This window comes from Dipteris shenzhenensis, chromosome 3, assembly GCF_047967505.1.
Source record: "Dipteris shenzhenensis isolate YYH24624 ecotype China chromosome 3, Dip_SZ_1.0, whole genome shotgun sequence".
NCBI classification, from domain to species: Eukaryota; Viridiplantae; Streptophyta; class Polypodiopsida; order Gleicheniales; family Dipteridaceae; genus Dipteris; species Dipteris shenzhenensis.
This window is the reverse complement of record NC_141598.1, coordinates 16,282,627-16,404,522: the sequence shown is the minus strand read 5'-3', so window position 1 is coordinate 16,404,522 and position 121,896 is coordinate 16,282,627. Positions and strand designations below refer to the sequence as shown.

The window sequence follows — 121,896 nt, the reverse complement described above, 5'->3', positions numbered from 1 at the left end:
GCTACTTATTATGAAAAGGATCAGCTCTAGCCTGGGACCTCACTTCTATGGCATAGGCATTAGCCTATACCTCAGCCACTCTTGTTTCCTTGTTTTGAAGGCTAAGTATGATGCAAAACAATTGTATCTAGAGAAGCTACATTAGCATCAGGCACACTTGCACAACATGACCAATCTTTGTGCAAAGTGCAGCATGTTACAGGTTATTATGGATACCTAAACACTAGGTTTAACCATGCTAGAGGCCACCAGTCATAGCAAATACTAGAAGAAGGCAACCACTTATAGGTGAGGATGTGAAGAATATAAAGGAGAGTGCAAAAAGCTTTAACACATCCTCAAGCTCTTGGGAAGTGAAGTCGAGATGAGATACAAAGAACCAATCACTCCCACCTATGGCCACTACCATAACTGGAGCTCCTCCCCTGTGGGTTTGTTAAAGGACGATCCATTCATTCATCTTATGGGATGATTTTCAAACTTTGATCTTTGTAATTGCATCTAAAAAGCCTTTTGATTTTGGATATATTGATTTTGATGCATTGTTTTACTTTGGCCTGATTAAGCACTTTTCTATCTATTTGTTTTTTTTTTTTGGGCAAAGAAATTTTGACTATATTCTAATCACATGTTTTGTACAATGGTGTCAAACTTTGACAAAATGTTCTCCTCTAGAGAGGAATAACTACATACAAGAAAACCACTGTCTAGAAGTGGGAAAATCAAAACATTTGTAACCAATAAAATATGCTCAAGTGTTGATGTGCTTGTTGAAGGCAGGCTATGCCACATACTATGATCCCAGGCTGCATACTTGTCTATCCAAAAAAGAGACACTGTGCTGCAATTGACTGCATGCTCCACAAAACTGTTGCTGTTCTGATAGCCATTAAAGTTGCAGCATTCATGGTGTCCAACAATAGTGTGTTGGGCCTGTTCACAAGAGATTAGTAACAGGGAAACAGTAGCCAGTGGAGGTTCTCTAATCTGCAGGTTCTGTTTTGACTGGGGAGAGTGATGGAAGGAGTTGAGCTTGCATATCCACTCCTGAGTTGGAGCATCTCCCTACCTCCTGAATATGTTTTTCCAGTTCTGCTTGGAGTTGAGATACCTCGTCATTATAATTGTGATATTCTTGGTCCAATAGAAACTTAGCCTGAACCACAGCACATAGTGATAAGTTAGTAAGAACATAGCGTTCATACCAATTAACAAAGATCTGTTCAGCATGCATGACCTCATCATTGAATTGAAAAGCATTTCTAGATATCCAAATAAACCATAGTTCATATGCTCTGATGTGTGCCCATGTAGCATAAGTTATTTTGAGAGCATCTCCCAAGAGAATAGACTTCTAGTTTATAGGTTCCCCTATTCTTACTTGCACATATTTCCAAACTTTTCTTGCTCTAGGGCAAGCTATGAAGAGATGGAAGATGTCTTCCTTAGTGCCCACACAGTGTTTGCATGTGCCATCTCCCTTACCTATGCTGAAACTTCTGTAGTTGGTCCAAACTGCCTTATGTAAAGTTAACCATAAAAGTGTAGACATTTTCTCAGGGATTCTTCTGACCCAAATCAGCTCAAATCTGATTGCCCATTTTCTTTCATTATCAGAGCTGTTCCACCTAGAGTTTAGTTTGGCAACAATCTACTCTATACCTTCAGATGGTGTGGGTATAGATAGGAGAGTTGAGCTGCCAACCCATCCAAACTCTCTAGAAAAATTAAGGATTTTGCTCCCTTTCCAAGTGATGTCCCCATCCCACAGCTGGATTCTGCCCATTATCAACTCTTGGTATGCATTGTGCAATCTGAATTCTCTTCTTATCTCCAACCAATTCTTCCATCTGAGATTAGTCTTGTCCCATAAGTCCCCCCAACAAGAAAGCCCCTTCTTCACCAAGTGCCATGCTCTCAGAAAGTCATTATCACTTAGTTGTTGTTTTGTGAAAAAGGTAGAAACCCATATTGAATCTAAGGTCATAAAGATTCCTTTTCCAGAGAGAGTGATGTGGCATTTTATCCGTTCAAAGGCTTTCCACAACTGGCTCCCTTTGGTAGTGCAAGGTTCTGGGTTCCCAATGGCTGCTAAAAGGGGATAGTCCTTCCATCTAGGAGCTCTAAAAGGCCTTACATGCTTGAAGTTACTGAGAAGGAGGTTAGCCCAATCACTTTCAGGAGTAGTGATGGCTTTAATTAATCACGTAGCTGCTAATTTGTATGCTGCCAGTTGAATATTTATGACACCCAATCCTTCTTCCTTCCTTGGTCTAGTGCAGAAAGCCCACTTAACCTTAGCTATCCTTCTTCTAGTGTCACTCTCACCCCATAAGATGGATCTATAGATCCTTATGAACTTTTCTAACCCTGTTCGTGAAGGACACCAGCATGAGAGATAAAAAATAGCAATTGGATATATGTAGTGATTTAGTACTACCCTTCTCCCTGCCAGGTTTGCCTGCAATCCCTTGATACTATCTATTTTCTTTTTGAACTTTTCTAGGAACCACTCCCATCTATCTTTCATCTTAACATTGAACCCCATAGGGATACCTTCTAGTAGTCTAAATATCTAACCATGGGGAATTTTCTTGCATCCAAGCTGGTCTAAAATGTTTTGGTTGTCACTAGATAATAATGCATAACCTATTTTTGAGTGATTTATTTTTGAACCAGAAGCATTACAGAATATATCCATACAGTCCATAGCTACATCTATGTTTCTAATTGTTAGGGTAGTATCATCTACAAATTGCTGGTTTACAAGCTGCTTTCCTGAGGGGAGTTCTATGCCATTGATTTCTCCTGTAGTCACCTGTTATTTCATCATCCATCCCAAAGCATCAGCAGCAGCTATAGCAAATAAGAGAGGTGCTAGAGGGCATCCTTGTCTGATGGACCTTCTCAACATGAAACTCTGAGACATCTCACCATTCACACACACCTTAGTAGAGGCATTTGATAGTAGCAGAGCTACATAAGAAGAAAACTTATTTCCCAATCCCAAGCTGTTAAGTGACTACAGTAGAAAGTCCCAATTCAACCTATCATATGCCTTATCAAAGTCTATTTTAATAAGACAGATCTCTTAATTGCTTTCTTCAACATGAGTGCACCCTTCCCATAAGTGATTGCCTCTAGTAGATGCATGTTCTTGATGAAACCTTTATGTTCCTATGGAATCTACTTTTCCATCTTGTGTCTTAGTCTCAGAGCAATTTCTTTGGCATATATCTTGTAGGAACAGTTTAGCATAGTGAGAGGCCTCCAATTTTTTAAAACTGTCATGTCCCCTTCCTTTGGTATAAGCTTAATGACCCCACCGTTTAAATGCTCTGGGAGCAGACCCTATTTAGCACTCTCCCTCCAAACATCCAGTAACGAGGGGCCAACACTGTCCCAAAAGAACTTGTAGAATTCTGCAGGTAGCCCATCTTCCCCAGGTGTTTTGCCATCAGCCATTGCAAAAGCAGCCTCTTTAAGTTCTTGAAGGGAGAGGTCTATTTCCAGCTGATTTTTGTCTAAGTTGGATACAGAGGTTTGTCTGGCTTCATGGCACCTATTTCTAGCCTCCAGGACCTTGTTGTCTGTTAAGTCCACTGTGCTTAAAAGGTTTTTGAAGTGACTGACTATGATCTCCATATTTTCTACTTCTGATTTAACCAATTCCCCATCATCCTTCTGGAACAAAGGGATTTCCTCATGATTTCTCTTTTGTTAAAATCCTTTTGAAGTTCTCCTTAGTTGGTTTGTCTATCTTACCTTCCCACCAATCCTTAAAGTAGACCTTGGCATTGTAGCTTGATCTGTTCCTATATTCTGACTTCTTTTCTTTTGACCAATAACTGATGTTGGGCATTGATATCATTACTTCTAGCTCTTTGTTCAAGATCTTCAATATCCTTCTTAAGCTTGTCCATTCTTCATGCTCTAGTGGCTGCTCTGTTTTTTCTGGCTTCCTTTAAGATTGTCTGGACCCTTTCAACAGCATCCTTCTAGCCCTGGAACAATGAGTCAACTATGCTGGCAAAAGACAAGTGCCGATTCTCTATAATCTATCTTTGAATTGTCTGAGCTTGAACAAGGAGGGGTCAACTTTAAACCATGAGTTTCCTTTCTTCCCACTCCCCAAATCAATACAAGCTAACATTGGCTTGTGGTCTGATAAGGTAAGAGATGAAAAGGTGGATTGCTTGACTTCTAGAGCTTGGTCAATCAGAGATTGAGCAATATATACTCTATCTAGCATGGCTTCTCTCCTCAAATTACCTACCTGTCTGTTGCTCCAAGTGTAGATGCTAGGAGTCCCAATGTCTACAACTTGCAGATTTTGTTTGAGGTCTTCCCATATTTGTTGTTCAGGACCCCTGAGTACTGATCCCTTTTGCATCCATCTGTCTTTGACATTCTCAACCATATTGAAGTCTCCCACAATATTATATCCACTTCCTAGATTCATCATTGAATCCCAAGTGATTCTTCTTTCCATGGAGCTTGTTGGGGCATAAACTGAGACAGCTGTGAAAGAAAAATTTTTCATTTTGCATTCTAAGGCAAGCCATCTGTGGTTTAGGTCCTGCTTGCATCTGGTGGCACAATCCTTGTAATGTGACAATATCCCAATTGCAGTGCCAGCCCTTCCTTCCTCATGTCTTGTGAAATACCAAATTCTTCTATTGTCAACCTTTTTTAGCCTATTATCCAAGGTGTCATTTGATACTTTCACCTCTTGTAACACAAGAAATGTAGGAGACAGAGAGTTGTGAGACAGAGAGCTGTCTCTCAGCCACTTGGCTAATTCCTGACTCCTCCAAGGGTCAGTTAGTCCACAAACATTAAGTGTAAGAAATGTGAATGGTTTATTTACCATTCTTACTCTTCCCCTTTTTAGCCTTGGGGTTTGGGCTTTTGGGTGGGGCACTCTAACCCTTTACTTGGGAGATCCTTCTCTTACTCAGAGTGGTGGTTTGAGTTTTGGCGGGTCTAGTAGGGTTACTCAGTTTTTGGGCCAAAGGGAGTTTGTCCTCTGAGTCTCCCAACTCTGATTCACTCATACTGGCATCTACTTGATTTACATCCTCCTCAAACTCTATGGACCAGCTAGGTTTGATTTCAGCTTCCTCCATTTGTGCATCCTAGATCCACTTCTCAGTTTCTTAATCAATAAGAGCCTCAAAAGTATTGTTGGTTGCTAGAGGAAATGTTACTCTCTCCTTTTCTTGCCGTACAACAGGTTTCTTCTTGGCCATCTTGTCTAAACTGTTATTTGCCACTATTTCTGCAATTTTGTCCATGTCCTAGTTTTTGGCCCTTGGACTTTGGTTTAGGAGGAAGATTGGTACTGTTGAGCTGGCTCCTGAATTGGTTTAGGACCATTTCTCTTTAAAGGGCAGTTTTTGATTGTGTGTGTTGATAGCCCACACAAAAAACATGAATTAGGGAGGTTCTTGTACACCAGAGGCTACTCCATATAGACACTTTCATTCCTATTGACTATCACCAGGGTCTCTGGGAGCTCCTCAGCCACATCCAATCTAACACACACCTGGGGATGGCCTCTAGGATTAATGAATTGCTCCTTTTCCACATCTATCACTTGCCCTAAGCTTCTGCAAAGGTTATGAGCTTGGTTCACTAAAGAAAAGGGAAGGTTAGGGAGCTCTACCCAAACAGGTACAAAAGTCGATCTGGGCTTATTAGGGTTGAAGTCTTGGGACCAAAACTCTAGATAAAGGGGTTGATGCCTTATGGTCCAAAGGGCATGGTGGAGAGACTTCCAAGCCATATCCTCAGTTTCAAAAAGGAAAGAGAAGAACCCTTTTCTTAGAACTAACACTAATGACCACAAGCCCTTTCCTTATCCAATTGTTTCTAAGCCATCCCTCTAGAAAGGTAGCTGGAGGTCTAGGGCTAGGAAGATATCCTATTAAGGCATGGGATTCAAGCCAGTCTATAGATTGTTCAAGCCTATCCTCATCCAGAAAAGCAGCCACTTTACCTTTAGAAGGTGATTTCTCCTTAACTTCAAGCTATTGAGTCTATGATTTATGTTGTCGTGAGTTCTTTGGTGCATTGCTTTCAGCTTCTCTTCTGAGGTTTGGAGTCTTGGTTCCTCCACTTGCACTTGCTGTCTTGGGGCCTCTGCTTGCTCCCATCCTTGGATTGAGAGTTGGGGGGTTTGTCCCTACGTCTCCGACTGCATTGGGTTCATCCGTGAGGCAGGGAGAGGGGCTCTTGCTGGGCGTCAGTACATTCATTTTTTCCTAGCTCGAAACGAGCCCATTAGCCTCGCCGTCAATATTAGCACTGCTTGTCCCTCGTTCTGTTCCTCCTCCTGATGCACTTGTTGATCTCCAGTCCTACCCATTGCTGGCGCTTCGAAGCTTGAGGGAGCTGTGAGTTCCTCTTGCTTTTTCATGCTCTCCTCTGCTGGCAGCGCTAGTAACATGATGCGTGAACCGGGGGGTGAGGAGCCCGCCACCTTTAAACTCCTGCACCACCCCCGTGTATGAGGGTCTTGCAATCTGTTTGGTGTCTCTACTGCTAGCAGTTGGAGAGAGAGGGCTTGCAACAAAAGTTCTTGATGGTCCATTCTCCGTATACCAACTTCACAAGGTGAATTCCCACACCGACATGAATTACACATGCATCCTTGAACCCTATTCATTGAGATGGTGAATTGGTAGCGGCATCGAAACTTCTAACCAAACTTGGCCAAAACTAATGACCAAATTTTGTGTGGTCTAGATCGATGACCACCATAGAAGCCATCCTAGAATTTAGGCAATGGATCTTGGTGATGGAAAAGATAGAGAACCACAAAAATAGATGGTCTTCAAGACACCATGATGAAATAGTCCATGAAGGAGCCATTGGGACCAACCCATGAACAAGCTCCAACCACCCAATATTTAAGAGGACCAAGAAAAAAGTATGTTGGATTCCCAAAGAATTTTCACATGGATGATATCCTTCACATGACACTACCAAGGCGTTAGTGTGCATCCAAAAAACAAAGCATCACCTAAAGATGGTGAATTCTCCTAACACAATGGATTAGCATCAAGCAATGAACCAATGGATAATGGCTTGGAGATAAGAGTTCAAAGGGTAGTGACATCAACCAACAGAGCAGGAGGTCCAAGCTAGTTCTTTCAAATATTATAAACAGTTCCACCTCTCCATTGATAGCTATCTCTACTTCACAAGGAAAGTCTCTCCAGGATTAGTTGTCGGGGTTGATTATTGAATCTAAGCTCCCTTCTTATTGTATACCATTCCTTCCACTTTCATGCATTTATGTCCCAAAGGTCTTCCCAGTAGCATATTCCTTTTTTAAAGAGGGTATGGGCAAGAGACAATTACTTAGCCTTCCTTTCTATTGAGTCTAAGCTCCTTTCTTATTTTATACCATTTTTAAAGAGAGTATGGGCAAGAGACAATTGATTAGCCTTCATTTCTATTGAGTCTAAGCTCCCTTCCTTTCTATTGAGTCTAAGTGCCCTTCCTTTCTATTGAGTCTAAGCTCCCTTCTTATTGTATACCTTTTCTTCCACTTTCATGGATTTTTGTCCCAGAGGTCTTCCCAGTAGCATATTCCTTTTTTAAAGAGAGTATGGAAAAGAGACAATTGATTAGCCTTCATTTCTATGACTAACGGAGTACTAGACTAAGTCAAGGCACATGAAGTCCCCTCTCCCCTTAAGGATTAGTTGGTCTTTCACAAACTTCCAAGCTTGCCACGTAGGCTCCCATAGTTCACTATCTTTAGAAGTACATGGCTCCAAGCTACACAAAACTACTATGACAGGGAGGGAGCTCCACTTAGGGGCTCTTTTTGGCTTGACCTTGGCTAAATCCCTTAGTAGCAAAATAGCAACTATAAAGGTAGGTTCAACCAAAGAGCGATTCATCCACATGGATGCAAGTGAACTGGCAACACATGTATGTCAACAACCCAAAGTCCTCCATTGTCTTTTTGAAGAGTGCAAAAGTCCCATCTTACAAAGGGGATCTTTTTTATCCTCATTGCTTCCCCACAAGAGACCTTTGCACAAGGAGATTAGGGAGTCCACATGAGATATAGAAATTAGTGATTGGGTAAAAGCAATGGTTGAGCAACATGTTTTTGCGTGCTAAGTTCTATTGAAGACCCCTCCACCTTCCAAGTTTGTCTTTGAATGTTGCTAGAACCAACTATCATCTGACGGAGTTAAATACACCAAAACTCAATGGGATAGGGTTTCGAAAGACATAAATTTTTCATAAACAATTCTCTACACTTAAACATCATACAAAGCATAATCAATAAAACATCATATTTCACTACGCGCGCATGAGAGAGAGAGAGAGAGAGAGAGAGAGAGAGAGAGAGACTTCAAAAGCAAACTTCAACAAAGTGGCAAAAAGTAGTGCAATATCTCTTATAATATAATATAAGGTAGCTCAAGCATAACATGAAAATGAAATACTTTATTAATTATCAAAAAGGGAAGAGGAGAAGGGTGAAATGGAAGAAGAGGAGAGTAGAGGAGCGGGGAGAAAGGGAGTAAAGTTGAAGAGGAGAGGGATGCGTATAGGGGAACTAAATTGGGGAGTAAAGTCCCTTGTCATACATTTAAATATAGTCAGCATCAATAACTAATTCCTACATTACCACAATTGTACTCAAATTGATGATAGAGCAATCAATAATTATTGTAAGGCAAAGCAAACAAGTTGGCAAAACCACAGCCCTCTGACAGGGGAGGACAAGAGCACTTCTCATGGGGGGAGAGCCCAACATGAATAATTGGGGAACATTTGCCTTGGGAGTAAGTATGTCGCTCGAGGATCCACAAACCACCTTCATTAGGAGTAAATGGGGGGGGCAAGGCAATTGTCATACATCATGTCATATGCATTTAGTAAAGGCCCAATTAATGAGCATGTAACCCTTCAGTAAAACGAATAAGAGACTGTTCATGTTCATCAAGAGTAAATAGGGGAACAAGAACCACCTGCCATACACCATGTCATACATTTAATAAAGGCCCACTTAATGAGCACGTAACTCTCCAGTAACACTAATAAGGGACAATTCATGGGGGACAAGAGCCGCTTGCCATACTCCATGTCATACATTTAATAAAGGCCACTTAATGAGCATGTAACCCTTCAGTAGTAAGACTAATATTCACATTATCTTGGTCTAAACCTATGTCTATAGATATAATGAGTTTTATACACCTTGGCCAGAAAAGAGGGGAAGAGAGAGAGAGAGAGAGAAAGAGAGAGAGAGATTGTAAGTGGTTTTTACTTCGTTGTAACTAACGCCTGTGGGCATATTAGAAGGGGATTTGACTCAAGCAGCAAGGGCAACCACTGATAGACTACCGATGTGGAGAAAAGAGAGATTTTTTAACTTCAGAGGGGATTCTAACTTCCCATCAAGGACTGTGATCAGGTGGAAGATTAGTTCCATTGTTCGATCGCGGGCTCTTATCTTAAGGAAGAGCGAATCCATCAACTCGCACTTCAACATCCTGGAAGATGGCTTGAAGGTGACCATCAGAGCTAGAAAACCAACGGAATGCAGAGTTCCTGACAAGACTGTCACGCCTCTCGTGGCACAATGTCGAGGAAAATGCTGGAGGGAGGCATTTCGACAACATAAAATGGCTTGTGAGGTTGGTGCCGCTCGTCATGTTATGTCTAGGAAATGCCTCACATAAAATGGCCGCTCGCCATTTGATGTGATGGAAATGACTCCCTCATGTATTTCCCATTCCATTCCTCATAGGACTTCTACCTGAAGCCACACGAGCAAAATGACCGACCAACTCAACTAAGGCCTAGTTCAGACTAGGTCAGTGCGAACAGCCTCCAAAAAGAAAGCTGAAGGGGCGACTTTGACCAATCAAAGTCGCGGGCCCGGACGGACGCGCAAAGGGGAAAAGTTGTCCGATGTAAGGTGGCCGCCCAAGCAATGGATTTCTGAACCGCGAAAGAGCTTTATTAGGTATTAAACTTGTGCCGAGGGGTCTACACCCATCTCCTCAGCCACCAAGCCAATAAGGTAATGTTGTAATAAAGAGTGCAGATGTTCTTGATGAGTTTTCCGCCGGGTGGAGTGAACCACCAAGCCGGCGACGGTGGCCTTCTTCTGCAAAACCTGGAGGCGGTCCGCCGCCAGCAGAGTGTGAAACCTGGCCTAATGTGGTTCCCAAAAGAAATGTTAGAAATGTTGGACCGTAGGAACGATATTTGACCGTTCAACTCACCGCGTGCTTCACATTTCACGTAACTTCTTTTTCTTTCACGTCTCTGTAGCGTATAACAGAAGACACACAGAAAGAGGTAGAGAGAAAGAGCATTTTGAAGACAATTTTGATAGATCCAATTGGGCAGGGACGGGCGGAAACGTGGCATAGAATTCATCACTCACTTTCGCATCATCCCTCCTACCTATCCAGCTGCTATCGACCCCCCACCGTCCTTCACATTTTTTACATCAATTCGGCCTGTTCACGATCATGAACACGCCATGAATCATCTGCACCAATCGCGCTGTTTGCACCCAAATGTCAAGGAGTACACAAATTGTAGGCCTCATTAGTTTGCCTATCAGGCGTCCAGAGTTTTTGTTTCATGGAAGCTGTTGAACGTTTCCTTGAAATCTTTTGCGGTATCTAAGAAGTGCAGAAACGTCGTCACCACCACAGAGCATATGAACATCGGAATAGGCCCGAAGAGCCACAGAAACATGGGGAAGGAGAAGTAAAATGCCCTCAATCCAATTGACCAGAACTGGGAACCTCGAAGTATAGCCCTGTTAACATATTCTGGGCTGAGGCCGGGTGCTGAATCTCCAAGGGGAATGCTTATTAGGAAGCTCACATGGCTGTAGTACCTGACGGATTGGACATTGCAGAAAAATGCAACCAGAAAGCACACCAAGACACAGAGCAACTTGATGGAAGAGGTAATAGCGTTTTTATCTCCAAACACCAGACTTGTTTGGGCGTTGCCGTTACTGTTGCTGGTCACCAGCACCCCTATCAGAGAGCAAAGGGTGATGGCTGCTGTTGCCAGAAGAGTGGAGGCCATGATGTTGTTGCGCAACGTCTGCACTGCGAGAACCCCATTTTTCATGCCGTCCTGTTCCAAAAATAGCGCCCCAAAAAACCTTATCAGAACAAGCCTCAAGCTCCAAATTCCGATTACCAAAACAACCATGAAAAGCCAAATTCCAATAACCAAACAACCATGAAAAGAGCAGCAGTTCAATCTGGAGGTGCAGCTGGCGCGCCCCATTCTCGGAATTTCATCGAAATGACAAGAATGCAGGATCCATAAACGGAAGCGATTAGGAGGGGAAGAGGAGACGAACCGCCATCATGGTGCGGACCCAAACTTGTCGGTTGATCTGATTGACACCGATGACAGTAGAGGTGGGGAATTTGAGGACGCGATAGACGAGTTGGGCATGGTAGACGAGGAGGAGGAGCAATCCAGAGGGAACCAGAACGATGTCAAGGTAAGCGTAGTGCCATGCATGAGCCATTTCATGAGCTAGCTCAGAAAAGCAAGAGTTCTTTCACATAACAAGGAATGAGAGCTTATAATCACACTCTCACACACACACACACTCATAGATGTGTACTCTTATATTCTTGGTTTAGACAGTTAGAAGATCTCAAGGTCAGTACAACATGTGTTCAACGAGGGTTTTCTCCAACCTTTCATAGACATGTTATAAACATAAGGGGTTTGTTTATTTGTTCAAATTTTTTAATGTATTTGAAAATTCACTTATATGTAAGGGGTTTTCCTACTAACCCTTATAAGTTATTATGCCTTGAGCCAATAGCCCTTCTATAATGTCATATGTGAGGGCATATTATATACGTAAGGGGTTACATCATTGTTAGAATCAAACCCTTCATAGAAACATAAGGAGGTTTGTTTATTTGTTCAAAATTTCTAGTGTCAAGGTATTTGAAAAGCATTTGTATGTATGGGGTTTTCCTAATACCCCTTATAAGTTATGATACCTCGGGCCAAGACCCCTTCAGCGTTGTCATATGTCAAGGGCAAATTTCGCGCACGTAATTCCTCCTTTTTTTTTTACATGACATTTCAAAGTAGCTAATGTGCTATGCCCAAGCTTGGAGAGCTAACGTGTGACAGATGGAGACCACTTTCTCTTATAATCAACTCCAAAATAGTTTTCAAAGACCCGGTATGTAAGTTCATAGCACAATGGGATGATGGCATTAAAAGTTGCATGTGATGATTAGCATTACCTTGTCAGAGCAATGCTGTAGTGGGCAGGTGGATGCCCATCTATATGATTTTTCAGTTTTTCTTTTTTCCAAAACTTCTCTTTTGGCTACCTATGAGCCACATTCTATCCCTTGTTTGAAGAAATCTAAATAAGGGAAGAAGCCAAAATAGGATGCCTCCCATCTCCATGGCTTTCCTCTCCTAGTTTTCATAGCTAGTCATCCTCCATCGAGCCCCTATGAAGAGATTAAACTCGTGCATATAAGATAACCATGTTCAAAGAGTGGAAAGAAGCTCTCATCAAAATAATTAAATTATTAATCACAACTACAATTTTCACACGTAAAGAAGGAAGTGAGTAGGCCACTTCTCTGCAACACTTGTGAGAGACTTCCATGTATGCGCCGATGCATGTTTTGAAGATTGGACCCTCTCACAATGTGTCATTGATTAATGTGCATCCTTCCCTAAAAGTTGCAAGGAAAAGATTATGTTATGCTCATCCTCTCAATAGCCGTTTATACATCGAATTCGGTTCCTACCAATGTGCTCAAACGCCAAGTTCAAGCTAGATAAAGAGAAAAAAAAAATTTTTGGAGAAATCTGCAAAACAATATCCTTATATGATCTTGGTCTCTTCGAAACCATTTTCTGACATAGGATATGGCAAATTCCGCTTTGAGCTTGCTCTTGCGGGTTTTGTTCATACTTAATAGAAATCTTTTTCTTGGAGGGAAAAAAAAATATGGCAAATTCATATGTAGGTAATTTGTCCCAATTCTTAATCATAGTGACTCATGAAAATCAAGTTCTTACTCATGCTCATGGGCATCTTAATGGACGCAAACATCCCGTATTAGCAAATGGTAATGCTACTTCTGACCTGTTATGATATTTTGAGCTTTTTGAACTAAAAATAGAAGTAATAGTGGCTCTAACTACCATGAACTCTAGTTTTTTAGTTCTCTCCCTAGTTACGTCAGATCCTTCTCTACCATGTGTGACATCTATAGTTTGAAATATTTTTGAAATTGCATTTCACATTTATAAACGACTTAACTTTCAAAACTGTTGATGAGGACATAAATATTGTTTTGCAAGTAAAATCAATCAATTGATCCCATTTATATACACCTATTAAGGTAGTATATCTTTGCTCATGGGTGCAGTATGATATAGTTCCATCTAAGATGCTATGGATGATACGTCTAAGGTGAGAACAATTTTGGCTTGAAATTTTATAAAAAGTAGCCATATTCTATTACTCTCTCTCTCTCTCTCTCTCTCTCTCTCTCTCTCTCTCTCTCTCTCTCTCTCAACTAATGTTACCAAATCCATAGTTACGCTTTTGTCTTGGGTTGACAGGGACGACTTGACACGTTTCAAAGGACATTTGGTTGTAGAGTGGGGTGACATGTGGACATCACACAAGATGACATGTGGGATTTTGATCACCAAAAGGCCACCATACCCCACTCCCCTTCCCAAAAAAAAACCTCAACATGTAGTAGCAAAGTTTTTTTTTTTTTGGGGGTGTGTGTGTGTGGGTGTGTAAAGTTTTAAAAAGGTTATCTTGATTGAATTGCTTTCAAAATGTATAGTCATGCCTACTTGCGTAATTGATCAATGTAGTCCTTGTAAACCTCAGTGATCCATTTCAATGCATTTCTACACATTCTCATTTTTAATCTTTCATGGGATATCTTGAGTTAAAACTTAATCTACTTCACATGACAAATATTTAGGAAATTTCTTACGCCCTTCTCTGGCAAGTTATGTGTTAAAACTTAAATATTGACACTTTAGTGAAGAGAAATCTTAATTTTGTGTAGAATAGTATGTATGGGAGTGGGTTATATGAATTTTGTTAGTTTGGTGGTATTCTATGTTTTTCCAAATGTCATTTGGGTGAAAGATTTTATCACTGTGTATATGGGAGTATTTATGAATGTTGTTGATTTTTAAGGTTAAATGGTGTTCTATGTCTTTCCAAAAGCAATGGCCATTTGGTTTTCTCTGTGTTCGTCCGTGCGTGCGTGCGTGCGTGTGTGTGTGTGTGCGTGTGTGTTTGTGTGTGTGTGTGTGTGTGTGTGTGTGTGTGTGTGTGTGTGTGTGTGTGTGTGTGTGTGTGTGTGTGTGTGTGAAATGAAAACAATTTAGACAATGGACTCAAAAGAGAAAACTATTGTATTTAATGGAAACGCATGTAGGTGAAACCCTACTAATGATTATAAAAAAGGTCATCAAGTTGTAGGCATTTTGCAAAAGTCTATAGAATGTATAATTGCACCAAAGGGTAGAGCTTTGATAAGCCGCAGCAAGCATCACTTTTATTAAAGAGGGGAGTCTACATACCTGCCACCAACCCAACAAGAAAACATGGTAAGAACCAGCTTCAACCTTAGTTGGGAGAATAGGTGTCATAAACACCCCTCCCTTGTTATCGATGTCATAATAAAAAAAAGAAGTTAACCACAAACTTATCAAGCTTGATGTAAACTTGTGAGGTTAAAGCTGATTTGAGTCAAGAGTTTAGGGGAAGGGTATAAGTAAAAGAAATAAATTTGTGATCATTATCGAGGGAATTAATAAAGAAGAGGTATGCCCAAAAGAAGGGGGGTAATGAATTTAGTAAGAAAGCATATGGAAATTTATGGAAGAAGAAATTCGAAAAGAGAAAGGGATGGAAAAATTAATCGTTACAAATAAACTTATTTAATAAAAAGCTTACTAAAGGACATGATTAAATTTAAGTTCAAAATGGACTTTTAAGACCATGGAGGGAGAGGAGGTAAAATAACAAATTAGGGATTAGAAAAGTTAGGGTCAACAATTTAGAGAGGTTAGAAAAGGTATTGATAGATGGGGAAGGAAGTGTTACTAAGGGGAGGAATAAGTAGATGAATAGAGTAATAGAGGTATCAGTAAATAGACGAATAAAAGAGTGATATGATCTCTGGGTACATTAGATCTACAAAAAGAAAGGAAATATGAACTCTAGTAAATTAGAGCTCTAGTAATAATGAGTGACATAAAAGAAAGGAAAATATGGCCTTATAGTGTTACTAAATAAAGAGATAAGGACGGTTAGAAGGGGGTAGAAATAAAGGTCAAAGAAGAGAGAAATAAAAAAGTGTATTAAATAAATAGCTTAAAAGAAATGCAAAATGAGATTAAAAGAAGGGATTTAAGTCTGAGACTACCTACGAGTCCATGGTGACTATCATGGCAGCAAAGGAGCGCGTGGTGGAGAGGGTAGCGATGGTGAGCAATCAGTGAGGGTGTGAAGTAAGGTGTTATAAGTGAGTACAGGTAGGAAGCGGCTAGTTGTAACACAGGGAATGGCAAACGAGCATGCGGAGGGAAGGGGGCAGGATAGTAGATAGGAAGCACAGTACAAGCATGTCAAGGGGCCGTATGGAGTGGTTGGGAACAAGCTAAGGAAGTGAAGGAGCATAGGGGGTTAAATAGCTAACGACTATAAGCGAGTCGATAGTTGCAACGAGTGGTAGCCATGGGGTGATGAGGAAAACAAAGCGTGGAGAGATGTGGAGTCGTGGGGTGGGGGGGCTAGTTAGGGAGTGTAGTTGAGAATATAGTTAGGTTAGGGGGAGTAGTTAGGTTAAGGAGTGTAGTTAGTAAGAGACGCTAAAAGGAGGGAGAGAGAGAGAGAGAGAGAGACAAAGAGAGACAAAGAGAGAGGAGAGAGAGAGAGAGAGAGAGGGAGAGAGGGAGAGAGAGAGAGAGAGAGAGAGAGAGAGGGGGGGGGGGGGGATAGATAGAGAGAGGAAGTTAGAGTAGAGGGAAATAGAGAGAGAAAACAAGAGAGAGGGAAAGAAAAGAGAGAGAGAAGGGGGTTTTGGTAAGGTTGGGGAGAGGTTAGTTTGGGAGAGGTGTAGTTAGGTGGGGTTGGTAGGGAATATGGTGAGTAGAGGATAAACACATAGAGAGAGGGGGGATTAAATGGGGAGAGCATATGGATAGAGAGAAAGAAAGGGGGGCAAAAATAGAGCAATAGATGGAATAGGGGACAGAGAGATACAATAGAGAGTGAGATGGATTGATAGATAGAGGAGACAAGGAGCAAGAGGAGGGATAGAGAGAGGGTGAGATGATAGGGGGGGAGAGAGAGAGGGGGGGGGGATGGTTTGATAGATAGAGAAGAGAAGGAGAGAAAGAGAGTGAGGATAGAGAGAAGGTAGAGGATAATAAGAGAGAGAGGGGGGAAGTGAGGGAGAGAAGTTTAGTGAGAAGGTAGCTAGAGAGAAAGGGGGAGACAGGAAACTAGGAGGGTGGGGGGGAGAGGGGGGGATTAGTGAAAGGAAGTAATGGGGACATTCCTCTAAAAACTCAAGCTACTCCATAATATCCTATTGAATACATATACAAAGTATAGTTGAGTTTGGAACTTGTTAGACATGTCAAAGAATTTGCTAAAGATCAAATTTTGCCTCTGTCAGCATTTACTAAAATTACATTTGAGGCCATAGATCATAATAAGTATGGTTATCTAGCTCCAAAGCAATCTAAACATGTTTGTTTTAGTTATCCTTAGACTCTAGCACTTACAAACTCTTAAAAAACTCGTTGTAATGAAGAAGTATGGCGATTTTATCTAAAACTTGAGAAAATAGCTTGAATATCGATGACCCATACACACAAACATAAAAAAATGTCAGGAGCCCCCATTTTTCATTATGGTGCCCCCAAACACCCATATCATACACCTACGCACAACTCACAATATACACACAATACACTTCCAAGCACAACACATTACCCCCCCCCCCCCCCCCCCCCTCCCCACACACACACACACACAAATTAAAAGGGGGTCTCTCGAGAGCCCCCATTATTCATTTTGTTCAAAGCAGCAAAGGGCAAGGGAGGGAAAGGGGGAGGGGGAGAGCCATGGAGGGCTCAAGAGGGAGAGGGAGGGGAAGGCAAGGCAAGAGAGATGGTGATGGTGGGAATAATTGACAATTTCTTGAAACTTTACCTCTTCCATGCATGAATTTTCTCCATCCTAATCCTTGCCTCTAATTTGATGGTTATCACCTTGTGATATATATGATGGTTATTATTGTTGTTGTTTTGACTACTATTCATGTTATTGATGCTATTACTGTCATTCTCATCAAGTATCTTCATTATTGGTGTTGGTGTTGTCATCGTTATTGTCATTATCATCATCATCGTTATTCTTAGCAACCATGTAACACTGCCACCTCCAACAAGGTAAGGACTTGGATACACTTGCACTTGATACTTTTAAGCATGCAAATTTTAAGGATGCACACATTATTCCAGTGGTTAAAACATGGAAAGGTGATCCATGCAAGACAACCTTGAAAGGCAAGCATAAAGTACATGTAACTTGACAACCAAAGAAAATCCCAAATGCAAGGGGAACACAAGGTCATAATTATTGATGATTCCAATGCTAGAGCTACAAATGGGCAATTAGAAGGTGATATACAAATAAAGACACCTGTATGAGAAAGATGCCAAAAAAAACCCATGGTACATGTTCCTTACAAAGGGGGGTTGTATAAATAAACATGGCAAAACTTTGCAAAAACATGTGGAAGTATTGGGACGATTATAGCCAATGGAGTACGTTAATGGGATGGAACATTGGCATACCACATGAAAACATTGGTAGTATTGTGGATGCAAACATTGTTTGTATGTTGTGGACATTTACTCATCCAAGAAACAAGATTGCATATGCTTAAGAATATGCTTAAGAAGTATACATTGACAAACAAGCCGGACCATAAACTCTAATGACACCATTTGAAGAGACTGAGGAGAGTCTCACATTACATCCAACAATCAAAAGATTGCCTCATATGATCAAAACACATCTGACTAAGTAGTAAATCTCTACCAAAACTTGAGAGTTTGTGATGAACAATGTTGTGCCTTGAAATAAAAAAGGAATCCACATTGAGGATGCTTTCTATGCAACGAATGATTTTAGAAGGAAGTGAGCAAAAGGAGAAAAAAGCCACATGGTAAGGTGAGGTGTCACGGAAAGCCTCACATGGAGGAAGAAAACCCAACAAGGTGGAAGTAGGTGTGAAGAAGACCAGCCAATGACCCATGTCATACAAAAAGACGAGCACAAGATGTGGGTAACATTAGCACAACATGATGACCTCATCCTTCTAATGGCAAAATGACAATGCAATAGAGGCCTTGGGAGGGCCAAATAAAATATCAAAAATAAAAGGAATTAAAAAAAGTAGATGGGGTTCATTTATGGAGTGTACAGTTTGAATGTTGCACGGGAATATAGCTGTTAATTGTAAAGATAGGACAAAGTATTAGAGGAGATGTTTTGGATACTGATATGTTTGGGCATATTATTAATTTATTATACAATCCCTTAGGGATATCCATATATTCATGTAAGGCAAAGAATGAGGCTTACCAGATTCACGCAAAGTCGCATTGGAATTCTGTTGAAGTTTTGTTGTGAGGACCACTTTCAATGGCTAGGCAATGGCCAAACCTCAGGCTGAGTGCACAGATTTATAGATAGACAAGTGACCTATCACTCCAAATCAATCTGAGCTGGCAATGAATTCTAAGGAAATGAATTTTAATAGATCTCCCAGGCTTGAAACACAAAGGAGCAATCACTGAAAACAGTGCTACAAAGCCTTTAGTATGAACCAACCTTTTCTAATAGAGCTTAAAAAGGCAGCAAGCATCAAAATATTAAGGGTGAAGGAAATTGTTAGCAAATAAACTCATGTATCAAAACCCACAAAAGCTGATACTCAAGCAAAAAAAGAAACAATAATAACAGTAGAAATACATAATTAAGGGTTCAAGCATCCATTTAAAGTCGCAACCCTTCATTTTGTCTCAAGTGCAATGCAGCAGAGATCTGCTTCATACTAACGTTTACACAGTACCAAGCACAATGAGAATTAAAAGGAGTGTAGTCAAACAAACAATTACAATCACGCTCACATAGATAGTTGAGTAGAGAAGGAACCATTAAAACAAAAGGTACCACAACCAATTTTATGGTCTCCTCAATAATCTGTGGGTCAAAATAAAAATACTCTTTGGATCAAAATAAAAGTGGGGTATACTATGGAAACATACCAACTTCGAGCAATATATACTGTGTATAGAGGAATCCAAACAACAGGGAAGAGTGCATCTTATTAAATGAAAGCAAAGGAATTCATAGTTTGCAGAAATGCACCATGAATACATCCAATAATAATAGCTATTAGGAATTTGTTTTGAGTAATAGAGAACACTCATCCTTCAACCTCCTCAAACAGCTAACACATAGTATTGTTGAATAACTGTTGCATTACCAAGTGCAGCAGCCAGGATATAGTATTATTCTGTTTGTCAAACTCAATATAAATATTCCAATGTAATATCTTGTTTCAGACCACAAGATCGGCTGGGAAGTGGACTATGTGTGTCCACAAAAATAATTCTCACAAAAGCTGACAAAAGAATTTCTGCACCTGACAGAGAACTGGGCTACTCCTCAAAAATATGGAGGCCCCTCCAAAAATAGATCATACAAAGTAGTGCCTTTAAGCCTTCAAACTGACTGTGCCGCTGAACAATAACATGTTTAGGAATATGGAAGATATTATAGGTGAAGAAAAATGAAGAAGCCAAGATAAACTCAGTAGCCAAAAAAACTCTACAAAGCAGCAAACAAAAAGGAGCCAAACCTTGGGCTTGCAAAATTTTGGAGCTTAGCAAAAGTCCGGTGATGATGAAACAACAAAATCAGTTGAATTTGCTGGCCATAAGAGCAACTACTAGTGAGCGGTGATGGGCGAGCTTGAACAAACGATTTTCCGAACCCCAGCAAGTCACAACCACTATCCCTCAGCTTGACCGGAAGATAGATGCAGACTCAAGATGCACGAGGCTCACTCAATGACAAGGATGCAAGCTGATCAGTTGGTGAAGCAGCAGCTGCAACTGCTTGAGCATGGCGCAATACATCCATTGCCTCTGCTACTTTGGATTTTAAAGCTTCAGGTGACTCAAGGAGATGCAGAACCTCAGTCTGATCCATCTCCAGAAGCATACCAGTCACTTTACCAGCATGGTCATGTTCTAACTGATCAACCAGTGGGTACAGTTGTTCGCCCAGCATCTACAAACACCGACAAAATTTACTAACAAAAAAAACCTTGGATTGCATGTTGCAAAAGCAATATGCCACTGGTTTGACAAGTGATAAATATAATGCAGTTTGATAACGAAGACATACCACCCTCTGTTGCTCTGGAGGTGCTGAAGCCAATGCCGACGCAAGGGCACTGATTGGAATAGGTTGTGGTAAACTTGTGTCGGTCGTGGGCACTGGAATGCCACCAATTTCTAATGGAACTGGAAGCATAGTACCCATGAGTCCTTGAGGTGGAACCACTACATCAGGTGTGTTCCTAGCATTCGGCATGTAGCGGAACCCACGATTTCCACCGCGAAGCAACTAAACAAGATAAGATAAACAAGAATTGTATGAATAAACAGCCCAGATTAATTCTAGGACAACACACACACAGAGATGCATTATACATAGTGTGAAATAAATACTTGGCTCTTTGAGAGTACAAATCTCCGTGGCCAATCAAGTACAGTTTGGTTGGGTTACATTATCTCTTACTAAAACAAATTCAACATGCTTGCCTTATTTTTTAAGGCAGTACATTTTCAAATATCAAATATATTAAAATACCTGCTGCTGCTGCTGCTGCTGCTGCTGTTGCTGTTGCTGTTGCTGCTGCTGCTGCTGCTGTTGCTGCTGCTGCTGCTGCTGTACATTCCCCCGTCTTCCCACAAGTCTCTGCCCTTGCTGCCCTTGCCTTTGTACCATAGGAACAAAGAAATTTGGTATTTGACCTCCGCCAGGTCGTAGCCCAGTAAGGAGCTGCTGCTGGTATCCATAACCAGCTGGCTGTGGGAAAAATAACCACTCTCTTTAAAACCAATCAAGGCAAGCTAGGAACACCCTTCACTGAAGCATCATGGAGCATCATGGAAGTCGGAGAACAGAGGAATACGACATCTATAACAAAACATCCATTGCAATCTCTCTCTCTCTCTCTCTCTCTCTCTCTCTCTCTCACACACACACACACACACACACACAATGGACACGAATTACACCACTGAACAACCCAGGTTTATTACAGCATCATAAATGCACACACGCACACACAAACAAAGATGTGCACTCTTCATGTCGGGAGAACACTCACAGTGATGAACAGAGTTCATCAGCACTCGAAACTAAGTTTGCACTATATGCTAAGTTTCTATCACTTTGGGAGACTCAGTCGTGACAAAGGTAAGTACCATGAAAAAGACATTTCATTAGGAACTTGCTGCTGCATCCTCTCTCTCCCCCACCCCATGAGGCATGGGATCTCTTGAATGCATGCAACTAGTGGAGCATCTTGACTGGCCACTTGATGGCCAAGGGGATCATCACTTGAGATACATGTCAGTGAGTATGCTGAGCAGGCAATATGCGAGCGACTGGCAGGCAGGGTGACTGCTCCAGACTAGATTACATCTTCACCCTCATATTCTCATTGAGGAGGCCTGACATCAATAACAGAGAGCTTGCTGCTTTCTGGATTTCACAAAGGCCTTCGACGCCATACCATTGGCCTACTTCATCTTGCCACTCTGGGCCCTAGGTACCACTCATGTGTTAGGGAAGGTAGTGGCTTTGTATGAGAGAGTCACAGGCAGAGTGTACACCACAAGGGATGAGCACCACCATTGGAATCAAGCAAAGGTTTCCCATATCCCCTACCATCATGGTCTTTATGTTGATGAATCGAACTCCTTTGTGGATACCTTTGGTGAAGTCCGGACGGCAATCGACATTGGCATAAACACTCATCCTCATCCTGCTTTATGCCAAAAATGATGTGCTGCTCTCAGGGATGTATTAGAGATTACATTTGCATTTGACAGTTCTACAGGCATTGTATGAGAGCCAAGATATGAAGGACAACCAGGGATCCTCCATACCAATGAAGCTCAGATTTCATGCGACCCTTGCAAGTGAGCCAGTTGAGGCAGCCAAGTCCTACACGTGCTTGGTTCCTGTATTTCACAGGAACCAGGAACCGACAGTGCAGGCACACTTGACTAGCAGAAATACATCACTAGCAAGATTGGAGCCACAGTACACCATCGGAGCATATCTTTGTAGGAGTGCTCAGCCTAGAGCAGCTACTGAGGTCTATCACAGATGCACAAAATAGAGAGGAGTTTCCTTTAGTTGGTGCCGAAATAGAGCCTTATTTTGGAACCTTACCTCAGGGGATTGTTCCTAGATGTGTGGGTACCTATGTTGGCAAGGTTTTGTACTTGAGATTTATCTATATATCTACTCTCTTGGCTGTACGTTTGAGTACTCTTTCAGATCTGAATTGCCGTCTTACATTGAAGTAAAAGCACATGTATTTAAGCTGTGTTCTGCATAAGTATCTTGTGATCTCAGGGTGAATCTTACACTGCGTAGAAGTGTTGGCCTCAAGCAAACAAGTTACAAGCTACCTCTACTTTTCTAAGAAAACCGGTGCCACAACAAGAGAAAAAGGGGGGCAAGGTACAAGGACAGACAGCAAATGTCTAGATGAATCCTAGAACATGCCCGAACTCATCCTCTAAAAACACAACATAGTGCAGCTTCAATCTCCTGATAGTCACTCATAACACTGAAACCATAAACTCCATCACCCAAAACACGAACTAGCTAATATGACATCTCCACAGACATCATCAACGCCCAATAGTGGTTGTAGACCATAGTATAAGCATATGCTCTCACACATACATATCACACACCCACACATACTTGAGCATCCATTTATACAAAGTTCTTCGTACTAAGTTTCTGTCGGCACTCCGGAGGTGAAGGGCAAACTCAGCCATGACAAAGGCTAGTACTAGAGGAGAAGGCTAATAAAAAAGTAGTCCACATTCAAGCTACAACTGCTTGTGAAGACTATACATTTCATTTTAGTTTCTCCCAAATGACCATCCAAGCAAAAAATGCTTAGATCATCTAGCTAATAGGGCAACGCACTGCTTAAGATAGAAAGAATTAAACGCAATACCAGCAGGCCGCAACATGGACGAAAACTTCACAAGGTGAGATTTGCATGTCCACTAATACGGCAGACGCATACGCCTAGAAGAATCCAAGAACATAAAACACATCATAGTGCAGTTTCATTCTCATGATAGTCACTCATAAGGCTGAAACCATAAACTCCATCACAGATAGCAGGGACTAGCTACTATGACATCCCCACTGACGTCATCAGCGCCCAGCAGTGGTTGTAGACCATAGTATAAACATATGTTCTCAAACATACAAATCCACACACCCACACATCCATTTCTACAAAGGTCTTCGTACTAAGTTTATGTCGGCACTCTGGAGGTGAAGGGCAAACTCAGCCGTGACAAAGGCTAGAGGAGAAGGTTAATAAAAAAGTAGTCCACATTCTCTTCATTCAAGCTACCACTACTTGTAAAGACTATACAGTTTCATTTTAGTCTCGAGCATCCAAGCAAAAAATGCTTAGATTATCTCGATGATAGGGCAACGCACTACTTAAGACCGATAGAATAAACACAATACCAACAGGCCCCCACATGGACGAAAACTTCACAAGGTGAAATTTGCATGTCCGCTAATATGGCAGACGAGATGAATCCAAGAACATGCCCAAACTCATCCTCTAAAAAACACAACATAGTGCAGCTTCAATCTCATGATAGTCACCCATAAGGCTGAAACCATAAACTCCATCACGCATAGCAGGGACTAGCTACTATGACATCCCCACTAACGTCATCAGCCCCCAAAAGTGGTTGTAAACCATAGTATAAAGATATGTTCTCAGACATACAAATCCACACACCCACACATCCATTTATACAAAGGTCTTTGTACTGAGTTTCTATCAGCACTCCGGAGGTCAAGGGCAAACTCAGCTGTGACAAAGACTAGCACTAAGAGGAGAAGGCTAATCAAAAAGTAGTCCACATTCTCTTCATTCAAGCTTCCACTGCTTGTGAAGACTATACAATTTCATGTTAGTCTCATCATCCAAGAAAAAAAATGCTTAGATCATCTACCTGATAGGACAACGCACTGCTTAAGATAGATAAAATAAACACAATATCAGCAAGCCCCGACATGGACAAAAACTTCACAAGGTGAAATTTGCATGTCCGCTAACACGGCAGACTCATACGTCTAGATGAATCCAAGAACATGCCCAAACTCATCCTCTAAAAACACAACATAGTGCAGCTTCAATCTCGCGATAGTCACCCATAAGGCTGAAACCATAAACTCCATCACACATAGCAGTGACTAGCTACTATGACATCCCCACTGACGTCATCAGCGCCCAACAGTGGTTGTAGACCATAGTGTAAACATATGTTCTCAAACATACAAATCCACACACCCACACATCCTTTTATGCAAAGGTCTTCGTACTGAGTTTCTGTCAGCACTACCGAGGTGAAGGGCAAAGTCAGCCGTGACAAAGGCTAGCACTAGAGAAGGCTAATCAAAAAGTAGTCCACATTTTCTTCATTCAAGCTACAACCGCTTGTGAAGACTATACAATTTCATTTGTCTCGAGCATCCAGGAAAAAAATGCTTAGATCATCTAGCTAATAGGACAACGCACTGCTTAAGATAGATAGAATTAAACGCAATACTAGCATCCTCTTAAAAAAAACATGGTGCAATTCAATCTCATGATAGTCACTCATAAGGCTAAAACCATAAACTCCATCACGCATAGCAAGGACTAGCTACTATGACATCCCCACTAACGTCATCAGTGCTCAACAGTGGTTGTAGACCATAGTATAAACATATGCTCTCACATACAACAGCACACCTAACCCATGTTTGAGAAAGACATGCTCATATCCTAGCCAAGATGTTAAATGAAGTTTTTATAAAGGCATTCCCATGTCTTGGACCATCAGCACCATTATCCCAATTCACAAAACAGAAGACCCAATGGACACAACTACCAAGCAAACCATCGCGGTAGGCCACTTGATGACCAAGGTGTATGGATTTGGACTAGAGATGCACATCAACGAATATGCAAAGCTAACAAACTTGCAAGCAACCAGCAGGCTTCAAACAAGATCACTCCACTGTAGATTACATTTTACCATCCGACTCTTATTGAAGAGACCAAAAACATAAAACGAGTACATTGTTGCTATGTAGACTTCCTAAAGGCCTTCGAATTAGTGCAACAAGCTTCCCTCATTCACAATTTCAAGCTCTCGAGGGTATCACAAATGACGTCATCTCGACGATTATGGCTTTACATGAGAGAGTTGTGGATGAAGTGTGCCCCACACACGATATCAATGAGCACGTGGTAGCACCATTGATGGGTGCTCTATTCCCCACCCTATTTGGTCTAGCAATGATGATTTGGCTTCTTTTGTATAAAATTGTGGGAGGAGAGGGATCATCGCCAAGACCCTTGTCCCTCTCTTGCTTTATGCAAATGGCATAGTGCTGATTTCAGACACAGCATAGGGTTATAGATGCATCACAGTGTGAGCGATAAACCTTGAAAAATCAAGGTTATGATATTCAAAATTAACGAGAGCCGACTCACAATGGCTCATTCACTCTTGCAATAGAGCTGGTTGAGATTTGAATGATCAGAGATGCATCTTCACAAGACCATGAAACTGGCATCCCAGCAACATTTTATTACAGGACATGCTTCTCTGGTCAATTTGGGCAACCATCAGTTTTGACACGTCGACCAAATAGTCAACGCATGGACACTTTTTCACATGTTTTGTCCTCTGCTGCTTTTGCAAGGCTGGCTGAAAAATCCTAGTCCGACTGCTGCTGTTGTATCCAAATCTGCATGTTCCTGCTGAAAAAAGCATGATTCTTTTTTGTATGGCCTGAATCTACACATGGCTGAGGTTGATCTGCTTCTGGGCTGTATGGCAGCCCTTGTAGCTGCCCTCACATGCCTTGAATTGGCTGAAATATGGGTAGACGTTCATGGGCCTGTAGCATGCCCACGATGGCCGCCAGCCCGCTTTGGCAAATCCCAAACACATTAACCAGACTGCCCTTAGGAGTCACCATCATGCACAATAGGACTCCCTTAATTGACTATGTCCAATCTCTTGGACCACCCACATGTCCATATCCACGCAGACCACAAAATACCACGGCACGCTCTCCCATCTAGATTTCTGCTGCCACTGCCAACTCTATGAGCTGCCCACAACTACTCCAATTGACTATACAATCGCAAGTCAGCACAAAGGGTCAAGTTGATGCTATGTTGTGCCATCATTTCACAACAGTTGCCTGCCGTTACTACAGCACCATTACATTTACCTGTCAGAGGCCACTGCAAGTTGGTTGTCACATCCTGCAGTTGGCTGTCAGAAATTGCGCACTGCACACAGTGGATCATCACTTGCCACCTTTTTTGTTAGCTGAGATCCTATAATGCATTCTCTCGGGTGGGGATGGCTATTCTCAGTCCTCCAGACAGAGCTAGACTTCTCGAGCTACTCAACAAGGTCCACGTGAAGACTCAAAAGTTCAAATGCCACCTCCATGAGGATGCGGAAGCTCATGTGAGGAAATTCCTCACAGCATGTAGAGCTAAAGGTGTGGAGAATGAGCATGCGTTCCTTCACATCTTCCCCTTGTCATTGGAGGATGCCGCGGATGTATGGTACAGTCAATTTCCTCCGAACCACTTCTAGACGTGGACAGACCTAAGGGAGGAATTCTTACGCACTTTCAAGTTGGAAAAATTTGAACACATGATTGTCCAAGAGTTATCCACTGACACCATTAAGCCTACAGAAAGCATCTCTCAGATGTACACAAGGATAAGGGTCTTGGCGGCAAAGATGTCTGTGCCACCTAATGATGCTGTCATGAAGGGATGGTTTTTGAAAGCATTACCCAATGATGCTGTCATGAAGGGATGGTTTTTGAAAGCATTACCCCCTACCATTGCTATAAGGTTGGTTGATAAACTCCCTGAACATGCCTCACTTCAAGACTTCCTAAAAGAAGCTGTCAAGATGGAACGGTCACACCTAAGCTTTGCCTCATCAACGACTACAACCACCCAACTCCCAAGAGAGGAGGGATCATCCGCATGGCAGCAACTCAAGAAGGAGTTGGAAGAAATCAAAGAAGGCCTGAAAGATAGAATAAAGGTGGATGGCCAATCGTCCTTTGAGGCCCAGATTAGGTCAACCTTTGGCAAAGAATTGTGAATATGACCTACAAAACTCGCCAACCCTTGATTGTAAGCAAGAGTAGAGTTGAGCTTTACAAGAGCCTTTTCATACAGTTTACATGCACAACTCGTAGATCAAAATGTACAAAATTTAAACTCAATCTAAGATGGCTTCAGTTATTTGACTAGGGTCGATTCCTAGGCTAGGACCTTCTATCTAATTGAACGAAAGGGCAGAGGGGTTATCGCGCAATTTGTTAAAAGGGTATTAAATTTAACTATTAGAGTTAACAAAATGACTAACCCTAATTTGATTAGGATTAGAATTAACCTTGATTAATTTAAGGCACCAAAATAAAGCAGATTTAGCACCTAAATTGGGCGTTTATAACCTACTACCTATTTTGCAATCTAGCTTAATAATAGTTGATTCAAAACTATTCATATTGATCTTTTCAAAACTAATACTCGTGGATTCAAAACTAGTCATAGTAATCTTTTTAAAGTTGCAGTTTCGTGTGAAGATGCTAGCTCCTTTCTCCTAGCTCATTTGCAATTTTGTTTATATCTTCCTCCCCAATGCTCTCTTTCCAATTCTGCTTGTTGTAGTATGTGCCTAGGAGTGAGAGCAATGAGAACTATCTTTATATATTGGACATGGTAAACAAGAGCCCTTTTCTCCAAAATTGTAAAGGTTACGCACAGTTGAGTGTCCGAAGTATATCTTCGAAGCATAACAAATTGCATGTGGGTTGTTGCATAAACCTTGGAAATTGAAAATTTACTTTAGAAAATCCTAGTTTGTTATTGCAAGAAATTGCGGTGCTTTTTGCGTGAATTTCTAACCAAAATTGTTTCTTCTAAAATAAAATCTTGCAAGAAGGGTGGGACTCCTATAGAATCTAACTTAAGGAATCCCCCTGTTCTGCTATTGAAAGTATCATCTCATTCTCCTTGAGTTTAGTAGAAACAATTTTGCTTGTAAATTTGGATGAATTCTACTATGAATTCATATATTATTTGTTGAAACACTCTCCAGAATTAGGATCAAAGACATTTTGTCTGAAAATCTCAGTTGCCATCCTACTGTGTTTCTCCTAAATATTTTTAGAATAATACATAGAAATACAATAAAATTGTACACAATCTTGGTGAGGGATGCGGCTTCATTCACACAAAGAACCATCTTAGGAACTCCAAACTATTGTCGTATGTCCCTTATGAAGATGGTCCAACCTTCCCAATTTACTAATGCTTTGTGGTCTGCAGACACATTGTTGCCAAGATGACATTTACTAGTCTCAAGATGTGGCGACAATGCATCAACATGTATCTGAACATTTGGGGCCACCGCATGGGTAGTAACTTGTTATTGGACTCAAAACACTCTGTGCAACTCGAGTAACTTCTCTGTTTGCTTAAGAGAGTAAATTGACCTTCGACGCCACATGTAGATCAACCAAATCCTCTGAGCTACCTCATAAACACGACATCAATTTTTCGTCCTTGACTGTGAGTGTGTGCAGAAGGATGTCTTTGACTAGCTCACTAGACTGAATTGGTGGCTTTGGTGAGTCAAATTGAATCATTGTAACAAAAACAAAGCCACATTGTACTCAATGTCCTAGCTGTACTTCCTTTGCTGAGCTTCAATCTCCATCGTAATTGTGAAGATTGAAATGTGGTTGTGACCATTTGGCATTGCAGCCTGCGATGTTACTATGCATCATGGCGGGTGCAAATGAGGGCAATGTCTCTTGTAGTAGCCATACTCATGGTAGTGATAAGTGTTGGACACGTGTGTTGCATCCAGAGCAGCAGGGAGAGATGAAAAGTGTCTCACCAGTGGCTGCATCCAGAGCAGCAAGGAGACCAGTTAGTGCAGCATCTACTCAGCCCACTGAAGCTCCATAGGAGCACGCAGGCTGACAGAGTTTTTGAGGTGCCAGGAGAACAGTCTTGTGGTGCCAGAGCACACCTTTGTATGAGGTTTTTTGCATCTATTGGAGCAAACTATTGTACTGTCTCTACTCTACTGTGCATGGTTAAATAACTGTGTCTGCATCTATTTCTGTCTACATCCACTTGTGTACACAAAAGAAAAGAAGTGAGATTTGAATTAAGTAATGTGTGTTTTCCTGGGCTACTTTTCTACACGATCTTCCGTTGTGGAACGTTGGCTACAGCAAGCAACTTCCATCTGTCTTGTCTAACAATAACAGACACCCATTATAATGCCTTTGTTTCTCTTCTAGGTTGAGCAAGCTACCAAAAGTATTAATCTATTGAAAGAGTTTGGGTAGTTCTTCCATTCTTGGCTGCCTCCTATCTAAAGTTCTGCAGAGACAGGTTTCAGGGCCCTTGATGGTGGCTTCGGTCCTCAACCCTTATGCAACAGCTCAAAGCTCATATCCTTCATTGTATGTCAAAGAGTTGAAACTTCGCACATAACACTTCATGTGGTTCTTAAGCCCATAAACAAATTTATCAAGTATGAAATCTTCATCCTTTTAAGCTGAATTACCAGCTACAAGAGTTGATTGGTGTGATAATTCACTGATTCACACTACCACTTGATCTTCAAGTCCTCTAGATACTATGCTGGTACAGATTACTTCCAAAAGTCCTTGATAAATGAATCCCATTCATATCTTGGATTCCCAGTTACAGAGTCGTAGGATTCACCCTCGTCTTGTCACAACAAGTTAGTGCTTCTCCATCAAGGAGCATTGATGCAAACAAACATTGACCGTTGGAAGTAGCTGTCAAACTCAATAACACATGAAAGCAAGGCTAAGGGGTCAAACTTCCCATTATACATTAAGACAGCTATTTTCTTTGGAATCCGAGCATACAGAGTGAACATCCCTGATGCATTCAAATTTGGCGATGAAACTTTGATAAGCCCTTAAAGGTTTAAAGAAGGTCTTGCTATGATTACACGATCAGATAACCGTTGCATGTTACAGGAGGAGGCACTTGAACCACGGTGGTAAGAGGCATAAGGGGCATGTAAGGAACAAAACTCTAAAGACTCTTAAATTTTAGACGTGTAAGAGGTGTTTGTTATGATTTCATATTTTATTTTTTCAAAGGGGAAGTAGGCAGAGAATTAGTACTAGGTTTGCTGGTTATGCTCACACCCTCCTGCCCTTGCTCAATTTTTTTTTTTAAATTGTTTATTTGGATTGGCTGAGAGCTAGTAATAGGTTTGCTAGCGAAGCTCACACCCTCCTGCCCTTGCTCACATGAAGCACAGGTGTACACAATATCAAGCCACATGCCTACCACACAGGCTGCAGGTATGATCTTGTGGCAGCTCATTACTAGGCTGCAATAGGCAAAACTGTTGTGATGTGGGCTATTGTCTTCCAGGCGTTGACCTGAACAAGGGGAAGAAGATATCTATCTGGATGTCAGGGCTGCTAGTGTGATCTCATGCTTGGTCACATAGATATCTCCCATCATGCACGCTGTAAGATGGAATGGAAAGACCTACTGCACCCCTAAAAGGTAGGCTTCAATCACCCGGGTCAATGCCCTAGGACCAAGGAGCACGTCCTAATGTAATGCCCCAGAAACTATGAGATCCAAGGTAGGTATCACTACCTTTTCACTCATGGATACACAGACATGAGCAATCATTGACTAGAGATGCATCATGCTCTGCACTCTTCATACACGAGGTCACCCAACTTAGGTCTAGGCTCAAGAGACCCACTACGAAACATGCTCACAGGTAGCAAGAGATCACAAACTTCTTCATAGGATGGGAAACGCTGCCGAGGCCTTGACCCTTAGGCACGCTAAGCCACCAAGCGACTAGACAGGCTCCACCACCACACGCCCCATCCAAGGTACCATCATTGTAGTATCTCAACGTCAAGGTGCCTCATGTCGCCCCCAGGTACTTCCTACACAGAGTCGTCCAAAATGCCAACAGCAAATCTCAAACATATATCTAGATGAATCCAAAAATATGCCCAAACTCATCCTCTAAAAACACAACATAGTGCAGTTTCAATCTCATGATAGTCACTCATAAGGTTGAAAACGATAAACTCCATCACGCATAGTAGGGACTAGCTACTATGACATTCCCATTGACTTCATCAACGCCCAACAGTGGGTTAGACAATAGTATAAACATATGCTCTCACACATACAAATCCACACACCCACACATCCTTGAGCATCCAGAGTTTCTGTCGTCACTCCAGAGGTGAAGGGCAGACTCAGCCATGATGAGGGCTAGCAAATCTCAAACATGTCTCAGAGATACTTGCAACCCTCGATTGGACCCTAGTCGGGCCCATACAGATCTCAAGCTACTCACGACGAACAAATGACATATGACAGTAGATAGGACAGATAGGAATAACTCTAGACATAGTTTCTTGTAGTTCCTAGGATCACCAATCGTTTTCCTTAGAGTTGTGATCGACAGCTCTAGTTGCCCCGAATGGAGATGTACTTGTGAGAGTGTGAAATGGGCAAAAGCATGCAGCACAGAGAGAGAGAGAGAGAGAGAGTAGACACTGATAGAGGCAAAGGAAACTGTGCATATAGCAAGGGGGAACACCCAAAAGAGGGAAAAAGACCTACTCCAAGTGATGCCAGAAAAGGGGGGAGGCTGGCCCTATACCTCGAAGAAATGTCACCTGATGCTCCAAAGAAGTCGTGTTCTGTAATATCCCAAGCCAGTCGCTATGGGGTTCCCAATGGAAGAATATGAACTGTGGAACACACCACGTCCAGTAATCTGTCAGTGAACTCGAGCTCCTCTGTCCATAGTCACTGCAACCTTAAAACAATGAACCCCGAACACATTTGGTCCATAGCTCCACACTGTCTCCTATGCCTGCCAGATTGTCAACTGAATAGGGTCAGAAGCCACCCATCCTCCCTCCCACATGCCCTCTTTGGCTATGACCCGTGGGAAGAGATTTATCTTGCGGTCCTTGACAGTCTTTGCTGCTATTTCCTTGGAACATCTAAGTGGTCAGAGTTTCATGACGAGTCCTGATCCTAAGACCTACCCTTGGACTTGCAGTCCTTCGCCAAATGTCCTCTTGTTCCACATTTGTAACACCTGCTTTGATTCTTCTTGCTCTTCTCTGCCACCTGTATTGACCTGCAACTTGCCCTAGGACAAAAGTACCAAGTCCTCTTCGAGCAATAGAGAAGACAAATCATCGAAGTCTAACTGACCAAGATGAGACCTGACACCGCAAGGCCCAAGAGACCATGTCATAGGCCAGAGGTAGCCTCATGAGAATAAGTACCACCAACTGGAGAGAGGTCAGTGCAACTCCCATGGACAAAAGCTGGTCATGGATGACCTTAGCCTTCATTAGAAAGGGTTGCATAGTACTACCACTGGAGAACTCAAGACTATAAAGCTGCCCCATTACAGTAACAGCCGCATCGCTCAGTGCCTCGCATAAAGGTTCTCCAATTTGGAACATACCTCGAGCACACTTGTCAATGTCTGCACTGCGGGAGAAACCTCCTCCGTGATAGTGCGCACAAGGACGGAATGTGCCTTTGACTCTTTATCTTCCCATTCAGCAAGCTCTTCTTGAAATTCATCCTCCTGATCTTGGGTCCACTTCTTGGGATTGGAAGGCCACTCAGGTTTCTTCTCAAACCCCTAAACAAGCTCCCATAAGCCCTTATCAATGAACCAAATCTCGAGCTGTAGTTTCCAGTGAGATAACGTGTTCCGTTCAACTTGTCCTTGTCAATCGTGCACAGGGTAGCCATAGACCGTGTGACCAACTTGAAATAATTCCTTCCTCAACACCTAGATGGATCCTTCAAATGAAACCAGCAATCCTAACTGATGGTTTCATCCATGCATGATGCAATAAGGGTGGGTGGGACATGGGCCGAAACGATACAAAGCTACTTATCTCTTTCGTTGACCACGCCGTGTGTAAAACCGCCCAGCCGATGTGGACCTCCTCGCCAATCATTGCTCCGAACCTGCTCTTGCTGATTGGGTGGGCGACAGCTCCTCAAAACATCCTAAGGCAGGATACTGAAGCAGATCGGGAAAGGGACAAACCAAATCATGGAAATCCCCCTCAAAAACACATCACAAAGCCTCGTAACTAGCTGCATCTGTTGCTTCCCTCTCTGGCTCCGTGCAAAACTGAAGTCTGATACCGTTTGAGAGTGTGAAATGTGCGGAAGCATGCAGCACAGAGAGAGAGAGAGAGAGAGAGAGAGGGGCAAAGGAAACTGTGTACATAGCATGGGCGAACACTCAGACGAGGAAAGACGAACTGCTCCAAATGATGCCAGAAAAGGGAGGAAGGCTGGCCAAATAGGGCAGCATGTAGGCCGACTTGGGGGCCTGATATGCCCGAACCAAACAGTAGGTCTCGCCAACCTGGGGCCAACCAACTGGTCCGCTGTCCCAGGCCAGGACCAGTCCACTATAAAGGGCCTCCCAGGGCACCTACGGTCTGCCCCTAGCAGCCCACTAAAATGGGGCTACCAGCCCTCTATTCTCTCCCTATCCTAGCTTGAAAGGGGGCAGGCACACCCACAATAGAAGCCTTCTCTCATAGATCTACACTTAAGATGCCCTCAACTCTAACAGTACTCTCAAGTTGATTTCAATTTTCTTGGTCTCATAGGCTGTTTTGGCCTTCTGCAGACATTAATAAATATTTCTTCTCTTCACCTCCCCTTGCATCTCTCTCCCACTCTCTATCTCCCTCCCCTTTCGTCTGCCCCCCTTAGGTTTCATTGTATCTAGTCTCTTAGTCTCATAGGCCCTTTGGTCTTCCATAGACGTAAATAAACTTTCCTTCTTTCTTTCTTTCTTTCTTCTAGGTGCCTCTCTCTTGCCCCCTCCCCCCGCCCCCATGTCAGAGTGCCTCTCACCCGTCCCCCTTTCCTGTGAGACTCTCCCTGTCCCCTTTCCTGCAAGCCTCTAAACTCGTAGCAGCAAGTGGGGGGGGGGGGTTCTTTGTCCTCTCTAACCCCTAGTTGGGCTGAACCCCTAGCCCAGCCAAGGGGTTAGTCTCAGTCAGGGGTAACAGTAGAGATAGGACCAGCATGGAATGGGCAAGCGTCTCTTCTTTGTCTTCTTCTTCAAAATCCCTCTCAACCCTAGCAACCTCAACCAAGAAGACAATATGCTACAGTGGCAGCCATGACACCCTCTCTGTATGCAGAATGGACCCATTATTGGGTAAAAAACCCTCTGAATCGACGCATTATTGGGCACCAAGAGCAGATTTTTTTATCTACAGCAACAGGTAAGAGAGTTGACAATTCAACTAGCAGATGTGACAGGTCCATGCTCCTATGTTCCACACTTTGATCCTGAGGATCTCGAGTCCCTGTGTTTTTCCCCCCTTATTTTTTCCCGAGATGATAGCCTTCCCATGTTTCATGTATGCATGTTTCCCTTCCTTTTTAGCTTTTCTGATTTTCTCAAGCTCCTTCAGCTTTTGGGCATATTTGCTCCTCGTAAGGTCCTCATTAATCCATATGGAATATCCCTTAAGGTGATGCCTGTGGTTGAGCACCTTAAGGTGGGGTTGAGTGTCCTAAAACTTTACAGGCATTTGCCTTGGCTTTTCTCCTTTCCTGCCCACCTTGAAGGCTTCCTGCAACTTGGTGGTTGATATGTGCATTGTTTTTTGAAAGACGTGAATGAGGACTTTCTCCATGTCCTCAACAATCCGAATATGAGTGCTTTTTCTTTTTGTTCTTGCTGCTCTCCTGATTCGAATTCAACTGTCCTTGGCTTGCATCAACTTGTACTACCTCCAGGGGGGCCCGGAGTATTGGAGGTTCTTCGGGATCAGCTGGGTCAGCTGTAGCTATCCCGTATGTGCCTCAATCCTGTAACCTGCAGGTGTATCCACGTAAGCGCCTGGAGTAGACCCACGATCTGCATTGAGTCTGAATCTACCCCATACGGGCTTGGAGCAACCCCACGACGTACAAAATGACACGATCCCGCAGGATCTGACCCTATCACTGACCTAGAATCTCGTCCTCAATACAACCAGAATCATAGAGCAGGTGCCTCAATCCTCCCGACCACCCCCGAGCACGTGGGCTATAGCTCGACTCATCCATAGGCCCGTATCTAACCCAGGCGTCCCGTACCACCTGAGCCCGTCCAAGGGACCTTCGATACACCACCTATGATCCGCCATGTAGATGGCCAGAGTCCCGGCCAGCCCCATCCATCAGTTGAGGAGCGCTCAACTGATCTACACAATAGCACTGGCCCTCCCTCTATATAGAAGGAAACCCGCTATAGATAGCACAATGCTATGAATAGCTCCCTCCATATAAAGCGAGCACTATATATGAATCAATCTCTATATATAGCAATCTCAGCTAAAAATAGCCATCCAGTCCTATGCTATCTCGTAACCCACGTTAACCTGCTATCCAACCCTAGGTACACCATGCACATGACATACTCCCCTTCCTCTAAGAACTCACTCCTGAGTTCACCAGAAAGCCCGAAAACTCTCTGTGAAGATGAGTCAATGCCAATGACTATACTCTGACTGTCATTTGAGTGTGCTATACTTTCCATGAGATTCCAATCAAAGAGAATGTAAGGCCAAAGCCACAAGCTTTGATAACCAACCCAAGGAAAGTAAATCTCTCAATCTAAACAAGGTTACGGATCATCAAGTATCCTCCTCGAGAAATCAAGTAACGCCTGAATCCACAGAGTTAATTCCGTTGACATATCCGTACACAAGCATGGTACCTGAAGGTAAATGATTCTATCAACCTTATCTATTAAGTATCCTTGAACTCAAAATCTTAGGTTGAGATCAAGGAATCATTGTTCGAACAACTCCATCAATTGAACCCCTCGAGGCCAATTTTTTGGTTGCAATTTCTATCAACCCTAATTCTTGAATTACTTAGTATTCAGAAAATCCCTCAACGGAATACCTTTGTAATTCAAATTCTTGGGTTGAAATACATGACAGACTTTCCATCGCAGAACAATTAGTTATCAGTTCATAACTCATGATGAAAGAATCTTCATGGAAGTATCAATGGGCAAAATCCTGACCAAAGATATGGTCCCCTTGATCTATCCTCGAAATGCTCCTACATAAGGATAATCAGTAAAAATTCAGGTGGCTATATCCAGTCAATGGTACTGTTCTAGACATGTATATAGTCATCCATCATAGGAATAACATCATATGTGATCCAAAGACTACGGAAACATACAATCCGAAATCTCTTAAAACAAGATCCACTATCGAATATCCTGTATAAACTTGTGCACAACAAAACCGCTCCAATCACAGGATCATCCAATTCTTAGGATCTCTTATCTAGGAACACCAGGTTCCAAACAAGGCATTGACAGACCATCATCAGAAGAGATGTGGTAACCCTCCCTGAGATTGAGTCTAGACTATGGAGCTCCAGGGTTGAACCCAAAAAATACATGGCTTCTCTCACGGTAAAGAATCTTAGTCAGCCCTCGTTTAAAAAAATCTAATCAGGTGGCCCCCAATTCAATTCAGCCTACTTGTACTTCACCCTAGAGGTCCTTGGGTATTATTTCACGCTGGATTATACCACCACATCAGAGAATCTTAAATGTAACATACCTTAGTGTCCCATACCACCAAAGTATACTGCAAATTAAAAAAACTCGATGGACAATACGAGTGAATCACGTAGCCAATCCCTCTTCAACTCAGATGATCCCAGATTGAGTCATGGTGGCAAATCCGTTCTCAATCCTTTTCTTAATGTGATTATATCACCCCCTTGTGTTACAATACCCCAACCAATAGGTCAAAGAAGAAAACCAGTAGGTAGCATCCCTAACAACTCTTGAATCCTGACTATCCATGACCTCGGACTAAAAGAGTGAGAATCAGAATGACCCCGCCTTTGGACATGATTCAAAGAAGGTATCCAACAAGACGCATCCTGGACTAATCAATAAGAACCTTCATATGTCCAAACGGTAACTCGAAGAAACGTCATAACTCACAATCACATCGAGATCAAAACTTCAAATAGAAACCAAACAGGGATCTACGCACCAAGATTCGAGAAAGAAAAATCCAATTGTCTTAGTTAAGTCCAGTTTAAGATGTAACAAAGTCTCAGGCATCCTCAATGTACCATATATCTAAAAAACTGCAAGATATATGGAACAAAAGTACACGTTATAAAATTTGAAAAAACCAATCAAATTACAAATGCCACTTAGTTACAAATCAAATCCAAATTAACCAAAACCGGGTCAATTTGATAACAAGACAATTTAGAACATAATTCATACAAAATTGGGGAGCTTCTTGAACCAAGAGTGGTTCAAAAGATCCAGTCGAGCAAAAAATAATTAGGTGTCGGTCAAAACTGAGGATTTCAACTTCTTCATCGCTTCTCAATAACTCGGAAGTGGTATAAAGACTCTAAAACAAGCTGTCTACATTTAGAACAGCATGAGCCTTCTTCAATATATTTCTGGTACTGAGGGGTTTTATAGTAGTGAAGAGCTGCCCATAGTTCATCCATCAAGGAATCCATCGCTCGTAGCAGGTCATGAGGTCTACGAGGATTAATCTCCGATGTAGCCTCATCCTCCATCTCAATAAAACAGTAATCCAACGTAGGTGTCTCATTACTTTGATGTCCTTCCATGGCTGGAAAATATCTCGCACGGGAGAGGGACTAGAAGAAAAGCAACTGCGTCCAAACACGTGCTCTTCTCAAGAGAGAATCTGGTGCTGCGTGGAATCAAGGAAAAAGGCGAGTAGAGGACAGCAAGAAAGATGGCGGAATCTGATAGGCTGATCTCAGACGGAAAGAGGGTGGGAAATTCGCCTTCATGCGCTGAAGTGCTAAAGTGAGAGAGAGAGAGAGAGAGAGAGAGAGAGAGAGAGAGAGAGAGAGAGGAATCTCGGGTATATAATTAGCCAGGAAGGGCCACCAAAAGCTAGGCGAATTTAGGGTGGGTGCTTGATTTAGAGCAAGTGCTTTCCTTGCTAGAGAAAAACAAAAAAGCAACCTGCTTTTTAACCAAAAAACAGTCTCGCTTTTAATAGATCCCATCCCGCTTTTCTCCAGCCAGCCAAAAATAGCCAAAATGCGCTAAAATCAGGCCATATGCTCCTTCCCAAAGCCAAGCGCCTGCCCCAATCATATCGCCCCTATCTCTGATGCCCAAATCTCTTAGACAAGCTGCTCTCCGGCTTACGAATGCCCTCTCTTTCCTCCTACTTCTCAACTGCAGCAAATCTAGGTCTCTATGGTAGGAATCTCATCCTTGAGAACCTAGAGCGAATTCTTTCCCTAACCAGCCCACTCTTCCCCACACAGCCAATGTCACCACAATGTAAATATCCTAAGTCAAAGTACAGTTGACCATTTATTTGATCATAATTAAAGAGTTTTATATGTGTTAATTATGGTCAAAGAGTTATTTTAATGGTCAAAGGATTGACTACGGTCAAAGATACTTGACTCTAGTCAAGTAAACCTGACTACGGTCAGAGAGTGTTGACTTCGGTCAACAAGACTTGGCATGCGCCAAGAGGGTTAACCCAGGTTAACCAAGATGTGCCAACTTCGGTTGGAGAGACTTGGCTATAATTAAGGCGCCTCGACCCTTGGTCAAAGCTCTTTAATTATAATCAAGAGTGTTGACTCCGGTCAACCAGAGAATATATATATTTATTTGTATATATATTTGTTTAGATGTGCACATGTGTTCAGTGGGGACGCCCACCGTGACTAGGATTAGTCCACAGTGTGTTATTTGCATGCAAAGAGCTAACAATTAATGGGTACCATGGTGGTGCGCTTTAATTAATTGTTGCAGGTACTAGGAAGGATTATTTTTCCTAAGCGTAACGGAAACCTGACAAGCATCTAGGAGGCGGTTCGTGTGACCGAGAGCTTTGAAGACTCCAGAATAGCCCTTAGTGGCATGTAATAGGACTTAGTCTAGATTTTAGACAAGTGGCATGTTGCCAATTTGAATTGAGCTTGAAGCTCTTGTAATAAAGTGGATTTTACACGTTTTGAAATGGAGAGGTTTCCAGACAGCTCTACGCTGAACTTCTGTAACAGATTTTTCTCTCATGAATAAAGACCTTCGGGAGGGTCCAGCCCGACGTTTTGTCCTGGGCCCTAGTGCATCTTCAGAGAGAGGGAGTGAGGGAGAGCTTATGAACGTACAATTGCTGTCTTTTATGAGTAGTAATGGCTGTCTTTCAGCAACGAGTCGGTAATATTGGTCAGAGCGTAAGATTTCATTTTCTTCCTAGAAAGTGACGATCCAAGACTCAAGAGTGTAGGCTTTGGCCTAGAACATCTGATGGAAAGTAAGCTTGAACGGAAGGTCGTCATCGACGATTAGCTATGCAAAAAAAAAAGCAGAACGGCGTCATGATCTTCCGGGTATTTTTGCGAAGTGAAACAGTGAGAAAATGGTGGGTATTTGTGTTGCCTTGCAGAACGCAATGAGCGACATAGTTTGCCTGGGTATCGCGTGAACGTGCGAGGCGATCTTTGAGTTCCTGTGTCAAAATTGCATATTGCGTGAAGGCAATAGCGCTCGAGGAGGCTACGCTATGGTGCGGGCTGGAAACGAGTAGGCGTAATGTTTGAAGCGAGGTGCTGGCGAAGGCGTGGAGAAGGTACTGCAGACGTAACCACGACGCAGGCGCGACGCGCGACGCCAGTCAGCCAGCCAAGGTTTGAACCTTAGGCTGACGTGGCAGGCCTAACCGACAGGTGACGTGGCAGCCAGGTGGCATGCACGTGCAAATGCTGACGTGGCAGATGGGCAGTGGGCTTGATGACGTGGCAGTCCATGCTGGCAGACAGCTCAGCAGATGACGTGGCACTGACACGTGGCAGACAGTGCAGTAGCTGACGTGGCTTTGACACGTGGCAGGGCTGACAGAAAGCTGATGTGGCAGTTGCTGACATGGCACTGATGTGGCAAACCAGTGGTTAAATTAACTCTGGTTAGTTAATTCTGGTCAGAGGTCTAGTTAACTTGACCCAACCAGACCAGTCTGGTCACTGTAACCAGACTGTGACCAGTCTAGTTAGTCCAGTTGCAGACCAACCAGACCAGAGCCAGTCAGTCTGGTTAGAGTAACTAGCCAGTTACTCCATCTGGTTACTGTTCTTTTCCACACACACAAAAAAAAAAAAAAAAAAAGAGAACAGTTGCAGAGACTGTTTCTGCTAGCAATTTTCACCTGCTTGTCAGACTTTTACTGTCAGAAAAGCAGCAGAAAAACAGAGAAAACAGAGAAAACAGAGAAAGTAGATTTCTACTGTCAGAAAAGCAGCAGAAAAGCATAGAAATCAGAGATTTGCAGTATGCATGCCTTTGAGCAGTGAAAAGAGGGAAAAACAAATGCCTTTTGAAGCCATCTGCAGCAGCCAGAAAAGGGCAATATAGTTGTTGATGCTTTGGCTACTGTGTGGGTATATGCCTTGAACTGACAGCCAGTACTGGCATAGATTGTGAATGCAAAACACCTCTTGTTGAGGTACTTTTTCTGTTGGAAAAGCAAAGGTAGTTGTGCATCAGTTACCTACACGGTGTGAGAAATCTGCAGATCTCAGAATATGGATCAATCACCTATCCAGTGGGATTCACAAGATAGGGATGTACATCCAAGACAGAGAAGTGTGCCGCAAACTCAACAAGAATTTGAACAGATGGTACGCACTCGTATACAAGAGCTGGAAAATCTCAAAAGGGATCCAAGGGCTCAGCATTTGTTTCAAGCAGAAGCTATGCCTAATCCAGTATATGACGTGCCAATGCCAGAGGCACTCTCGTGTACAGTCTGAGAAAGAGAGATCTCATAGGAGACGGTCCCATAGTAAAAAGAGATCGAGGCATCATCACCGATCTCCTAGTCCATCACCGTCTACCTCAAGTTCGACTTCTGTGTCTTCTTCTTCCTTATCAGATAAACCATCCAAGAAAAGAAGAAAACACAAGAAGTCTAGGAAGAGAAAGACGTCCAAAGAGACCAAGGAATTTAAAGAGGGAGGAAAATCTGTCAAGTTTATGACCTACAATGGACAGTATGGTCATACAGACAAAGCATTGCAGTTTATCAGACAGTTTGATGCTGCATTTGGTACAGAAAAATTTTCAGAATCCTCCAAGTTACGAATGGTCAGTTTGCACTTGACAGCAACAGCTAGTGCATGGTGGAGTGCACAGACCACAGATGGGTCAGCCCCAAGGAAGTGGAAGGACTTCAAGAAAGCCTTCTACCAACAGTTTATGCCTAAACAGTTTAGAGACCATGTTCTTCAAGATTGGGACAGCTTGCACATGGATGCAGGAGATACAGTGGGTACAACCAAAAGTTTTGGGATGCTTATTTGCAGGTTGCACCTTTCAAAAAGATCTCCAAAGGCACCCAAATGAGAAAGTACAGAGCAGGTCTCACTCCAAGAATTCAGGCAGTAGTGAATGCTTTGGGGACAAAGAATATTCAAGACCTTATGCATTCAGCTTCAGTAGCGAGTCTTGTGCCGCTACAAGATCCATCTACAGTGCCATCCTTGCATGCAGGACGTGCTGATAAAAAGAAAACTGATTTTTCAAAATCAGAAAAGAAAGAGTACCCCAAGGCTGAAAAGAAAGGGTTTCAGCCTCAGAAGCCGAGGGGTACTCAGTTTTCAAGAACTTATAAGGGCAAATCCCTATTCACCCTTGAACAGATAGCGGAATTCCGTAGAGATGGGAAATGCTTCAGGTGCGGTAAAGAGGGGCATGTGGCTGCCCAGTGCCCAGAAAAGCCTTCAACTTCGAAGGGAAAAGAGGCAGAGAAGCCACGAGGACCGCAAAAGCCAATGGCGGGGGGAATTCCTGACATACTGGGTCATGCTTTGAACCCAGAAGAACGAGAATTACTGCTATCATGGGGCAAAGTTAGAGACCAACAAGCGCTAATTTTATTTGATCCAGGGGCTACTGATAATTTCATATCAGAGGATCTAGCCCTGAGGCTGGGAATAAAGATGGAGGAGTTAGGCAGGGCTTTGGATGCCGATCAAATGTTTTGTGGGAATCCTGTGCCAGTTACTCCCTTGATAGGGAAGCTCCGTCTTCATGTTCAGAGTTATGTGGATCAGGAAGACTTCTTCATTTCTCCACTGAAACATTATGATGTAGTTTTGGGAATGCCTTGGTTTCACCGCAAGGCAGTGAAGTTGACTCTTCCTGAAAGAGTGCTGGAGTTTGTGCATAGGGGGAAAAATCAGCGTTTAATTGCCAGGAATAAAGGGGATACTATCCCCATTGTATCTGATGTTTCATGTGGTAAAGCAATAAAGTCTGCAATTTCTGCGTACATGGTTTTTGTAAAAGAAAAAGGGAATGAAATGTATGCTGAAATGAATGATGCAGACAAAGATAAGTTTCAGTTTCTTGTAAACTTTAAAGATTGTTTTTCCCATACTTTGCCAGGGGAGTTACCCCCAGAGAGACCAGAAGATCATCAGATAGAGTTAATGCCTGGTAGTGAGCCACCAAACAGACCACCTTATAGAGTCAGTGCGACTCAGAGAGAGGAGATTATGGCTCAGGTACAGGACTTGCTGTCCAAAGGGTTGATTCAGCCCAGTTCGTCTCCTTTTTGTTCTCCTGTACTGTTAGTACAGAAGAAAGATGGTTCATTCCGTATGTGCGTCGATTATCGTGCACTGAACAAAATGACCATCAAGAATAGATTCCCTATTCCGCGCATTGATGATGTCCTGGATCAATTAAATGGAGCTTTAGTTTTCAGCAGGATAGATTTAAAGAGTGGCTATCACCAAGTGAGGATACAGCCTCAGGATGTGCACAAGACAGCATTTTGCACTACATTCGGGTTGTATGAATACTTAGTGATGCCTTTTAGGTTGACAAATGCTCCAGCCACATTCAATAGAATGATGGATCGTATCATCCGAAAGTACAGGCATTTTACGGGTACTTTTTTTTATGATATCTTAGTCTTTTCTAAGACAGAAGAAGAGCATAGAAAACATCTTGCTATAGTGTTTCAAGAGCTGAGAAATCATCAGCTCTACGTAAACAGCAAGAAAAGTGAATTCTTCTTGGAAGAAATCCACTATCTGGGGCATATAATATCCAAGAATGGGATACAAATGGATCCAGCGAAGATCCGTGCCATTCAGGAATGGCCAGAGCTGAAAACTGTGCATGAAGTTCGAAGCTTCTTAGGCCTGTGTTCTTACTACACAAGGTTTATCAGACATTTCGCTGATATCGCAGCTCCATTACATGACCTTACTAAGAAAAATGCAGCCTTCACATGGGGATTATCACAGAAGAAAGCATTCAATACACTCAAGGAGAAGTTGACTACAGAGCCTATTCTGGTAGTCCCGGATCTTTATCAGCCTTTTGATGTTGATTGCGATGCTTGTGGAGAATGTGTTGGGGCTGCATTGCATCAGAATGGTCATGTAGTAGCCTATGAAAGCAGGCGACTTCGGGATGCAGAAAGATATCTAGGAATTTATGAGAAAGAGTTATTGGCTGTAATTCATGCCATCCATACATGGAAGCACTATCTTTTGGGTGCAGATTTTACTGTCAAGATAGATCACCAAAGTCTGAGATACTTTTTGACTCAGAGCAAGCTTTCCGAGAAGCATATGAAATGGGCAAACATGCTGTCAATGTATCATTTTCAGATTATCCATACTCCAGGAATTTGGACCAGAGTGGCAGATGCTTTGTCCCAAAGACCCCAGGTCAATAATGTGACTATTGCTTATCATCAGGACCTGGAAGGCATAAGGGAGCAATATGCTCATGATTCAGATTTTGGTGAAATTTTACAGCAAATGCAAGAGGGGCAATCCACCAGTCACTATTCCCTGAAAGATGGGTATTTAATGAAAGATGATTGCCTATGCATCACCCAGGAGATGAGGAAAAAGATTTTGGGGGAATGCCATGCACCTCCCTATGCTGGACATAGAGGATTTACAGCAACAACTCTAGCACTAGAGAGGTATTTCTTTTGGCCAGGGATGCGGAAAGATATACATCAGTTTGTTACTGAATGCCTTACGTGTCAGAAAATGAAGTATGATAGACGGAAGGCACCTGGCCTACTTATGCCTCTTCCCGTGCCTCAGGCACCATGGGAAAGTATTACAATGGACTTTATTTTTGATTTGCCAAGATCAAAGTCAGGGAATGATGGGATTTGGACTATCATTGATAGATTCAGCAAGCAAGCTCATTTCATTCCGGTTCGCAAAACCATAAAGACAGATCATATGGCTAAGCTGTTCATGGCACAAATTTTTAAACATCATGGTATGCCTAAGTCCATTGTTAGTGATCGAGATCCCAGAATGACCAGTGAAACCGGCCTCTAATCACTCAGAGGGCAGTGGAACTAAACCTTTAATCACTTCAGCACTTATTTACAGTTCACAAAGCATATATCACAACCATTAACCATTGCATGATCACCATTTGGCATTTACCCATTTGTTCACAAACAAAATCACTGAAAAAGGGATGGAGGCTAGAATGCCCCTGCTCAACAGACATAGACAAGTGCACCCGATTGGCCCCAAACACCGTGGCGCCCCTTTCGGTATTTCTTTATATTTCACAGTGAAATGATTACAAGTTGCATCTGGGAGACCTTCCCTGCAACTGAGCACGCAGCCCCAATTCACCAAGCCTTCGCAAGGCTTTCAAGCATAGAACACCATCACATAAGTGTACTTAACCCATAGGCTCAACCCAAAGGCATTCTCTTTTCCGAGTGCAATTCCATTGGCTGTCCAGATGCAATCACACTGCACCCCAGCTGCACTCTCTTTGAGTGGTTTCCAAATGGCATTCACAAAGCTTTTCAAAGCTCCAAAATAAAATCAGCAAAGTACCCAACCAAAGAATGACTCATGTAGCACTGCCTGGGCACCTGTGAGCCAAGAAAGAGGTGGCACACGAGGCCAACCAATAGCTTATGGTAAAAAGAAATTGCAGTAGCAAAATCACAACTCACCAAGCCCTGAAGACTCGAACCAAGTCCTCAATCGCCAAGAGGACATAGTAGCCAATGCCCAATTGCATTCTCAGCCAAAGAGGAGTGCAAAGGCATGAAGAAAGAGCATTTACAAGAGCCGACCAGCAAGAATTCCACTGAAAAATGCGAAAAGAAGCACTTCTGTCGCGAAGAAGTGGGAGTTCTTGGGCTCAAAAGAAGCGTGCTTCAGAGAGGAATGCATTGAGAAGGTTTTGGAGAAGTTTCATCGCCGGAAAGTCCTCCAAAACTGAGAAAAACCAGTCAACCAGCGCGTCGGACCACTCGAAATTCAACAGAAAGCTGTAGCTTTGCAAGAGGAGAGGCCCAGGAGGCGGTAGAAGAAAAAAGGTCCAGAAAAAGCCACTTTTGCAAATTCGACCAGCAAAAGAAGTGCTCAGCTCTGCCTGTTCTACCAAACGCACGGAGGGAAAAGCATATCACTACGAAGGGGAGGCAGAGGGGAAGCCATCGGGCCAAACGGAAGTCGAGGAATCCAAACGGGTGAGGAGTTATGAAGAAAAACGGAATTCAGCTGAAGGAGGCTGAAAAACCAGTCCAAAATCTCAACAAAGGGAGAAGATGAGAGAGAAAACCACACATGTGAAGTTTAGAAGGCCCAAGAAGGTCCAGGAATGGCAAAGGAGCATGTAGAAGGCACTAGAGCCACCTGGAACTCTAGGGGGGCCACTGAAGGTACATGGCCCTCTAGGGGGCCCATTAAAAATGCCACGTCATCATTTTCCAACAACCACTCTTTTAATTCCTTGGAATGCCTTTGGGCCTAGGGATTAATTACGCTTATGTGCTAGGCACCATGCCGCGTTTAATTACACATTATTAAGCCCACGCTTGGACTTTTAAAACCAAAGTTGTCACGGTCTTGTAGTACATTAAAGTACTTAGAATTTCACGCCCCCGTGACATACCCCTCTCTTGAAACAGCAAACCACAGTTTGCTGCCCCAAAACACAGGAGCGAGCATGAAATATAGCATAAAAGAGTATACAAGAAAGCCGCAGCTATAGTATACAGAGACAGTGAAAATATGGCTAGGAGAGGCATGCATCCATCCATATATACTGCTCAAAATCTATGTGATCCTCGGCGATCAATAGTCAAGATGCATCAATATCATGAAGTCTCACAGCAGAAATACTGTCAGCTCAGTATCTCGGATGAAACATATAGTGTCATCAAGCGACCTCATAAAATCACGGTGAGCCCGTCTGTACTGAGGGAGTGGAGGTGCTACCCCCCTCTCGAACATCAGGTAATGCTCCAAACGCTCGCTCTGCTGAACTACCTGTAGGAGCCCGGGCCGCAGTCGGCTCTAATTGGAAAGCATCAAGGTAAAGCTGCAATATCCCAGGTGAATCTGCCAGTTCACCTTCCTCCATCCATTTCGCATCAAGTGATGGGTAATTTTGAAATTTTACCAAGTAGCGACGGATAACTTTACCCTTGAGCTTTCTATCTCTGTGTGCCAGAATCTGCTTTGGGACCAGAAGTTCATCCTGTTCTTCCACTTCAGGCTGTACCTCATCAGCTACATCCTCGGGAATATCTCCATGATATTGCTTTAATAAGCTCACATGAAAGGCATTATGTATCTTCCAATGCGGAGGCAACTTCAGCCTGTAAACTACCTCGTTTATCTTTTTAGAAACCTGGAAAGGACCATAGTAACGCATGTTCAGCTTTGTGTACAACCTTTCCTTGCCTTTCTTATTTTTCAGCCTTGCCTTTTGAAAACGCAGCAAAACCCAATCACCTTCTGTGAATACCAATTCCCTGCCGTGCTTATCTGCTGCTCTTTTCTGCTTGTCTTGACTTCTTTGCAAGGCATATTTGATCTTCTTGTAAGCCTCTTCAAGGCTTTCCACAAAACGATCAGCTTCGAAGATTTTCTCTTTTGTATGCAAAATGGGAGGTATCTTCCTGGCGCCTTCCACTATTTCAAAAGGTGCTTTACCTGTGGATGTGTGCACCGTATTATTGTAAGCATATTCCAGCAAAGGCAAATAATGCTCCCATTTGCTTTTGTGGTCTGAGACATAGCATTTAAACATATCCAAGATGGTAGAGTTTTCCTGCTCCGATTGTCCATCAGACTGAGGGTGAAAAGATGAAGAAAAATTCAGCGTAGTGCCCATATTTTCAAACAGTCCTCTCCAAAAGAGGCTGGTCATCCTCGGATCTCTATCACTGATTATGGATTCAGGCATCCCATGATACTTGAAGACATGCTGCAAAAACAATTTGGCCATTTGATCTGCTGTAATTTTCTTTCTTACTGGCACAAAGTGGGCTTGTTTGCTAAACCTGCAAATTATTGTCCACAATCCATCATGTCCAGTAGGAGTACGTGGAAGATCAAACACAAAATCCATAGCTATGCTTTGCCATGGTCTATCCGGAATTGGCAAAGGGTGTAACAACCCAGGTGCCTTCTGCCTGTCAAACTTTACTTTCTGACAAACCATGCATGTTCTCACATATTCTTCCACATCTTTCCTCAAAGATGGCCAATAAAAGTATTGCTCCACTGCTGTAATTGTTGCTGTAATTCCCCTATGTCCTGCATATGGAGGAGCGTGACTTTCCATTATGACTTTCTGTCGCATCTGATCAGTGACACAGAGTCGTCCATGCATCAAAATGAAACCCTCTTTCAACATATAGTGATCATGCCTTTGACCATCAAAAAGCTGTTCATAAATAGTTGAAAAATCAGCATCATTAACATACTGATCTTTCATCACATCTAACACATTGTTATAAGCAATGCTCACTGCTGAAACACTGGGTTTCTTGGAGACTGCTTCAGGCTGTGGTTTCCTGGAAAGTGCATCAGCCACGACATTTTTGTTACCCGGCACATGTACAATTTGAAAATGAAACATTGAGAGGAAGTTAGCCCATCTCATGTGCTTTTCAGATAATTTTCTCTGCGTGAGAAAATATCTAAGTGACTGATGATCAGTTTGCACATAAAAATCAGCTCCAAGAAGGTAATGTTTCCATGTGGTCAAAGCATGTATCACTGCTAACATTTCCTTCTCGTATGTCTGCAAGTACAATTCAGCATCTTTGAGAACTCTACTCTCATATGCAACCACTCTGCCATCCTGCATCAAAGTGCCTCCTATGCTGTTCCCACATGCATCACAAGTTACAACGAAGGGTTTTGCAAGATCTGGCAAGATAATAACGGGTTCAGAACACAATTTTTGCTTCAGCTCTTCAAAAGCTGCATTTTCCTTTGGTCCCCACCGAAACGGTACAGCTTTCTTTTGTAAAGCATGCAAGGGAGAAGCAATTTCTGCAAAGTACTTTATAAACCTCCGATAGTATGAACACAACCCAAGAAAGCTTCTGACTTCATGCAGATTTTTCAAAATTGGCCAACTCCTTATGGCCTCAACTTTTGCAGGATCCATCTTGACTCCATCCTTTGACACTATATGACCGAGAAAATGAATCTCATGCATAAAGAACTCACTTTTCTTGGTGTTTATTAATAGCTTGTGTCTTTTCAACTCTTGAAACACAATAGTGAGGTGTTTCCTGTGCTCCTGCTCATTTTTAGAGAACACAATGATGTCATCGAAGAAAGTGCCCACAAACTTTCTGTGTGCTCTAAAAATTGTGTCCATCATTCTATTGAAAGTGGCAGGTGCATTAGTCAAACCAAAAGGCATCACAAGGAACTCATATAAGCCAAATGAAGTGCGGAAGGCAGTCTTGTAGACATCTTCAGGCCGTATCCTTATCTGATGGTATCCACTTTTAAGGTCAATACGACTGAACATTGAGGAACCTTCCAACCGATCCAATATATCATCAATGCATGGAATTGGAAAACGGTTCTTAATTGTGACTTTATTCAAAGCCCTATAATCAATACACATTCTCCAACTGCCATCCTTCTTTTGCACAAGCAACACAGGGGAACAGTAAGGAGAATTACTTGGCTGTATTAATTCCTTTTCCAAGAGTTCCTTCACTTGTGACATTATCTCTTCCTGTTGTGCCTTACTGACACAATAGGGAGGTATATTAGGCGGTGAGCTTCCTGGAATTATATCAATTTGATGATCCTCGGGCCTCTTGGGAGGTAATTCTTGAGGAAGTGCATCTGAGAAACAATCCTTTCTCTATCTAAAGCAGAAATAGTAGAGCCCTTTCTCTATCTAAAGCAGAAATAGTAGAGCCTTCCTGAACTGGTTGGCTGTCCTCTTTGACAAAAATCAAGTACGCTGAAATATGACGCTTTATTACATTGGAAATACAAGAAGCTGAAACTACAGGGATGGACTCCCCTTTCAACTTTACATCAAGTACATGATTTTTGCCTCTATGAGTTAAAGAAATCTTCTTGTTTCTCATCTGCACATCAGCCCCCACCCTGTACATCCAAGGCATCCCAAGCAAAGCATCACACTCTGGCAAAGGCATAATGTAGAAGTCCTCTGCATCCTGATATCCCTGGATATGCATCCTCAACTTGCCAATGATAGGAGTGACAGGTGTGTTGAGTTCAGGGTTGGCCATATCACACATGCCGGATGGCCCCATTTCCTCAGGCTCAATGCCAAGCCTTCCTGCCATATCAGGAGTTATGAAATTTGCCTTTGCTCCAGAATCAAAGAAAAACAAACAATTCTGATTTCTGATTTTTCCCCATGCTCTGCACATCTCAGTCTTTTTCATTTCCTCTTCATCATGTGCATGTGGCAAACTCCCAATCACATCTGGAAGAAGTCCTGCAGAAGGTTTAGGCTTTTTGCCCTTCCGATCAGCCTGTTTATCACCATTCTTATCATCATCTGACCTGTCTCTTTTCTTGAATGGGCAATCATAAGAGCGGTGTCCCTCTCCTTTGCATATAAAACATTTGTTTTGCTCCATGAGTGACTTTTTCTCTTCATCAGATAACTTGGTACGGGGTGGTTTATTAGGCTGTCCACGCCTTTGACCAGCTTTGAATTGGGCTTTTCCTCCCTTTTGAAACGGTCGTTTGCCATAATTTTTATTTTCAGATTTGATGTCCTTATCCTGGTGTTTGGCAGCCCGTTTGTTGTCTTCTTTCTTGCTGTCCATAAAGCCCAAATTCTTCTCCTGCATCCATGCATATGCTGTCCTTGCATTCTCAATTAATTGAGTCATAGAACCCACCTTGGTTTTGATGCAATAATCACGTAGCTCACTAGGCAATCCACAACAGTACCTCTCTATTTGCTCTTTCAAAGAAACATGCCTGTAAGAGCTCAATGGCAACAAAACATCCCAAAACCTCTGGGTGTAATCCTCAAGATTCTTGCAAAGTTTGTATGACAAGTCATGCCAGTGTGAAAGTACTTCAACTTCAAAAGTTGGAGTAAGCCAAGTAGAAGAGAACACTTGCTTAAATTCCAGCCAAGTAGTAGGTGCATCTCCATGAAGCATAAGGTTGGTGTACCACTTAAGTGCATTGCCTTTCAAAAATGTGGCAACCTTCCTCATCTTGGATGCTTCTGTAAACAAACCCCCAAGAAATGCAGCATCAAACTGTTGAAGGAATGTGAGGGCTTTGTACCTGTCCTGTACTCCATTATATGTATCAAACTTGACATGAGAACCACCATCCTTAAATTCTTTATATACATTTGATATTGGCTGTCCCAAAGAAGGCTGTATATTTGCAGCTTTCCCTTCACTAGGGAGAGCCATGCTTGGCTGAACATTAGGCATGGGAGCATATGCTATGGCTTGCATGCCTGGCTGCATTCCCACATTGTCATACATGGCTTGTTTTCTATGCCCAATTGGCGGTGAAATCAACATAGCATCAAAGATAGAATCTGTACCAAAATATTCAGGTTGCTGCCTCAAATATGGCTGGGGTGGTTGAGCCACATTTATGGACTGCACATTATTATTTTGAGGAGTAGAAATACCCAAACCAAGGCCTTGTGCTGGCTGCTCATACTGTTGCACTGGATGTACTTTTTGTACCTCTTTCTCAAGTTCTTTTGGGCGATTCCTCTCTCTTGGAAGTCACTTTCTGAGTCATTTTTTATGGCTGTCCCTCATGGGAAACTGATGCATGAGTGTGCGGTCCGCCATGAGAAGCTGATGCATGTGTGTACTCACTCTTTCCCTGCTTGTGCTTTCTTGATTTCTTCTTCTTCTTGGCATTTGTTTGCACAATCTGAGCCAAATTTTGAGCCATCTGAGTCAAAGCAGTCACTGCACTTGCAAGCTGTGCATTCAACATAGTAGCATCATCTGACTCACTGCTAGAACTAGTATCACAGTTGAGCTCAGTTGTAGCTTCATGTGTGGCCTGCTCAAAAGGCATTTGTTGTGCTTCCTGCAGCTGTACACTAGCTGGATCATTAAGGCTTTCCTGCCTTCTCCTTTGAGGAGTTGTGGAGCTCTCTTGCTCATGGGTACTCACCATGTTTATGGTTGTAATATTCAGCTGTCAAAAAGTGCAGCAAAGATATCCTTCCACCAAACTACCGAGGCCCACCTCTTGAGAAAGAGTGTGTGGTATCCCGGCAATGGAACCAATGAAACCGGCCTCTAATCACTCAGAGGGCAGTGGAACTAAACCTTTAATCACTTCAGCACTTATTTACAGCTCACAAAGCATATATCACAACCATTAACCATTGCATGATCACCATTTGGCATTTACCCATTTGTTCACAAACAAAATCACTGAAAAAGGGATGGAGGCTAGAATGCCCCTGCTCAACAGACATAGACAAGTGCACCCGATTGGCCCCAAACACCGTGGCGCCCCTTTCGGTATTTCTTTATATTTCACAGTGAAATGATTACAAGTTGCATCTGGGAGACCTTCCCTGCAACTGAGCACGCAGCCCCAATTCACTAAGCCTTCGCAAGGCTTTCAAGCATAGAACACCATCACATAAGTGCACTTAACCCATAGGCTCAACCCAAAGGCATTCTCTTTTCCGAGTGCAATTCCATTGGCTGTCCAGATGCAATCACACTGCACCCCAGCTGCACTCTCTTTGAGTGGTTTCCAAATGGCATTCACAAAGCTTTTCAAAGCTCCAAAATAAAATCAGCAAAGTACCCAACCAAAGAATGACTCATGTAGCACTGCCTGGGCACCTGTGAGCCAAGAAAGAGGCGGCACACGAGGCCAACCAATAGCTTATGGTAAAAAGAAATTGCAGTAGCAAAATCACAACTCACCAAGCCCTGAAGACTCGAACCAAGTCCTCAATCGCCAAGAGGACATAGTAGCCAATGCCCGATTGCATTCTCAGCCAAAGAGGAGTGCAAAGGCATGAAGAAAGAGCATTTACAAGAGCCGACCAGCAAGAATTCCACTGAAAAATGCGAAAAGAAGCACTTCTGTCGCGAAGAAGTGGGAGTTCTTTGGCTCAAAAGAAGCGTGCTTCAGAGAGGAATGCATTGAGAAGGTTTTGGAGAAGTTTCATCGCCGGAAAGTCCTCCAAAACTGAGAAAAACCAGTCAACCAGCGCGTCGGACCACTCGAAATTCAACAGAAAGCTGTAGCTTTGCAAGAGGAGAGGCCCAGGAGGCGGTAGAAGAAAAAAGGTCCAGAAAAAGCCACTTTTGCAAATTCGACCAGCAAAAGAAGTGCTCAGCTCTGCCCGTTCTACCAAACGCACGGAGGGAAAAGCATATCACTACGAAGGGGAGGCAGAGGGGAAGCCATCGGGCCAAACGGAAGTCGAGGAATCCAAACGGGTGAGGAGTTATGAAGAAAAACGGAATTCAGTTGAAGGAGGCTGAAAAACCAGTCCAAAATCTCAACAAAGGGAGAAGATGAGAGAGAAAACCACACATGTGAAGTTTAGAAGGCCCAGGAAGGTCCAGGAATGGCAAAGGAGCATGTAGAAGGCACTAGAGCCACCTGGAACTCTAGGGGGGCCACTGAAGGTACATGGCCCTCTAGGGGGCCCATTAAAAATGCCACGTCATCATTTTCCAACAACCACTCTTTTAATTCCTTGGAATGCCTTTGGGCCTAGGGATTAATTACGCTTATGTGCTAGGCACCATGCCGCGTTTAATTACACATTATTAAGCCCACGCTTGGACTTTTAAAACCAAAGTTGTCACGGTCTTGTAGTACATTAAAGTACTTAGAATTTCACGCCCCCGTGACAACCAGTCTATTCTGGAGAGCTTTATTTGATAACCTGGGGACGAATCTGAATTTTTCTTCTTCTTTCCATCCCCAGACAGATGGTCAAAGTGAAGTAGCAAATTCTACAATTTTGGATATGCTGAAATGCTACGTGGGTGACCAAAGTTCAGACTGGGAAAAGTACCTACCGTTAGTAGAGTTTGCTTACAATAATACAGTACATAGCTCTACAGGGAAAGCCCCTTTTGAGGTCATATATGGAAAGGTGATTTTGCCACCTATATTGAGGACCAAAGATGAAATATTTGCAGCTGATCAGTTTGTGAGAGACCTCCAGACAGCTTACAGCCAAGTCCAGACAGCAATTGAAAGGTCTCAAGAGAAACATAAAAGAGCTGCAGATAAGCATAGGAGACAGTTGGATCTCAAGGAAGGGGACTGGGTACTTTTGAGGTTTGAAAAAACTAGGCTCTGCAAGTTTAAAGGCAAACAGAAAGTGTATGCAAAGTTATCTCCCAGATACTATGGCCCTTTCAGGGTTACAGAAAGAATAAATGAGGTTGCATACAGATTAGCATTGCCAGAGCATTGGAGGATTCACAATGCATTCCATGTGAGTCTTCTAAAGAAATTCCAGGGACCAGAGCCTACAGAACCAGTATCAGAGGATCCACCAGAAGTAGATGAGCTGGAGGAAGTCCTTCAGCCAGAGCAAATTGTGTACCATACTGTACGTAAAGGCCCTCAGGGTAAGCAATTTTACAGGTATCTTGTAAAATTCAAGAATTATACGGCATTAGATGCCAAGTGGATGGACAAAGACATGTTAACCGATCATCCACAGCTTTTGGATGTTTACAAGGAAGCTTTTCAGTTGAGGTCAACTGAATAGAAGCCGAGGGGATGTCACCACAATGTAAATATCCTAAGTCAAAGTACAGTTGACCATTTATTTGATCATAATTAAAGAGTTTTATATGTGTTAATTATGGTCAAAGAGTTATTTTAATGGTCAAAGGATTGACTACGGTCAAAGATACTTGACTCTAGTCAAGTAAACTTGACTGCGGTCAGAGAGTGTTGACTTCGGTCAACAAGTCTTGGCATGCACCAAGAGGGTTAACCCAGGTTAACCAAGATGTGCCAACTTCGGTTGGAGAGACTTGGCTATAATTAAGGCGCCTCGACCCTTGGTCAAAGCTCTTTAATTATAATCAAGAGTGTTGACTCCGGTCAACCAGAGAATATATTTATTTATTTGTATATATATTTGTTTAGATGTGCACATGTGTTCAGTGGGGACGCCCACCGTGACTAGGATTAGTCCACAGTGCGTTATTTGCATGCAAAGCGCTAACAATTAATGGGTACCATGGTGGTGCGCTTTAATTAATTATTGCAGGTACTAGGAAGGATTATTTTTCCTAAGCGTAACGGAAACCTGACAAGCATCTAGGAGGCGGTTCGTGTGACCGAGAGCTTTGAAGACTCCAGAATAGCCCTTAGTGGCATGTAATAGGACTTAGTCTAGATTTTAGACAAGTGGCATGTTGCCAATTTGAATTGAGCTTGAAGCTCTTGTAATCAAGTGGATTTTTACACGTTTTGAAATGGAGAGGTTTCTAGACAGCTCTACACTGAACTTCTGTAACAGATTTTTCTCTCATGAATAAAGACCTTCGGGGGGGTCCAGCCCGACGTTTTGTCCTGGGCCCTAGTGCATCTTCAGAGAGAGGGAGTGAGGGAGAGCTTATGAAAGTACAATTGCTGTCTTTTATGAGTAGTAATGGCTGTCTTTCAGCAACGAGTCGGTAATAGCCAATCACATCAACAACCCAAGCGTGGGAAGTTATAGGTTAGAAACAACACATACTCATATCTCTTGCTGAAACATCAAGTCTTCTCATCGCCTACCCTTCTCAGGGAATCTCGATTTCCAAACACGTAGCAACTGAGAGAGAGCACACAGCCTATGGACGTCTATTTCTTCCACAACTCTCCCAAACATGAGCGTGCATCATCAGCCAACAATTCAGCCCATACATGAGCAAAACCTGGAAGACATCTTTTCTGCATACCTCGCGTTGAATTCAATCGTGATAGGATGGCTCTGGTACCAGATGACACGACCCCGCAGGATCTGACCCTATCACTGACCTAGAATCTCATCCTCAATACAACCAGAATCATAGAGCAGGTGCCTCGATCCTCCCGACCACCCCCGAGCACGTGGGCTACAGCTCGACTCATCCATAGGCCCGTATCTAACCCAGGCGTCCCATACCACCTGAGCCCGTCCAGAGGACCTTCGATACACCACCTATGATCCGCCATGTAGATGGCCAGAGTCCCAGCCTGGGTCCAAGCCCCATCCACCATCAGTTGAGGAGCGCTCAACTGATCTACACAATAGCACTGGCCCTCCCTCTATATAGAAGGAAACCCGCTATAGATAGCACAATACTATGAATAGCTCCCTCCATATAAAGCGAGCACTATATATGATTTAATCTCTATATATAGCAATCTCGGCTAAAAATAGCCATCCAGTCCTATGCTATCTCGTAACCCACGTTAACCTGCTATCCAACCCTACGTACACCATGCACATGACACAAGTGCATCTGTTTGCCTTGTGTGGGCCTGGAGTTGGCTTGCGACCTGCGGGTACATTGAATTTTTGCCTCGTGGAGGCATGTAGCAGGTCTGCAACTTGTGGGTGGATGCAGTGCAAACAACCCACATGGCTGCAGTGAAGTCAGCCTACATAACCGTTTTATCTTAGGCGAGGATAGGCAGACGCTAGGGGCTAGGGGTTGTGGGCTACCCGGGATTGCTAGAGGCTAGTCAGGCTGCTAGGAGCTAGGTGAGGCTAGGCGGGGGAGTTAGAGGCTAGGCGACACTGTTAGGGGCTAAGCAAGGGGAGCTACAGGCTAGGGGAGTGGGACTAGGGGGGGCACTGGGGGAGGAGAAAGAAAGAAAGAAAGAAAGTTTACTGAAGTCTTCGGAAGACCAATGGGTCTATGAGACTGTGAAAATCCTGGTACAAATGAACTGTGAGGGTGGAGCTACTAAATGAGCATCCACACCAATGCAGAATGCAAAAAATGCAAAATGATAGTACTAAGTACAACATAGTCATGTCAGTGGTGGTCGACTACATATCAATCTCATCATCGTGATATCACCATCATCATCATCGTCATCATCATCATCATCACCATCAGGATATCAAGGTGGATGAGGCAATGGGTCCCTGTAGAAGCTGAGCTTCACTGGAAGCTCGCGCTGTCCCAGCCAGGTCCGGAATGTGTGTAGCTGTAAGAGATCCTCACCTCGTGTAACAGGAGGGGAGAAAACAGAGCGTCCATACTGTACTGGAAGGGAGGGAGTCTATCCATGTGGAGCCCCAGTCGCTCAAACCATCTCTCTGTGAGTGCAGAGCAGCATCTCTGGTCACCTCTTGCTGAAAGTGCCATAGAGGAGGACATGCTAGCCATGGTAGTATGCTACGCTCAGAAGTGTAATCCCCGTACTCCTTGACTCCATACGGATGTGATGACCTGAAATGTCGCATCTAGCTGTAATGGGGATGATCCAAACTCAGCCTGAATGATCTGGAGAAGAACGGATGGCTTACCACGAATCATCCGCAATAGCATGAGAACATGTAGCCGCTCCACACGAGCCCACTCTATTTCTGACAAATCTGGCCCCCAGCAAGGACTGCCATACATCCCCGTTGGATGGACCAAGGAGTCAAAAAGCCACCCCTTGATCCATGGATCCTGAAAGTGCGAGCAGAAGCACTGCCTCTCTAGTCTAGCCAATGAAGCATAGCCCCTGCCCAAGTGGGCCTGCATTGCGGGTCTCATAGTGAAGATGGGTCCGGAGAAGACAACCCCAAGATACATGTATGACGAAACTATCTCAACATGTGACCCATCAAACGTGAACTGCTCTTGGTGCATGACGGCTCGAGATGTATTGAAGATCATAGCCTTGGTTTTACCAAGGTTGACCTTCAAATCATGAGACTCAACAAAAAACTGTAGTGCAAAGGTGTCTCTAGAGCCCCTCTGCTAAGGAAGACAAAAGTGCCATGTCATCAACATACAGCAATATCTCGATTAACGTGCCAACAAGCGAGCATCCATCCCCCTAGAGGCCAAACAAGGTAGGTGATAAAGAACACCTTTGTTTGACCCCAATAGTGTTCATGATCTCCTCTGTCCACCCAGACCTTGCCTGGACTCTGCTTGAGACTTGTAAAGTACCATGGCAGCCCAAATGATCTCCTGGTCAAAACCTGAATCCTGTAGGCGCTAGAGGAGGCGGGCTCTCGGAGATGCATAAATCTTTGATATGACATGTCCAATCATAATGGTCCTGTAAATCTCCGAGCTCATGGGATCCCCTACCTTGTGGATGGGTGAAATAGTATTAATGGTCCAAGTGCATGGAAACCCCAAACAAACAACTTCATTAAAGAGCTTTGCTAAGATCGGGACTAGGAGGTTAATCCCATATGCAATGAACTCAATGCATAGCTCCTCATGATCCTTCGCTTAGCTACTATGAAGTTTCATTACGACATCCTTCACTCCTCCCCTAGTGAAGAGGGTACAGGATGTGGGGTGTGGCATATGTGAGAGGCTAGGAACTAGCTGATTTAGGATATCATATAGCGTGCCTACACAGTTATACCAGACCTGGAGTATCAGGAAGTGGTGAGGGGGACCGTCCCTCTAGGAAATCTCCGCCAAAAGTCCTTAGAGTTGTTAATGAACAAAATGTTCAATAGCTCCTCCTCGTTTCGGCGAACGAAATCTAGTTTCTTTCTACGTACCAGTCGACGATACTCACGTAGCGTCTCTGGTTCACTTGGAAGATTGTTTTTTGTTTTGAATTTGAGCTAACGGCATAAAGCCTTACACTCATCATCATACCAACTATTACAAGGTACGATCGCAGGTGGTGGTGGACAGGTGGAGTGAGTGGTGTGAGGGAAAGCATGAAGGGCAACCTCATGTAGTGAGCACGTGATCAAGGCAGCACGGTCCTCTAATAGGAGTATGAAGTCAACATAAGTGAGAAGTGTGTATAGACGGCCTGAGTAAATAGATGAGAGATCGCGGTCGAAGCGTATGTCATGATAGGTGGAGTAAGGAATCTGTGGGGTGGAAGATGCTCTGCGAAGGGGAGTGGAAATACTAAAGAATAGGTAGGTATGATCAGCCCCTGGAGGAAGAGGTGCTATAGTAAAATCAGTGATGCGAGATGTAAAGGCACGGGATCCCATGATGAAATCAACAACGCTAGAGCCCCCCCCATGTGGAAAGCATGTGAGACCACCTGAGGTGGGCCATTTATCAAGACCATTATAAATAATGAGATCATGCATCTTGCCTAGATCCAATAGCCTGCCCATAAGATGTGACCGAGCCTTGTCTGTCAACCGACACCCGTAGCATACATGCTCCCTCAAGGTCAATATCTGGCAATAGAATGGAATCATCCCTGAAGTCGAGGAGTGGTACCTGACGGGCGCATGTCCTCGCGTTGAGGTCCCTAACTAGGAGGCTTCTCCGCGGCTCGAGAAGTCAACAATGGACTGATAAAGAGCTACAAATGGAGATGTCTCAGCCTCATCTTGAATATCTCTAGCAAAGTGGGAGGTCTCGGGAGGGAAGTAGCATACTCCAACAAACTGATCCCGACTGTTCATGATTCGGATCCCAACCCAAAGAAACCTGGAATGTGTATCTCTCTGCTCTACTGAGATGGTCCCCAACAAGGTGGATCTGTAAAGAACTGCTACTCCCCCTGTGTCCCTCGTCTCATCGCTATAAACACACTCCCATCTGTACCCGCTGACTACTAGTAGTGGGCGCTCTGGACTCTGATGTGTCTCTATGTAAAAGACTATGTCACGACCTGTAATTCCAAGAAGTTCCCTAGTTCTGACCACGAGGTACCATTACAGTTCCAAATGGTGCAAGATAGGGTCTCAGAGATTCGAGTCTCATAGACCTCGCCTCCCGGGGATTGATACCTGACCGGGCCTGTAAGAAGTCGTCCATCTTGCACCACCGCCCACTTCCCATCCTTGCGGGCCTGATCCTGTTGTTGCAACAGGAAGCACATCTCCTCAACCTGTAGGGAGGTGAGGTCCTTATCCATGGAGATCGCTGGCTGATCTCATAGGACTGACTTGCGTCGTAAAGCCGAAAGTCATGCCTGAGCGTCATGGAACTGTATGATCAAGGGCTACTCTCGATTGGGATCTCTCCCCACTGCCACACCATCTTGATCCTGAGCTCAACTACATCCAAAGTAGTGGCCACGAAAGCCGTCGCATCTATCATCGGTGTAGCCTCAGTGCGCGGGATCCCACGGACTCTGATGTTGAGAGCCTTACTGGCTCTCTGCTGCTGCTCCATGAGGGTAGCCGAAACAGAAGTTCTCGTTTGGCCACATCGACCCATCTGGAAGTCTGCTCAATTACAGATTGCATGCTCGCAATCTGTGCCTCAACAACTGGAGTGCTCCCTGGGACTATGCGTATGGCTGTGACCTCCTGCCAGAACTGCGAGATGTCCTGTCTGAGTCCCTAAATGAGATCAGCCTGCTCTTAAATGGCGCAAGCCTGCTCCTGTATGACACAGTCCTGCTCCTAAATGAAGCAAACCTGCTCTTGTGCGAAGCATGTCAGCTCCATCTTGCACACACGGATACTGTGTACCTCCATAAGCAAGGTCTCCCAGGCCTCTAGTGGGTCAGCTCGTCCATGTCCTAGCTGAAACAGGAAGGGCTATGGCACAAAAGTATGAGGATGAGGCCAGATAGTGGGTGGTGACTGGGTGAGCTGGGTAACATTTGGAGATGACAGTGGCATGGATGTGGCGATCCCACCTTTACCCATCCTACTGGCTGAAACAGGAATGATACCTCGAGAAGGGGAAGCATTATGTCAATTCATGGCTTACCTCAACAACGATGACGCCATCAGGATACCACACAAGTTGATGGAAGCTACGCAGATCAAAGGGTGGTACAAAGAGGGAATGAAGTGGATGGAATCATGGGGTATAACATCTGCTGATATACCAGAAGATGCATGTGAAATCAGGGAAATAGTGATGCAGAAAATGATAAAGAAGCTATGTCAAGACCCGGCGACAACTCAATGAACAGTTATGGAATGCAGAAATACCTCGGGGAAGACATCAATATTTAAAAGACATTAATCTGCAAAATCAGAACTAGTTCACATGATCTCGTGGTGGAGAGGGGTAGGTGGGCAAGACCCAGGATCCCAAGAGAGGAAAGGACCTGTAAAATCTGCCCCACAGGAGAGGTAAAAAATTTGAGCAACATGTACTCCTAAATGTAGAGGTTACGCTCCCATCAGAGAAAGATATGAAGGCAGCAGAGACAATTTGAAAAATCTGTTGGTGATTGGAAGCTACTTGAAAGAGGTATTGGAACATTGAAATGAGGAAGTGGGTCTAGCACACAAGCTAGCCCAACAAGTACTCATTACATAACGTTTGTAATATTTTCTTTCACTGGTTGGAAGGGATCGCCGGTCCCATAGATCCTGAAGGGTCTAATAGTGCACTTAAATACAATCATATCATATCACCTCTCTCTCTCTCTCTCTCTCTCTCTCTCTCTCTCTCTCTCTCTTAGCTGTATTACGATGAGGCCACCTAGTTGGCGCATCGTTGATGATGTATTTTCCTTTCGGATGATTCTGTGTCCCATAGGCCATGTATGGCCTTCCGTGGACCTTTAATAAAATTTCTTTCTTTCTTTCTTTCTCTCTCTAGGATTGACACTCTCGTTGGCTTCCACTCAGATCTCCTCTCTGATCTGTACGCAGAGTATCAACCTTGGAGCCTAACATATTTTCAGTCATCGAAACAAAACATCAAAAGTGCATAAATACCTCAGGTGTTTCTTTCATTGGATATACCCTTGAAGAGTTACAAAGTAGTGGTATCCCCCAATCTATGGTTTCCGCATGGGACTGCCTACATCACCGTGAATCACTATGAATGGACTATAATTTTCTAACAGCTCCAACTGATTTACCTTTTGGGAATATGCCCAATGCATTTTACCCAAGATACATCCCTCGCAAACGTGACGAGTAGGAGCATGTATTTGTGGCACCTCAAACACCATATCATGCCTATGCAAATGCAACAAACTACGAAAATTTAGATGGCCAAATCAGACATACCAAAGATTTGCATCTCCCATCTCTTAAGCAGTAGCTACTAACAAAGCATCACGTGCAATTCTCTCATACTGATCCATCCTATGTAGGTCATGGCATAATGTGCCTGAAGCCACAATGATGTCACGACCCCTAATGTCGTCAACTGTGCATCTATCATTAATAAAGTTAACAACTAGACTATTCCTAGCAATGGCTGAAACTGATAGGAGGTTCTTCATTGAACAGCCACTAAGCAGGCATCAACACCCAGGACGAATACAAAAAAAATTCCATAATCCTGCCCATAAGGGCGTCGGTACATCAGGAGAAAACTCTGAGAGTACATGTTAAAGGAGTTATATGGCACAGACAGAGGCATTACTCATCAGTGCACCGTGCCATACATTTCAACAGAACCATGTGGCTGAGGAAAAATAGATCTCTCATTGGAGATGAAGATGCATATTGAAGGGTCAAGGTTTGCCCAACAAGTTTTGGTTGGAGACCATCAAGTAACAAAAGCCTTACAAACAGTAACTCCATATGAAGCTTGGTATCACAAGAAGCCTTCCGTGGCACAGTTCCAAGCATTTCGATGCTTTGCATATGCATTAGTTCCAAAGCAACATAGAACCAACGTTGATGATGAAGCTGTAAATGCATTTTTATGGGTTATAGTACAGAAAGCAAAGGGTATAGACTGCACAGGAGGGGAGTAAGCACTTCCATTCCTTCTGTACAGACCCGCTCATGTATCTAGAGGACACTTGGTGTTGCATTTTGTTTCACCCGGGTACTGGTTGTTGCTGATAGCATCTTCATGGGTTATAGTACAGAAAGCAAAGGGTATAGACTGCACAGGAGGAGAGTAAGCACTTCCATTCCTTCTGTACAGACCCGCTCATATATCTAGAGGACACTTGGTGTTGCATTTTGTTTCACCCGGGTACTGGTTGTTGCTGATAGCATCTTCACCGTGAGGGCCTCTATGATTGGTGTGCTAGCCACTTGGTTTTGATGCATCTTATGTGCAATGTATTTTGTATTTGTTACCATGGCTCTGCAGATACATATTCATTGTTGGTTGACCTGTTGGCAGCATCGGTACGCTGTCCTTTCAGGTTTGGTTGGTCTGTTGGGTCGCTCCCATTTCAGACTTGGTTGATCTGTTGACCGCATTGTTGGCTGTCTTTCAGATTTGGTTATTTGGTTATTTTTCTATTTCCGCTTTGGTTATTTCATTTGCTTTTGATTTTTCCATTGCTATTATTTCTTTTTGTTTGGTTTGCAGGCAATCGAGGACGTTTGCCTTCTTTCAAGAGGGGGGCCTGTCACGAGGACGTAAAATTGTAGGACTTTTGATTTGCGACTCCCGTATTTTGCGCGTGACTGCGTTGAGTCCTTGGGACGCGAGGGTCCGGCCATGGGGCAAGACTTGGGAATTTAAATTCCCTAGTGCGCCCTTGGGAATTGTGAATGTGCGACCAGTTACTAGGCCATTAATTCTTAGGGCCAAAGTGTGCAACACGGGGGCCAATAGAGTGGTGCAATTAAAATTGCTAATTTTAGCACAAGACTCCAAAAAGAGTTTGGAGGCAAAGGGTCAAAATCAGTTCCAGAGAGGCCAGACCATCAGTTGTGAGCTGCCAGAGCCTGCCAGCTGCTGCCAAAGCCAAATCGCCATCTGTCAAGGAAAATCGCCATCAGCCAGGGCCAGTTCCAGTGCATCCAGAGCCTGCTAGAAGAAATCGCACCTGATCCAAGAGCCTGTTGCAGATTGTGATTTTTGCCAGGGTTTCTTTTTCAGATTGCTATTTGATCTGCAGGTCTTCTGGGCTGTTCCAGGTGGCTGCGACTTGTTCCAAGGCTGTTCCAGGTGATTCCGACCTGTCCAAGCTGCTGTTGGAGATTGCGATTTGTTTTTCAGTCTGTTCAGGCTCTGCAGGGAATTTGCAATTTGATTCTGGGGAGCTTTTGGGTGTTGCTGGTGATTTTGGTAATTTTTCAAGCGTGGTTGTTCTCTTCTAAGTTGCTTTTGGGGCTGTGCCAGAGCAGGATCAGCTTTTCTCTACAAGATCTAGGGTTTTCCAGCTCCGGTGACCTATCTTTTGTGGATACTCGGTAGAAGAAGGCTTGCTTTTTGCCTGCTTTTGTCGTTCCCTGGTTGGTTGCTGGCTAGTTATTGAGTTTGGGTTTCTTTCCTCACAAAGAAAGGTTGATTTATGCTGTTGGGCAGTGCTCAGAGAGGCTATAGATTAAGGCAACTTGTTTGGAGATGCTTTGTTGATTGATTGCACTAGAGTTTGGCTATTGAGGGCTTGTCTTGCAGTTGTTCAGCCGTGTCTGGCTGGTTGGGCACTTGGTTGTGCAATTGCAGGTGTGGCACAGACAGTGGATGGTTTTGGGGTCTCTGTTGCATGCTTTGGTTGGCTGAGGACACTGGGTTGCCTAGTAATTGGATGCCAATTCACCATTTGGAGTTGAGCAGGGAATTACAGGGTGGGCTGGACGGGGAGTTTGCGGGCGTTGGTTTGCCTGTGGTGCAGCTTCCCAGAGACCTTTGTAATCAGCCGCTTGGCTTCAAATGAATGTTAAATAAATACCGCAAGGGGCGCCAACGTTTGGGGCCAATCGGTGTCCTTGTATCTGAGTAGGAGCGCTCTAGCTCCCTTGTGATTTAATATGTGGTGCATAACTATTTGTCAATTTACTGTGAATGCTGTAATTAAGTGGATCCTACCACCCATTACGTTGTTGAGGCTGGTTTCAGCTGTCATGCACAAAACAGCGTGAAATCTATCCATAGGATGTGTGTGATTCCTTGATGCCCCTCTATAATATGAGTCAACCAGATGTACAGATTCAAATACACTTTAGGGTGCTGAAATGCAACCCATAACAGTTTGGCCAAAAAATCAGCTTGCTAATATGCCCACAGATCAGCCCATAGATGAAGCAACCGTGGAGGATGCATTGAATGAGGAAATGACAGCAATTCAAACATTCCAACAAATGCGCAAATGGCTGTTAGATACAATATGTGACAATGGGATGGATAATCTGTTACCTTACAAGTCGCGTTCGGCATCTCGTCGTGCATCTAGATTACTTACTCATTATGCTTTTAAGAGCACATAAAATGAGGAGAATAAAAGCTGGATGGCTACTATAAGTGAATACAAGTCCATCATTAAAAATGATACACGGTACTTGACTAATTTTGTCATGACAAGAGAAATGATTATTTAGTTAATTAATAGTCATTAGAAACTTATTATTGTTAGGCGCCAATTTGATGGTGCAGTTATATGTTTGTATTTATGATCGATCAAGCGGTGTAAATAGTACCGCCAAAACTATGTAACATTGGCCAATGATTGTAATAAAGATGTGCACACACGTGTCTAGGTCCTAGGGGCACTAGGAAAGGGAAAGGGTGCATTAAGTGCATTGACTGGTAGGTGCATGGGTCATAGGATAAGGGTAGGTCTAAATGGGAAGATGGAACTTGAGTGATCTCAAGGGACATTAATGAAAGGGTATCACCCTTTCATTGGAAATCTCACGTAGCATTCTCTCTACCACATTGCATTCATCCATCATCTCTCTCCCACCTTGCATGTAGGTCGAAAAAGAAACAAGTACTCTCATGAGGGTGCTCTTCCCCATTGGAGGGCCAATCGGCATTCAAATTCTATATCACTTTAGACAGGCACCTAGAGCATGTACGAGAAGATACAACTCATCTTGTTGCACATGGCCTCTGCATCAATCCAATTGAAAGTATCCTCTATGTCCCAAAGACTAGAGATGAATTTCTGGTCATCGTACTTTATGTTGATGGCATACTACTCACAGGACCCCATGCACACAACATTGCAAAAGATTGAATTACATTCCTCATTGAGATGAGTGATTTGGGCCCGTTGCATTTCTATTTGGGGATACAGTTTTCACAACAATTAGAAGATATTGTCATGATGCAAAGCATCACGGGATTTCATAGACACACTCGCACATCCACAGAAGAGTCGGGAGTTGATTGGGGCGATAACTAGATGACAGAGAGACCAGAATCCAACAGTCATTTACAATTTTCTTCACAACCATTTTCGAAATACAAAGCTCCTTTACATGTCGAAATTTCGATGCACAGAGAAAATTAGAGGATCATACAACTAGAACAAGGGCAACTGCTCCCAATAACTGAGTTGGAAATAGCACTAAAGGTACCATTAACGTACTTTCTTTAACACATCCTATTGAATACTAGAGTAAAATTCCATGGAATACCAACCTGAGGGGGCATCAATCCAGGTGGAGGCTGACCATAAAATATCTGCTGCCCCATGCTGGGAGCCCCAGGATGAAAGGTTGGCAAACTGGTAGGTACACCCGCCCCAACACCCACTGGCGGACGCAACTGTGCAAACTGGGCCTGCAAAGCAGATAGATAAGGAGAGTGGCATGCTTTCAAATTGAAGCAGTCTTATCCCAGCAGGTATTTGTACATGCTTGCTACACTCAGTAAGGCCAGAAAACAGATCTACCTGAAGCCTTGCCCTCCTTTCCTCTTTCCTTTGTGCAGGGGCAACATAAAGTGGTTTGCTTCCAACCATTTTTCCATTCATGTCTGAAACCTGCATTGCACAAAAAGATTGTGTGTTTGTACATGCGCACATGCACAACATAATTTTGCTTACAACCATTTTTCCATTCATGTCCAAAAGCTGCATTGCATAAAGTTGCATAAAGTACTGTACAAGTGATTCCAGTTATTTGCATGCATATGTGCACACACGCATGTGCGTGTGTACATGCAGGCGTATATATATACATGTATGCACATGCACAAATGCATGTGTACCCCTGCATGTGTCATCTATGCACGTGTGTGTGTGTGTGTGTGTGTGTGTGTGTGTCTGTATTCGCGCATGCGCATGTACATATTTACATATACATATACATATTGTGCATGTGTGTAAATTCTTACATATAAATATACATGAGCACATGCGTGTATATTTTTGCATATATGTATATGTATATATGTATATTGTACATACACAAATATAGAGAGAGAGAGAGAGAGAGAGAGAGAGCTTGTATATGCCTGTGTGCGCGTGTATATGCATGTCATACCGTGTTTTGCAATTCTGAAGAACTACAACAGGAAGAGAGCATGAGAACAAAGAAGACTTACTGCTCGGGTGGCTTCTTCTGAAGAGCTGAATGCAACAAAACCTGAACCCCTGCTTTGACCTTGAGGATCCCTCATCACCTTTATCCAATAACACAAGTTTAGAACTCCCACACACTAAGCAATGAAGAAGCATTATATAATACAAAAAACTGATCACTAAGCAGTGAAGATACTCTGATCACAGATTCATGTAAACAGTACACCACAAACAAATGTAAGCTTAGCGATTGGCACACCAATAATTGACCTCAGAATAATAACGTATTCCTGAGACTACACATTGTATACAACAATTGCCAGGATGTGTACCAACTTGATCAAGATTGTAGCCCTTACTTTGCAAGATGTGATACTGCCAAACTCAGAGAATAATTCTCTCAGTTTCTCATCATCAATTGAATCATCCAGGTTTTTCAAATAAAGATTGACACCTTGATACTTTTCAATTCTTGCCTTGCGCTCCTGCTCAAACTTTGCCCTCAATTCTGCCTCCCTCTCTGATTTCTTCTGTGCTCTCCCCACATACCACTCCTTGTCAGAAAATTTTTTACCATTTAAAGCCTCAACCGCCTTGGCAGCATCCTCGGCATGTTCAAAGTTAACAAACCCAAAACACTTGGATTTCCCATCTACATCTCTCATAACTACTGCACTGCTGATTGCTCCATGCACACCAAAGATTCTCTTCAAATCATCTTCGGTGGTCACATCCGCGAGGTTCTTTACATAAACATTATTGAACTTCGACAGGCCACTTCCTCTTTCCCTCTCCTGCCTCCTAATAAATGGGCCAACAAAAACCTGTTTGTCGTTCACAAGCATACCGTTCACCTTGTCAATAGCTGCCTGAGCTGAACTTTCCTGCTCAAATTGAACAAAGCCATACCCCTTTGATTGTCCATTACTGTCTGTGGCAACTTTGCAAGAAAGTATGGGACCAAACCCAGAAAATGTATCATAAAGAGCTTTGTTGTCGATGCTTTTATTGAGATTCTACAAAAAAGATCGTCACACGGCTCACACCGTCAGGGACTAATGATAGGGGAGAAGGACTGCTATCAGACCAATCTGATGACTGAATTGACTACGAAAACTATTGAAAATACTTCCATACTTTGATGAAAATATTGGCCGTCCCACTCTTGCGAATGCTGGGGTCTCGATGAGAAAACATTATCCTCATTGGTTTCCCATTGACAGGGGTAAAATTCAGTAAATCAAGTGCACGAGTTGCTGCAGGAAGAGACACTTAGAGTAAGTCCAACTTGTGAATAAGGCGCTAAGGCACATTGTGTGCAACACTTTGCCACCAAACACCCAGATCCTTGAAGAATGCATCCGTGGGGAACAAATATAAGATCAGCAAGGTGATTAACTTGGAAGGCATAGATATGGGCTCCCTGCACTTGCATTGTATGGACAACATCGCAGATTACCATCCAAAACGATCGCTGCTGTCCCAACGAGCCCCTCAAAACGATCGGATGAATCAAATTCCAACAATTTCCAAAACAGGGTCCAGAATGCGATAGCCTACCGTCTTGGGCGTTATTGTAGTTGACGTAGGCGTAACCGAGGGAGCGTCTGGTGATGAGGTCGCGGCAAACGCGGATGGAGACGACGAGGCCGATTTGGTTAAAGATATCGTAGAGCTGAGCTTCGGAGATGATGGGGTCAAGGTCACCGACGTACAAGGAGGTGGAAACGAACTGGTTAGGGGCAATGGAAGAAGCTAAGGGTTGGACAGAGGGGGGAGGGATGACAGGGGACTGAATTTGGGCCATGGATCGATGAAGGGAAGGCTATGGAGGTTAGGGTTAGACAATGCAGCAGCAGAAAATGGGAGGATCTGTCGAAGTGAGTGCCTCCCAAAACAACAACAGAACTACAGGAAGAAGAAGAAGAAGAAGAAGAAGAAGCACCCAAAAAAAAAAAAAAAAAAGGTGAACACAAGAACAAAGAAAAGGGTTTGCAGGCTGGCTTTTGTTTTGTATTTTGTAATCCTTTTTTAAACGCCTTTTTTGTTCTTTTTTTGCCTTTCTTTTTTGGCCTGCTGCCATATGTCCTTAGAAAGGAGACATGAGAATATAGAGCTCTCACATCCCATAGGTATTAGCATCCCAAGCTCATCCATTGGATTTTGGTCAAGGGGTCGAGGAAGCTACTTCTATCTATTAGGCTTGGAGCCCATATAAGGGACCCAAAGGGTAGAGGGGGACCATGCTCCCAAAGAGAAATTAGTTACAGTTCACGCAAATGTAAGCCATGCACACACGCGTGCTTGGAGCACCATGTACCCATGAGAAATTTGCCTCGTTGGCCCTACATTCACATTACGCTAGTTCACACACCTGGTAAGCCATACATGTTGTGTGTGTGTGACTATTTGTGTGCATGCGTGCATGAGCGCATGCATAAGTGACACACACATATGTGCATCTGCTCAACAGAGGTTGCCCGTGTGCACATGCACGTGTGTGTGGCTAGCACGCGTGCGCACATGCTACATTATCGTTCAACATGCACACACACTTATGTTGAATTAAAACCAAAGAGAAAACCTAATTTCATGGTTTTGCTTCCTTGTTTTTAGAGTTTTCCAATCATTAATTATTTGAAATTATCAAAATAGGGACTTTTAGAAATTGTCTTTGAGCAATGAGGATGTTTTACATGTACTTAAAGATTCATTAAATCAATTTCTTTTCTATTTTTGCCACCTCTCACATCCTATTATCTATGGAGCATGTTGGAACCCTTGACACACGATAACCAACTTTAAATATCAAGAGTCATCTTTTCGCATGTTTTAAAGGTTATAATACAAAATTCTCCTAAACACACACCTCTACTGTAATCATACTTCTATATTTAACATGTTCTATTTGTCGTCATGATAGAAAACGTATGTTAAGACATGATTTATCAAAGCTAGCATCTATTCCAAGGCATGTATTATAGCAACACTATTTACTAACCAATCTATATCTTTTTTGTATACATTCACCCTTGTTTATTGTTAATAGGTGTTGTCAAGGTTATAGCATCATTTCTTCATCATGGCATAAAACCATTTCTACTTGACACTTTCAAAGGTTCAATTCATTTTGTGCTCATAAGATTAATCAACGTTTTGGTAACCAAATGAGTTCTTAATTTGTGAAACGTCCTCTTCTCACTCAAGGTATTATGTTCATGCTAAGGTGATTGACAATAGGCTTTCTTAGATGTCATAATTGTTGGCTTAAAGTGGGATATCTCTCCACATGCATTTGAGTAAGAGAGGAGTTTTGTTTGAGATATTTCAAGTCTAAACAACACCCCTACACAAATCCAATTTTAAGCTTGTGGTGGCATCTTTGTAAGCAATACCGTTTTTTAAAGGAAGAACTATTGATGGACGTTCTTCTGCAATTACATTATAATGGAGGCCCACCTATACACATCACAATCATATTACTCAAAATGTCATGCAAAGGATTACTTAGAGAGGCTTTTAATTTATGCATGAATATGTAGGTAGCCTAATGAAGATTTTCAAAAAATGGGCTTTCATAAGGCCACATCTATCTATTTCTCATCCCTTCTTTTTTTTTGGGGGGGGGGGGGGGGCAAAAGTAAAACTTTGTTGTATTAAAATTATATACAATCATGTTTCTATCATCCTGAAACAAAATTCCCTCCAAGAAGGTATACTGAGACATAGCAGAACATAACATGCTGTAACAGATTGGCAGCATATAATATGAGGCATGATTACTCCACAGGTTCATCCTTAACAGGGAAAAAGAGGGGGCAGCATATGAGGTTGCAGATCTTGGGGGGTAACATCACATCTTGAGAAGAGTTGATGATGCTTTTGTACCTCCAAAGTAGCTTAGCAATCTCTTCATTATAGTTGCGAAGGACCTAGTCAAGCAAAAATTTAGCCTGAGGTAAATAGCAAATGAGTCAGACATTAAAGCAGTGAGCATTGCGGTAAAACCTGTGAGCAAATAAGAGTTCAACAAAACTGAGCTCATCATTAAACTGAAAGTCATTCCTAGCTATCTATAGGTACCAAAGTGCATGAGCTCTGTGACCCAAGTCCATGTAGCATATGAGATCTTTAGTGCATCCCCCAAAAGTATAGCCTTCCAATTGAGTGGCTCCCCTAAATGTATCTAAACAAATTCCAAACTCTTCTACCATGAGGGAATGAAACAAAAAGGTGAAAAACATCTTCATGTCTGTCAAGGCTATCCCGATCTCCTTTGCCTATCCTTAGGATCTTGCAGTCTTTCCAAACTTTTTTATGCATGATGAGCCATAGGAGAGTGGACATTTTCTAAAGAATTTTCTTGTCCCATAATAAGACAAAACAGTTACTCCACTTAAAGGCATTGTCAACTAACTTCCACCTACGATTCAACATAAGATAGAGTTCCTCAATATTATCCGATAGTGTCGGTATGGGTAGAAGGTGAGAACTATTGGAATATGAAGCCAAAGTGAGTCAAAAATGTGTGTTCTAGGTGGTCTAGGTGGTGTTTTATAGTTTGGTGAGTCCTAGATGTGCCATGTGTCATATTGGGAGATATCCCATAGACATTGTGACTTTCTAGAGTCTAGTGTCACACTATATAGTGTTGTACTTGTCTATTGTCTATGAGATCAGTCAATATCAAGCTATCAATACATTGTGAGTATTTTGGTTATTGCCTTGCACTTGTACTTTCCTTCCTTTCCATTTTGCCTTAGAGCCTTCTTTCCTAGCCCTTCCCTTCCTCCTTACTTCTCCATGAGGTAGAGGGTGGCTGAAAAGAGAAGCTGCCCTCTCTTCTCTTGGAGGAGCTCCCCTTCCCTACTCCTCTCCATTGAAGACTTCATTAACATTGGGATTCTCCTCCAATGTTGTCTTCTCCAACTTGAGCTTCTGCCACCTCTCTTCCCTTTCCTTGGTGAGCTCTTCTCCTTCCTTTAGCTACAAAGTGGTGCTGTTTCTGTTGCTCTCTCTGTGACCTACGGACGACGTGACGCTTCTATCTGGAACTGGAAGCAGAATCATAGCTTTATGTCTTCAGAAAATTTGTAGAGGATTTTGAGTACTACAATTTTTGTTTTTGCATCATTGCAATCCGAGTTTTCTATGAAAAGATATAGCTCCTGCAAAAAGTGATAAAAATTATTCCTACGCACGGATTTTGTTCTTGAGTTCATGGGATGATAGTTTCCAGCCTACTATCACTATCTTCATCTCCACCTCCATCTTTTTCTGCTCCAGTTGGTGCCCACGAAGCTAAGCTATAGCTGCCCATGCAACTTCTCTTGCTGCCCACGTAGCTATCCTCTCTGCCCGCGCCATGTAGCTGCGCATGTTACTGCTAGCTGCCCACACTGCTGCTCCTGCTGCTCACACTTCTCCTATTGCCCACGAAGCTCTATCTTCTCGCCATTCGAACTACCACATTGCACACCTCATCCGCCTTCTATAACGGTGTGTAGACTCCACACTAATTTGCTGCAAGAAGATAAAGAAAAATGATCTTGATGTGAGGTACGGTTACTTTCCGGCTTCTCTGATTACTTCTCTAATTGCCCGTGGTGCTAGGCTTGCATATTGAGTAACTCTACTAGTCCTTGTGGCACCTCCAGCCTCTACATCGACTTTTTGGTGACTCTCCATCTTCTATTTTGAGAGTCATGCCATGACTTCTCCATGTAGCTACCCCATGGACTTCATCGACACATATTTTGGGGCACTATGCTTGGTGCTTCATCGACATCATCATTAACTCGCAGGGATGTGCACACATGTGCAGTGGCTACTTGGAGGACATCTCTTACTCCTAAGATATCTATTTTTATTATTCCTACAGCTTGATGTATTTTGGGGTCCTCTGCCCTAGGTAGTCCCCCTAAAATGATATGTAACTGAGTGTTTGGTTGTCATTGAGTTTAAAGGTCCTCTGCCTTGGATAGTCCTCCTAAAAAGATGTATCAGTCTTCCTATTTTGGTGTGTGGCTTCCTAATATGTCCTGTTATGAAGCCAAGGGGGGATGTACTATGGGAGCCATGTATTTGCATTGATAGGTCATATTAGTCGATATCGTTGATGGTTGGGTGGTGGTTCTTGTGTAGCAAAAAATTAGGTTGGCCACTAAGGCTAATTAATCTTACCTTCCAAGAAATAGGGCATTTGCGATGTTTGTGTGTGTGTTGCACACATGTGCGCATGCAAGTGTGTGTGTGTGTGTGTGCATGTGCATGCGTGCATGTGTGTGTGTGTGTTAAAAAGAACTTTAAAATAATTCTCAAACTCAAACTTCACTCCAAAGAGAGGACTTGAGACCTACCACTATCTGACACAAACAACATCAGTTAGTCCATGATGGCGGATAGTGTCATGGGTCCTAGCCATTTTTATCAATGTTAAGAGTAAATTAGAGAGTCATAAGCATGTTACTAAGAGAGAACATACCATCTACACTGTGGTTTGTAATATCCATGATGGGAAGGTATGTGTCATGGTTCCTAGCTACTTGCTATTGATGTCAATAGTAAAATAGAGAGCCATACACATATTACGAAGGAAAAAATATATAACACCTATGTTGTGGTTTATAATGTCCATTAGGCATCTAAAAAAGGATTAGTTCTACTGCAAAAAAAAGGATTAACAACCTAGCAAGAAAATAACACAAGGTACTTTTTTAGATCCATCAAACTGGGCTCAACATAGTTTGGATCCGAATGCCTAGATCCACCTAGTTTTGGATCTAAGAGTGCAAATTTAACCAATTGGATCCATGTCTATCATCCATTTCATAAATCTTGGAACAAGTCAGATCATAGCACCCAGATCTCATCCTAGATCATCTTGGATACACACGGCTTAGACGATGCCACTTGGATTAGCTTAGATCATCTTGGATACATATAGCATGAATTATACCAGTGAATCAACTTGGATCATCTTGAATACATGTATTTTAGATACATATAGTTTGGATTCACCATCGTCCAAATAAAAAATCCTAGTTTAATGTAGTTTGCATCTAACCAATTTGGATCCAGCAGAAAAATCCTAGTTTGGAACAAGATGTGTAGTCTATAATTAGTTCAAGGATCCACAAATCAGAGTATCTTCATAGAGTACACCATATATTTTGGATATCATAATGTATCATTGCTTATAACTATATTCATGAGATTAAGGACCAACAAATGGCCTTGTAGTTGGAAAATGAAGAGCCTTGGGATGTTAATAAGGAATGGATATGGAAGACTAAATATGCAATTGTTCTTATGAGTGCTCTAAGAGAGCAGTCACCTTAAAGCAAGCTACCCTATAAATAGACTATCTAAGAGCAGAGGGGGTCAACATGTTCAAGTGCTCTTTCTCTATGATATCTTTTTGGATAATTCTTTTGACATAACTGCTAAGGGATGGTGGGGTCCTCTCAATAACAATAGGGATGACTTTTGATTAGTGCTTTTGCCCATTTTGCTTGTAGTGCCTGCATCCAAAACCTAGATGATATTGTGTGACCTATATGAGAGAGCTTATATGCGTATTTTTAATTTTCTTTGAAAATGTATATTCTTGTTGAAGGTGGAATATTTTGACCATGTAGGTGAATATTTAGTCTAGGTAAACTGTTTAAGGATCAATTGGCCTAGATTGTTCAAAAGATGGATAGTAATCAGTTGGCTAAAAGCTACAATGGGTTGGTAATGACCCTCATTTTTAGAGAAAGATCAAAGCCATTGAACTTTAATAATCTTGTTCCCTTGTTGATTCAAGACAAAGCAAGGTAGAAACTATGTGAGGATGCTAGCAAGCTGAGAGGGCATTTAGTGCTACCAACAATGGTAGATACATTAAGCATATGCTAGTTGAGAAAAGAAAGGCCTTTAACAATAAAGAAGGTAGTGAGTCTTTTGAGGATGGTGACTCTTTTAAGGGGAAAAGCAAGAAAACAAGAAGAAGTTCTACTATTGGGACATGCCTAGACATCTAGTGATGAGGGACTATCAAAAGAAAAAGGAAGAGTAAGAAAAAGAAAACGAGTACTATTAGTGTGACATGCCTAGACATTTGGTGAAGGACTATCAAAAGTAAAAGGATGATCAAAAGGAAAAGGAAGGACAAGCCAAGGAAGATGAATTTTGAAATTAAAAGGAAATTATGGTCATCAAGTAGCCATTCTTGGTGGTTACCATGAGTATCCTTGAGATCAACATGTGATACTGCTCATGCCCAATATTTAGGCATGGCTAAATAACCTAGTAGACTTGTAGATCAGGATATTATAGGTCAAAAGTTTTAAAACATTATCTAAGGTGCATGTTGAGGTTGAGGTTGTGTTCATCATTAGGGATGGAGACATAAATTGTCACTCTAAAGCTCAATATGCCTTAGTGATTAGCATTGGCTGAAGTGTTGGAGGTATGTTGATGGGAGCACTATAATGGTAGTACTTTAAGGAGAGGTACTTGGCTTGTTCTCATAGGATATATGGCCATTGTCCCATTTGCAAGCCTCACAATTGAGGAGAAAATGTGGAGATGGTGCTTACGTAAGCTTGCATACAATGGGGGGATCAAAATAGCTGCCATGTAGGCATGAGAAGAAGATGTAGACCTATGTGGATAGGATCATCCATGGCTTTTGACATAGGCATGGAAAAATAAGAAAATTTTATTGTGAATGTCCTAGCAAGAAAGATGATGAAAATATTTTTATTTGTATGTATCATTGCCTTAATAATTTTTTGTAAGAAATGATACAAAGCCAACACGAGATGTCTCACAACTAAGAAAAGAGGACAAGCGAGGGAAAAGGAGAGGAAGGAGAAGGGAGGCTTAGTGTCAATGCTCTACCCTTGCAAAAATATGGAGGTTGTTAAATGGTCTGGTAAGAAGCTTTCACTGGCAAGTAGAATCACAGTTGCCAAACACATTATGTCTTCTTTTGTAGTATATGTGCTGTCAATTTTACCTTCTTTATATAATTCTTTGAAAGACTTGGATAGATAGATCTGTAACTTCATTTGGAAAGAGGAATGGCATGCATTTAATTGGGATAGCACTGTTGGGATGTGTGGTCATCCTATCTCCTTGCTACACCCACTAAGCCCTAGATGGTTGATAAGAGAACTCTACACGAAGATATCAGTGTCTTGGAGGTCCAACCATGCACACTCGTGTCTATCTACAAGCCATTGCAAACATGGCTCTCGCTCTCTTAGATGCTCGATGGAAGCTAAGCCATGACTCAAAGATCTCTTGTGCGCCTGAAGGATGTGATGATGGCATAGATCCTGAGAGTGGAGCTCCTCATTGCTGCTTTGGATTGCATCTGCTATCCATAGGGCCCAACCAACCTCTAAAATGGTCTTGGGTTGTCGCTGAATCTCTACAACCACCTCATGTACCTCCTGCTTCTGCAACAAGGCATTAGCAATATGGATGCCTCTTTTGGGGAGCCCATGATGTGGCTTCTCAAGGTGTAAGACTATCAGAGCATCATCAAACATCATGGTCGACCCATGGTCTGACATCATGGTCCCCTATGCCTCCCACATAAAACCTTTCTAGCCTCTCTAGCCTCTCTAGGAGGCATCATGTTTGTGTTGCTCAAAGGAGAAACCGAGACTACCTCAAAGTCTAGAGAACTCTACCTCGTGATGGATCCCTACCACATATTGTGAAAATAGACTACTCCCACCTACTCCTGGCTGCTGGCATCTTTGAGAATGATGCACCCTCTTGCTTGTCCTTCCTAAACTTGAAATTGTTAAAATTGCCTCTAGGTGGTATTGAAATGTTCGCAATGAGGCACACCCATCCGATAAGTAATTGGTCAGATAACACACCTAGCAGCATGTTTTTTTACGGATGTGCATGGCACTAAGGCAAAAATGGTATTTAATGCTCGATCAACCATGGAAAGCATATCCGATGGGCACGATACTTTGCACACACCTTCAACTAGGTGGAATAGACTTATATGCAAAGCGGCACGCCCATCCCATAAGTGCTTGATCGGATAACATACCTAGTAGCGTGTTTTTTGACGGATGTGCATGACACTAGAGCAAAAATAGTATTTAATGCTCGATTGACCATGCAAAGGATATCCGATGGGCACAAAACTTTTTGTATGCCTCGACCTAGGTGGTATTGAAATGTTCTCAATGAGGCACACCCATCCGATAAGTACTTGGTCAGATGACACACCTAATGGCCTGTCTTTTTGCGGATGTGCATATCATTAGGGAAAAAATGGTGTATAATGCGTGATCGACCATGCAAATCATATCCGATGGTGATAATACTTTGCACGCACCTCAACGTAGTTAAAACGGACTTGCGTGCAAAGTGGTGCCCCCATTTGATAAGTACTTATTTGAATAACACACCTATGGCCGTGTTTTTATATGGTTGTGCATGACACTAAGGCAAAAACGGTGTGTTATGCTTGATCGACAATGCAAAGCATATCCGATGGGCACAATACTTTGCACACACCTTCAACTAGGTGGAATTGACTTACATGCAAAGTGGCACACCCATCGCATAAGTGCTTGATCAGATAACACACGTAGCAGTGTGTTTTTTTACGGATGTGCATGGCACTAAGGCAAAAATGGTATTTAATGCTCGATCGACCATGCAAAGAATATCCGATGGGCACGATACTTTGCACACACCTTTAAATAGGTGGAATTGACTTACATGCAAAGTGGCATTCCCATCGCATAGGTGCTTGATCGGATAACACACCTAGCATCGTGTTTTTTTACGGATGTGCATGGCACTAAGGCAAAAATGGTATTTATTGCTCGATCGACCATGAAAATCATATCCGATGGGCATAATACTTTTCCTCTACCTCAACCTAGGTGGTATTAAAATGTTGTCAAAGAGTCACACCCATCCGATAAGTACTTGGTCAGATAACATACTTAAGGGCGTCTTTTTTTGCGGATGTGCATACCACTAAGGAGAAAACGGTGTATAATGCGTGATCGACCATGCAAATCATATCCGATGGTGACAATACTTTGCACACACCTCAACCTAGTTGAAACGGACTTACGTGCAAACTAGAGCCCCCATCGGATAAGTACTAGTTTGAATAACACACCTAGGACCGTGTTTTTTCATGGTTGTGCATGACACCAAGGCAAAAACGGTGTTTAATGCTTGATCGACAATGCAAAGCATATTCGATGGGCACAATACTTTGCACACACCTTCAACTAGGTGGAATCAACTTACATGCAAAGTTGCACGCCCATCCCATAAGTGCTTGATCGGATAACATACCTAGCAGCGTGTTTTTTGACGGATGTGCATGACACTAGAGCAAAAATAGTATTTAATGCTCGATCGACCATGCAAAGCATATCTGATGCGCACAAAACTTTTCATACGCCTCAAGCTAGGTGGTATTAAAATGTTCGCAATGAGGCACACCCATCCGATAAGTACTTGGTCAGATAACACACCTAGCAGCGTGTTTTTTTACGGATGTGCATGGCACTAAGGCGAGGCGAAAATGGTATTTAATGCTCGATCAACCATGCAGAGCATATCCGATGGACACGATACTTTGCACACACCTTCAACTAGGTGGAATAGACTTATATGCAAAGCGGTACGCGCATCCCATAAGTGCTTGATCGGATAACATACCTAGCAGCGTGTTTTTTGACGGATGTGCATGAGACTAGAACAAAAATAGTATTTAATGCTCGATTGACCATGTGAGTTTAAATGGCTTCCCCTAACATGTGTCACACATTTGCCAACTTCATTGCCTCTTTCACCTCTATGCATAGCCTTTGTATAACCACTCATCAATGATCCAAAGAACATATGGAGTAGAGTCAACAATTGAATGCTTGCACACTATTTATAATTTAGTGTTCTATCAGTAGCCTTGGGCAATGCATTTATTCTACATGGCCTTGCTTGCAAGGTGCATAGGGTGTATGATAAATATGGTCTCTATAAGTCTATGACTAGCCTAAGTAGTGGATTATTCTATCTTTCTATATACTATTTTTCCCCCAAATTTTGAAATAATAGAAAATTTAGCTTAATTCATATTTTAGAAAAAGACTAAATTTAGGGGTAATCCACAATTGTGCTAGGAGTGCATTGCCTCAAGCTCTCATCGACATCTTCCTCAAAAAATTAGTACATCAAGGGTTTAATGCAAGCTTGGGTGTAGCCATGTTTTGTGAGGTTTAGGGCCTTTATTGTATATAGATAACTTGCTTTGTCCATAACTTATGCATTCTCTAATGGAATTTGATAAACTTGGTTTCCAAGAAATAATACACATTCCAAACTTGAATATGAGATCAAAAAAATATCGAATTAACACTTTAAATGAGATCGTTAAATCATTACAAGTGCTATGTTACATATGAAGCATGTATCCTAGATAGTATAGGATGCATCAATTTATTCAGAATCATTCTATATATACACGCAAAAAAAGATTCTATTCTCTTTAAGGGTTGGATATGTGTAGAAGTCTTCGTCAAATAGATGTTTACACATATCTAGCCATTGAAGGAAAATAGCATCTCTATCTTGACATCAAAAAGGCTTTGTGCCTACAAGTAGGGGTGTACACGTTTAGAATGCCTATCCAAGAGTCTCTCAAGCATAGGCCCATCCATACTGCCCTACCTGCAGTAGTTTCCCTTGGTCCTACACATCTATAGTCACTACCTGGGAAATTGAAATGCAAACCTCACTGCTCTTGTGTATCACGGGGGAAACACCTTTAGGCCTCTCTCTAAAAGGAGGATGCCTATGTCTAACATTTGCAGCTAAAAAAATATGCTCTTATATTAAGAAAAGTTCCATTGAGCATCCTATTGATGGAGAGGAGGTCTTATCGGAGAGCAACAAAGAAAGGGAGAACACCGAAAATTGTTGGTGCTAACTCACCCAGATCAACAAAGAAAATTATGTATGTATGGTACAAAGGGGTATAGACTGGGCCATTGGCCTTTACCAGTTGATGGAGAGGAGGTCTTATCGGAGAGCAACAAAGAAAGGGTGAACATTGAAAATTGTGGGTGCTAACTCACCCAAATCAAGGTAAGCTCTTATTATGTATGAATGGTACAAAGGGGTATAGACTGGGCCATTGGCCTTTACCCCAACACCTACCACAACTCTCTATAACTCTTGGCAAGGTATCAAACACTATGGTTGTTGCCATGCATGGTCGTGGATCCCATGCACATTGCAACTCACGATACTCCAACTCATGAGGAGGATGCGTGGGAGAACAACACTTGCTTATGAGTAGAACCCTGCATGACCACCTCAGACATTTGCGTTTTCTAAGGGGGTCTAAAGGGAGAGTAATCTGCATCTGTATGGCATCATACTAGAGGCATGATCGGTTTCATGCATATCTTTATGCCCATTGCATCATGAATAAACCTCTATCCCAATCTTGGCTATGCATTGGTGGAGTGTCGAGTGTGTAACAGACTGCACCGCTGGTACCAATCATATTAACCCCATGGCCAAGCCTATATTGGATCTCTCTGCCACCACAAAACCCCAGCTGAAAAGGAGAAGAGTCTCCATGGTTGAGCCCAAGATCTATCCCTTGGGGGCCTATCCATTCTTCCATCATGCAAAACATCTTCTTCTTCATCACAGTCAAAAAGAGTTGGGGCTCACTTCTCCTCTCATGTGAAGGCAAAGTTGAAGCCCCAAAAAGGATGAATGCAAAAGCCAACCACTTCGATGGAGCTTCCTGTTTGGGCTGTAGCAGGATCATGACTATCATCTCTAAACCAAGGGACTACTCATCCAGATCTCTAGGTAGTTCCATGGTCCAAGCCTCCAAAACTCACTCGGAAATGGTTACCCAAGATGGGGCCTCCTGCCTAGACGCTAGAAGAATGAGCCATCTAGATTTTTAGAGGAGGACGAGTTCTGGAGATGAGAGGGGGTGGATTGCTATTGTGAGTAGGGGAAAGCCACAATTTGGGGGGAATGGGAAGGAGAGGGCGAGCGGAGAGGGCAAGAGAGAGGAGGAGGAAGCAAGGGAGGCAGAGGCAGAGGCCATGAAATGATTACTGACAAGGGGAAGTCGCAACTTGGGGGGGACGGGGGGGGGGGGGGGAAGACCTAGCTATGCCCTTGCTTGGTGGCTTTTGGGTCATGGTCAATGTCGAGGTTTGGGAGGGGATAGGAGGAGGAATAGGCAACTACCACATGGGAGGAAAGGCAGAGGGAGGGTGGGTAGTGAGAGTGACTACAGCTAGAGGATCAGGTGGGAGGGGGGGAGAAGATGGCGGGGGGGTAAGCGGGAGTGGGGAAGATCTTGAGAGAGAGAGGGGGGGAAACCAACGGGAGGGAAGGGGATAGGTCAACTGGGGTGATGGTTGCTAGGGCTAGGGCCCCCTCAAATCTTGCTACTAAACTAGTACCTTTGTCTCTAGGCAATTGAGCACCTAGTGAGCTAGGGATGTGGTGGCCTGGTTAGGTTCTCTAGGCCTTTGCTATTGGCGAGTCTTCCTAAACGTCTGAAAAGGTCTCCTCTTCTAGGGTACGGGGTTGGGGTCCGTGTTGAGGCGACATTACTATGTCCACTAGGACTGGGGAACTACCACATGCTCTACCCATGCTTGCTCTGGGAGTTTGGCATGTCTTCAATGATGCTTCAAGTTTGCCTGCTAGGTTTCCTATGCTCCACCGTGGTCTAGAGCCACTAGAAGACCTAGGGTGTCTTGGATTCCATCTGCTACCCGAACCTACATTGTGCTTTGTTAGGGAAGGTGGCTCGTTGCTCTTGACGGGGTTGAGTAGGAACTGCCTTGCCCAGAGCTCTTCGACAATCATGAGCCAAATGTCCCATCTAACTGCACCATAAGCACTGGCCTGGTAATATTAAGATCTTAATGTGTTGCGTAAACTTTTTGACATCAAAAGTCTGGAGGAAGATCTCCTCTAGGAGGGTCTTTGGGCTCTCAACTATCAGCTTGAGTCAAGCGACTCCATCATCTGCTACCATGACAATACCATCTCTTAGGTGGCGACTCCACCACTCTACCAAAGTCTCTCCCAATGGAGTGGAAGATGGGTTGGTACTTATTCGGAAGCCTTGGTAAGCGAAGCGTCACCGAGAAGCATGGCACGTGGCAAGTCAAATCCATGTCACCAATTGCAAACCCGTGGTCCAAAGGGATGAAGTACACAAGATACGATCCAAGGAGGAGGGAGCTCTACTTCACAAGGATGTGGGTGGTGTCACGGGAGCATAACTGAAGCAAGAAGAACCCCCTACCAACCTCTTGGATGTGGTCACCCTCTAGAGATAGGCTCGCTAACACGCAAAAAGATCCCCCAGGCTAGGCAAAGTACCCCAAGCCAAGAGAGTGGCCTGAGTATTGTCTTGAGCAGGCCTGGGGCCTTGGTGACCAAAGGCTGGCCCAATGATGAGCTCTTAGCCTACATAGAAGCTCCTGAAGACCAAGATGTGCTAGAACCATGCTCCCTTGAAGCTGCAATAGGACTCCATGAGCTACTGAGAGATTGTTTGAACTCCCACAATTGATCGTGGGACCTATAGGGGCATCCCAAGCTAGCATGAAACAAGACGGGCTGAATATCTCAGCCTTCAGCTTGCCAATGCACTACCTACCAACAACGACCAATGGAGCAAGAAGGGGTGGCTAGGGGAGCAAAAGTGAGAAGGAAGGGAGCAGGAAGGGGCATGAAGGAGAGAGGGGGAAACATGGGGGAGGAGAAGGCAGGGGTGAGGGGGAGCATGACAAGCAGGGAGGAGAGTTATCTAGCAACACAATTCGCATCAAAGTGAACTTAGGCATGAAGCTTGCATGCATGCAGACTTGTAAAGTTCAAGTGAAGCTCAGGGAGGGGGGAGGAGGGATCATTAATGGTAAGATTCTACTTGGTTCAAGATTTTTGGTACCCTAGAAGATGCTATTGAGAAAGTTGCATACGTAAATAAATAACCTATAGAGAAGTGGACTAATCCCACTAACTAGGCTTGCTTATTTGTTACATTTGGTGAATGTAAAGGAAGTTTTATTTCCTAGTTGCTCATGTGTTCAATTTTTTTTTTCATTAGAAAGCATCAAAGTGAACTTAGGCATGAAGCTTGCATGCATGCAAACTTAAAGTTCACCATTGAGGGGTTTGTTTCCGTCACTAGGTCGAGTAAGGTGTGCCATGCTACTTTCTCCCGCAATGAGGATTGTTGGTTGGAAAATACCGGTATACCATATCGTTGCCGTAGGCAGCTTATTCATATTCAGCTCCATCCAAGTGTTACAGGGGAGAGGGAGGGAAGGGGGACAAAAGGGGAGAGGGCGGGAAGAGGGACTATTAATGGTAAGGTTCTACTTGCTACAAGATTTTTGGTGATCACTCCCAATCATCAATGATCTTGTTTTTAGATTACTAATCATGCTTTATTTGGTGTGGCTTTAGTCGAAGTAGTTCTTGCTAAGAGTATTCATTGAGAGAAACCCATTTTAGATCTAGATGTGATTCGTTGCTTTTGCTACTTTGGGCACTTGTTGGTTGATGATATGCACTCGTAGAAATTTGGCATATTTTCTTTATATCTAGAGCACATGAAGCGATTGAAATTCGATCCTTGAAGCATTTCATACTCCATCATGTGTGACTAGATCTGAAGGCTATTTAGCAATTGAGGCTACATATCTATCCATATATTAGAAACCTACGATGCCTGTACACCTATACATTTTCATGTCCCATAATCTTCTTTTGGGCAAGCAGGTACTTAATGGGAACTTACCCCATTGTTTGCTCATCAATGCCATTGGATGCTACAGCTTGTTGTGATGGTGGTAGGAAAGACATCTAAGGCTTGGAGTAGGGGGTGGTAGCCAAGCCTCATGTTGGAGGTGCCTACTTATTGAGATGGGGTAGGCATTTTACCATCTTGGGACCCAACGGAGCAGGTCTCTAACCCCTCGTAGATGGGTTAGGCTACTCGTACTAGTAAAATCTTGGAAACAGAAGGCTCTAGGTGGTTCAGATTCATTGATTAATGCATGGGGTGGGGAGGACAAACTCTCTTGCCATTGGATATGCAAAATCTCGAATCGTGTTTTGGTAGCTCAATGGACGAAACTCAAACGTGACCAGTTGAGGACCAAGGCTGAATGCCTTGACTGACTTTGTGGGGTTGAAATTTTTGAATGCAAAAACCTCTCAATTTGTGTTATGGGTCAAAGAGGGTGAAATTTGAATGCAAAAAACCTCTTACTTGTTGTGATATGGAGACCAAGTCAACGCTTAGGATGCCAACCTGTTCTCACTCTACTCTGCACCGTCGTCCCTCACTTTCTCTCTCTTTAGGATTACGCTTTGGTTTCGTTTCTTCTTTGCAGCTGACCAACACCAAAATCTCCTCTGCTTTCTTTTAGGACTCAGTCTCTCCACCCTTGCCTTATATCTATCCCCCTCGCTATGCCTTCCCTCGTCGACCTTTTGGATAGTTTTGGCCTTTGCTTAGTCCCACATCTTGGCACTTTCCGAGAGAGTAGATGCTCTCCGATGACTCAGACCAAGAATGCTTCTGCGAGTGTCAAGGTTGCTAGTTGACTGAGATATAATCTCAGCCATCCATTCATGCGACCCGAGAATACAGAATCTACAGACACAAAACTCCAGCAAAAGCTAACTGAAAAATCACAACAATCTCCTATCAACACATCAACACCTAAAACTCACCAAACCATGACACATAAGACAAACCAAATATAACATAAATTAAAATTAAAAATGACAATAAAAACCAATAAAAACAAACCATGTGTCATTTTGATATTTACAAACATTTATTAAAAGGTTCACCGGATCACCGGAACAAAGAAAGCCACATAGGCCGCAAAATATGTACATGAAAAATTGACCGGAGAACCGGATACAAAAATGCAGTATAAGCTCTTCTTCTTCATCCTACTATTGCTTCTTCACAGCAGAGCTGAAGAAGCATCAACACTAATATTGAAAACACAGTCCTTGAAAGCAGCGCCAGATACAAGAGATCCTCTAGTAAAATTCACATGAACAACTTCGTAAAGCTGCTCCATTCATGAAACGTCGGTGAGCTTGACAAACATCTCATCATCAAAAGAATCGCAAACATTCCAACCGGATCGTTCAATAGGAACAATCGAAACACCTACATCACGAACTCCATCTCCATCACGTTCACCCACAGAATCAACACGAACCAGAAGAACTCCACTACCACCCAAAGCATTATCAACAACAATAATACTGCCAGCACCAGAAATAGATCCAACACCACCAATTGCAAGACAAGTAGTCCCAGAAACTCTAGAAGCACCAACTGAAAGAATAGATGTTGAATTGCCACCAACAGATCTAGATCCATCACAAACATCAACCAAATCCTCAGAAACACCCATAGATGCAGTAGAAGTACACAGACCAACTTCATCCACAACCACCAAACTAGCTACTCTCGGACCCGAATCAACGCCATCACCTGCACCAGCAACTGGAAAACCTCGAATTCCCTAGAAAACACACCATCAAACTTCCTACAGTAAACCTCCAGATTCTTCTTGAGAACATCATCATATTTGTGCAAACAACCATTCTCGTCAATTTAATTCCCGGCCAACTCCAGAGCTGTATGAACTTTCACACTTTCAATGTCTTGCATGCCCTCTTATGCCCCGTAACCCTAAACCCAAAAACTACCTTACTCAACAAAATCATCTCAATACATCGACGGGCCTCGGAAAAGATAGGATTATTCGTAACATCGAACAGAATCTCCTCAACTCCAGTTTCTACAATGTGCAGTCCTTGCTTTCTCGTAATCATCTAGCCAAATGCACGAAACATCGCCATCAAGGACTTTGAAGGAAATAACTCTCCATTCATCTTAAGCACTTGCATGAAGAACTTCTCAAGCATACTATTAAGCACCTGAAAATCCAAGTCCTCAAGCCTCACACTCAAATCCAAACTAGAAAATTTCATCCAAGCATCAAATCGATTTCTAGCCCACTGATCCTTCTCAGCAAATCTCTCATGCATACTCTCAAACAAGTGAGCAAGCTCTCGAGCATCAATCTCTAGAAACAGAACATACCAGAAGCTCCACTCGGATTGCAAGAAATCGTAGAAACACCCTCAGCAAAAATGCCGTCACCCAAACTCACACCTCCCTCTTGCGAAAGCTCCAAACCGAAAGAAGGACCCTCACACCCACCCGCAGCATCCATCGTAGGTAGAACACGATTGTAAGCTCACAACCACACTCACCTACGCTCAAGAAACTCACAGACGACGAAGCTCACATGCAAAGCCATCCCTCGAAACTTAGAGTGAAACCATCAGCAGAGAATACCCTCAACACAATGAACAAGGAGCCATAAACCTCCCTTAAACCCCAAAGGACGTGCAGCTAATAAAACAATGACATGTGGCTAAGCGTACATGCCCAAGTACCAGTTCAAACGATCGAGTTCCCAAAATCGGCACCTACAAGTAAAAACTGCACTGCCAACCGACATGTTTTGCCACCTTCACACCACGCTGTACATCGTGTACCACCACATTGGATGACCTATAACGCCATGACACCTTGGACGCCACGCTGGACACACCCAATTGAAGTGAAAATTTCCATTAAAAGTCTCTACTTCTAGTCCTTCTTAATTGATAGTGGGAATAGGTCATAAGTTATTCCACCTACATGTATTGGTCATATGGTTATCGCAAGCATAAAGACAATCTAAATAAACTTTTTAATAGTTATAAGGCAAATCTAAGTAAGCTTTTTAGTACAACAAGCAAATAAGACAATTGTTGCGCGATAAAGTACCCGAGTTCAATTTAAGACATATGTTCGATAAAGTAGCCGAGTTCAATTTAAGACATATGTTCACATGATCAGAGTGAATCGAGGAAACAACATAAAAATTCTTAGACACTTTACACCATGCTAATCAACTCTTTAATAGATATAATATATAAGATTTTTTGTTTAACATACTAAGGATGATCACAAGAAAGTGTTACTCAATAAAGTACCTAAATTCAATGAATACATATATTCACATGACCATAGTCAATTGAGGAAATAGAAAATATATTATAGGATTTTTTTACACCATAAGAATGCATTAGAATGCCAAAAAGCACTTATAGGTGTTACTAATAAGGCCTAGTTTTACTATGTGGGGCCCGTTTTTTTGCTACTTTGACCCTTAGGTTAGGGAAAGTAATTCTTCAATACTAAAAAAGAAGAACCTTGCCACATCTATCATATTGCAACACCTTATTGAAATATTATGTCCTTTGTAATGCCATCATTGCTTGATTATTAATGTCACTATGCTAATGATGCCTTTGCTATTTTCTTGGCGTTACAAATGAATGTTACTACAGGGATACTTTCTTCATCACCTCTCTGGAGGACTTGGTGATAAAGGTTGCAATCCCTTTGTACATTTTAATAGTTTATGCCTATGAAAACCAAAGTGTCCACCTTACACTTGCTCAATTGTTGATTGGACCCCTATTTTTGCACATGTTTTTTTTTGGTTACTTGTATAAATGTCCACTCATAACTTTCACCACTCTACTTTTTTTGTTGCTCTTCATCTTGCATATTAGCTTTGCTCTCATGCATGTGAGCCTAATATATTATGTTGCATGCCAACTTCTCGAACATAAAGCTTTTTACTGGGTTTCACATCCTTCACACAACCACACCTTGTTCACCAAATACTTTTTTGACCAAAAATACATTGTTCTAGCATTATTCAATTGGAAAGGCAAGTTGGCTTAAAAACCTTGAATTTCTAACTATACAAATTTATTAAAAGAAAAGGATTCTCTATCATGGAAGCGCAATGGTGGTGACAAGGTTCACTCTTTGACAAGATGTTAAGAGGGACCCTTTAAGGATCTGTATGACACCCCCATGAAGAGTTGACACAAGAAAAGGAGAAACAACATGCGTGAAACAATATGGGCATCTTCATTCTTTCCTTGTGAAAACAACTCTCTACCTTCAAATGATTATGTTGGTTTATGCGTTGAACATCAAATGCAAATGCACATGGGAGGCACTGATGTGAAAGTCAAAGTTTGATAATGCGAAGTGAAGGGGAGCAAAGCCATGTTCGGTACAGGAGAGAGCAGAGGGGGAACTTTTCATTTGAGTTGCATCACTTTTCTAAGAATGAGGTCTAGTTACGATGCATGTTAGATAATGTGAAAAAGGAAGGGACCTAGGGACCTAGGTGACCAAGAGGGAGCCATTCGATGGTGACCTGGGGACCTAGGTCGCTTCCCTCAAGTGGAATGCCTAAGGAGTTGCTAACGTAAGAGGCTGTTCTTGCTAATGCGATAATGCTTAAAAAATGCTTGTGCTTCCACCATTTCCACAAGCTGCCCTTGCAAACACTATGTTGCATTTTGGCATTGTAGTACGTTGTTGAAGTAGAGAAATACGAGTCTACACTCAGGCATTTTGAGGCTACGGACCTATCCACATATTAGAAACCTATGATGCCTGCCCACCTACACATTTTCATGTCCCATAATCTCCTTTTGGGCAAGCGGTTCTCAGTGGGAACTTACCCCATTTTTTGCTCATCAATGCCATTGGATGCCGCAACTTGCTGTGATGGTGGTGAATGGGAAAGACTTCTAAGGCTTGGAGTAGACGGGGGTGGTAGCCAAGCCTCATGGTGGAGGTGCCTACATATTGAGATGGAATAGGGAATCGATGATGGGAGGCATTTATCGGGAGGAAATCGACCGCCCTGGTGACCCGGTCTTTAGGTCGGGAGCCGGTGGCACCGATTTCCAACTGGTAAATGCTGACCATCGGCGATTTTCGATCGTCAATGGCTTGGGGAGGCAGGCTTGACATGTGGCACACATCTGGGAGACTCGAGATTGATCGAAGGGCATGCGACCAGCGCCTTCAGTCCATCGTACGATGGTAATTTCAATCCAAGGGTAGACGAGCAACGTGGCACATGGACCATTAGATTAAAAGATGGATCTAATGGCTCACGAACTGTGCCTTTTCTTGATTGTAGGATTGATACCAAGATCTAACGGTGTGAAAATCTTGGTGTTGTATGGCCGTTAGATGTAAGTTAGGTCTAAGGGTTGTGGGTTTCGCTCCGCCAATGGCTGCCACTGGCCGTCAGACTCAGTCAGAGTACTCAACACCCGGTCAAAAGTGACCTATAGGGTGAATTTTGCCGGTTGTTGATTTTCGTTAGGATTCCTATTCATAAAGATTCTCGATCCAACGACCAGGATCGACTTTCTGTCGACCCCAACCATTGAAGGGGCTAGTAAAAGCTTGGGAACGGAAGGCTCTAGTTGGTTCAGATTCAATGTATAATGTGTGGGGTGGGGAGGACAAACTCTCGTGCCATTGGACATGGGGAGTCGGGACATCCGTTGAACTACGATTTCAGACTTCGAATGAACACCCGGGGGGTCTGAAAAGTGGCGGTGTGCGAAACGGTTCCAGGGCAGAAGCGGAATGCCGTGACTAAGTTGACTTTGACTGTAGTGAGATGCGGCTGAAATGTTAATTAATTGGTGGCATGGGTCAAACGGCATAATTGGTGGATTAGGAGAACAAGTGAAGAGATTAAGATGCCAAACTGCTCTCTCTCTAGTCTGCAGGCTGAACAGTAGTCCCTCAGTTTCTCTCTCTTCGGGATTCATACGTTTTGGTTTCTTTTCTGCTTCGCAACCGACCAAAACCCGATATCTTCTCTGCTTTCTTTGAGGACTCAGTCCCTCCGTCCTCCCTTAAGGGCCTTATATCTATCCCCCCCGCTCTGCCTTCCCTCGTCGACCTTTCGTTTAGTTCTGGCCTTTGCTTATTCCCACTTCTCGCCACTTTCCTTTAGAGCCCTCCTTCTCAGACCAGTAATGCTTCTGTAACCTTCACTTCCCTTCGTCCTCTCATCTCTGCCTGCCTCCTGCTTCTCCCCAACACCTCATCTTTTTAGATTCACAAACCCATATCGCTTCCTCACCCCATTCCAACCGATTGTGCTTTTGTAGACTGTATCTGCTAAACCCATCTTCCAATACGTCCTCAGAGGTTCCGTAGATGTCGATCATGCCTAAGGTAGACGGCCTCCGGATACGAGAGGTGTGGGCAGACAACCTCGAGGAGGAGTTTGAGCTCATTCGAGAGATTGTTGATGAGTACCCTTACTTGGCTATGGATACCGAGTTTCCTGGTGTGGTGGTGCGGCCTGTTGGAGTGTTCAGGTCAAGCGCGAACTACCACTACCAAACCCTGAGAGCCAACGTGAACATGCTGAAGCTTATTCAGCTGGGTTTGACTTTCTCTGACGAGAATGGCGCTCTTCCCAGGTGCGGCACTGACGAATTCTGCGTGTGGCAGTTCAATTTCCGGGAGTTTAGCCTGCGAGACGACTTTTACGCTCAGGACTCCATCGAGCTTCTGAGACACAGCGGTATCAACTTCGGGAAAAACGAGGAGAGAGGCATTGACTCGCAGAGGTTCGGTGAGCTGCTCATGTCGTCCGGCATTGTGCTGAACCAGAGCATACATTGGATCACGTTTCATAGCGGCTACGATTTTGGCTACTTGCTCAAGCTCCTTACCTCCCAGAATCTACCGTCGTTGGAGGCTGATTTCTTCAATCTGTTGAGAATGTATTTTCCCACACTGTATGACGTGAAATATCTGATGAAATTCTGCAACAATCTGCACGGGGGTCTGAACAGGCTAGCCGAGACACTGGAGGTGGAGAGATTTGGTTCCTGCCATCAAGCGGGGTCCGACAGCCTACTCACTTCTTGTACATTTCGTAAACTGAAAGATGGATTCTTCAACGGATCCACTGAGAGGTACGCCGGAGTTCTGTATGGGCTAGGTATAGACAACGGCGACTCTTACTGACGATGTAGGGTTTAGTCATTTGGCTTTCCCGATTCTCTGTCTGTACATTGCTCTGCGGAGAAATTCGGCCAGTAAACAGCTGCCTATCTTTATACATTTCGTTAAGTTTCTTGATCTAGTTTGGATTCCTTGTGTCGCTGCAATGTTCAAAAATTACAAGGAGTGCGTTGCTGGTATGCATACTAGTGCATTCATCTGCATACTGGGTTCGTTACTATATGGCAGGGATTGCATCATCATTGTTTGCGTTTACATTCTAGGCGATTCATCTTGTAAGTTAGATGAAGTTAACTGCCGGTGATGGGGATTCCAGATTTGAGCGCTCGCATTTTGGGTAATGTTTAAGGATGAGGGGTTGCATACTTGTGGGATTACCTGTCTTTGGTTTAGTATTTTTGTGGTTGTTCTATACGTCCTGTGTAGTGTGGGCGGATATTTAATTATGGATGAGGACTGTACGATTTGTGATCACAACACTCAATGCTTGACTGCATCTCTATAGACGGATTGAGAACGCCTTAAGCTAATAAAGAACCTTAAAATCCATTCTTTCTTGGGGCCAAGACATTCCAGCGCCCCCACACCAAAACATTCCATTGAAGTTTCGGTAATCAAAGTGCAACTGCACACCCATGATCACCGAAGGTGATTAGTGACATTGAAGAAAAAGATGATGCCTGTTTGCCATCATTACAAGACCTTACAATTACTGGCCTTGAAAACGGAGCCAGGAACAATGATGGAAATTGGTTCCTTGTTTTTGGGCTTTTGTGTTGCATCTTCAGCGAATTGGAGACTTCAAAAGGCATAAGATCTTGACTTTGTTCTTCGAAGACTAAAAGCTATAGAGGGGTGTTTCCGAGTTTGCTCTTGACTTTGTTCTTCGAAGACTAAAAGCTATAGAGGGGTGTTTCCAAGTTTGCTCTTGAAATAGAAGATCCTAAGGAGTCCAAGGTCCCTTATCATATGGGAAATTGACAGGTGTGAATTTAGCTTGTTCAAAAGGAATATTTCCCTCAGTCTTCTGCTCAAAAGTTGTAGCTCTCTACCTTCAAAGTACAATGCATTCTCAATTTCAGCAGTAGCTTGCAATTTTTATTTAAACAAATGTTTGAATGGGTTTGCCTTCTCTTGCAAAATGCTTTATTTGCAACCTCTCTTGGGAGAAGTTAATCCCAACCAACGCTGATGCCAGTTGTTCAGATACATGATAGAGAAACACCAGAATTTCTGCAAGTTTTCTTTGCAATCCACATATATATTTTCTTTGTGCAGCTTGGAAGGTAATTGCATAGTTTGCTTTACACTTGAAATTTTGTTGGCTGAAATTTAAAAATCATGATAGTTGTAGTGCCAAAATGTATATTCTTGACTGTACTTTCTTCTTGATTACACGATGTGTTGTGGGGACTCGTTATTCCAACAAAGCATCGTATTCCCATGGCACTAATTATATTGTATTCTTAGCAACCATGTAACACTGCCACCTATCCGAGCTTTTGTTCATAAACTTATCCTAGTTCAATTATTTCTGATTTGGCTAAAGATGGAGTGACTATGTCTAACTGCTATAATTTCTCTCGATTGAAGGAACCCCGCTCTGTTCTTTGTAATAGTGGTGGGGTTGTCAAATTTTCTCATGTTAGGACCATCAGACACAAAAGTTGAAAACAAAGTGGGAGCTTCGAAGCACACATTTTTTTCTAGTCTCCAGGTTTTTAGCTTTTGGATGTCAATCAGGTCTTAGGTTGTGTTCTGTAAAATTATTGTGCCCTTGTGTCTTTATTGGCGTTTCTTTTGTTGTATAAAAGCTCAACACAATACTCTCTCTCTCTCTGTGTCTCTCTCTCTCGCTGATGGGTAAGCATTGGGCTTTCCCAAAGACATTCCAGAATTTCTCTGACTCCCATATGGCAGCTTATGCTTGGGTATTCGTGACAATATAAGCGTAGCTTTGCTTACTTAGTAGTCCCCTTTTATATTTTTAGCCTGTTTTGTGTTTCTTCTCTCTCTCTCTCTCTCTCTCTCTCTCATGTTGTCTTTTTTGTTCAATTTCTTCTTTACTTTTAAGATTTAGCAACTGATTGTGATGAAGCATTACATAGAATCTGACTGGGGCTGTGCCCAAGCTAGTTTATGCTGAATTTCACTGCTGAATTGAGCGTGACTGGAAATCAGATGGAATGGGGCACATGCATGACTATCACAATCTTTTAGGCAATCTTATTCAAGAAGGTCCTTACGAGCTCCTTCCCATGCCTAGTATATCAGGTTGCTAGAGGGATTCAGGAAATTTTGGTGGCATTTCTGAAGTCAGACATTTCAGGTTGATGATTCCCTGCACTCTTTTACTTGGCTGGGAGAGCTTGCACACAGAGATATTTGTGATACTTGCCCGTAAATTGCAGTGTCAAATCTCAAGCAGTACTGTATAATCCGTGGCAACTTTCCTGTAAGACAGATATCATACTAAGCTGCAGTAAGTACATTGCAGATCTTGTAGGCTGCCCTTTCCGACACCTGTATTTGTTTCGGGAGGACTCAGAGAAAATTTTGGAGTATCTTTATGTCTGCATGGTCAAGGTTCATTAACCATCCATTTTGCTTGATTTGCCAGGCAGGGGAATGGACGCCAAGTGTTGCAAAGTCTTCATAGCTGCCAGGATTTAGAGGATTTTCTTCTCTTTCTTTGGGGCTTATAAGAGAAGGCATCAATGGCAAATTATAAAGATGGGAACGAGGAGCAGTCTGAACATGTTTTTGTAGTTACTAAGCTTAAGACACATGTAGGGAGATCCATCATACGATGAGATGCCATCCCTAGTACATACTGATTGATACATTTAAACTGTTGCCATCACAATCCCCACTGCTGGAACATGACCCCAGTCCATCTTTGGGGGGGATGCAGTTTAGATGTGCCGATTTTATAAGCCTGCAAACGAGGAGGCAGAATCTGCATTAGGGTCAGGATAGGTAGGGTAGGTTTTTAAGTGTGACATCGGCCCTTGTGTGTGCCCACTGTTGGCTTGAAGGGCAAATATAATACCCTACTTTGCGTAGGCATTTTACCTCAATCTTACATAAACTAAGATTTTCTTTAAAATTCCAATATAAAATGCCTTTGTCTTCAATAGTATGTTATTGTGCTTATACTCTAGCTACAAAAACAGCCACTTAAGGTATTCCAAATCACTTGAAGCTTCTTTATGCTTGGGTACTCATGACAATGTAAGAGTAGCTTTGCTTATAAGTAGTTCCCTTTTATAGTCTAGCCTGTTTCGGTCTCTCTCTCTCCCCCCCCCCCCCCCCCCCCTCCCTCTCTCTCTCTCTAAAAGTTCAATGTTCTTCTCCACTTCAACTGGCTGTGATGCCACATTTTACATTGCATCTGAGTGGGGCTATGCCAAGCTATTTTATGTTGCTATCTTTAAGACTATGAAGATCAGCTAAATTTCACTGCTGAATTGAGCTTTACTGGAAATTAGGAAGAATGGGGCACACCAGTCTTTAGCCAAGAAGGTCCTTAAGAGCCCCTTCCATGCTCGGTATATCAGGTTGCTAGACGGATACAGAAAGTTTTGGTGGCATTCCTGAAGCCAGACAATTGAGGTTGATGATTTCCATGCACTGGTTATCAATCCAAAGATTCACAGAGGATGTGAAGACTAGCCACCTAACAGGGGGATCCACCATATGATAAGATGTCATCGGTAGAAGTACATACTGATACTTTCGAACTATTGTCTGCAAAATGCCGTACTGTTAGAAAGAACACTTCTCAGTTGAAGTAATGTGAGCTTCTCCCTGCTGCCCCTCCGCCTTCTCCCCCGCCTTCCCCTTCCTTCTCCTCACTGCCTCACCTCTTCTCCTTCCTCCTCACCTCTACTAGTCGCCTCCCCCTTTCTTTACCCCACCTTTTGCTGTCCCCTTGGGCAGCTTAGTCTCGCCATTGCTTGTTGCTGCAGGCCGCCCTGCGGATCGACTTGCTTTGGCCTCCCAGCTGCCCCGAGGCAGCCCATGCCGCCCTCGAGCTCGTGGAGAAGGCTGCTACAGGTGCGCATTGCCTGGAAGGAGGCCCGCGATCAGCTTTGCAAGTTTGGAGCTTCTTTGGGTTCTGCCATTGCTGGGCCCTTGGGTTGGCCCTGGTGTGCTAGAGGCCTTCCTTTGAAGGGCCTCTGGCATTCTCGACTGGCTGCTCGCCTTTAGAGGAGCAGGTCGGATCAGCCTTTTCAGTTTCAAGGTGTTGGAGGCCTCCCTTGGCTGCAAGCTCCCCGAGCTGTGCTGGCCTTCCAGCCTTTTTGGTGCTCGGTTGGAGAGCCTGTCAGGTTGGGGCAGCCCTTGGTGGAGCCTAAGTTTCCAGGCAGTTCGGGTGGACAGTTCTGCTGGCTGTTGCTCTCTTTGATTCTCCCTGAGAGCCCTCTTTGAAAAGCCACCCGGTGAAGGCTTCCTTGTAGGTGTTCTTGGATATAGGCGCTTTTGGCTGAGCTGGCCCTTCCAGCCAGCTTTTTCCAGAGGGCTCTTGACCCTCTTTTCTGCGCCTCTTTGCCCTTTTTCCACCCCTTATTTCCTTCCTCTCGGCAGTGTGAGTTTTTCCTTGTTCCTTTCCGAGGATTGTACCTTGACGGTGACCCTCGGTCTGGTCAACGGAGCTCAAATGGCAGCATCCGCGACTCCCCAAATTGTTAAGGTCCACCTTTCCCCATAAGAGAAGTAGCAGGTGTAGAAAACAATCAAGTCACTATAGGATAGAGTGGTTGCGGGCAGGATAGTGGGGCTCACACGTACGAGGAGATAGGCATGCATTGGATTCAGGTAAGCCTTTCACTAGAGGGTGACCACATCCAGGAGGTTACCATCTACAGGACACCCAGACACCACCCAAGCCCTCGTAGAGTAGAGTCCTCTTTCCCTTGGTCCGCACCTTGTTTACTTCACTCCTTGTACCTCAGTTTCACCGTTGAGGATATGGAGTCGCACACCACGTGCCTCGCTTCTTGGTTACGCTCTGCTTCCTAGTTCACCTGAAGGAGTATTGGACCATCCTCCTTACCATTCGTAGAGCTTTTGGCACAGTGTTGGATCCGTCACCCCAACCAGTAGTGCCAGTGGTAGCGTCCCCTAGCTCAGGTTGATAGTTGCACATCCAGAGACTTTGCCAGAGGAGATATTCCTTGAGACCCTTGTTTGAGGTGAGAGATAATGGGGCTTCCATGCCAGCGCTTATGATGTAGATTGCAGGGACATTTGGTGTTGTGAGGGGGGTGGGTAGGGACTTGCCTCCCCATCAGGAGTGGAGGGCTACACACCTTGAGAGAGACCAGCAAGAGTTTGTACAGCGGATGGAGTCCCAGACGCCATGGGTAGAGCCCTCAGGGGGGCCTAGACTAGGGTGAAGCACAAGAAGCCTAGTAAAAAGGCTCCACAGAATAGGAGGTGTGCAGTTGATGGAGTCCCAGACGCCATGGGTAGAACCCTCAGGGGGGCCTAGTAAAAAGGCTCTACAGATAGGAGGCGCACAGCAGACAACGCGAGTTCATGAGGGCACAGAGTGATGATGCCCCAAGGGCGTGAGGGAGCTTCTTAAGCCCACCCCCAGAATTTGTTAGGAGACGTTCGACGCAATTCCCTTGGCGACATGGCGCTGGCACTTTAGCAAGCCCCTCCCCAAAGCCTCTAGAGGCTTACCCTCTTTGCACCCCCACCCCTCTTCTCTGCAGTATTATCAGCCGCCTCCTCTTCTCCTCTCGATCCCCTCCTCCCCTCTCTGTCTACAACAGCGTCAGTGGCCTCCTCTTCCTCCTCTCGACCCCCCTTAGACACGATCCTGACCCAAATCTCTCAAAAGAGGCGCATGCCTCTTCCTCTCTGCTTGAGGATTCTGCCTCCTTGCATTAGCTTGAGTTCGGCGGTTGGTTTTCCTAGTGAAGCCTCGCCCTAGGCAAGGGTTGCCTAGTGAGTTTTGGATGCCGCCAACACCTCCTGAGGCGAGGCCGTCGTCGCTCGCTGTAGCATAGGTCCTCGGGTCGTAATCTGACGAGAGGTGTAGGCTAAAGCATGGAAAGTAGATCTCATGCGCGCGATGTGAGAAAGAGGACTTGATTATAACGATTGATGGAGGCTCTCGCGAGTTCAAGGGTTTAAAAGGGGATTCCAGGGTTCGAAAAGGGCACAAGGTTGAGAGCTATCTAGGAGATCCAGGGTTCAGAGGGGGTTGCAGGGTTTAGGAGTCGTCCAAGGTTGAGGAGTCTGCGGAGAGCTAGTATCCTTCGCGGATTTGAGGGGTAAGCATTGAAGAGGAGGGACAAGGAAGGAGGAGGAGGAGGGAGGAGGAGGAGGAAGGAGGAGGGAGGAGGAGGAGGAAGGAGGAGAAGGAAGTACAAGGGTAAAGAGTGCAAGGGTAGGGGCATGCTAGAATACTATAGTGTAAGAGAGCATGGACTCAATGGAGATCAATCACATGAATACAATAGTGAGCTTGAACACTGAACCCCAAAGAGTGGGAGCTTCATTCCATTGAGAGATATTTATACATATTGGTCTCTACACAATCTGTGGGTACCTTCGTGATGGGACCTTGTTTGTAGGAGACCTTTTGGGGGGGTCTCTACACAAAGTGGAGGGATCTCAAAAAGTGTATGCTTTTAGTGTTTATCTCTCTAGATCCTAATTTTGTAAGTATGATTGGATCTTTTTTAGAGAGAATTTTGGCTATCCTTATTCTTTAAGATTCATCATACCATCTTTCAGGCTCAAGATATTGCAAGCGGACCTTTGCCGCTACTCTACACACAGAATGCACTCATCGTTGTTGTCCTAGATGCACTTCTGGCCCTTGTTGCCACAACGTTAACAACTCCCCTGGACCAATTTGATTACCCATCCTTATGGTTGAGTCTGCAGATGATGTGTGGCGGTTGTCTGTACCCAATGAGTATGGTAAAGATGGTGTTGGTGATAGATGGAGCGAGCTTGTTGTCGATCTTTTCCGTGTAATCCACGAACACCGTAGATTGCTTGCTTAGTTTTTAAGAAGCCAGTGTCAATCATTTCTTTAAACAAACACACATAACGCCCTTGAAGAGATATGGCTTTTTAAAAGAGGCGACTTGTTTTTTGAGCATCTATCTGTTGATTTGGATTGAAGCTAAGGTTGGGCAAATGGTCATCACTAGTGAGGAACACCTCCAGGATTACTGCGAAGGCTTCATTGTATTTTGCACTTTCCTTGAGGTTTTGTCATAACTGCCTTGCATAATTGATGCATGTTTGTCCAAGGCTCTGATGAGTGTTTCTTGGCTTGTCCATTTGATCTTGGACTTTCTATTGATTAATGGCCAATTGCGAGGAGCATCTACACTATTTGGATCATGATGTTTGGCATCCCACCGATAGCGACAGGGTAACGCATTAAATGTGGGATGCGTGCGAAAGGAAGATGGAGCTTATAAGTACTTAAGAAGGAACTTTTCGTTGAGCAGCTTTGGTCCACGCCAAGCAGGCTGTGGCTCCAATTTGTTGCTGATGTCTGGAGTGATTTACACTTGGTGGATACTCATTGAAATTCCGAAGAGGTCCCATCCTCCTCTTGACTGCATGTCTGGGTATCACCCCCAAAAATCACAAATGGGATTACTAGGCATGGAAATCCTATTTGTATCCTGTTGCAACTCTTGTGTGGGTGTGCGATTTGGATTATCCAATTCTTGAAGCTCAATGATGGAATCATTAATATTAAAAACTCAAGGGAGATTTGAGGAATATGTGGTCTTGGGGGAGAGAAAGAGGTTATAGGGGAAAAGCTTGAGGTTGAAGCAAGTAGTGAATTTGAGAAGGTAGAAGTAGGGATGTTGGTGGAAAGTGGAGGGAGAGCAAGGCAAATGGATTTAGCAACTTGATAGTTCTCAATGGATGGATTGTCAAGTGCTGGAAAAAAGTTAGGTGTAATTGGATGATAGGAGTTAGATTCTTGGATTAAGCAGTAGTATTGAGAGGCATGGGCAAAGCAGCGTAGCAAGCAATATGGGTTAGCATGGATTTCTAGAAAGGTATGGAGGATAGTACTGGAGTTAGGGAGGGATGTGAGAAGATTAAAATAGAGAGTGGCACGATAGGGGAGATTAGATTGAAGGTAGACCACATATTCCTCTGGTAGATCTTTGTCGCTTCTGGTAGGCATTGTTAGCTTTAATGTAGGATTTTTCTGGGAGTTATATCCTATGGAAGTTACTGGTGATTATTGTAGTAAGGTTAGGAGGCTGGCTACTACACGAAGAGGGGGGCTTCCCATCAAGCATTCATATAGTAGTATTGCATCAACCTTTAACCGTATGAGATTTGCATGCACTGAGAGATAAAACACATTCTTCTCGTCTTCATCCATCCATTGGTATAGATCTTAGAGTCTTTGTGCTTACCGGCTTGGTCTAATCCAGACCAGATACTACATGTATAACATCTTGATTTGCAAGTGTTTCAATGGTATGCGTATTCTCCCTTCAAGGTGATTCTCTTACTGGAGGACTGCAACAAGCTCTTGGTATAATCTAGTGATGCCCTATAGCAATAAATCTTGTGCTGACCCCTCCGCATCGTCATTGGCTTGACCTAGTAGTTGAAGTTTCAACTTGGAAATTATTGCCTTTTGATTTTGCCACTCTGTGCACTTTTCTTTATACTTACCCAGTGTGGAGGTGTATGCAAGCTTTAGACTATTGAATTGTTGAGCTGCTCTTGGATGCCCTAGCAATTGATCATTAAGCATGCAGAGTTGGAGTATCTCTTGCTCTTGAGCATCCAGCTCTGCTTTGGTGTTCACAAGTGTCTCCCTTGATGCCATGCACTCTTCTCTAGTGCTTGAATTCGATGTTTACCTTCTTTGAGGCTATTCTGCAACTCATTGTTTGTGTCTATTATTGCATGGAGCTGATCCTCTTTAAGTAGTAATCTTTCATTTAAGTACACCATTTCCTTCTTGATATCATCACAAGTGACTTGCATTTGGGAGAGGGATAGCTCGACCTCTTCCTTTCTATTCAAGGCATTAGATAGTTGTACGTGTTTTTCTTGGAGAGAAATCGTGGCTTGTAGGGCATCCTTTCTACCTTTTGCTTTTTGCTAAAGCATTTTGTGCAAGGAGCTATTGCTGCATTTGTTCTGCCATGCTTTCCTTGAGCTTATGAATTTCAGTCTCAGCACTTTGCAACTTGGTTTGGACTTGAGCTTATGAATTTTAGTCTCTTTCCTGTTCATCTGAGGCCATGGTAGCAAATAATTGAGACCATTGTTGTAACTGTTGACTGTCATGCTATATGATCTGGGATGTGCTATGGCCTTGCTTGTATTGGACATACAGTTGACTCCCATGTGGAATTTTGATCTATTTCTTGAACAACAGTCTGTTAGGTTCCAAGGGTGTGGGTCATGTTGGTCACCTACAGTCATGTCATCGCTCGTTGTAGCATAGGTGCTCACAAGTGTAGCATAGGTCCTCGGGTCGTATTCCGGTGAGAGGTGTAGGCTAAAGGATGGAAGGTAGATCTCATGTGTGCATGGGTGAGAAAGAGGGCTTGATCATAACGATTGATGGAGGCGCTCGCCTCCACAGGAGTTCAAGGGTTTAGAAGGGGATTTCAGGGTTTGAAAAGGAGACATTGTTGAGAGAGCTATCTAGGAGTTCCATGGTTTAGAGGAGGTTGCAGGGTTTAGGAGGAGTCCAAGGTTGACAAGTCGAGAGCTAGTCTCCTTTGCGGATTCAAAGGGTAAGGGTTGAAGAGGAGGGACAAGGAAGGAGGAGAAAGAAGGAGGGTGGAGGAGGAGAGAGGAGGGTGGAGGAGGAGGGAGGAGGAGAGAGGAGAGAGGAAGAGGGAGGAGGAGAAGGAGGAGGAGGGAGGAAGAGGGAGAAGGAGGGTGGAGGAGGGTGGAGCAGGAGGGTGAAGGAAGAGAGAGGAGGAGGAGGGTGGAGGAAGAGGGAGGAGGGAGGAGGAGATGGAGAAGGAGGGAGGAGGAAGAGGGAGTACAAGGGTAGGGAGTGCAAGGGTAAGGGTATGTTAGAACACGATAGTGTAAGAGAGCATGGACACAATGGAAATCAATCACATGAACACAATAGTGAGCTTGAACACTGAACCCCAAAGAGTGGGAGCTTCATTCCATTGAGATATATTTATACATGTTGGTCTCTACACAATCCGTAGGTACCTCCGTGGTGGGACCTCTTTTGTAGGAGACCTTTTGAACAAGAGTCCCTCCACTTTTGGGGGGGACCTTTTGGGTCTCTACACAATGTGGGGGGACCTATTAGAGTAGCTCCCCCTTGAATCCCCCAGAAAGCGGTTCACATCCTAGATGCTTTATTCCAAGAGAAGGATGTGTAACATGCACTAGCCAAAGGGACCCAGGGATGGGTGGGTAGCTTGGGTGGCAGATGGATCCTTAGGAGCAACATGGAGCTTCAGTCTTAGGCCCTTAGACTGAGACATGCCTTGCAAGAGTGAGAGAGCTTTGAGACGGGACCTACCATCCATAGTGAGACTTAGAGAGTAGGATCTCGAGTCCAGTGGCTTAGAGTCCATTATGAGAGTAGGAGGTTGATCTTGATGCCATGGAAGTTAGTTGAGTCGAGTACTATTAGCACTCTTCATGGGCCATATGGGTTCATTAGGGTGACAAGTTAACTAGACTGTTCTTCTAGACCATGGGGCCACGCTCAGCTGGTATGCAGCTGCAACGTTTGTGTGATGCACATGGGTAGATGCATACGGACCTATGGGCGATCCTTAAGATGACCTCATACTTCTATCAGTAGTTGTTCTAGTTTGAGGAGTCGTCTGCTGTTGCGACCCTTGTACTTGTGAGGTTGCATGGGCACAGGTTCCGATATTGGTCCAGCCAAGCTTGAGCAGACAGTCAGAGCCTCCACTCATGGATGAGGACCTTCGGGAGGCTCTCAAAGCCGTCCTTCCTCGAAAGTGACTTGGAGAGGATGGTTTGACTTCGGCCTTCTTTCGGTGCTTCTGGGAGCTGATTCTCCCCCCTTTTCGTTTTGGTGTCCCAAGACATTTTTGACCTAGGTTCACTTCCTCAATCCTTGAGTCGAGGATGCATTTGCCTAATCGCAAAAGGGGGGGACAGATTAGACATTCACCAGTGAAGACCAATCACCTTATTAGATGTTGCATACAAGATCTTAGCAAGGGTCTTGAGCTTGTGGTTGAGGCCTCACCTCCCAGATATCATTCATGACACACAGATTGGTTTTGTTCTCAGGAGCACAACATCCTGCATAAGATCTTCACCTTGTGGATTGGGCCAAGGAGGAGGGTCAGCCTCTCGTTATTATTGCCTTAGAGTTTGAGCTTATGATAGGGTGGAGTAGTCCTTTTTGGAGGGCACTATGTAGAGATTGGGTTTTACAAAGAGGTGAATTCAAGGGGTTTCAGCTCTTTATGGAGGAGCTCCAACTAGGTGGCCAATGGGTGGCCACATGGGCACTGCCTTTTTCTCTCTCGCTCAGTATGACAAGATTGCCCCATTGCCTCCTTCCGCTCCTCTTTGTAGTTGAGGTGTTTGGTTACTTTCTATGCTCCTAGGCTACAGGCCTTATAGGATGTGACTTCTGATTTAGTGAGAGGAGGAAGTGTTGGAATAAAGATTTGTAGATAACATGGGCTTGTATGTGGAGGCCTCAGCTGTGAGAGCATTGAGATGGTCAGGGGTGCCTTGGCTATTTATTGTGAGGTCTCCTTCTATATTGGAGCTCGACCAAACTCTCCTCAACAGGGAGAGTGTTGGTAGCCAACTAAGTCTTTCTTGCCATGGCTTGGTACATAGTATCCTGCTCGTGCTTTCACAGGGAGTGGATGGGCTAGCTCAGATGCTTGCTATACAACTTCCTTTGGGCAGGATCGGATGGCACATGGAACACTAGAGCCAGGTTACATGATGGCAGGCAGTGATCTAACCTCAGTCTCGAGGTGGGTTAGGTATCATTGATCTAGAGATGCAAAACAGATCCCTCTTGGGTGAGCTAGTAGTACGAGGTCTTACCCCAAGCACGGAGCTCTGGAAACTCCTACTCCATTGGGGACTCCTTAGAAACACACCCACAAAAGTGGACAATGGTAGTAGTCCCATAGGTGGATCTTCTTCGAGCCCCCCCTCATCATAGCGAAGGGATCCCCCCTGATGAGGAGCCTTCTCAAGATTTGGCAGTGTGTGTTGGGAGGACTCATTCGCGCTAGCCCTTCTTACGAAGAAGAGTTTAAGAGACAACTACTCATGTGGCATCTAGAGGTCGAGGATGCAAAGGGACGTATGCTAGGGCAACAGACGCACATTGGATGGGCAGAGTGGAATGGTGGCCCAACGAGGTTTTTTGGGGTTTAGAGACAACTACCTTGAGACGTGGAGGCTAGGGCATAGGCACTTTCCCATCTGAGAGGAGTGGACACTCAAACGGTAGAGATTGACAATGCAATCATCGTTTCATGGTGGGAGGGGTTGTGCAGCCCCTGGACTCCTCACTATTGGTCTGGCTAGTTCTTGTGTGGATAAATGTCCCTCTTAGGATTTCATTTTTTTGGCCCTTGGGTCCTACCGTCTCGTCGGCTCTACAGAGTGGGGCCTATATGTCTCTTGCAGGATGAGATAGAGACAAAACACAGAGAGGAGACGGCCTTGGAGGGATTGGAGTGGTAGTGGATCCAAATAGTGGGTTGCCTGGGTAGGGTTTAGAATATTGACCTGGACACAATCTTATCAGGATTAGATGGATTAGTTTGGTGATTTTGGCTCTGGGAGCTAGCCTCTTTGTGACACTTAGTAGAACTCTAGGGAGTAGTTCTAGCTAAATCATGTCGGGCACTTAGACAAGGTGGAGGAGGTGCCTTTTTTCTCGTATATGACCCACATCGGAAGGTGCAGTCCCTCGGGAGGTTATTACCCTCTTCAGGCATCGCAGCCTAGGGCCACATAAGATTTCTTATTTCTTTTGGATGATTGTTCATGAGGCTTGCCCATCGGCCCCTCGTTGGAGTAGATGAAGGCGGATGGTAGATGTCACTGTTGTGTAGAGGGAGTGCTAGAGATGATCCCCCACTATTTATGGGAATGTACAGCTGCCTAGAGGATTTGGATAGCAACTTTTAGGATTATGGCTAGCACACAATAGATAGAGTGAGACTTCACTTGGGGGATGGTGGTGTGGCTCACACAGGGGGGGCATGCCTTCTCTATCAATCTAGTCTTGCTAGCTTACAGATCACCTCTGGTGTGTGCATGATTGATGCTTTGCTAGAGGATAGTATATAGGAGACGGTGTCCAACATCATTGCTTGGAACAATTGGGTGCTTGGTGTAGCCCACGATGGGAGGCGAGTAGGTCACCCCAATAGCTACCCTACTCGCCATCTGGCAGGACATTATTTTCACATTGCATGCCATCTGGGAGCGCAGTACTCCAGGTTCATGAGTGACCCATAAAAGGAAGGAGCTTTTTTGCAAAGCTTAGCTTGCAGACATCTTTTACACTTTCCGTTTGCAGACATCTTTTACACTTTCCGTGAGTGGTATTCGTTGAATGTATAGACCACCACCCCTATTTCAAAGAGCACCTAGCTAGTGAACTGGGTACTCTGGAAATAGCTCTGGTTGATAGCCAATCCTCTTTCTTTCATTGTATTTACCATATTTAGATCCGGTTGGAAGTTGACTTGTATGCTATTTTTCAAGCATTAGTAGAAGGTTCTTTTATTTGGGAAAAAAAAAAACACTACCCAGTTCGCCTTTGAGGAGGTGACAATTTAGATATTTGCAATTTTATAAGCCTTGCATACTAAGAGGCAGAATGCTGCATTTGAGTCAGGATAGCTATGGGTACGTTTTTAGTGTGACATTGATCCATCAATGTGCCCACTGTTGGCTTGAAGGGCAAATATAAATGCCCTTACTTTGCATATGCATTTTACCCTAATCTTACATAAACGAAGTTTTTAATATAATTCCATTGTAAAATCCCTTTTGTAAGTATCAACCTGTAATGTAAACTATTCAATTAGAAAACCCATTTTGATGATTGCACGTGCTATCTTACATGTCTACTAGTGAACCCTTTGAGATGCAGCCTTTAGGAGAGAAACAATACAAAGAAGAGCACTATATAATTATTCCAACAATCTCCTTTGTAAAATTAATTGTTTGCTACAAAAATTCATATAAATTTTCAATACCTCCACATTTGAGAGAAGTATTTTACCAAATAGCGTGCCTTACGTTTCTCCCTAATATGAAGAACTTCTCAATCTACAATCATATCCATATTGACTTATATTGTCTTAATGCTTAGTGTTTCATTTCATTCAAACCTTACTCTCTTTAGCACTTATAGGCTCTTCACAACGTGCAAAGTCTGAATTTAGATCAACAAAAATCTAAATTTGTACGATTGGATATATTCTAGTCTTACAAAGGTATATCTTCACAATGTACAAGTTCTTTGTGGAACTGTTCAAGCATCACCTCACAAGAGAAGAACTACTCAAGAATCACATCATAAGAGGAATTTTTTGACTAAGAACATGTCCATTCCAAAGTTAAAATAGCTTGGACAATGTGCAAAAAAATGAGAAACAAGCATGTATATCCGTTACAAATAATCTAATCTTCGACAAACATTGCCATTCGCAAGTTGAATGACAGGATAAAAAATGTTTGAAAAATTACACAATCATGAATAATCATAAATTTTCATCGACTTTAAGTGTTTTCTGTAATCAAATATAGGAAATTTAGGGTAAAAGGATATATCTTAGACCATGTATACATAATACGAGCCTTTGTCAACATTAATGCCATTTCTTATGGTATACTTGCATTTAAAAGTTAACTAAACATCCTTTACTTTGAGATGCCCTTCAGAGGTCACTTGTACATAATCTAAACTTCATTCAACTCCAAATGCCATTTTCCAATTAGACATTGGCATTCAAAATTCAAAAAAATAGTTAAAAAAATGCGTGAACACCACACAAGAACATCAATGCATAAATCAAGTACACATTTAAGCTTCCATTAACTTCAAACATTGTTTCATTAGTGAAACATTGACATTCCAACATCTTCAGTGTGGACAATACAATAGGTCATTCATACAAAATTGAAACTTCCATCATAATTGAAACATTTGCATTCAATAAGATAGTGGAGACGATGCATACAAAATCACAAAATATGAATTAAGTCATACAATACAATATGAATTCATCCAACTTCCAATATTGTTCCATTATCATTAAGTCAGTGCTGAGTACTAATTAGTAATTTATTCAATCAAGGACTATTTCGAAACCATGTATGAGCTGATCCAATATATGATGCCACTAAGGAGGCTTCCATAAATATACCCTATATAGATATTCTCCATCCTTCACATCAATGAGATTTGGTAGTGAATGTTTAGTACGTATGTTGATAAGCTTGATTTTGTAAATGTAAAAGAATGGGCACTGTAAAGCAAAGAAGATGATGAGCATATGCTTCAGTAGCTTTTTGTTTTTCTAATTGTGTTTGGATGTGCAAAGAAGGGAAAAGGGCACACTTATAGCCACATTAAGTACAAGGAAAAGGATGAAAGGTCCATCACCCATTAAGAATGGTGGCCAACCAAATCCTAGATCTTGCAAAAAATTGTAGTTCACTTAGACAATTTGAAAATCAAGCTTATACTCCCCCATCAACATTGCTTTGCCAATGGTTCCCCCTTCTCAATAGTCAATTGAAATATATTCTTTTCTATTGCTTTGTGTAACGCTTTCCAATATGCATTTGTAATATCACGTGCCCCGCCTTCACAATATTCATTTGTAATGCTATGTGTATAGAGTTTACAACCTTCTTTTGCAAACCTTAGGAACAATCCTTCATTTATAGTACTATGTGGATTTCTCTCATGAATGTACTACTTTTGTGCTTAAGTATACTCTTGTCTTATTTCTAGAGGCATGGTCAGGTTGTATTTGGTTTGTTTGAAGTAGTTTTGGTTTCGTAAATTGTGTTTGCATGCTGTGCAAGAAGCAAAAAAGAAAAGCACGCTTGCAAAGCCACATCAAGTACAAGGAAAATGATGAAAGGGTGGAATGACAAACAATAAAATCCTAGAGCTCGAAAAATTTGTAGTTTGCTTGGACAATTAAGATCAAGCTTGTACTCCTTGACCACCAATGCACATGCCAATGGTCCCCCTTTTCCAATATTCAATGGAAATATATTCAATTTTATTACTCTATGTCCCCCTTGCCAAAGTGCATTGATAATGTCAGTTCTCCCCTTGTCCAAATATTCATTTGTAGTGTTATGTGCATTGAGTTCAAAACCTAACACACTATTCAAAAATTTTGGAATTTCTCACTTCATTTGGAATTTTATCTAGAATGGTCACCTCCACTCAATACTGACATACTAAACTCTAAATTTGGATAAATTTGCAACACAACATAGGTCATCTCATCACTAATATGGCCTAGTAAATCTAAAAATTTAGCTCAGTCATAAAGTTATGACCTCCACTCAATGATAAACTACTCAAATAAAAATTTGGATAAACTTCCAACATGACATAGGCCACCTCCACAGAATATGGCATAGTAAAATTTAAAATTCAACAAGTTGTAAAGTGGTGATCTCCCAAAATAATGATCTTGTAAACATAATTGAGTTGAATTCAAACATATAAAGGTGGTGTAAATATACACCATTGTTTTGTCGGTTTTTTTTCCTATGCTTCTTCTCGTTCTGAGTCATTGGATTCTAGTACTACATCTTGATTTGATGAATCAACTCTATGACATTACTTGAACCCATGCAATACCACACACAAACCCTCTTGCATGTTGGATATCTGTTGCAAAAAATAGATTAGCAATTGAAGAAAATTACAAAATGTTGTTTCAAATAATTAACAAATCTCAAACTTTTATCGCTAAACCTAGATTTTGAATTTGTGTGCCTTTAGAAAATATCTCAATTGCTGAAAGAGGTTTTTAACTTTGATTTTAGTAACAGATTCATCACACATATTTGTCAAATAAAAAAAATTAAGCAACTTGCTGATTTACACTCTAACCTTGAGCACCCAATCTTGTCTAAAAGATTATACCATAAGGACCCTATATCCTTATTCCAAAAGACCCTTATTTTTGACTTAAATTGAGAAAATGTTCAATTTTTTGCAACATATTTCAAAAACCCTAGAGACCTCGCCATAATTTAAAAAAATTATAGGTTGTTGCATCCAATCTATTAACAACTTATGCAATAAGTTGGATCTTCTAGTAATAGGTTGCATGCAACACAAGAAGAGCCAACTAGTTGCATATAGCTTGGTGCAATACAACCTATTGATAAATCTGTGAAAAAATGAAAATGTAAACTTTTTAAAACAAGGACGCAATTGACCTCTTCATCTTGAAAATTTTGAGAAAAATAAGTTCAAAATTTGGGGAAAAAAAGTAAGACTTGGAACTTTTTGTGTTTAAATTGTTGCGTATGTAATAGATTTGAAGGAAATTCACTTATTGCCACACCTTGCAAAATCTCTAAAAATGAGCAATAGGTTGAGAGGTAGATAGACTCTTGGGATGTTGAAATGAGAAGTGGGATGTTAAGGTTAATAAACATACATCCCACTAAAAAGACCAAAAAGCTAAAACCTAATTTGGAAAACCTAAAAGCTATATACCTTGTCACCTATTCCTCCCTATCTCTCTCTCTCTCTCTCTCTCTCTCCCTCTCTCCATCTTGGGCTATTTGCTCCCTCCCTCTGTCCCTCCCCCCCCTCCCCCTTGTGCTCTCTCTCTCCATCCCTTAACCCCATCCTTATCTTTATTTCCTACCTCCACCTGCTACTCTCGTACCCTGGCCCCCTTTACACATGCAACACATTTTGGGGGAGGGAAAAAATCCCCTCTCCTCTTTATCTTGTATACCCTTCTTCCCCCCCCCACATGTTGGGGAGTGCCAAAAGCCTATCTATCCACCCCCCCTCACCCTCGATTTTAAGGTTGTGAATGGAAGAGGTTGGGCATGGGGGAAATCCCTTCCCCTCTCTATCCACCACCTTTCACCCCTTGCTCCCCCTCCCCAAACATGTTGCGTGTGCAACAGTTTCCCCAACCCCTTCTTTGTCCCCTCCCCATGACCAACATGTTCCTCCACTCACCAACTTCATTTCGCACCCTCTTCTCTCTTTTCAACACCCTCCCACCAAAACAACTGTCCAATATAATGAACTATTCATTCGAGGCTTTTGAAGATGACTTTGTTAATGGTACTCTAGAAGCTCTTCTCTTGGTTGCAAAAAAATAAATTAGAATTGACTAGTTTGATTAGAACATGAGATGAAAGCTCATTCCCATTACAGATCAATGCCTCTATGCTAGAGTTATCTTTTGCGTCAAGCTCCTCTCCCTAGGGTGATTGCTTTGCAAATTGACCCACACTTGGGATACAACATGAGATGAAAGGTCACTCCCATCATGGATTAGTGCCTCTATGTTGGAGCTGTCTCTTGCCTTAAGGTCCTCTCCCTAATCCTATTGCTTTGCAAATTGACCCACATTTCGGCTACATTTCTCTCTCTCTCTCTCTCTTCTCCCATGCTCTCTTTCTTTTTACCCCACCCTCTAATTCCCCCCTCATCCCCCTCCCCCCAATCTTTATTTCCTATCCCTACCCACCTTGCCCCCCCATGTTGTAAGTGCGACATGTTTAGGGGAAGGGAAAACCGCCTCCCTTCTTTATATACATACCCTACTCCCCCCCACATGTTGGGGGGTGCCAAAACCCCCTTCCCTATCTATCCACCCCCAAATCACCCCCTATTTACAACCCACCCCAACATGTTGTGAATGGAAGAGGTTGGGAGAGGGCAATCCCTCCCCTCGTCGTCCACCCTCCTCACTCACCTCGTTCTCCCTCCCAAAACATGTTGCATGGACAACATGTTCCCCCACTCACCTCCTTCTCTCTTCCCATCTAACCAACATGTTCTTCACTCATGCCCTTGTTTATCCACACTCTTGTTTATTTTTAACCCCTTATTTCACCACCCGTTTCTATTTTTTTAGCCCCTTCTTTCCCAACCTTCTCCCCTCTACCCCCCCTCCCCCCCAACATGTTCTGTGTCCCCCAATCACTCCCTTCCCTCAACCTCCCCCTTCTTTTTGTGCACCCCCCAATCCAATTTGTTGCATATAGTTAAGAACAAGAACAAGTATACCATGCATGATGAAGGTACCGCATAGAAAGGAATACCAACTCCCACCAAAGCATCTCTTCAATATACTCCACTATCAATTTAAAGCTTCTGAAGATGACTTTGTTAATGGTAATCCATAAGTTCTTCTCTTGGTTGCAAGAAAAAAAAAACAAATTAACTAGTTTAACTAGTTTAACTACAATATGAGACAAAAGCTCATTTCCAATAAACATTAGCACCTATGTGCTAGAATTATATCTTACTGTAAGCTCTTCTCCCTTAGCATATTGCTTTGTAAATTGACCCACAATTGGGTTGCATTGCTTGCAATTCTCAGTTTTGGGCCTTACTTCAAAGGCAAATTGACATATGAATATGCAAGATTTGAATTCTAGGCAGTAGTGTGCCAAATGCAAGGTCAATGATAGTTGTGTGTGCTATTGTGACTCCTACTCTGATAGTTGTGTGGGCTATTATGTGTGACTACTACTTTGGGAGCTAATTTTTTTTATAGATCCAAAACGAGTGATGATTGGTTCAAACAAGGTGCCAGAAAGAACTCACGAGAGCATTTGGGGAGGGAGGTGGGAGCATTTGGGGAGGGAAATGGGAAGGGTGGGGTAATGGGGAAAGTAATGTGGGAAAATTTATGCAAGGTGATATCAATGGAGGGATATAGCACATGAGTGTCTGCATATGCATGCATGCATATGATTGTGTGTGTGTGTGTGTGGGGAGGGGTGGGGTGGGGTGGGGTGGGTGTGTGCATGTGTGTGAGGGGGAGAGAGAGAGAGAGAGAGAGAGAGAGAGAGATAGAGAGAGAGAGGGAGGGAGGGAGGGAGGGAGGGAGCGAGATTCCATGCTTCTGAAAGTTGTGATGCTTTTGGAAATCCAAACAATCAGTTCTAGTTAAAAATGAGCTTGCAACTTCGATCTATGCATTCTTCAACGATAACGCATAATCACTAGATTGAACCTGTTCTCCCACTAGATGCATGGGATCCAATAGAAACATCCACCTTGTCACATGTGATTGCGGTTGCTGCTGCTCTCATTTCAACACACAGAGGAAGGAAAGGAGGATGAATATCTTTGAAGATTAATTTTATAAGATAGTGAAGGCAAGTCCAGTCGCAATCGATCGACACATCATTGGTCGACAGCTTGCAAGCCCAAGTAGAGGGAAAACTCCTTCTCATTCAGATCCAAGAAGTGGGTAGGAAAACTCCTCCTCAGTCAAGAATTGGGAAATGTCATGGATGGCAAAGGGGTTGAGGCATCGGGCGGCAACGGGGTAAGCTTGAAAGGGAGATGAAGTGTTTGAAGAGGTGAGTGGCATCACGGAGGGCAGGGGTACCTTGATGGGGATACCAGAGAGGGAGGAAGGGGGGTGAGGGAGGGGATCAATGATGTGAATGAGGTCATGAAGGGAGGCTAGATAGGAAGAGGAAGAGGAGGGGGGCAAAGAAGGCGAAGAGGAAGCAAGGAAAGGGAGCTATGGGAGCTAGCTTCAAGATCTTGGCTATGGCATCCTGTGCGGAAACCCCTAATGAAGAAGACAAATGAACAAGAGCAAGAAAGCTATGAGGCGGATGACAAAGGGGGTAGTTATGTTGGAAGGGGCTAAAAACTTGAGAATTAAAATTATGACATGTGGCTGAACAGGAAGCTAGCATTGCTTTTCATCCCACAATGCTACCTGCCTAAACGCATCATCTTACCGCAAGCATAATAATAATAGCAAACAAAGGCATAGAGCCAATGAGTTCTAAATTCAAGAATCAAGCATTCCATCTTTGCTATTATCTCTAGGCATGAAATTTCTCTTAGGACAATGCTATCGACTTTTATATAATTTTTCTTTAACTGGATAGATGTTCTATGGATGCAGTTTGAGAGAGAGCTATCATCTATGTATGTGAGTCCGTGTGTTCAAATTTCTTGTGGGTCAAAAGCTACTATTGCCATTATAAGCACTTGCAATGTACGTATTGTTAGTGCATTGGCTAATTGTATTGGGGATTGTTTTCGTGTGATCATGCTACGTGAACTTTTTTGAAATTCTTTTGTGATTCAATGTAGTGGTGCCCATGCTCGGGGTATAACTTCATTATAAAGATGGTGATTTTCATCACATGCCTATGTTAATACTTGTAAAGTGAATCCAAATTACTGGTCGATGTTTGTCCATGCTTACAATTTGAAAGATCCGTTACCACCACTAGTAAGCCCATCAGCAATATCTATGTTGCCTATGTATATGTTACTATCATGCCTTTCTTCACGGCTACTATTTTGTGCAATCATAAGTCATTGTCAATTGTCAGTGTGTACTATCAGATGAGCCCTTGGACTCTAATGCACAACGTGAATGTTTTCCCACTGCCAGTCAAGTAGAGGTGGATGGGTTTTTCAAGCTCTAATATTTTTCGAAGTAATGTGTCGTCATGGAGTAGCCATTTGTTATCATTCAAATTCCCAAATGCATCGTGGTAGTCTGCATTAGGCATGAATTTACATCTTGTGCATTTGATGGCTATTGCTTGGTTCACCTTTGTGTCTTGGCAAGTGGATTTAGATATCATAACTGCATCGATTGCTTAACAATTTGCTAAGTGACTGTGTTGAATTGCTATTGTTATTCATTGGAATTATTGCCTTGTGAATTATGATCCTTATTTGTGTTGATGGTATTTATGTTTTCTTTGTATGCACCATGCCATGTTTCATTCGTTGCTAATAGTGTTTCCTTCTAATTTTTAAATGGGATGTACAACAGATAATTTTCATTCTAGAAATGTGTTGGGTCTTTGTGGTAATTAAAGTGGACAAAAAATATGATTCATGGGTTTGCCAACTTTTTCTGTTTGCCATGAATTGTTTTAACTTCAGATGTGTATTCGGCTAAGTAGATACCATCTAGAGCACTATCATGACTGCACTAATTTTGAGTAATGTCCTTCAAGAATATGTTTGTATCATGGCTATCTTGTGCTCACAGCATCGCTTTTCATTTCAGTAAAAATGCTCAATCGTCTTAGAAGCTGGTGTTGATAAAGGTGAATTATCTAGAGAAGCTATGAGTGGGAATGACAATGTGATGTATGCAGCTTATTGCGAGCTTATGTATCATTGGGTTGCTAATCGTTCGCAGTCGCAAGTGTGCTAGCTTTGTTTTTGATGTAGTGGTCGAATGCTTTTTTCATTGCTGATGCATTCCATAAGGAAGATAGCCCAGGATTACTATTATTACTATAAATTTCTTTTGATCCTTTTTAGTAAGGTTAGCGACTTGGCAAGCAAATACCTGAGAGAACCTCAATGTATTTTCCCTTTGTTGTGTCTACTAGTTGTAGCAATTCATCAAAGGAAGTCATTGTAGCATATTAAAGCCCATGTATGGATTCTTTGATTGTTTTAGCGAGTGCTTCGAGCTCTGGTCTTTGATTTTCCATCTCACGATAAATTGGTTGCAAGATGAAAGTTTTTTGCAAAGGATGCTTCGAGAAGCCATATCTACAATATTTCCTAGGTTTTTTAAAGCCACATTGGTGATGGTATATTTGTGCATCGCAGAGGCTCATAGGCAAGTTATCACTATCAGATATGGATATGTGTCTATCAAGGAATTGAGTTATCTCAGTATTTAACGATTGTGTAGCTATTAATGTGTGCATGCCCATGCTGGCTACCCCTATGATGGAATCTTGTGACAAAGAAGAAGTTAGTCAACTCTCCTAAGATCCTAGCATCTCTTCTTAGTCCTTTTTTGATTGCTTGGAATCAATGTACATAGTATCTTGCTATTGTGATGGGATCTGAGCCAAAAAAATGTGTGTTGCTTTTGGTTTATTAGTTCGATTCTCGATGCCTGGATTTAAATTTTCCAAACATTCTAGTAGGTTTAGCCATCACTTCTCAGCACATGAGAATATAACAAAGAATGTTAAAATATGTTTTTTTAAAGGTTCTCTTTGTAATCCTTTGGTGCTCGTAGGGCCTCAAAATCTTTGTAGCCTATCCTTGAACTTAGAAATTTGTCAATGTTTGTGTTATCTTGAACTTTTTTTTGCATTGAGTTTACTTTCTTGTAGTTATCCCTTTTGTACTCATATGCAAGTGAATGCTAACACCTTCAATACCATTATTTTCATTCTTTTAAGGAATAGGTTTTCTATGCTTCTCGCAAATCTCCTATTTTTCACTTTGCAATTATTTGGTAGTTTGTATAGCATAACTCATGGTACTTCCTTTGTTGTCCAAAGAATAAATCTAGAATGACATTTTGTCACAAAATGTGTCTCAAAATAATGTGTGTGGTGAATAATCTTTTGGTGGTGCAATGTGTGTGATGGAGTCATTATGGTTGACAGCTTGTTGTGCAATGTGCATAGTCCATGGTTCAAGTGTTACTTTCCAAGTTTTTGTCTTCAAAGTCTTTCTTAGGAATGTTGCTAGGCAAAGCATAATCTTGCTTGCTTTGCTACAACCAGCGAAGCAATATGGTCAATCCATGTGGTGTTAGACTTATGTTGTTCTCACTATAAAGTGGCATCAAGATACACTCTCTCAGTGCTTTCATTATCATCAATGGTCAAACAATAGCACTCATGTAGCAATGTTTGTATTGAAGTCTTGATTTAATTCCTACCAACATGGATGCCTCATCATCCAAGAATAGAGGCAGTTGTGCTTTCTCAATGTTTGTCATCACATTTATGACAATTCCTCGCTATTTGTATTGCCCTTCATGATTTAACTCTAAAATTTATGCAAATAGTATTATTATGATGCACAATTGGATTAACTTTTGAATCTATTTAGTAGGGCTTTCATTTGCAATGAAGAATTTGCAAAGAGCCTTGGCATTCTACCAAGGTTTAGGCATTGCATACATTTCTTGCATATGGCTACATCTTCTAGATTGGAGTTTTCAATTTGTAAATTGAATATGGTATGGAAAGTAATGGGACCATTATTGTTTAGTCTTTGTAATTGTTTTTCAAAGACTAGGCTTTTGCAAGAATGGCATGGATTGTATGGTGTGTCATTGATAGCCTTCAAATACTTCACCCAACATGGTTCTTTTAAGTTTTGCTTGTTTTTGCTTACATGTTGGTAAGGGGCACTATTGTTGCTTCTGTTTCTTTCAAATTCTATAGACTTTTTATTGGACTTGTTTCTCAATTATTCCTATTGCAAGGCAAATTCCTCAATTCATCAACAATTTCATGAGCAAGAATCGCTCTCTCACTATCGACAAGTGTGTTTAGCAGGCGATCTTCTTTTGGATGCCAGTGTGCATGGTTTTGATATGATTTGACATTGTCTAGAGCTACAAATATTAGGAAGTTGATTTGAAGCATATAAAGTAAGAGGATGATCTTAGCGTTGCTTTAACAAGCATTTGAAGCGCTCAAATATGACTAGTGAATAGCTCGAACATGAAGAGTGGTCATGAAAAGCAAAGAGAAGTTGTGAAGATTGAGTGTGAAAGAAAATAGCTCAATATGTATAGTGGTTATGAAACATGAGCAAAATTCCTTCTCGAGTCAGACTCTATGGAGTGGCTATGCATGCATGCATTGGTCGGGTTTCTTTTGAGAGTTAGACACCCCCTGATAGTGATTGGAACTTGGATTAGAATGAATTGGTTGAGGAAAGGCCTAGTCATCACGAATGTTAGACTCCTTAGAAAGAGTTATTTCGTTTTCCTTTTTGAACATACAGATATGGCAGCAAGAACTTTGCATCATGGGCTATGGACCATTAAAAACCTGTCTCCGTATCTTTCATAGTGGTCTCACAACTTAAATTTCCCGTATGGATGGAGCTACCTGATCTACCTTTGTCCCTCTATAATCAGCTCCCTGCCCTCTATAGGGGGTTGGGTAAGGTTTTACGTGTTAAAACTAAAAACTTTATAAACCTAAGGAGGAATCCTTAGATTTGCGTCTAGATGGATATAGCTGAGGACCTGCCTAACTCTCTGGTGATCCTCAATAGAAATGGAAGTGTCCTTAGAGAAGAACAACTTCTTTATAAGAATCTTCCTAATTCTTATCTCCTATGTGTACTTGCAAGCCACACTGTTAAGAATTTCCCCCAAAAGAAGAATAAGCCCAAGCCTCAGGTCCCTCCCACTCCTAAGCCTCCTATGGCACAGACTTATAAATGGGTGCCCAAGGCCCCTAACAAAAATGTAGAGAAGGATCCTATAGATGTGGGATCTCCCTCTAGCCCTAAAACTTCCCCAAAATAGGAGCTACCTAATCCCCCTCATGTTCCTTGCACTAAGAACACTTTTGAAGCTTTAGTTGAGGATGACACTGAAATCGTGATAAATTCTTATGATGCGAATCAATGAACAAATCAATGAAATAATCAAAAATCAATCTGAGACTAGGAAAGGTTGTTTCCCTGTTGATTGAACACATTTGTGGTAGGATGCTGGGACACGATTGCAAGATCGAGGAGCCGCATAAAACATCGGTAAATATTGAAAATTTTTACCACCCCTACTCCTCTCTACTACTACTACTACAAACGCAGCCAGGAGCTAGTCCACAGCAATCGGCAAGCAAGCAGTAGGGCAGTGAAACTTTCAACAAAAATGAGCAGAGGGTGTGTGTGTCTGTTGTTCAATTGGAGGTCAAGTCAAATGGAGATGGAAATGAAGCATTTGGAAAGGGCTGTGTAATTATGAGGTGAGGAATATAAATGGGTCCGCATGCGTCAGAGTCTGAGGATTCAGATTTGGAGGAGGAGATTTAAAGAGAGGTGGAGAGGGAGCAGAGATTTGGACAGCTTGTGGGTTGCAAAATTTTGGCGATTCTTCAAATAAATCGTGCATAGTGAATTTTTGAGATATGCTACATTTCTCATGTAGCACCTTATCCTTCCTATCTGCTTGGTTAGTCCCTACGATTTCGTAATCTTGGACGCTTACGGCTATATTTCTTCCAAAAAGAATATGCAAAAACACACGTGTAGCTACATTTCTTTGTTGAAGATGATGCATTGCTGTTTTTGTAGAGCAAACATAAAAAATGAAATGTTAATGGCTTTTTGACTTTGCTACGGAAAATGAGCTGTCCAAACTAGAGCACAAAGACAGGCTGCTCCACTCGAGGCAAAAGAGAAAGAGCTTCAACAGACCAACAAACAACGGATTCAAAGGAAAATCTCACAAGAAGCTGCAGCATACGAGAAGCTGGCCATAAAATCATCATACTCTGTTATATTCCTATGTAGAATTTTGGCATCTGAACAAGATGAGAACAAGTAGGTGGTGAATAATGATCACAAATTGTGGGTGCAAAGATCAGTGTTTTGGTAAGGCGGAGAGGCATTCATCATGACTATGCATTGGGAATTTCTATCTAGGTTCTGTCTATTATTTGCATACTTATGATTCCTTCGAGGTGAGTCTATCCATCCCTCGCTTTCTGATCTCCCCATACTCTCTCTCTCTCTCTCTCTATCATAAATCCATGCGTTGGTATGTCATTCATTTCTGTAGTTATTCTTCTCTTGTTCCTTCGAAGACCTCTTGTTTCTTTGAAGATGGTGGGGAAACTAATGTATCTAGCCAAAATCAATCTGAAGACATTTTCTCTCCTTACTCCAATGTTTAGGTAGGTAGAAAGATTCATTTGCATTCCATTTATGCTTCAAGGATTGTGATGCTCCATCCCTTTGTTAGAATTTTCCTTAATGTCCTAAACAAGTATGCAGGTGAATGTGTGCGAATTCTCCTCCCACACTAATAGGTGGTTACATATGAAATGTAAAGTACCATGTACAAAATTTAGTTCTAGGCACCAAATTCAAATTGCTATATGCTAAATGCAAAATTTTATGTGATCAATTTAAAGTGTTATGGGCCTAAGCAAGGATACTTTCCTTGCTTGTATAATTTTTGGAGAGGAGTTTTCCGTGACATGTGTGGTGATTTGCTAAATGCAAAGTACTATTATAAGCCAAATGCAAATTGCTATGTGCTAAACTCAAATTGATATGTGCTATTTACAAATTGCTATGTCCTAGATCCAAATCGATATGAACCCAAGGAAGGACATGTCCCTTGGTCTTATAATTTTTGGAGAGGAAGTGTGCCAACTCTCCCCCCATACAAATGTGTGGTTATGTGCTAAATGCAAAGTACTATAAGCCAAATGCAAAGTGCTATATATGCCAGATTCAAACTGCTCTGTACAACATCAAAAGTGCTTTATGGCAAATGCAAATTGAAATGAATAAGAAGACGAATTCTGCAGAAGTATCCAACAAGTGCAACATGCTATGTACCAAATGCAAAGTGCTATGTGCTAAACTCAAATTGCTATGTGCTGTATGCAAATTGCTATGTGCTAGATACAAATAGATATCAACCCAAGGAAGGGCACATTCCTTGGTCTTATAATTTTTGGAGAGGAAGTGTGCCAACTCTCCCCCTACACAAATGTAAGGTTATGTGCTAAATGCGAAGTACTATAAGCCAAATGCAAAGTGCTATATGCCAAGATTTAAAATTCCATGTGCAAAATTAAAAGTGCTTTGTGCCAAATGCAAATTGAAATGAACCCAAAGAAGGGCACATTCCTTGGTCTTATAACTTTGGTGAGGAAGTGTGGTAACGCTTCCCCCACATAAATGTGTGGTCATGTCCTAAACGCAAAGTATTACGTGCAGAGGGTAAAGTGCTATGTGTTGAATACAAATTGCTATGTGCCAAATTCAAATTGACATGTGTTGATTCAATTTTCTAAAACAATAGGCGTGATTATATATGCTAAAATTACAACATACAAATAAAAACTGTTCTCTGCCATCAATACAACTACCTGCCCAGATCTAGTTCTCTATAAAGGAGTGAAAGTTCATAGCCACCCTAGGAAATTAGATTGTTGGAGCCAAGCAAGAGGGGATGTGTTGTTTCAAAATTTTTTCTCTCTTGCAAGCATAGGATGTCTCGCTCTGACTATAATTCCACCGTGGTGAGGATCCTCTCATGCTCTCCCTGGCTGCCTGCTTTTGTTTCGGATGGGCAATCATCTTCTTCTTTTGAGCAGCTATGCTAATTTCCCTCCTCTAACGTAAGTAGATGCAACAAGTGTTATCCTTTGGTTTCTCAAGAAAACAATGTCAAAGCATGGCCTGAGAGAAACATGGCCGAATGAGCTTCTCAGAGTAATAAGGCGCAGCTAACAATGTTTTAACTCTTTTCCATGTAAGGAGCGCTCGCATCTTTAAAGTACAGGCAAAGCCGTGCATCCATTTAAGAATCCTGAGCTCTGTTGTTCGTCTTCTCCGACCAGTCCATCGTAGAGTACACACGCTGCATACACAGCAAGCAATGCACGCCTCCTTAGGTGTAAATACCGCCACAGAGCCAATACGGCCACAGATGGCTCCTGATTCACACAACCAGACCTCCGCCCTGCCTATTCAAAACAGACCACAACGTGAAATTGCGCCTGCTCAGGTTTAAGCTTGTGTAATTCATAATGAACTCTTTCAAGGCTCCACCTAGCCCAATCAAAACAGACCGTAACGTGAAATTGCACCTGCTCCGGTTTCGGCCAGCTCGAGTCATCCATGATCCCAGCAGCGGTGCCATGCTGCCAGCTCAAGTATACAGACAGGTTCATGATAAACGGTACAATCTTTCCTGTTCATGGTACACATGGAGATAATGCCGCTTCCACATTTGTAGAATGCTTGCATATCATGCCCCATGGCCTTTTTATAATGGAATGGACAACACGTGTCCATTTTTGTCGACTGTGAAGTAATAGTGAAAGGTGGAACATGTCAGGATGCCAAAAAGTCACAAGAGCACATCTAAATCTAAAATAAAAAGAGACATCATAGAGTGCCATAAGTTTATCCATGTGAAGACATTCTATGTAATTCAATTCATTCAAAATCTTGGTTGTAATTCCATGTAATTCATTCCAAATCTTGACATTCTTTTGAAGCATTGTGACCCAGGGCGGTCACTCTAAAACATTGAAGGTAGTAGGTTCATTTATAAATGGGGATTTTAAATTCAAGGCACTTAAGGGCCAATTACGGATAGGAGGGGGTTTAAAAAATAGTTATCCAATATAACAATGATATGTACATGTAAGGAGGGGACTTTTAAATTCAAAATTACAACATGTATATGTATGGAGAGGGATAAACAATTATGCAAAAGACTATAGAGCATAGAGGGATTAAAAATTATTCTCCATCACATGTAGAACTTGAAGTAAGTTCTATTAAAAGGAGAAAATTGATAGAAGCAATATAACTAAGCCTCCTCAGACGTATGGGTCCTGTTGGAGGGCTACATGGTAAGATACTAGTCTAATACACACTGGCTAGCCATTACAAAGAATACATAGACAAAAAATCAACCAATGATTGATAAGAAAATATCACCACAAATGCTAGGTTGTATACCACCAAGACACTAGGCTTACAAGACTCTTGCCAACTCAAATATCCAGCTTTGCATACATGCTACCCTGCTACATGTTCAGCCCATTGGCTACATGTTATTGTCCCTAACAAAGTTTCTCCTTCTCAGCACCCCCTCAAACTAAAGGTAGGGGCTAACATACAAACTATTTCAAAAGACGCTACCCAAAAATAGTGAAGAATTAAAAAGTGTCTCACTTTACAAAAGTCATACAGCAAACTGTGATGAGTATGAGTCTTAAAACAAATTGCCCGTGAAAAGACAAAGAGAGCTAATTTCATACAAAAAGGCTTTAACGATGCAAATAATAGTTTGTTTTCTCAAAATATAAAAGGCTAAACATGGGTGAAATTAACACCAAAACATCAAACCTAGATTAGTGTGAGTATCAAATTATTTAAAAATCATAATCATATCATGTGTGTCTCTTCTACCACTTAGACTATAGTGAATTCATTTGACACGTGTTGGCAATGTCTTGTTTTTTCCCCTCCTTAAAAGAATACTCTTCCATATGTCCGACTTCCTATAGTACTGGCATTTAAATCACTCTCATATTTCCTTCTTGCCTTATTCTTACACTAGTAGAATGTTGTTGATATATATAATCATGCCCTAGCTTTTGTGAGTCAAAGTTGATTGATGTTGCTCCTCGTCCAAAAAGCTGATACCATTTCATTTAAATTGACTTTGTTGCTGACATGCAATATCTTGACAATTGTCATTATAGAAAGAGGGTACATTAGATAGTAGCATAGCCTTATAGTCATCCTCTTCAACTTGTTCTCAAGTTCTCCAAGATTTGTCAGCTGCTTTGTAATTGAGAGAAGTTTTCTCAAATGTTCACCAAGAGTAATATTTTGAGACATATTTAAGCTAAAAAACTATGCTTGAGAATGATTTTAGAATTCTTTAGGCTTGACCTAAACAAAATGTCCTT

The 121,896-nt window shown here is 42.7% G+C and overlaps 3 protein-coding genes across 5 annotated transcripts; 1 reads left to right on the top strand and 2 right to left on the bottom strand.

Moving 5' to 3' along the window:
* Positions 1-10,414: 10,414 nt before the first annotated feature.
* Positions 10,415-11,598, bottom strand: LOC147903436 (uncharacterized). Its single transcript, XM_087372509.1, has 2 exons — positions 11,375-11,598; positions 10,415-11,142 (listed from the first exon to the last, which is right to left on the bottom strand). Exons 1-2 carry the CDS (start codon positions 11,546-11,548, stop codon positions 10,609-10,611), a joined length of 708 nt encoding a protein of 235 aa, XP_087228635.1. The 5' UTR covers positions 11,549-11,598; the 3' UTR covers positions 10,415-10,608.
* Positions 11,599-19,494: 7,896 nt separating this feature from the next.
* Positions 19,495-69,174, bottom strand: LOC147903435 (polyadenylate-binding protein 2-like). 2 transcript variants are annotated; one of them, XM_087398954.1, is made up of 10 exons: positions 68,778-69,174; positions 68,355-68,473; positions 67,577-68,233; positions 67,241-67,318; positions 66,588-66,677; positions 66,335-66,475; positions 66,130-66,165; positions 21,011-21,229; positions 20,543-20,764; positions 19,495-20,425 (listed from the first exon to the last, which is right to left on the bottom strand). In XM_087398954.1, the coding sequence occupies exons 1-10, from the start codon at positions 69,022-69,024 to the stop codon at positions 20,180-20,182; spliced, it is 2,055 nt and encodes a 684-aa protein (XP_087255080.1). In that variant the 5' UTR covers positions 69,025-69,174; the 3' UTR covers positions 19,495-20,179. The 2 variants fall into 2 exon arrangements, with proteins under 2 accessions (XP_087255080.1, XP_087255090.1); XM_087398964.1 differs by lacking the exon at positions 66,130-66,165.
* A 20,887-nt stretch (positions 69,175-90,061) lies between these two features.
* LOC147903434 (putative CCR4-associated factor 1 homolog 6) lies at positions 90,062-92,292 on the top strand. 2 transcript variants are annotated; one of them, XM_087372483.1, is made up of 2 exons: positions 90,062-91,191; positions 91,807-92,292. In XM_087372483.1, the coding sequence occupies exons 1-2, from the start codon at positions 90,412-90,414 to the stop codon at positions 91,831-91,833; spliced, it is 807 nt and encodes a 268-aa protein (XP_087228609.1). In that variant the 5' UTR covers positions 90,062-90,411; the 3' UTR covers positions 91,834-92,292. The 2 variants fall into 2 exon arrangements, with proteins under 2 accessions (XP_087228609.1, XP_087228608.1); XM_087372482.1 differs by lacking the exon at positions 91,807-92,292 and having other exon boundaries at positions 90,062-91,350.
* Positions 92,293-121,896: the final 29,604 nt, after the last annotated feature.

Excerpts from the sequence above, each read along its gene's own strand:
- LOC147903436 (XM_087372509.1), bottom strand. The coding sequence starts at position 11,548 with ATGGCTCATGCATGGCACTACGCTTACCTTGACATCGTTCTGGTTCCC. Across the intron at positions 11,143-11,374 it reads GGGTCCGCACCATGATGGCG|GACGGCATGAAAAATGGGGT; the intron begins GTTCGTCTCCTC and ends TTTTTGGAACAG.
- LOC147903434 (XM_087372482.1), top strand. The coding sequence starts at position 90,412 with ATGTCGATCATGCCTAAGGTAGACGGCCTCCGGATACGAGAGGTGTGG.
- LOC147903435 (XM_087398954.1), bottom strand. The coding sequence starts at position 69,024 with ATGGCCCAAATTCAGTCCCCTGTCATCCCTCCCCCCTCTGTCCAACCC. Across the intron at positions 68,234-68,354 it reads CGGCCAATATTTTCATCAAA|AATCTCAATAAAAGCATCGA; the intron begins GTATGGAAGTAT and ends TCTTTTTTGTAG. Across the intron at positions 66,678-67,240 it reads CAGAAGAAGCCACCCGAGCA|GTTTCAGACATGAATGGAAA; the intron begins GTAAGTCTTCTT and ends TGTGCAATGCAG.